Source organism: Micromys minutus, assembly GCF_963924665.1.
Source record: "Micromys minutus genome assembly, chromosome: 1".
Lineage (NCBI taxonomy): Eukaryota > Metazoa > Chordata > Mammalia > Rodentia > Muridae > Micromys > Micromys minutus.
The window spans coordinates 169,952,561-170,096,739 of NC_137969.1; the positions used below are offsets into that span (position 1 = coordinate 169,952,561).

The window sequence follows — 144,179 nt, forward strand, 5'->3', positions numbered from 1 at the left end:
GGCAGCGGCTTCTATGGTCCGGTGCGCGTCTCGCCCCGCCTTTTATCCCAGCGGGAGGGGCATCCCTGCGCCCCTTGAATATTTGCATACGGGCTGCCCGCCTCCCTTGATGTCCGTGTCAGTGTGGCGCTGCTGGGGACCCGAGACTCGAGCTCCGGAAAGACACCATGCAAACAGGGTACAGAGGGTCTCTAGTCGACGCAGGGGATCCCAGGTCCCTTCTGCGCGTGAGTTTAGCCCGGAGTTGGGGGTAGCTGGGAGCCTGACCGGATCTCCATCCGCAGAACGGAGAAGCCTGGGCTAGTAGAGCCACCTAGGTGAGGCAGCGTCAGGACAGGATTCCGGAAGGAGGACCCTCCAGTTGCATGCAGCCTTTGCCTCCCATTCCCACTAAACCGAGGCCAGGCCCTGTTTCCAGGGAATCGCCAGTTCCAGGGTGCTTCCGAAGTCCATGCATGAGACACCGGGTTGACCCACGGAAAGCAGCGCAACAGGTTCACAGATGTTTTCCAACACACAAACACACACATACACACACCTGCAGGGAGGAGAGGCTCCTCTACAGTCTGCGTGGGCGCCAGCTTGCCCCGGTTGCCCAGGAAACACCCATCTCTCCCTACCCACACAGAGGGGATTTAAAGCTGCTGAAGTCATGCTGAGGGACATATTGAGGTGGACTATGTGCCTAACAGGTGCAAGGCCCTGGGTTCCAGCCCTAGTAAGAAAAAAAAAAAAAAAAGGAAAAAAGTTGCATAGGAGTTCAATGTGACTAATAAGCTTCTACTAACCCAGCCCAGTATTCATTTTGGTTCCCAGCGAAATTACAAAGACAGACAGACAGACCAGTGGTTGGATGGATAGGTAGGTAGGTAGGTAGGTAGGTGGGTAGGCAGGCAGATAGACAGACAGATAAATATAGGTTCTACTAAGACCAAGTCTTAAGTACATATTTTATCTGAAATCAGAAAGCAAAGTCATGAGGTGGTTCAGCAGATAAAAGTACTTGCCACCAAACCTGACAACCTGAGTTTGATCCCAGGACCCCACATAATAGAACTAGGGAACTGACTCCCAAAAGTTATCCTTTGATTTCTAGGTGAATGCCTTGGGGGACTGCACACACCACCACAACCATAACAACAACAACAGACAGACAGATCGATAGCTCTACAAAAATATTTGAAACTGCTTTAATCCCAGCACTTGGAATGCAGAGACTGGAGGATCTCTGAGTTCAAGGCCAGCCTGGTCTACAGAGTTCCAGGACGGCCAGAACTATACAGAGAAAGCCTGTCTCAAAAAACTAAAAAAGAAAGAAAAATAAATACTTGAAACTAAAAAGGGGGAAACCTCAGGAATTAACCTATGAATGTAAAAATAAGACAAGAAACACATATGGTGGCACACACCTTTAATCCTAGCACTGGAAGACAGAGGCAAAAAGACCTCTGTGAGTTTGAGGCCAACCTAAACTATATAACAAGTTGCTGACCAGCCAGAATATATAGCAAGACCCTGTCTGATAGATAGATAGATAGATAGATAGATAGATAGATAGACAGACAGACAGACAGGGAGATAGAGAGCGAAAAATAGATAGATGGATAGATAGATAGATAGATAGATAGGGATAGACAGATAGAGAAAAATAGAGATAGATACATACATATATACATACATACACACATACATGCTTACATAAATTCACAAACAAGGCAAAAGTAAACATACACACCCCTAAGAATTCATTCATTTTCTAGGCCCTAAAAAAGGAACCTCTGTTGCTGCCTTGAGAAAGGACTCTTCTCTCTGCAGTATCACACTAGCCATATTAACCCATTCACTTGACTCTTTTCCCATCCTTGGGGAAAGAAGTGTGACGTGTGGTGGGTGGGAAGCCCAGATCCAGGACACTTGTGGCTTGAGGTCAAGGTGATCCCACCGCCATGCTTTGTAGCTCCGGAGCTCCAGCACCTGCAATGTACGCCACAGTGTTGAGACACTACTGTGAATTAGTCAGTCCTTGCAACATGTCCTGAGGGAGGACACCTGAAACCGAGGGATGAGGAAACACTGTGTGCACAAGGAGTCTGAGTCCCTATTCCAGATAAGGAGTGACTTGGTGAACATTTGTTAGGGTGGTCTCAATCTTAGACTTCAAATCATTCCATTTTTTCCAGGCCAGGGAAGTCAATATGATAGACCTGAGACCAGATCAACAGACAAAGGGGAGGGAAGCTCATGCAGTTAGATGAATAGCTCCATTAATAGAAGAACTGCAAGTGGACCTTGGGCTGGTGGTCTGCGGAGTGTGTCTTCACACTTGGCAGAACTGTGACATGTAATTTCTTACAGCCAACATTTTTCTACCCTCTATTGTTAAAAGCCACTGACCTAGCTTCCCAAGACTGTGGTGGAGTGTTAAGAGTGTCTTTGACTTTCTGATACTATTCATCCTATAAATCTGATCTCCTTGCCTTTGTTGTGATTTAAGAGTCAAGACACCACTGGAGTGATGTGCAGTGCAGAACATTTTCATGGTGTGTCTGAGGCCCTGCTTTTAATTATCGGCACTTCAAAATAAACTAGTAAGTAACTCAAACTGGTCGTGGTGTGGCACATCTGTGTCTGGGATGATGAGGCAGGAGGATTCTGAGTTGCAGGTGAGCCTGGACTTCACAGTGATGCCCTATCTTGGGTGCACACGCACACGCACACGCACACGCACATGAATAAATATTATTTCAAAGTCAAGTAACTATGGGAAGTCTGAAGGAGAAATCAATAAAGAACTGAAGCTCTGTGTTTTCTTCCACATCTTCCTACTGAAAAGCTGCATCCTTCTAGTCTTTTATCTTTATTGTCAGTTTCTCTTTTTAAAGACTTAACTGTTTTTGTTTTATATGAATGGATGTTTTACTTGCATGCATGTCTGCACCTGTTGCATGCAGTGCCCTTGGGCATTAGATGGCAGTTAACCCATAGTGCTGGAGACTGAGCCTGGGTCTTTTGGAAGAGTGGCCAGTGTTTGTCACCACAGGTCTATTTCTCCAGCCCCTATTATCAATTTCTTGTTCAACATCTACATTTACACTGGAGACAACTGGTGCTTGCAAGGGCAGCTTGATTTTCTCCATGGAACTTTTCCTCTATTTTCTGTTTACAAAGACTCTTCAGGGCTTAATTGGGCAAAGTGGTCCCTGTCTGTAATATCATTACTTCCAAGATTCAGGCAACAGGATAGCAAATCCCAGGTCAGCCTGGGCTGTGTAACATGACCCTGTCTCCAAATACTGAAACAAAACTATTTAAAAACAGAAACAAATATAAAGAATCTAAAAATACCCTATAATTCTGTGATCTGAGAATCACCACTGTTAACATGTAAATTCTGTAAGTTCTAACACATATTCATACATGTAAATGCAGATGGTTTTGTATGACTAAGTTAGCATGCTGTACCTAAATATCTGTGTGTGTTTGTGCATGTGTGTGTATGTGTGTAGAAGAGATGTTCTCTCACTCACAGAGGCCAGAGGTCAACTTCTGATGTGGTCTTTAGGCGCCATCTGTTTGTTTTCTGAGACAGACTCATCGCTGACTCTGCTAGGTTACCTGGCCAGGAGTCCTCAGGACACTTCCAACTCCATGTGCCCTGTGCCACCACAGCAGCTTCTTTTTTATTTTTAGATGTATGTTTGGGAATTAACTCAGGTCTTCAGGTTTGCAAGACAAGCAGTTCACAGATTGAACTACTTCAAGAGTCTTGAAACTGATTTTTAAAGCTTAAAATTTTTCATATGTATCTTAAAGCTTAAAAATGACCATATGCATCTTATTGTATGTGAGGGATAATCAGTGCCATCAGCACGTCTCACAGCTCAGAGACTTGTGTAGGGGGAGGGGGAATCTATCGGCTTTAACTTGTCAGAGAACTTATGATGGGATGCGGGAGCAGTCTTGCTCAATAGGCTTTGACTTGTGGTTCTCAAGGGCAAACATGTCTGTATTCATTGCTTTCCCTATCTCTTTAACAGAAACAAGAAGCCAGCTGAGGTCTTGCCTGCTTGTTACATGAAAAGAAGTCTTGGGTTCCCAGCACCTTTTCTGCTCTGCAAACAAACTGTTTCTCTTCTATGCCTGCAATGGCTCTTTTCCTCTCCCCTTCCCCAACCATCCCTAGAGTATCTGAGATCTATTGCTAAAGTGCTGAGAGTTCATGGTCACTGCTTTTACAACACTCCCCAGGATGCAAACAGTGAAGAACCCAGAAAGGGCTTGTGAAAACCGTGGCTCCCCACTTATTCCCAGGGCATCTCAGTATGTTAGCCACAGTCACCCACCTTAATAATCTCCAGCTTGCTATGAATTTGGCTTTGGTGAGATATTCCTGAAACATTGGCAAGGATCACACACTGAACCAGCTAAAGTCTGTACAAGATCGAACAGTCCCTTCAGGTTTGGGAACCAGAAGGACAAGGCTGGCCTATTTAGTCCAGCCTTGTTCGCCTTGTTGTTCTCTGGCCACTCCCAGATGACAGGCTTGGGGACTTATTTATTTCCTCATACAGATCTGAGGATGCATTTTACAAATGCAGATACAGAACTACAGCTAAGTGGGCTTACAGACTTCTCTAGAAAGTTTTCTCTTACCCTCTCTCTGTATAGGGGGAAATAGAGGGATGAACCCACAAGAACAGATATGGTGAAAGAGCTTAGGCTTTGGAATCAGACAATTGGATAAACTGCTTACCCATGCTGTGGTTCAGATTTCCCACTCAAAAAAGGAGTTTGGCTACACCCACATTTTCTGCTTATCATGAGGACTGTAAAGAAGGAGCTTATTTCTGACAAGAACACCTGTGGCTCAGTTCCCACACTGAGCACTCTTCTACACTCTTATAAGCTCAGCAGTGTGCTATATGACTTGTGTGGCATAATGTGGTCACAATAGAAGTAAAGGACGTGGCTTTGGTCTGTGATCTCTCAGCCAAAACCCCTCTTGATTCTGGGAGCTGTCACGTTTGCTGACAGTTGGTGCTGTTTCACTTTGTTCTTCTGGGACAGTGACTCATATGTAGCTGGTACTTACTATGTACATCAGGCTGCCTCAAAGTCACAGAAATCTCGCTGCCTCTGTCTCCCAAGTGCTAGAATCAAAGGCATGTGCTGCCATGCCTGGTGCCACTTCATCTCCTCCAGTCCTAAGACTGAGCCCAGGGACTCTTTGCTGGGCATTACTCTACCCCTGAGCCATATCCCCAGCCCCAGTGCCACTTTCTGTTGGACAAAATAAAGCCTGGAGAGTCTTATGATCTCTTTTTCCCAAGTATCGAAGACTCCCCTCTTCAGATCTCCATTTAACATGTTTTCCACCCTCACATCTGAGGCAGCTTTCAGACTGCAGCAGAGCAAAGCAGGCATGGTAACAACAGGGTAGTGAGAAGCCCCAGCTCCCTAAGGTATGAACGCTGAACACCAGGTAGGGAATGATACCTGCATAAAAATGAGGTATAAATATTCAAGAAATGCCGCGATCCTCATTTCACAGATGAGGAAACAGGCTCAGGGAGATTAAGGGCTCTCTCAGATCTGGAGCACAGATGGCAGTTCGCCTGGGACCTGAAATTCATCCTTCCACCTCTTAGTTCCTGCTGTTCTGCAAGAGCCAATGGTGGTGCACACCTTTGATTACAGGACTTGGGAGGCAGAGGCAGAGGCAGGCGGATCTCTGAGTTCAAGGCTAGCCTGGTCTACAGATCAAGTTCCAGGACAGCCAGGGCTACACAGAGAAACCCTGTCACAGAGAAAAAACAAACAAACAAAACAACAACAAAAGAGCTGAAGTGCCCCTCTCTGGTCCTGTCCAAAGAGGCCCAGTTATTTCTTCCGTCTATGGTTATGTGCCAGCTCTTCCACACACTCACCAATTCTCCTGAGTTCAGTGGACTTTTTGCAGTGGGTTCTACAATGTGGAAGATAATCAACACTGGTCTATTGTCAGCACTTATTTTTAAAAGATGTAGTTTTATTTATGTGCATATGTATGTGCCTGTGTTTGGATATGTGCAGATACCTTCGGAGGTTGAAAGAGGGTATCAAGTCCCCCTGGAGCTGCAGTGTCAGGTGGTTGTAAGCCAGCCAACATGGGTGCTCAGAACAGAACTCAGGACATTTGCAAGAGCAGTGCATGCTTTTTTGTTATTGTTGGTTTGTTTGTTTGTTTGTTTGGTTGGTTGATTTTTTGGTAGGTTTGTGAGACAGGGTCTCTATAAAGTGCCAATTCTCCTGGAATTCACACCCACATCTGAGCAGTATATGGTTTTAACCACTGCGCAATCTCTCCAGACCCTGATCTTTATTCTTAACTATTAAACTGATTGGATTTGAGATGCCTGAGACATTAGTGAAGCAACCACTAGGCATGTCTGTGGTAAAGTCTCTAGAGACAAGTAGACCTAATGAATGGATTAGTCCTGCATGGATTCATAATTGAATGGCATTGTTGGGGTGTGATGAAAAGAAGAAAGTGGAGTCTAGCTGGGGGTGTAGGTCCCTGCTGGGCATGTCCCTGGGGACTAGTCTTGCTCAGGTCCCCTTCTGTATTTTCCCCCCTTCTACTGACTGGCTGCCATGATGTCAGTGGTTCTACTATCATTCTTTCCCTACCATGATAGACTGAAACTTCTGAAATTATCAAGCAAAATAAACTGCCTTTTACACAGTTCTCAGTACTCCAGTGACAGTTATGTAAAAATAACTAAAGGAAATCGGTAGCCAGAGTGCTTGCTATGACTAAACCTACACATGTGCTTCTTGAGCCTTTGGAGCTAGTGTGAAGGGGGAACTTGTAAATGTTAGGGGTGTGTGCTAGAGAAGTCCTGAAATACTGTGCACACATAAGTGCTTGGTAGCTCAGAAGGCAGAGCTGATGAAGGGTCCTGCCGACTGCTTTATTAGGAAGACTAGAGGCCACTCCAGCTTACATTCTGACAAAGATTTTAGTTACATTTAGTCTGTGTCTGGAGGCTTTGTAAGGCTGAGCCTAGTATGCAAGATCCCTGGGCTTCGGTCTTTAGTATAAAATGAGAGTGTGAGGGGGTGTATGACTACAACTTCAGCAATAAGCTGAAGCTAATCCTTGGATACACAGTGTATTTGAAGCTCCTCAAAGATAGAAGAGGCCCTCTGATCACCTAGAATTGGAGCTACAGGCAGCTGTGAGCTACCAGATATGTGAGGTGCTTTACTGACATATCTTTCCAACCCAAAAACAGAAAGATTTTTAAAAATAGCAGTTTGAAGCTAGCAGGACAGCTCACTAGGTAACGGTGCTTGTTGTCAAGCCTAACTGAGGACTGAGTAATCCTCAGCACTATCTAATGGAAGGAGAGACTATATTCTCCCATGTCGTCCTCTGACCTCCACACACACACACACACTGAGACATTCACACGTGTACCCATGGGCATGCACACTCTACCAAACAAACAAATACTTTAAAAACATTTTTAGATTTGTTTTTATTTGGCTTTTTGTTTGTTTTGTGTATTTATTTGATCTGTGAGTGCTCTGTTGGATGTACACCTGCCTGCCAGAAGAGGGCATCAGATCCCTTTATAGAAGGTCGTGAACCATCATGTGGGTGCTGGGAATTGAACTCGGGACTTCTGCTAGAAAAGCCTGTGAGTGCTCGTAACCATTGAGCCATCTCTCCAGCCACACAAATAAATATTTTAAAAACTACCATTTTGGCCAAAAAAGTATGAAGTTATAGACAGGAAGAACATGCATAATTAGGGCCTTTAAAAAGGAAACCAATGAATTTGCATTGAAGCAATTAAAAAGATACCTTGAGGACATCTCAAGTATCAACACATTAGAGCCCACCTACAGCAGGCTCCCTGGTATCAGAGAGAAAAGAGCAGAGCAGAGAGACCCAGTGGGCTCTGCTTTCTCAAGGTTCAGCCACTCAGGCTCTCAGAGGCAACTCCAGTCAAGGTCCAAAGAAGACTGGCAGACTATCGTATCAGCCAAATACTGCTTGTTCTGCAAACATGCAAAACTCATGAGTCATGAGGTTATGGAGGCTTTTACCTCTATTTCAGAGGAAGGCCTGGAGGTCAGGTAGCAAGTGACAGAGTCAGGATCCTAGAGGCAGTCCCCAAAAGAAGCTGAAAAGCTGTGGATGTTTAGCCTTAGCTAAAACAGAGACTTCTAGATGCTGGGGATGTCAGGAACATAGGACAACATATGGCCAACAAAACCAGGAAATGAGTGTATACTGTCTGAAAGGAAGGGTATAAGTTCTGTAAGTGGCAAGACCGCATGCATGGCTGGTATGAGAAGTCACATCATGATGTCATGTGTTCCAGGGCCAGACATGGAGCTACTGGATTTAACATTTGTTTTTCAAGTTTTGGCCTTTCTTTAGTCAAAGTGAAAGAGTTAAAATTTTAAGCTAGCCCCACTAACCCTGCCTTGAGGATAAGTATGTCTCAAGGCTGAGAACAAAAACCGCAGACCGCCTGGTCTCGATAAGGTCTGGCTCTACAGTCCTGAGAAAAACTAGTATGAATGTTTAAAGCCAATGTTGCTTTGAGTCTCAGAGGAAACTTTGGACTTCATTTAGATGGTTTTGTTTTGTTTCCTTTTACATTTTATTTATGTTATGTGTTTGTGTGAGCATGGGCATTCAGGGACCATCATTTGTGTGGAAGTTAGAGGACAGCTCTTCCTTCTACTACGTGGGTTCTGGGGATCAAACTCCAGTTGTCAGGCTTGGTAGCAAGCACCTTTCTTTGAAGAGCCAGCCTTAGACTAGTGTTTTTGACTAATGCCAAGTTGTCAAGATGATGGGGATTCTTGGAGATGACTGAGTACAGTTGCATTATGAGATGGATATATGGCTTTGGGGAAGACTGCAGTGGAATGCTATCAAGAGCTACATTCAGAAATCATATTCACAAAAGGACCACTGATGCTGATCTTATTGTCAACCTGAGTATCTTGACAAGTACCCAGAAAATTAGGGAAACTGCTGTGATTTATGTTTCTCTGCTCCACCCCTGAAGCCATAAATCAAAATAAGGCTGTGCTCTCTGCTTAAAGTGTTTCTGTTGGGTACTTTGGTCATGGAATACAGAGGTAATCTATAGACTGCCCCCTGACATTTCCCAGCAGCTAAACCCAGTGAGCCATTCACACTCAGCAGTGAACAAAGGTACCTGGAGAATCTCTCGCCTTCTGGGTTTCTTTTTCTCCTTTTGCCTCTCTTTTCTGCCTTCCTTTCTTTCCTCTCTTCTTTTCCTGCTCTGGTGTAAACATAATGCATGCCTGACACTCAGGAATACAGCCACTTCAACTATCTTTGATGGCTGTCACTTGGAAGGCTAGCTAGACCTTTTGGGACAATAGTGAAGACAGGAGGTCCCTCAGGTCTGAGTCCTGAGGTAGAAAAGGCAATACCTCATCTCAAAAGTATCAGTCAGTAAACATTTTTAAAAAGGTATGGAGAGCCTGTTCCCGGAAGTGCATCTGCTTTTCTCAGGCGAGATGGCTTCAAGCTTACTTTGAGGAGTAGGCATTTTTGGTGGCCCTGAGGGCCCACAGGCCCCTGCAGCTCTGCCATGACCCACTCCATGGCTTATGGAGATGGTGTCCCTACTGATGAGGAGCAGACTACCAGGCTGGAGAGGGAGATCATGATTGCAGCATAGAAGGGACTGGACCAATACAATATGCTACCTCCACAGGCAGCTCCAGCACCAAGGAAGATCCTAATCTTGTCCCATCCATCAGCAATAAGAGAATAGTGGGTTGTATCTATGAAGAGGACACCTGCATTGTGATCTGATTTTGGCTGCAGAAAGGTGAGAGCCAGTGATGCCCAAACTGTGGAACCCATTACAAGCTGGTGCCCCACCAAATGGTCCACTGAGCCAGCCCCTGGTTTAACATTTCAGAATGCAAAGGAAAACTCCTCTCTAATAAAGACTAGCCATTGTACTGGCTCCTCTCCAAAAAAAAAAAAAAAAAAAAAAAAAGGTTTGGAAAAAGAACAAAGAAAAAAAGAAAGGAAGAAAGACTAACACACAGACAGATAAAGTGGGTGAGGTTATCAAGAACCATTTTTGTGGGCAATGATGTTTGGAAAGCCAGGAATATTTATGTTACAACTAAATATTTGCTTCTCCATTCTCAGCAAGTAGAGCTGTTTACCTGTTGACTTTCCTGGTCCCCATCCTCCAGCTCATCCCATTGTTTTTCTTTACTTTTTTCATGTGTGTATAGTGCATGTGAGTGTTGAATATGCATACAGAGGCCAGAGCAGGACATTGGATACCTTCCTGTCATTCTCCGGATTATGGCCTTGGTATGGTCTCTCATTGAACCAAACGGCCACTGTGTCAGTCAGGCTGGCTGGCTTGAGCCTCACTGACATCTGCCTATCTCCACTCCCCTAGAGTTACCGGGATACATAGTCATGCTTGTTGTTTTACACAGGTGTTGAGGACTCAAGCTCAAGCCCTCATGTGTGCAGAGCAAACACCCTCACCCACTGTTGGCCTCCCTTTCCACCTTGAAGCCATGACAAGAAGCTGTAGACACTATTTCCATTACCAACCATCTCAGACCCAGCAGGACCTACATTTACCCTTCCACAGACAGTCACCCACCTCACACCTTCATTTCTAGGACTTCCCAATGATGTTATCCTAATTTGCTTTGTTTCATGGTTTGTTCCATAGGCAAATGGCGAGCCCTGAGGAAACCTGCCCATTGCCTGTCTCACACTGCTATCAGGCAGGCTGCCTGCAGCTAGGGGGCTCTAACTCTACACTCACTCATCTCCTTTAAGCTTTTGATTTGGGATTATGACCAGCCTTTGATACAGTCCATAAACAAGTTACACAGAATTTCTCTGATCTATTCTATTACTGCCCTCCAAAGCTCCCTCCACCTCCCCTCCTCATATAAGCCACACCTCTTCTCCAGCTCCATCTTCAGTAGAGGTCTTTGGTTACCAACTCTAAGTCACAGTAGACTCTGTCACCATAATCATAAGTTGTTAGAGTATAATAAAACTCTTACAAAAGTTATAGAAATAAATACCTGTGACTATGAGTTAGGAAATAGTTTCAATACAACGCCAGCATCCACAAACAACAGAATAAAGATAAAAAGGACTTCATTCAGAAATGTTTGTTGGGGAATGAGAAGGCTTGGTGGCTGCATAAGCACGAGGACCTGAGTTCAAATCTCCAGTGCCCATATAGAAAGCTAGGTGTGACTGCACATCTGTAACCCCAGTGCTGGGGATGCACAGGAAAATTGTCTGGGGCTTGCTAATTTAGCTTGGGGTTCAGTGAGAGACCCTGCCTCAAGGAAATAAGATAGTGTGTTAGTATACTGATCACACATCACTGATCTCAGGCTTGCCTAGTTAGGTCATTACCATGCCTGGCACAAAGCTGGTAAACAGTACATGTTTGCTTAATGAATAAATTCTTGTGCTGATTTTTCTGAACAGTACAATATTGAATTATTTAATAACTATATAAATTAATCAATTAATAAGGCCATATTACTCACCATCCTAATGATATATCTTTAATTTACCATGGCTGACTGTGTTGGCTGGTTTTATGTCACCTTGACACAAGCTAGAGTCATCTAAAAGGAGGGAACCTCAATTGAGAAGATGCTTCTATAAGATCCAGCTGTAGGGCATTTTCTTAATTAGTGACTGATGTCCCAGCCCATGGTGGGTGGTGTCAGCCCTTGTCTGGTGTTCTGGATTCTATAAGAAAGCTGGTTGAGCAAGCCAGTAAGCAGCACTCCTGTGTGGTCTCTGCATCAGCTCCTGCCTTTATATTCCTGCCCTGCTTGTTGGACTATGATATGGAAGTATAAGCCAAGTATGGTGGTTTGAATAGGTTTGTCCCCCGTGAATTCATGTGCTAAAATGCTTGGCCATAGGGAGTGGCACTATTAGGAGATGTGGCCTTATTGGAGTAGGTGTGCCCTTGTTGGAGGAAATGTGTCACTGTGTAGGTGGGTTTTGAAGCTATGCTCAGGTTTCCCTCAGTGTGGAAAAGAGAGCCTCCTCCTGGTTGCCTTTGGCTCAAGATGTAGAACTCTCAGTTTCTTCTCCAGCACCACATCTGCCTGTATGCTGCCATGTTTCCTGCCAGGCTGATAATGAACTAAGCCTCTGAAACTGTAAGCCAGTCCCAATTAAATGTTCTCCTTTATAGGAGTTGCCTTGGCTATGGTGCCTCTTCACAGCAGTAGAAACCCCAAGACACCTTTCTTCCCCGACTTGCTTTTGGTCATTGTGTTTCACCGCGGTAACAGAAGCCCTAACTAAGAAATTGACAAATATTGCTGGAACAAGGATTCTGGGAACAGAGATTAATAACTGCAGAGGTCAGGAATGTTACATTCTCCAAATAGGTGGCCAACATTTCTAGAGAGCATATGGTCAGCATGAAGGTGCTGAAGTAGCTAAACCTGGCCACTGGGACCTCCTGTTCCCTTTCCAGTTTCCTTCCTGCAGCCAGCCCTGATGGCCACACAGCTCCTTCCAATCCTGTTTCTGAACTGTCTCTGTGCCCTGGTGTTGGCACAGCATCCCACATGGAGCAGGCTCTCCAGAAAGGTGCACACTGTGGGTTGTTCCACCTGGCCTAATGGAAGGAGACATCTACTTGGCCACAGTCCAATGGGAGGAAATCTATGGACAAAAGCCAAGAACCATGGAGGGGAGGAGGTGGCAGGTCCTGTCATCCTTGTCCTTCTATTCCACTGAGGGGGAGGCCACACCCCTTCACCCCAGCACCTAGGGAGGACAGCTTAGGCAGTTCCTTAGGGTGCCAGATGAGATTCTTCCTTGTAAATCTCAGTCTCAATCTCTCTCTCTCTCCACCCTCCCCCCTCTCCCCCATTATGTTCCTATGTGGTATACATTTGTGTGGAAATCAGAGGTCAATGTCAGGTATCGTCCTTGTTTGCTCTTGATTACCCCTAAGATAATCCTGAAACCTCGAGCTGGCCAATGCAGCTATACTGACTGGCTATGGAGTCCAGAATCCTCCCGTCTCTGCCTTCCCAGTGCCGGGATTATAGGCATGTGCTATAATCAACTCAGCTTTTTAAAATGCAGAAAAAGCACTTAAGGACAGAACCAGCTCTCTAGCTCTCTCTCTCTCTATTTCCTTGAAGAATTGCTGAAATCACCTGTGAGCATTTATCTAAGGTGAGCAACCTCTCTTCTCTGTTCACTTAAGAGTGGCACTTGGCACCCTGGTGATGGGTGCTGCAGACTACAGCTCCTTTCCCTTTGCAGGGGTATCCTTTCAGAAAACTGATAATGGTGAACTGTAGATACAGAGGGTAGAAAGAAACCCATATGTAACTATAATCTCAGCATCAGGAGGGTTGTGTAGAGTTCAAAGCCAGCCAGAGCAACACAGAAAAACCTTGTCTCAAAAACAAACAAAAAAACCCCACAACACAAAAAGCAAATCCCTAAAATTTTTGGGAGAGGTGGGGATATAGCTCTGTGGCAGAATAATGCTCTCACCTAGCACATATGAAGTTCTGGTTTTGATTATGAGAGGGGGAGGGGGGAAAGGGAGACGGTAGTGAGGGGGAGAGAGAGTGAGAAGAGGGAGGGAGGGAGAGAGACTGAAGTCATGGAACAGCAACTGTTTCTGTGGGCAGATGAGTGTTTGAAGCACACCAATATACAAAACAGACTACTGAATTCAGTGAATCAGGAAAGCTCTGCTGTGGAAATAAAAAGTGTTTGGGATCAGGCTGGTTCTGACCCTAAGCCCTATGTCTTCAGCTCCAAAGGCATGAAGCATGTTTAGGGCTGTTCTGTTCCCTAGACCTGTTCAGTCACCTGGTTTCCAGTCATCCCCCCCTGGCTTTGCCCCTCTCCTTCTTCCCAGGGTGCTATCCCAAGTCCAGGGCTCTAAGGACCAACTTCCAAGGCAGGTAGACTCCACTCCATCTCTCACCTGCCTCTGCTTCCTGGTGAGGCACTGCCTAAGCGCCGTGGGGACAGCACATCCTGGCCCCACCTCACCTCATAACCAGACCACCATGATTCCTTCCATGCCCGCATAGAAGACCCTGCTTGGCAAGAATCTCGCCATCTCCTTACCTACTCTGTTCCTGCTAGGAAGGGAGGAGAGAAAGCCAGTGTGTCTCTATGAAGACAGTGCACAGAGAACTTACACAGAATAGATCTATGGCTGTCTGGTTCACTATGGGCTGACATTAATAAACAATACATGTTTTCTGGATGAAGAAATGGTTAATGAAGGAAACATCCCATCCAGTCACTCGTTCTGTTCATTGTAGACTCAGGCACTAATCAATTATTTCTCTCTAGCCCAAGAAAGGGAGGCTGTATGCTCCCACAAAAAACACCTGGCCCCTCTGCATATGAGCTACATTCTCCAAGAACCTCCTTCTGTCCTTTCAGCTGCCCACTCCTTGTGGCCACACCCTGTGCCTCATCATCAGCTGAAACTGCTCCACCTCTGAAATCTTGAATTCCACTATCCCACTCTCTCACCACAACCTGCTGCTCCTCCCACCCTCTGCTTGTCTGACTCTGCACCTCCCCTTATCCAGCACACGGCTCTGCATTCTGTCGCCTTCTACTTGTCTCTTCCAGCTGGGACTGACCCACCTCCTCGGCTCGTCACCTACCTTGGTTCAGTAAGGGCTTCTTATTTAGAACTCTCCTCCTGCACCTGGGCCACTCTGCTGGGCCCACAGGCTTCGATATTGGCACAGAACCTTGCCCTAGCTGTCCCTTTCCTTTGGCTACTTGGCCATTCATGCATTCAGCAAATACATGCTGCATACTTGCTTTTGGGTCAGCACTGAGACTGTGGGAACACGGTTATTGGCAACACAGGCCCTGATCTTGGCACTGACCTCTTAATGGGAGAAGCGGTAAACAGATGCTAATCACGATCAAGGAGCAAAATTAAGGGATGTAGTTCAGTGGTTATCATATTCATAAGAAAGAGTTTGAAAGGAACTTAGAACAGGAGAGAGGAGCTGACCATTTCAGAGGCTCAGTCTATGAGAGAGCAGAAGGCTAGGTGGCATGCCTGGGTGGTAGTGGGAGTTTGTGGTGGAAGCTTCTTACTTCTTTTTACAATTATTTTTATTTTATTTTTTTTAATGTGTCTGGATGCTTTGCCTGCACTGATATCTGTGAAGTACATACATACAGTGCCCGAAAAGACCAGAGGAGGATGGTGTATCCACTGGAACTGGAGTCACAATTGGTTGTGGGCCATCATAGATGCTGGGAAACAAACCTAGTACTCTGCAAGAGCAACAAGTGCTCTTAACCACCTAGCCATCTCTCCAGGGCCCAAGGTTTCTTTCTTTCTTTCTTTCTTTCTTTCTTTTTTTTTTGAGTCATTGTAGCTTTTTATTTTTTTATTTTTATTTTTTAAAAACAACTTCATTTTACAAAACAAAGATAAATGTACAGATTTTAAACATTTTTTGCTTAAAATTATACATTTTTGTCAGTACTGTTTTTTCAGACCAAGGTTTCTTTCTTGTTGAGGATCAGGAAGCCTAAAGAACTGACTAGAAACAGGAGCAGGTCCCAATCAGAGCAAGGACAACTTTCACATCCCAGGCAGCAGTGATCTAACCCTGCAAGTCATTCTACACACCCCAAAGGCTGCAAAACAAATGCCACAAGCTAGGGACTCCAGCCAAACCACAAACCTATCAGGGAGGACATTTCAGATTTGAACATAACAATTTATAGAACTCCTGACTTCTTGCCCCCCATTTACTAAATACTGGGGGCACAGTATTGAGTACTGTACTCATGTACAAGCATGAATCATGTGGCTCCACGTTTGATCTCATCATGACAACAGCCAAACAGTGGCCTCCTGAAATTGGAGGTCTCTGTTTCTTTATTCATTTGTTTTATTTTTCCAGACATGGTTTCTCTGTGTAGCCCTGGCTGTCCTGGAACTTGCTCTGTAGAACACAATGGCCTTGAACCAACAGATCTGCCTGCCTCATAAGTGCTCAGATTAAAGGCTGTACCATCAACACTTGGCTGGTTTTTTTTTTTTTTTTTAAACCGGCTTATGTTTTTATGTGCATCAGTCTTATGCCTACATGCACACATGCATATCAAAGGTCTGGTGTCCAAGGAGGTCAAAAGAAGGGGCTGGAAATCCTGGAACTGGAGTTAAGGACAATTAGAATCCAGGTGAGTGCTGAGAATCTAACCTGGGTCCTCTACTAGAGCATCAAGTGCTCTTAACCACTAAGTCATCTCTAGACTTGTTTTGAGATGGGGTCTCAGGCAGACCAGGTTACAAAGAAGAAAATGACCTTGAATTCCTAATCCTCTTGCCTCAGTTTCCTAAGTGATGATACTATAGACATCAGCTATCAAGTCAGGTCAAAGCCCTGGACTTGATCCCTAGCATCGCTACAAACAACAGAACAGTAGCTTCCTGGAATTAAAAATATTTAATGTTATCACTATCATGTATATATGATGTGTGCATGTTTTATGTATGTGTGAGGTGGGGCATACATGCCATTGTCATGTGGAAGTTAGAGGGCAAATCTGCGGAGTCAGTTCTCTTTCTACTTTTGTGTGGGTTCTAGGGATGGAATCCAGGTGGTTGGTCCTGGCAGCAATACTTTTACCCATTGAGCCCTCTCACTGGCCCAGAATTTGTTTATATCTTAAACAACCAGGTATTTATGTACATTGTTTGGTTCCTGCTTTCCTGATGACTACTCATGTAGCCGACATTCACGTTTTTATTGGTCATAAAAATACTATCGTATATTTTATTAGATTGCTTTATCTTTATTGAGTACCAGGAGTTCTGTTTGGTTTTGATTAGAAGTTATATTTATTTCCTTTACAGTCTTGGAGATTGAGCCCAAGATCTTATATACTAGGCAAGTATTCTACCTCCAATTACAGCCAGTTCTCTTTTATTTTTTTCAGTATTGAGACAGTATCTCCTTAAGTTACCTAGGCTGGCCTTAAACTTGTGATATATAATAGAATGGCCTCAAACATGCAATTCTCCTGCTCCAGCTTCCTGAGTTGCTGAGGTTTGGGGGAAGGGGCGACTATGTAGTCAAGACTGGCTTTTGTTTTTTTAATTTAAATTTTATTTTCTTATTTATTTTCTCCACAGACCTACCTACCTACCTACCTACCTACCTACCTACCTACCTACACACACACACCTTGAGACAGGATTTCTCTGTCACCCTAGCTGTTCTAGAACTCACTCTGTAGACCAGGCTGGCCTTAAACTCAGAAATCTGCCTGACTCTGACTCCCGAGTGCTAGAATTAAAGGTACTACCATACCCAGTTAATTTTATTTTTAATTTTTGTATGCTGTGTGTCTGTGTAGAAAAAATGAGTGCCTAAGCTGCCCTTAGAGGCTAGAAGAGCTGAAGCCCTGGAGCTGAAGTTCCAGTTGTGAACTGCCATATGAAGTTGCTGGGAACAGAAGAGCATCAGAATTGTCTCTCCAGTATTCCCTGGTTAGATAATAGAGATAAATAACCTAAGTTAGCCATGGATTCAGAATCTTCTTTCTTTAGCCTCCTCAGGGCTGGGATTACATGTGTATACTACCATGCCTGGCTAGGGGCTCTTCACAGATCCCAAATACTAGTCTGTTAGATGTGTATTTTGTAAATATTTTCCCCAGTCTTATTACACTTTTCCCAATTAGTCTTCATTTATTTACACATGTATCTGTGTGAATGCATGTGTTCGTATTTTGCAGGTGGGCGGATCTGTGAGCACACAGATATCAGATGGCACTAGATCCTTTGGAACCAGCATCACGGGTGTTTACAGGCTACCAGGTGTGTGTGCGGTACTGAGAGAGAAACCACGGTCTTCGTGAGTGTGCTGCTAGTGCTCTCAACTGCTGAGCCATCTTTCCAGTCCCAGTCCTGATATATCTTATTCATTTTCTCAAAGGAGTCTTTTAGTGATCACTGGCTATTATCTCTCATTACAGCAATAGTGATGGGAAAATGCTGAGCCATGGGTAGTAGACCCTGGTTATCATCTCTGCCTGCCTAAATCAGCACCAAAGGAGTTGTGTTCCTAAACAAGTGTCTTTTGTCTTTTGTCATAGCCTGTTCACTATGATTAAGTTAAACATTTACAGTCCTGTGGTCCAGTTATTCAGACCTGACCAGCAGAATTAAATGGTGACCATGTACCAGCATTGTGCTCATTACATGGTTAAGTTGTTAAGCAATGTTTACATTAATTCAAAGCTCACCCTGGGAGCAACGAGGCCTTCCCTTGTCTCCACCAAAACTCCATGTCTGGGTCAGGCTGACCACCTGATTCTGTATGGGGTAGAAGAAGAGAAAAACAAGTACCTAAGAGAATTTAAAACATCTTATCAGGCTGGAGAAAGGATTCAGCCAGTAAGAGTACAAACTGCTCTTACAGAGGACCTGGGATTGGTTCCAAGCACCCACATTTGGCAGCTTACAACTGCCTGCACCTCCAGTCCTACAAGATCCAACACCTCTAGCCTTCACTAACACTCACATGCACATACTTAAATACAAACACAATCATAACTAAAAATAATAAAATAGTTTAAGGAATGTGTATAGTTGAGAATAGCTATAAGGTAAAGTATTTCCAACAGATGTTACTGTTGTCTATCTCATCTACAGTGGGAAGAGGGGCCCAGAGCTCATCCACGATGAGTTCAGTGGAAAACTCCAGCTGACTCCCGTGCCCTTCTGAGTTGACTTCTGTTGGATGTTTATAAATGCACAAACATGGAGGGGATCTCTGGCAATGTGACATATTGTCCTCCCAACCGGGATACTCCAGTCATCTCTGCCAGTGTTTAACAACCAGTTTGATGTTCTCTTGCTTATCTGCTACTTGCTATTTGTTGTTTTACTTTGGTTACTTTATATTTAATAAACTTACTAATTCAAAACCCCAAGTATGGCTGTTATAGGTCATCTCCTGGGCTGTGCAGAACAGGCAGTGACCCTCTGTGGTCAGGCTCTGCAAGTTTTGAGGGGATGAATTCTAGCATGGTCACAATGTCAGGCATCAATTTCATCATAAAGACAGGGGTCAAGATTGGGAAATGCACACACAGAGCAGTCTTGTGGCTAGATTGTAGTCCTAGGATGTAATTAGTTAGCTCACACTTGTTCTCAGTGAATACCTGACACTTTAGCCAAAGAATTTTTAAATACATATTAAAGAATTTTAAGATAAAGAAACTAGGAGGCGGATATGTGGGGTCAGGAGATACTTTGTTGGACTCAGTTTATTCTTCCCACCTGGGGATCAAATTTAGGGCTGTTAGGCTTAGCAGCAAGCACCTTTACCCTATGAGCTTCTCTGGCCCTTTGTCAAAGGATTAGACATCTCAAGCCTGGTGTGGTGTGGCACATGCTTTTAATCCCAGTATTCAGGAATCTGAAGCAGGTGGATGTCTGAGTCCAAGACAAGCCTGGTCTGAATGGTAGACACTCTGAAATCAGTGGTTTGCAGCATTTAACTTTCACAGCACCAGCTGCAGTAGGCACAGTTACAAACCTTATTTTCTCAAAGAAGAAACCGGAGGCAGGGGGGTTAATTCTAATTATGCAGCAGCACATGTTAGAGCCAATAGTGAAACCCAAGCAGTGTAGCTCAGAAGTCTGTTCCACAGCCCCTAATCAAAATTCCCTGCCCACTTAAAGGGGACTAGGTACCTTGTTAGATAAGCAGCTGCAAGCACTGGAGCAACCACTCTCTGGATCCAGCTACTTCCTCAGCGACTGTCTGTTGTGCGAAGTAGGTCAGACATCTGGGGGTGAGTGTGCAGAGACTTTGCTTATGTTGAAGCAAAGCATGTGTTCTCTCATGTGCAGTCACTGAGTCTCAATTGTGCTGTTCTTGTTGAAGAGACAAGTGAATGTATTTGAAATAAAAACCATCTTTGTGGATCTGTGTGGTATCAACGCAGGCTAAAGCACATCAAACACTGAAGGAGTTTGGGTCAGGATGACTTATCCCCCTTTCTTATGTGTGTTGGGAATCACACTCATACCCTTGAGCTTGCAGGCAAGTACTCTACCACTGAACTAAATTCCTAGCAAAGAGTGCTTCTGTATGTGTCTCTTCCCTCAGATTTGTGTGTTGAAATCCTATGCCTCAAGAGGATGGTATTAGAGGAAGAGATCTGGGGCAGGGGTGTTGCCAGTCAGCTTTCTGCAGCTGTGACTAAACACCCAAGAAAGCATTTGAAAAGGACAGGTATACACTGGTTCTTATTCTCAGGTCAGTCCCATGGCTGCAAGGCTCCATTGGCTTCAGGGCTATGGTGAGGCAGAACACTATGGTGGCAGAAATATGTAGCCCAGGGGAGGATATGTGCTTCAAGATGTCAGGAAGAGTGAGACAGAAAAAAGGAGAAAAAGAAGGTAGAGGAGGGAGGAAGAGAGAGCGCAATTCTTTACATTATTTATTTTGTGTGTGGGTGGATACACATGTATCTGGAGGCCACAGAACTTGTCATAATTATCTATCTTCTCCACTACATGGGTCCTGGGATCAATCTCAGATCACCAGTCTGGGTGCAAGGGTTATTTATTACCTGTTGAGCCCAGGCCCCAACTCTTAAGAGCCTATTCAGCTATCTATTGATCAAGTTGGAGCTGTTATAATCCAATCACTTCTCAATATCACCATCAGCTGGGGATCAGTGTTCAATACATGAACAATTTTAGGGAATGTGGCAGTTCACATTCAAACCATAGTGGGGGTTGATAGTGTTGAGAGCGGAGTTCTTACGAATTCGATTTGTTTGTTTTTTAAAGACAAGGTTTCACTATGTAGCCCTGGCTGTAGACCAGGCTGCCCTCAAACTCAGAGATCTGAATGCCTCTGCCTCCCAAATGCTGGGATTAAAGGTGTGTGCCACCACTGCCAGGCTGTGACTCAAGCTCTTACAAAGTAGGTTTTGGGAAGCTCATTGCCTTTTCTACCATGTGTCTTCCTTAGCAACAAGAAAACGCCCATGAAGGAAGTCAGCCCAACCAGAGCCAGGGGGTACCCTGATCCTGGACTTACTTGCCTTCAGAATTGTGAGAAATTTCTGTTGTCTGTAAGCTGCCCAGTCTGGGGTGTTTTGTTATAGCAGTCAGGGTAACCAATTGTTTCAACAAGTATTTACTGCAAGGGTCCTATATACCTATATTGGCTCAGGCAGGGATTATTGGGTATTTTGGAGCAAACCAACGATTAGCATCAAAGATTGTAGTTCTCTGGCCACCCCCCTCACTATATAGGTATTACTTTCAACACTTCATCCTTCTGCCTTCTTCCCGGAAGTGCTGGACTGGATGCACACACCACCATGCCCAGCCTCCTCCATTCTTCCTTTTTTAATACTACAGAGATGCCAAGTTTTAGATCTTCAGTATGGGAACCAGAGGCAGAAGTGGGCTGCTCTACCTACAGATTTAGCCAAGGTGACTATAAAGAGAGCATAGGATGAATTTTTTTTAAAAAAAGCATGGCCGGACACTGCATTAAGGGTTATAGATGCAGGAAGTAATGTTGTTGGCAAGCAACTGTGGTGATAAGTAGGTCACAACTAGGGTCTGGAGGCCAGAAAATATTCTAGTTTTGAAGATGTAAAATGACTTTTGATTGAGTTGAGGCATTGCATGCTAAGTTTAGGAATTTCGACCTTTATACATTTACTTGTGTATTTTGTTGATACTGTAACTCAGGCTGGCCTTGGTAACTCTCCAGTCTCGGCCTTTCAGACACTGGAATTTTAGGTGAGGATCACTACGCCTAGCTTGGGAATTGGCAATTCCCCAGTCTAATTTGAAAGAATACAGGCATAAGATGGTACTCTGTCTCAATCACCTAAGTCAACAATTCTCGAGCACATGTATGGTTGCTCCCAGAGGAAAGCTCAGTGGTCCCAGAAAGGAGGTGAAGCAGCTGTTTGAACTTTAAGGGGCTGATAGGGACCTGCAACTGCAGCACGAGATGGTCTGAGTGATGTCTATATGGCTCCATCTTAAGAACTAGAAGTCCAGTGCATGTGCCAACACTACTTTGATGGAGAAGCAGCACAGGAAAGTCCTGTAGCTGATCTGCTTCGCTCAGAAGAAAAGGCCACAAGCCTTCGCAAACTCAACAGGAACTAGTGTGCCATGGCCCAAGGGCAAATGAAGATAAAAGCATCCGACCGCGGACGAGAGGGCTTCAGGGGACCTTGGATATGAGAGCATGCCTACCAAAGATTCTCAACTGAAGCCAGGATTTGATAGTGGTTTCACATGACTTTGGAGAAAGCATTACTTAACCATTCATTCTCTTTTTCTCAGATTCGTCTTTTCATAATGTGTTTGGAAGAGGATAGAGAGAAAAACTGGAGACTGGCTCTCTATCAGACAGCCTCTGCTGTTATAAATCATCCCGAGTCCTCAGACGTGGACAACAGAGGTAGTCTGTACTGAAAGAGCAGTACAATTTAAGAAATTTCTAAAAATGCTAAGTGGTTATAACTGTCACATTCTAGTCTCAAACGATATCAGGTTCAAACTCACTTCCCCATCTCATGCTTTCTCGTACGATTTTTCTTTTCACTTTCGCTTTTTCCAACCCCAGAGCAACTGCACATCTCTCCGGACCCGCTCGAATCGTCTCTAGTGCTTCCGCGCTGGGGCGTCCAAGTGAAGCGCACTTCCGGAGTCAGGAAGTGCGTCATCAGCTCGCGCCAGTTCCTGCACGTTGTGCCGGTCCGCCTGGGATTCGGATGCTGGAGTATTCGGGTGGGCAGGCGTTCTGTGGCTGCGTGCAGGGCTCCGGCTGCACCGCGCCGCGATGCAGGTCTCCAGCCTCAACGAAGTGAAGATTTACAGCCTTAGCTGCGGCAAGTCTCTCCCTGAGGTGAGTCCTCATCCCCTCGCTGCCGCTGCTCCTCTCCTAGCCCTAATGATATATCTCTCTAATTTATCATTCGCTGACTGTGCTGGCTAGCTTTATGCCAACTTGACACAAGCTAGAGTTAACTGAAAGGAGGGAACCTCAATTGAGATAATGCCCCATAAGATCTGGCTGTCGGACATTTTCTTAATTAGTGTTTGATGGGGAAGGGCTCAGCCTGTGGTGGGTGGCACCACTCCTGGGCTAATGGCCCTGGGTTCTAGAAGAAAGCAAGCCGAGCAGACCAGTAAACAGTACTGCTCCATGGCCTTTGCATCAGCACCTGCCTCCAGATTCCTGCCCTGTTGGAATTTCTGCCTTGAGTTCCCTCAGTGATGGGCCGTGATGTAGAAGTGTGGATGAGATAAACTCTTTCCTCTCCAAAATGCGTTTGGTTTGGTATTTTCTCACAGCATACAAACCCTAAGACAACACCTTTGTTTTGCCTGTATTAGGTTCATGTGTAAGAACAGGCTGTCTATAAACTACTCTCACATCCTTTGAAACATTATTACCTGAAATAACAGTCATAACAATATGGTCACAGACTGTAAGGCATTCACTGCAGAGAGGAGGAAAACTGTGGCCCACCCCTAGGTGGCTCTTCAAAACAAAATATCATTCTGTTCCAGATGCAGACTGCCTCAGTGTATACTTAGGGTCTGGAGAGGTGAGTCTGCATGTCTAGAGACTTCTAAAGATTATTTTGCCATGACTAGTAAGAATAGTACATTGGCTTTTTATTCTTTTAGAAATATTTTTTTTCCATTTGAGGGGGGTGTTTAACCTCAATTTTATTGACATTTTTACACTGGACAGTTTCTTGTTGCTGCTGTTTTATATATAAAGTTTGCCAGAATCCCTGGCCCATACCTACAAGATACTAGGATTATACCTACCAATTGTGATGACAGACTAAAACTTAATTGTCATAAGCCCTCTGGAAAGCAAAATTGTCCCTGTAGAAACCTGTCACTCAGTGTCACTATCACTGACAGGTGCTTTATCATTGCTGTTCATTCAACTGTTGCTATAAAACAAAATTGGCTTTTAGTGAATGTGCTGTTAAAACCATTTCTTATCCAGGGTCGGCTGTTAGGCCCATCATTTGTCTATTCCTAGTCTTTGTAAGAAATATATTTGGCTGGCAAAGAGACACATTTATAATCCCCGTGCTTGGAAAGCTGAGACAGGATGATTGTGAACTTGTGTTCAGCCTGGGCTACAGACCTACTACATAGTGTGACTCTGTCTTAACACAGAAACATGCGTGCACATTGGAGGCACTCACTCCATATAGAAATTAAAACCCATCATTCTGAGAATTTGCATTCTCTTAGCTTAAGAGAATTAGTTTAATGCTTTGTAAAACAGATGGTTTTTTTAAAAAATTGTTTAGTATATGTAAATTTTAAAAAATTCAGAATATGAGGGCTGGAGAGATAGCTCAGCACATAGAGCACTGACTGCTCTTCCAGATCTTCTAATTCTTCTGTGTTCAAGTTCCAGCAACCACATGTGGTTCACAACCATCTGTAATAGGATCTGATGCTTCTGGTGTGTCTGAAGACAGCAACAGTGTACTCACATATATAAAATAAATAGGTCTTAAAAAAATCTGGGAAGATGGCTCAGGGGTTAAGATTACTTTGTGTTCTTCCAGAGATCCTGAGTTCAATTCCCAGCAACCACATAGTGTCTCGCAACTATCTATACTGGAATCTGATGCCCTCTTCTGCATCAGATAGATCACTTATATACATTAAAAAAAAATTAAGTAAAAATCCAGAATGTATGTTATCATGGAGTTAAGATTATAGAATAGTCCCACTTTCCATTCTATTCCTGTAAGCTTACATTTTGTAAAATGGACATTATTTTGCAAGTAGAAGATACTTTAGATATGTTTTAAAGCCTACTGTCTGTTTTCTTGTAGTGGCTTTCTGACAGGAAGAAGAGAGCACTGCAGAAGAAGGATGTCGGTGAGTATGCAGGGTGTTCCAGCCTGTCAGCTACCTGTGGGACAGTCCTCAGCTCTCTGGCTCTCAAGTGTGGGAAATAAGCTCTTTGCCTTCTCTTTGACATTGTTGGTTACTGTTCTTGTGGTGTGGAATCTCCCTTTCAAGTTAATGCGGTAGCCTCCCCCTCTTCAAGGATGGCAGAGGCACAGACTTTAGTGCTCATGACAGTATCATAAGCATGTTTATCCCAGTTGCCCCTTGAGTCCCTTGGGAGGGCTTCAGTAAGGCTCAGATGAGGCCTGAACACAGTGGGTCTGCGTTTGAGGGAGGAGCCCAGAGGTGGGAAGCCCACTGCTTTGGTAGCAGGCAGAGAACAGGCCTGCCCTTCTGTGACCTCATCTGTCAAAATTCTCAGTTGCAAACAACCCTGAGACATGGCTCAGATGAAAGTGGTCAGACTCTTGCAAGACTGCCACCATCAGCAAGGTGGCCCAAGGAAGACTGTCATTCAAAACAGTTCCATAACTGCTTTGTTCCTAGTGTGTCAGAATGTTTATCTGTTAGTTGAATCTCTCTCTCTCTCTTGCAATAGAGGGACAGTAAACGTTTTTCTTTATAAACAGAAGAAATTTGTGTGTAAAATGTCTGGATGTAAACAATGAGATCCATTTGTAACTGGCTTTGATGAATTTATTCCCATTGAACATTTTCCAGTTGGGGTTGTAAGCAGTGAAAGGAGGCTTACCTTCCTGTAGTTTTCAGATTTTAGCCAAGTCTCTAAAAACAGAGCACTAGGGGGTTTTGGCTGTGAGATTGAGATCTTTTGGCAAGCTTCTTGGAAAAATGGGTTGTATATAGTACAAAAGTCAGGTAGAAAGTGAGATTTTTAACTCAGGAGGAAACAAATGCTGCTTGGAGCTTACAGACTGGAATTTTATCTGCTTCCCTTCCAGGGTGCTCATGTGTAACAAAATGGATTCAGGTTATTTATGGGAAGAAACTTTTCTGGCCTGCTCAGGACTAATATGTATCTAGTAATTCAAGTGGTTCAGTATTTGATTTTTTTCTTTTTTGTTCTTTGTGGTACCAGGGATTGAACCCAGGGCTTCACACATGCTAAGCATGCTATCTAGTACTGAGCCATACCCGTGGGCCTTCCTCTAATCTTAATATTTGGGTTTTATACACAAGGCATAAACATGTCATAGATAAGCTGTGTTCGCAGTAGTGACCAATCAGAAGAATCCTTACCCTGGAAGATAGATTTATTTATTTATTTATTTATTTATTTATTCATTCATTCATTCATTCATTCATTTATTTATTTATTTATTTATTTATTGAGAGTAGTTAGTGCTGTGGTCCACAGAGGCTATGCTAGGTTTTCCTCTAGCCTGGACACTCTTGGCCACAGAGATGCAGAGCTAACAGACAAACATCAACTCTATGCTAATTTCTTAGATAAGCCTAAGATTTTGGAGGCTTATACCTAGAAATGTTTAGGTGAAAACACTGATTTTTGTTGTGACTAATGATGGGTTAGTGTTCCTCCTTGACCGGAGTCTTTAAACTCCTTCTGATTATTATTGTGGACTTTTTCTTTTCAGTTAAAGAAGGTGTTCTTTCTTTCTAAAAAGTGAGGAAAAAAAAGTCAGTTTTCCATTACATTAGCAGAGTACCTGAGATAACTCAAGAGGAGGAATGTTTTGTTTTACCTCTTGGTTTTGGAGGTTTTTGTCTGTGTAGAACTTGCTTTGTTGCTTTGGGGCCTGTGGTGAGGCAGCACATGGTGATGAGAGCTCATGGTGGACGGGCTGTTGACTGTTTAGCATCTAGGAAATAAGAGGAGATGGAGCAAATAGGACATGACTCTAGTGGCTAAGACCTCACTACCCCTTCGCCAAAAGTTTTACTGCCTCCCAGTTAAAACATGAGCCCAGGAACCAGACCTTTGGACACTTGGGTCCCTGGGGGAATTCAGATCCAAACTGTTAATTGGTAGGAGCTAAGAAGAAAGCTGGTGGGCTGTGTTGGGGTCATTCTCAGGGCTGGGAGTCATTAGCACTCTAATCACTAGAGTTGTATAGTGCTGCCTGCTGTTCCTGTCTCCCATGCTCTGCCCCTGATGCCCATGTTGAACTAGTTTCCGTTCTACCCCCTCTCTCTTTGTAGATGTTCGTAGGAGAATTGAACTTATTCAGGACTTTGAAATGCCTACTGTGTGTACTACTATCAAGGTGTCGAAAGATGGACAGTATATTCTAGCTACTGGTAAGCATCTTTGTGGTTACAATTTGCAAGTGTTCTATAACAGGAAGTGCTCTGGTAAGAAAAGTTCGCCTCCTTTGTTTACCTCAGTGTTTCATTATAAACATTTTCAGACATACAGAAATACTCAGAAGAATTAACTGAGCAACCATTTATCTTTGACCTAGATTCTGCACTGAATAGTTTACTGTGTTTATCATTGATTTTTTTTAAAAATAAATTTACAGAGTAGGTCACAGATAACAGCTTTTTAATATTTGGCCTCATTATGTATTCTAGGCTGACCTCACAATCTCCCTGCCTCTACTTCCAGGTGCTGAGATTACAGACATGTGCATTCATACCAAATTTTGCTCCATTCCATTTTAATGGCTTCATATATACTCAGCTAGTCTCTTTGTGTTGTATTAATACAAGGCTGTCTTAGAACCAATAATGCCCAGATCTCTAAGCCTGTGGGTTGGTTTTTGTAAGATTTATTATTTTTTCAAGTATGAGTATAGCAGAATCATGTAAGTGCAGTGTATGTATGTCTTATGCCCAGAAAGCCAAAAGAGGGCTTTGGATCCCAGGAACTGAAGTTACACACAGTTGTAAACCATCATGTGGGTGCTGGGAACCAAACCCTGGTCCTTTGGAAAAGCAGCCAGTCTCTTAACAGTGAACCCTTTAGCCTCTATTTTTATTTTGAGAAACTGGGAAAGAGGGTTGAGAAGTCCTGAGATGTTTGGATAGTTATTGAGTGCTAGAACTTAGACCTTTAATTTAGCTCTTCTAGATCCAGAGATACTGAATGATGGGTCCAGTGCTCTAGAGGGTAGATCAAGCGGGAGGGTTTTGTTATTGCTTGTTTTAAATAGGTTCACACTATGCAGTCCTGGCTGTCCTAGAATTGGCTGTGTAGACCAGGCTGGCCTAGAACTCAAAGGTCCACTTTCCTCTGCCTCCCAAGTGCTGAGATGAAAAAAATGTATCACTATGCCTAGCAAGGGAGATTTGATGTTGCATTACACCTTTTTAATGAAATCATTTCTCTACTCCTGACAAGATTAATTGCTTTCTTACTTAGAATCCTTAGGTTTTACTTTTTGTTTTTGTTTTGTTTTTGAGGTAGGGTTTGTCTGTGCAGCACTGGCTGTCCTAAGACCCACTCACTCTATAGACCAGGCTGGCCTCAGACTCAAAGATTTACCTGCCTCTGCCTTCCAATTGTTGGGATTAAAGGCGTGTGCCACCACCAGCTAGGTTTTACTTTTACCTTAAAAACACTTTTTATCAATAATATGTGAACATTGATAGTCTTGAACTGAAGTTTTGATTGTAATTGCTTTTAATTTAAATGTGGTTGGGTGCAGGGTCCTCTTGTTTACCTCCACTCTGGCCCTTTCCTTGGAGCTCACAGAAGTGGATTTAGGATCCACTTCTGTCTACTTAGGACAGTGGCCCTAGTCCTTTCATCTCTGGCTTCTGCCACTGCCACCATGTTTGTCACTGCTCTGGGACTTGTGGCTAAAAACAAGTTGGATAAAATTTGTCCCTGGAGATGTTTCAGGCAAGACTGGGATCAATTACCTATGAGAATCAGACTAGGGCATGTGCAAACTGTGATCTGTCACAGAGCTAAGCAGACTCTTGGTTTCTTTTGGAAGCATTTAGTTTAGAGTCAGGCCAGAGTCATGCACTCCTTTCCTTCTCTTCAGAGCTGGGGACCAAATCCTGCACTTGGAGAGTGCCGTGCTCTAGTGACCGAGCAATAGCTCAGCTGGAAGTCTGTCCTCAGTGACCTGGCTAGACTTCACTAATATGTAGGGATGGAAGTGGAAACAGGTGCTAATTTTATCCAGATGTGTGTTTTTGCTACATTTCTTCACCCCACACCCAGAGTCAAGATCATGTAAGTGAACCCTGTAGACAATGCAGAAGTCAAAGGAAAAACAAACTCAAATTCAAAGCAAAGACTGTTGCATTAAATAATGAAAAAATATAAAAAGGCACCATGCCACGTTACTGCCAGCTACTCTCTGGCCCCAGAGGTCCTGTTGCCTCCATGACTAGCCTCACACAGAGACTGCCTATCTCATGGTTAGCTGTCAGAAATCCCTGTAACCTAGTAATATCAAAACTCTAGAGGCTTGTAATTTGTCAATCAGATTATATCAGTAAATTTTCACCTTTAAAACATCCACACAATAAACTCAGAGCCAATTGATGATACAAACTGCCCACCTAGATAAGACAAATTGTCCTGTAATAATCCATCCCTTATAAGATATTCATAGCTACTTGTGGCTATTTAAAGCCACAGGGATCTGGGTCATCTTTCTCTTCCTCCATCTTATTTTCTTTCTCCCCCTCTGTACTCTCTGTCCCATCTCTAAAATTCTCAGCCCACCTTTCTTTTTCACTGCCCAGTCACAGGCCTTGCTTTATCTTGTACCTGTTCTCGCCTATATATGGATACCCACAAAAAGTGCTGCATTATCTTAGTAGTTTTTTCTAAGACCCACCACACAGATACCATCTTCCAGCGGTGGATTCAAACTCTGCATGCTGTTCTGAGGACTTGCTGTCCTGCTGCTTTGGGAAACAGGATGTCTTCTCTAGCCTGAGCTCACGAGCCTTCTGCCTCAGCCTCCCCGTGCTGGGGTCATAGGCATGCATTACCATGCTAAGTATTTTTGTTTTGGTTTGGGTTTTGTTTTTGTTTTTGTTTTTAAACTTTTCTTTTTTTTTTTTCTTTTAAATGAAATCCTAAGTTTTGATTCATGCTCAAAAACTATTTCCTTTTGTTTGTTTGGTTTCTCATAATGTTGTTTTGGTTTTTTAAGATATTTATTTTTTCTTGTTGCAAGCATGGTACATTTATTGAATGCAAACATTAGAACGTGACATAAGAAGTGAGCACCCCAGATAGTTGCTGTGTCTGCGCTTACTCTGCCCACCCCCATGCAGCATTTAGTCACAGAATTGGGATCATATGCACTGTGTTGCAGTCCTCATCTCTGGTCTTTGAACTCACTTCCCTTATCATTTTGGGGGCTGCTGAGGTGACTCAGTAGGTAAAGGTGCTTGCCGGGAAGACTGAGTTCGATCCCTGGACCCCACATAGGGGAAAGAGAACCAAGTGCACAGTACACTTTGGGAACCTGTTATTGATGCTGTGACTCTGCTCATCTTTGTGTGCCGTGTGCTTCCTGGTGGGAGTTACCCGTTTATTTAAACAGGGCCCTATTAATGGAGCCTGTTTGCTTTTAATCTTTGGCCGTGTGTGGCACAAGTTGCAACGAACATTCTTCCTGTAGCTGTTACGCTTGTGGCTGGGTTTCTGTGGTCCACAATTGGTGTTAAGTTGAAATACAGTTTCAAGGTAAATTTCCGTCACATACCTTACATGTATTGGAAATTGTCAGGGAAGGTGAATCCATTAGTGTATGAATAAGTTTTAACCCTTTTACTGACACAAATATTAAGCATCTTTTTGTCTTGTCAAGCTGTTTTTTTCTGTCTTTTTTTACTGGATTACTGTGAATCTTCTAAGGTATTTATATTTCATTCTCTATGGTTTGCTTGTTTTCCCTTTGTTCTCCCCTTTGGGATGTTTGTGTGGCCCTTTCTTTGATTTGGGGATAACTATCTTATCTCAGGACAGAAAAGACATGCAGCAGTTGCATAGGGTGTGGCTTCATAAAGTGTAGCCTTTGGTTTTGGATCATGCTAATTTTCTTTTATAGGAACATATAAGCCTCGGGTCCGGTGTTATGACACCTATCAGTTATCCCTGAAGTTTGAAAGGTGCTTGGATTCTGAAGGTAAGAGGCCAACTCTGAGCTCAAAAATAGCTTTTCATAATTGTCCATTGCACTGCTCTTTAAAGTGGGAGTGGGCTGTGTAGTAGGTTTTGGTTGCTGTAGATTAAGTAGTTTAATATGGTGCTGCACTTTACAGACTGCAACCGCATTGGCCACGCTCTGGGCTCTGCACAGAGCTGCCCTCGGGGGTTGACCAGGTGGGCTCTCATCTTTAAGGCTGGTCTAGAGTAGGCTTCCAACCTCAAAAATGTTATGGCTGTGGGATTGAATGGTGGGGTCTACTTACTTTCTGGGTCTCAGCTGAACCCCATTTGCTTTATAAGGTTGCCAGCATTCTGCCCCAGCTAGAGATCTCAAATCCTCTTCTTTCTTAGCCCGTTTTTTAAAAATTGAAATCTTATGTGTATGGGTGTTTTGCCTGCATATTTATCTGTGCACCATGCATGTTCCTGATACCACAGCAGGCCAGAAAAGGTCATCTTTTCCATTTGGACTGGAGTTACAGGTGGTGAGCTGTATGTGGGTGCTGGGACTTGAACCTGGGTTTTCGGGAAGAGCAACAAAAGCTTTTAGCCACCGAGTCCTATCTCCAGCTCTGAGAGACCTCTTCTTTTAAGAGATTCATATGATTAAATAAATCTTCCTCTTTGTCATACAGGATAACATCTCAGGGAACAGTGCATCAATAACTCACAGGCTCCACCCTTACTGTCACCAGACGGACCTTGCAGCCTGTAAAGGTCACAGGGGTCATTTCTAGAATTCTATAGACAGCAAGTTAAAATGGCAGGGTTTAGATTTTATCCATTAGCCCAGTGTTTAGGATCACTGGGAAAGATTTAATGGGATACAGTGCTGTGCAGAATCACCAGCATATATATCATTCTGGTCTCACCCTTACTTCTAGAAAACAGAGACTTTGTATGCCATTAAAAACTGCTCTTTTAGAGTAAAAAAAACACTGTTGCCTGTTTTCTTCCAGTTTGTTTGAGACAGGGTTTCTCTTTGTAGTCATGGCTGGTTTAGAACTCATCATCTAAACCAGACTGGCCTCAAAGTCATAGAGCTCTTCCTTCCTCTGCCTTCCAAATGCTAGGAGTGAAGTCCTGCACCACCATGTGACCGCTCAGCCTGGGACCCTTCTTAAAGCAGCATTTTAAAGGCTACTCTTTAGTTTGTGTTTGAAAGTCTTAAACACTATTAAGAACATTTCAGCAAAACCTATGGCAAAAAGTTTTAGGAATCATTCTAAATTTACTTTAATTATATTTTAAAAAACTTAGATAAAAGTAATGACTTTCCACTTAGTATTAGTGAGAATGTTCTTTCTGTCGTATGAAAGGTAGGACTGTCAGCCTTTGTGTATGACTATTCACCAGTTAAAACCAAATAGAATCCTCACGTGAACTTTGTGGTTTTGTTAGAACACTGGTTGATAACTACATTTTCCTGTTATTTTTCAGTTGTCACCTTTGAGGTTTTATCAGATGACTACTCAAAGGTATGTTTTGTAGCATTGGCTTGTACTTGCTGTGCTCAAGAGTTGAGTGAGGAGTTACTTTTTAAAAGTAAATTTACTTTTCATTTTTATTTATATGCACGTGTGTCTATGTCAGTGAATGCCGTGTGTGTGTGTGTGTGCAGTTGCCCTTGGAGGCCAGAAGGGAGCGTCAGGTCCCCAGGTGATTACAAGCTGCTGATCGGAACCCAGGTCCTCTGAAAGAGCAAGTGCTCTTAACTGCTGAACTGTCTCTCCAGCTCTGAAACTTATTTTCTAATAAATATTTTATGATATTCCCAGTATTAAATTAAAAATCACTGTAATAATAGGTAATAATATGTCATTTTCTGTCGACTTTTGACCAAATACCTATATGATGTGTGGTATCTTTAAAAAAAAAAATGGGAGCGAACTTTTGGTTAACCTAACGTCAAGTTGGTTCTCAGTGTCACAGGCCTGACTTTTATTCTAAAGTAACAGTCACCCTTTGTTAGGTACCTGGTCTCGACCTGTGGTTCTGGTTATTGATGTTAGCCTAGGCATGTTTGCCTTCATCTCCTTATTTATACAAGCTAAGAAAGCTAACAGTTTGTTCAGTTCTTGTAACTCAGTGAGAGGTTGTAGCGTGCTCTGGTGTAGGTCTGAGCAAAACTGAATAGACTTGACTTTTCCTAATGCTATCTGTCAGTCTGACTGTTCGTGGTCATCTTCAGTAGTTTCAGTTGTTAGGGAAGCCCTTTTGCAACTTAAAATTGGAGTGATGGGAAGTGTGTGGTGCTCTTAAGTATTCGCCAGTTAAAAGGATTTCAACAAAACAAGCTTTTTAATGTCACATGCATCTTAGAAGAAAGTTGAACTTTGTACCTAAAGTGGCTTTTCCTTCTGGCTTCAGTTCCTCCAACTATGAGGCACAGATTGTTCTTTTTAGCTGTCATAACTTCTTATCCAGGATTTTGGTATGGTGATATTATAACTTATTTTTTCTAGTATTGATAGGTTTGCATTTAAATACTATGTTAGCTTTTCACAAACACCTGTCATATGCTAAATGTGTACATATGTACACACATCTGTATATTTGTGCAGAGTGATTGGGGGAGATAGGAGTTTTTCTTGCTTGGGTAGTTTTAGTAATGACAAAAGTTAAGCAAACAAACCTTGATTGTTTCCTTTTCAGATTGTCTTCTTACATAACGACAGATACATTGAATTTCACTCACAATCAGGCTTTTACTACAAAACCAGAATTCCCAAGTTCGGCAGAGACTTCTCTTACCACTATCCGTCCTGTGACTTGTACTTCGTTGGTGCAAGGTACTGATCAGATTAGTTTTGCTGTCTTCTCCCACACAGCTAGCTGGCTTCTCTTCTTAGATTACTTGTAGACTTTATCCACTTCGTGTCCTTAATAGAGAAACTGATGTATCTTTACTGTGAAAGGGAATCAATCTTAGAAAAAGGGATTAGCACTAATTTACATGCATATTTATATATATATATATATATAATAGCCTATGTGTTGATAAGTAGTTTCTAGAGGGTGGTATTATAATTTTTTTTTGTCTTGTTCAGTATCGGTGATGAATGTCTCTGGGCCATTTTGTCACTTATGGCATATGTAGTTGTAGACATGGGTTAAAACCTACTTAGGGGACTGGGGATGTGCCTCAGTGGGTGAAATTCTTTTCTGCAAGCATGAGGACCTGAGTTCAGATCCTCCGCATGGCAGTGCAGCCAGTCACTGTACTGCTGGACTGTGGAAGGAGATCCCTTGGAGCTTGGGTTACAGATGGTTATGAGCAGTCTGAGAGGGCTGAGAACTGAACTTGGGCTTAACCACTGAGATGTGGCAAATTCTGAACAAAGTGTATATATATATATAGAGAGAGAGTAAGCTTTTATCAGCTTTTCAAAGAGAAGTGAGGGCTTGTGAGAGCTGTGCATGAGCTTCTGAAGTCTATACTTCCTCCCAGGAAAGTGTTTGTAGTTCACCAGGTTCTCTTTGTCCGTTGCAGCTCTGAAGTTTATAGATTAAACTTAGAACAAGGGCGGTACCTGAATCCTCTCCAGACTGACGCCGCGTGAGTACTTAAGTTCTAATGCTACACGTTTTGCCCAGGAGATGGAGCCAGAGGCTCGTGTTGTTATCAAATGACCTAGTTGGATTAAACCAGCATCCTGGGCAGTCATTTAAAAGACTATTATTAACTATGTTCTTAATTAGAACTGAAGGCATTGTTCAGTTTCTTTTCTTTTCCACCACCTGGCCCTATGATTTCTTAAAAGTTTAAGTTCTTATATAAGAAGACTTGTAATTTAATCCCAGTACTCAGGAGGCAGAATTGGGATCTCTGAGTTCAAGACCAGCCTGGTGTATATAGCAAGTTTCAGGCAAGCCAGGGCAATAGAGACCAGGCCAGCCAGTATTTTATACAGAGACCCTGTCTTAAAACTACAATAACAAAACTTTGAACCAATTTTTTAAAACTCAGTTTATTATTTTTACTTTTAGTATTAAGTTTTCATCTATGATTTGTTTTGTGTTACTTTTTTCTAGTGAATTGGATTTTTGAGACAGGGTCTCTTCATGTGTAGCTCTGGCTGTCCTATATAACTCACTGTATAGACTAGGCTGGTCTTGAATGCCAAGAGATCAGCCTGAGTCTCCCTCCCAAGTGCTGAGCTTAAAGGTATATACTGCCACACTCAATTTGTAGAAATTTAAAAAATTTTATTCTTGATGTTTTTATTAGTAAACATACAAATTTTTAGTTGCTTTTGCTTTTTCCTTTTGCTACACATTCAAAGCTACCTTTTCTTTTCTTTTTTTTTTTTTTTTTTTAAAAAAAGCCTTTTTGGTAATTTTATAGTTTTATACTTGCTCTTTTGCATGTATTTTGCTTTCTGGTTCCTTTTGAGACAGTGTTTCAGTGTCTCACCCCCTGTGTGGCCTAGCATTTAATATAGACCAGCTGGTCTCCAGCTTGCGTTAGTCCTCCTGTCTCTGCCTCCACAGTACTGAGATGACAGCCAGTGCTACTATGCTCAGGTGCACTTTTATTCAAAAAGAAGTTCTTCAGGAGCCACCCTACCGTCACATGCGCAGATGAGTGGACGCCCTCTACCTGTGTCAGCTAACAGTGACAGCAGGTTCTGCCAGGGCCCGCACTGTTCCCATGCACGGGGGCAACTGCACTGGGGTAGGTGGCTTGTCCAGGGCCCTGCAGCTTGGCTGCCCATCTGTACATACAGAGTTTACTAACTTCCTTTTCTCTATGAGAGGATTCTGAAAGGAGAACATGGAGTGGTTAAAAACCCCAAGCTGGCGAGATGGTTTTGTTCTGCCCTGGTTTAAAATACTTTTATGTTTAAAACTTGTAACTTCATAATACATTATTTCCTAATGAAAAATTACCTGCTCTTCAGCTACTTAAATTTGTTCATAACCTGTTATTTATTACATATCCTTGGTACTCTGGACTGGAGCATTTTGTTCTTTGATTTAATCCTCACATTACCCATTGAGGTAGGTCAAAATTCACTCCAACGAATAAGAAATGAGGCTTTGTTTGCACATCCAGGTCTTGAGATTGCCATAGTGTTGGCCTGTGTTCTTAAGAATGCTGCCTTGCCTTGGAAGAAAATAGAAGGGCCTTTTTTCTTGTGGTGGAATAGTATTTCAGAAGCAGGGCCTCTCTTGTCTGGTATCCAGCAGGTAGTGTCACCCTGGGGGTATCGGGGCTCTATATCTCTGAGCCAAGCCTTTAGCTCACCCATGTCTCAATGCATTTCATTTGTGGGTAAGAGTCTGCATGTTTCTCTCCACAGGATTATGATGCACTACAGACTTAGAGTGTTCATTAAGTGCCTCTTCCCCTGAACTAGATGCTCCTTAACACTTTCCCTGTGTTTGCATTACTGTTTAGGGAGAACAATGTTTGTGACATAAATGCAGTGCATGGCTTGTTCGCCACAGGAACAATAGAGGTTAGTGCGTGCTCACACTGAAACACGTTTCATCTGTTTACAGTTCAGTTTTCCTTAGAATGTCATTTGCTTGTTACATTATTCAATGTGTGTGTGTGTGTGTGTATTCCACATGTGCTACTGTGCTTATAGGGATAAAAAAAACAACTTATTGTAGTTGATTCGGTGTGAGTCCTGGGGATTGCACAGAGGTTGTCAGGCTTGGCAGCCAGTCTTCTTACCCAGTGAGCTATTTTTCATTTCAAAAAATATTTTCTGGAGATTGGAGTGACTCAGCAGTTACAAGTGTATTATTGCTCTTATAGAGGACTTGAATTTGGTGTCCACCACCCACAGACTCGTTCCTATATACAGACATACATATATATGTAGTTTAAAATAGAGACCTGCCTAGCATTATGAGACCTAGGTTTGGTCCCTATCTGTGTCTAAATCTGTAAGCCAGTCAGATAATCAGTCAAACCAATTTATTAATCAATCTTTAGCTTTTAATGTATTTAAGAAAATTGCTCCTTTAGGCATGTTGAAAATAGTTCAGTGATTGCATTCCACACATTCCTTTAAAAAATTTTTTTAAAGATTTTTCTGAGCCATTTGAAAGTAAATCATGAACATTATGACATTTCATGCCTAAATATTTGAAATATAAGATTTAAAAACAAGGACTCAAGCTGAGAATGGTAAACCATATCCCAACAATTGGGAGTAGGTGTTAGAGAGTTAGAAGCTGAAGGGTGGCCTTGTCTATATAGTGAGTGATAACTGATCATGGCTATAAAAGTCTTTGTCTCAAAAAAAAAAAAAGCTAGGCACTAGGAATGGTGAAGCATGCCTTGAATCCCACCTTAGGAGGCAGAGGCAGGCAGATCTCTCTTGAGTGTAAGGCCAGCCTGGTGTACAGAATTGAGTTCCAGGACAGCCAGGGACAGGCCTCTTTTATAAAATATAAATGTCTTTATTGCTCCTTCCTCCCATAGGAGCCAGTTTAAGGGTCACGTGTATAGTTGGTACTTTTTTGTTTTTCTTAGTTATAAAAGTAAGTTACCTTGTGAAATACCGACTCTGCCAGGATTACAGGTTAAAAGCTAAGCTTTGATTCTGCATGGAACTAGTAGTAGTAAATCTTATTTTTGGTAAATGTTCACAAGTTTTCTAGTTGCAGCTTTTACTTAACTGTATTTTTTCTCTGTTCAGGGTCGAGTGGAATGCTGGGATCCAAGAGTAAGAAAAAGAGTTGGCATGTTAGACTGTGCGTTAAATAGTGTCACAGCGGATTCAGAGTAAGTGGCAATCAATTTCAGTCAATTGTCAACCAGCCTTCAGATTTAGGTCAGCATGTCAGTATGAAATTAATTGCCAGAGGATGAAAATCTTTGTGACTCACATCTGAAACTGGTGTCTGGGATTGTTGTCCTATAAAGCTGGTGGGCAAGCCAAGATTCCCTCTCTCCAGTACTGCTCAGAGCAGGGTGGTTTTTTTTTTTTTTTTTTTTTTTTTAGTTTTCAGTCCCACAAGATTGGTGACTGTGCAGGGCCCATTACTCTTAGCAGGTGAGAAGGTGTGCTTTGAATGCTAAGGAAGCAAGGGTTTTTTCTCTTGTCTTGTCTTCTTGGCTTTTTTGATTTTTTGCTCTTTTGTTTTTTTGGTCACATTTCTACAGTTAGAACAATTAGAGAGTAGTACATACTTGGAGAGAGGAAAAAAAAAAGACTTGTTATACAGGAGGTAGCAGCTTGAATTAGGTAAGAAGAAAGTGTCTTTCTCATTCACTTACCAGTGTGGGCTGGCACAGGTTGGTACCACTGCCCAGGTATTTGCTGTAGGATGAATAGGCAGACCACCCTCAGGCAGGTCTTTGCTCCAGGCTTATCTGTTGCCGTCAGTTCAGAAAAGCCTTTCTCTGGGCTTTTAATATCCACTGCTTCTTCAGTAATCCATGTGCACCTCAGAGGGAGTTTGCACACCATCCATTGATGCCATGTGGGAGGGTGAAGCGTCTTATGTGACAGGCTCTAATAACACTGAGGGCCCTCTTAATTATTGCAGAGTTCTGTATGATTTCCTTTAGGATGGGAATTCATAACTCCTTTGAAAAGATGTTTCTATGGAGCATCTTTAACTCAGTTAGCTGATGCAGCTCAGCAGAAGCGTGCCTGTGGAGAATGCAAGGCTCAGGGTCAGTCCTCAGTGCCACAGTAGCAAACAACTCAGTATAAAACAAAGAATGACAGAATTAGAAAGATATATCTTTCCAGTATATAAATCTTCCTCTGTGTTAAGAAATAACTTGTGTTTGTTTTAAACTGTTACATTTAAAGTGCCAATGGAAACATTTATTTTTCTTGATTACTATTGGGGTTTATTTTAAAATGATAATCACCTTCATTAATTATGACATGGAGTAGAGAACATTTAAGTTTTTTTGTTGTTGTATAAGGTGCATGCTTGTGCATGAGTTGGGTGCCTAAAAAGGCCAGAGGAGGGCACTGCTTCCTAGAGGCAGAGCTTGAGTTGCAAGCAGTTGTGAGCAGCCCAGTGTGGGTGCTGAGAACCAAATTCTGCTTCCCCTCAGAGCAGTTTGTGCTTTCCCCTCAGAGCCAGCTCTTCCGTTGCCATATTGTTTTAACCATCAGCATTAAAAAAAAAAAAAATTAGTATATTTAGTACTAAGAAAATAATGCTAAGAATAATCGTTATGTTAAAGATATTCACTCATTCCATAAAAGCAGAGAGGTTAATTTTCTCTCCTAAGCATTGATTTGTCTTTGAATTATGCCGAGATGTGTGCTTTGTGTTCACTGTGCCCTTAGCGTCACATCTTGGCGTTGTTTCTCTTTTTTTTGTTGTCGTTTCTTGTTTTTTTCTTTCTGTGGAAACAGTCTCACTCCAGCCCTGCCTGGCCTAGAACTCTGTGTACACTGTGCTGGCCTCATATCACAAATTCTACCCGCTTCTGCCTGCTGAGTGTTTGGATGATTTGAGTTCAGTCTCTGGAGCCCCCAGAGGTGAAAGAGAAGACCGGCTTCACAGAGTTCTCTGACCTCCCGGTACACTCCTGGGTGTGTTCACACTATTTTGTTTTATTTTAAAGCAAACAGAATGTAGGAGTCACTGATAAGAAATCTTAAGGTTGTTTCAAGTGCAGCGGCTATAGGAGATGCAATACTACAGTATAAGGAAAAGTACAGAAAAGGCCACCGTAACTTGGTCTTTAGAAATATGGGAGTACTTTGTTTTTGTTTATGATTTTTTTCAAGACAGTGTTACTGTGTATCCTTGGTCATCCTCATTGTGTAGATCAGGCTGGCCTTGAGCTGGGAGATCGCCTGCCACTGCCTGCTAAATTCTGACATTAAAGGTGTGCACCACTGTATGTATCTGGTTGAAATACTAAACGAAAATTGATTTACATTTTGAACTGAATTTTTTTGTTCTTTTGAGGTAAGGGATTTTTAGCATTGTAATAAAATATCTTGAAAATAATTATATTTAGTATAACAAAAGATGCTAAGCAGTTTCTGAAACAGAAAATAGCAGAAGCCCATGTGCTTTGTAGCAGAATTTGGCCAACCAGAGCCTCCAGGAGCATATTCAGTGTTTGCAGTTCAGTGTTCCCAAGCATTTAGAACCTGAGTTTCTAGGGTTCGTGCTAAATTGTGTTATAGAAAACCTAATATATTAACATGTAGTATAAGCAAATGTAAGCGTCTACCACCTTACTGAGTGGACACTGTCTCCCTGTCCTCAGCTAAGGCACCTCCCTAGCAGGTCCTCACCATTCTTTCCTCCTTTCCCTTTCTTTTCAGTGTATTACATTTGTTTGTTTGATCAATTGATTGTCTTTCATGGGCAGGGCACCTTCATGTATGCAGAGGTCAGAGCACAACTTTGAGAAGTCTCATCTTTCCATCTACCTGTGGGTCCAGTTTTCAGGCTTGAGAGCAAGTGCCTCATGGCTGGCCCGACTGAGTCCTCTCTAGCCCATTCGTTCTTTGAGCTAGGCTCTCCCCTGGCTGTGTGGGCTATAACTCTTGGGTTTAAGGGAGTCTCCTGAGTATCTGGTTCATAGTAGGCACACAGACACCACTCCAGTTTGTTGTTATTAGAAAGAACAGAGGTAGCCGTTAACTAAAGCTACCTGATGCTTAAGTGATTTTCTTTTTCCTTCTTAAATCAGCATAAGCTTCAGGCTGCCCTCAAAGTCACTGGCTGGCTGAGAATGGCCTTCAACTCCTAATGCTTTTCTTCCTATGTACTGGGATCACACCACCCAGTCCCTACCCTAGTACTTTTGTATTTACCAGAGACTTTGGTGAGTTCTTTATGTACAGAAAGCGATGTTTTGTTAGGTACTTTAATTTGATGTGTTTTGTAAAAGAAAAACTCTCCATCAATGACATACTCAGTATTCAGCTTTTGAGACTTAGTCTCTGAAGAATGTTTATGTAGGGAAGGGCATATAAATATACATTTTTAGGTATATCTTTCAGTGAGAAAGAAAAACATATGCATAGAGGCTTTGGTTTTTTTTTTTTTTTGTTTGTTTGTTTGTTTTTGTTTTTTGTAACATTTTTATAAAAGTCAATGACCATGTGTGTTTATTGTCGTGGGAAAAAAAACAGAAGCATACCAAAATGTTAAAAAAAATGTTGGTTTTTTTTTTTCTGCTGATTCAGTTTCAAGTGATCTTATTGTTTTGTCTTTTTTTTTTTTTGAAAGATTTATTTAATTATATGTGTTTGCCTGTATCTGCACATAAGTGCGGGTACCCATGAAGCCCAGAAGAGGGTGTTGAGTCCTCTGAACTGGAGTTATGGAGGGGTTCTGGGAAATCAAATCCTGGTCCTCTAAAAGAGCAGCCAGTGTTCTTAAACTCTGAGCTATCTCCCTAGCTCCTGTATTTTTTAAATTTAGTTTTATGTTTTTTATACAAACCTTGTAGCTTGTCACTTGTGTTATTTTAGTAAATTCTAGAAGGTGGAGAAGTTAGAAATGCGGCTAGAGCGGGCTGTCATTCCTTTTCCTGATTGACTGTCTGCCCGAGGAAGTCAGCCGGCCCACCTGGAAACCAGGAAGAACCGATGGGAGAGTTACGTAGGCTGGTTAGGAAATAGCGTGCATAAGTCAGTGAATTTGGGATTTATTAGAAATTCTCCAGGAGGAGGAGGGGATGGTAGAAAAGGTCTCATAACGTAAACTGTACATTGTTGAAGGATTTCTTTACCTTTCTGAAGAAAGTGATAAAATTGTCTTATGAAATTATGAGCCTTGGGGACTGGAGAGTTGGCTCAGTGGTTAAGAACACTGACTGCTCTTCCAGAGGTCCTGAGTTCAAATCCCAGTAACCACATGGTGGCTCATAACCATCTGTAATAAGATCTGATGCCCTGGTGTGGTGTGTCTGAAGACAGCTACAGTGTAGTTATAATAAATAAATAAATCTTTAAAAAAGAGAAGAGAAAAAGAAATGAGCCTCGGAGGAGTAGGAAAATAATTGTGTATGAAAAGTTATCCTGAAGTTCATTTTGAAGAGTAGGTACCTGATGGAGACTTTGAGGAGGAGCAGCCTCCTTTCTAGCTCCAGTGCTCAGTGCAGCTCCAGGCGAAGGCTGTAGGTGGCAGGAGAGGCTTGATAGTGCTCCGGGCATCTCCTGGACTCAGGGCCCATAAGAGCTGGAAGCAGAGCTGTTGTCCACTTCTCTTTGTGGGACTTGATCTCACTGTGCAGCCCTACCTCGGCCTCCTGAGTGCTGGGATTGCAGGCGTGAATCTGCTTAGCACAGCCAGCTCTTGTCTACTTCTGACCGAATCTCTTTCTCTTTTCTTCCACCTCAGTCTTTTGTTTCTAGTGTTCATAGCTGGTGCACAAGAAGCATATTCTAGAATTGTAGCTGTACCTTCTGTTCTTCAGTACCATAGAGGTTTAGATCTTAGTCTTTTATTTTAGATGAATGAGGCTGATCTATTTTATTTTTAAAACAATTTTCAATTATGAGGGTATGTGTGTATGTGCCCATGAGTACAGGTGCCTACAGAGAGCAAAGATTACAAGTAGTTGTGAACCACCTACCTGACTTGGATGCTGGGACTTGAATTTGAGTTCCTTACAAAAGCAGAACGTGTTCTTAACCACTGAGCTATCTCTCTTGCCTCTGAATTTGATTTTACATCAGAAGTAAGTATACTCACCCATATCCCAAGATAAGTTGTTTCCCTAAGTAATGATAGGGATGTTTTGGGGCTGGGAAAATGGTTCATTCAGTAAAGTGCTAGCTGTGCGACTTAATTTAGATCCCCAGCATCCATGTAAACCAGTTACTAATCTCAGATCTGGAGAGACGGAGACAGGAGATCCCTGGGGGGCCCTGACTAGCAAGCTCCAGAATCACTGAGTGTTATATCCCAAAGCACACATGGATTGCAGATATCTGATGTTGACCCCTGATGTTCTCTCTCTCTCTCTCTCTCTCTCTCTCTCTCTCTCTCTCTCTCTCTCTCTCTCTCTCTCTCTCTCACACACACACACACACACACACACACACACACACACACACCTTGGAGAGGTTTCTAAAAACAGTGTTCTATTGTCTGAATAGAACGGAAGGTGAAAGTAGACTTTGGGATTACATTTGTATGGGATGTGTCTTTTTTATTATGAAAGTTTTGATGTAGTTAGACTGTAAACAAATAGCTGGAAATATGATTTTCCTTGTTAGATTTGAAGTGAAGATAAATGACCCTGTTACTTGTACTTAGTCACAGAAGACAAACATTTGCCTTTCAGAATAAACAGCTTACCCACCATCTCTGCATTGAAATTTAATGGAGCCTTGAGCATGGCAGTTGGAACATCCACAGGGCAGGTAAATGTCACATGTGAGCCAGTATTTTGAGTATTGGAGGCACTTGGGATAGTGAGTGAGGCTCTTCTCTTTTGGCTGGAGTGGAGAGGGTGTTCCAGAATACTAGATCCTTTTAGCACCTCGGAAGATTGGTCTAGTCCTTTGGCGTTAGAGTTGAATCAAGGTAGTCAGTCCTCAGACATTCTGATAGGGGTTTGGAACAGCATTTTCAGAGTCTGTGGCCCAAATTTGTAATTCTACGAGCCTTCCACTCTGAGAGTTTCAGTGGATTTAAGTACATATTTTAAAGACCCTAGGAATCCTGCAAGTAAAAAATGTGTTCACTAATATTTCCAAGATGTATACATGCAAGGAGCCTTCTTTTTTCTTTTTCTTTCGAGACAGGGTCTTGACATATAGCGCTAGCTGGCCTAGAACTTTGTGTAAAAGCAACTGGCCTTGAATTCACAGAGATCTGCCTGTCTCTGCCTCCCAGAGGTGTGTGCTACCATGCTCACTCGAGGTCACTTGTTGCAGCAGTATCTGCTCTATTCTAGGCCTCAGATTTGCTAATTAACAAGTGAAACATTTTTATGAACATCTGTTTCTTTCTCAGTATAGATCACAAATTGTCAAATTAGTGAACCTAAAAACTACTCCTAGGGTTAAAGTCGTAAAACTGTTCCAAGAGCTTCGTGTTAGGCCCTGATTAAATGTTTGTCATGTTCTTAGAAGGTTATGAAGTAGATGGCAGTCATCATTCCAACTTTTAATGTTTTACATTTTTTCTTCATGTGTATGTGTGTGTGAGGAGGGGAGGGGTCTCCTATACTCCATGTTGGCCTCATACTTGATATGTAGCCAAGAATGACTTTAAATTCCTGATTTTCTTGCATCCATGTCCCAAGAGTTGAGACTACTGGCATGTGCCACCATGGCTGGTTTTGCCAGGCTCGAATGAACTTGGTGGGTATTGGGTCAGCACTCTAGTAGCTGAGCTGCCCATTATTCTGTATTAAATGTGTTGTTTGGAAATTGCTTTCTTGACTAGAATTAACTTTTCTCTTTTAGGTGTTGTTATATGATCTTCGCTCAGATAAGCCATTGCTAGTTAAGGATCACCAGTATGGGCTGCCCATTAAATCAGTTCATTTCCAGGATTCACTAGATTTGGTTTTGTCTGCAGATTCCAGAATTGTCAAAATGTGGAACAAAGACTCCGTACGTACTTTCTACTGAAACTGCTCCCTGTTTTCCGTGCTTGTTCCCAGTGCTTCTTCTCTTTCCATGTGCTTCGGGGCTTCTGTGGGGCCTTGAGAAGGGGTGCTGAGTAGCCTTCTGGGAACCAGCAGGTCAGTCACTTTGGGTCAGGACATGTCTGTGTTTGGGTAAAGCTGACATGAGCCTGTCTCCAGTTAAGGAGCATCCTGATTTATGTGTATTTATGTGCATCCATGAGGAGGGTTGAACTCAGGTCATCAGGCTGTTGGTTAGGGGTTTTACCTTGTTGCCAGGCCCCTGGCACACATTTTATTGGACATGTGTTAGATATCGAGAAAATTACTGTGAAAGGGAATCTACCTCTGAAGAGCCTTTCGGTCTTGCCCCCACCTTTTTGGTTTTCTTTCATTACTGCTACTTGTGAGGATGGCTATGTGCTTTAACACACATGAAGGTCAGAGGACAGCTTGGTTATTATTCTTCCACTGTGGGTTCCAGGTTGAATTCAGGTGGCACAGCAAACACTTTGACCTGCTGAGCTAGCTTGCTGGCTCCATCCTGAAACCTTTCAGCTGGCTCACTTACCACCCCAGCAGTTGTGGGAGCTGCTGATTGTCTTCCATTCTAGAGTCAGTGCATGTCCCCAGTTCATACCCTGGCCCCATCTCAAACAAGCAGGGTCTAGAAATAATGAGTACCTTTAAAGTAATGTCGTATGTTGGTCAGTCTGTCTGTCTGTCTTTCTTTGGTGGTAGTTCTAGGGATTGAACCCATGTCCTTGTGTTTGCTTAGTCAGTGATGTACTATGGGGTTACATCCTTAGTGGTCTTTCTACTTTTTATTTCAAGAGAAGGGCTTCAGTAACTGCCCAAGTTGGTCTTGAACTCACTCTATCCTAGGCAGACCTTCAGCTTGTGATCCTCCTGCCTCAGTACCCCCAATTGATAGTACTACATGTGTGTGCTTCAAAGCCCGGCTAGCTTTGTTTCATTTTATTTCAGGTAGTGTTTTCTTAAGAATATTGTAATGTTTTCTCTCGACTTCCAATGTTATTTTAAAAGTAACACAGTTCTGTATTGCTGATTTTAATCTGCCTTCTGCTTTTATTGCATCTATTTAAAGGTGTTTTTAAAAGATTTTATTTACTTTATATGAATACACTGTAGCTGTCGTCAGACACACCGGAAGAGGAATTCAATTACAGATGGTTGTGAGCCACCATGTGGTTGCTAGAAATTGAACTCAGGACCTCTGGAAGAGCAGCCAGTGCTCTTAACCACTGAGCCATCTCTTCAGCCTCTCCAACCCCATTTTTTTTTTTTAAAGACAGGCTTTATATAGCGCAGGATTGCATCAGATTTGCTGTGGGTCCCACTATGCCTAGGCTCAATTTTTTTGTTTTGTTTTGTTTTGTTTTAAAATCTAAGTATTAGCTGGATGTGATGGCTCATGCCTGTCATCTCAGTGCTTCCGAACTAAGTTGGAAGATCAAGTTCAAGGCTAGCCTGGGCTAAGGTGAGACTCGTCTCAAAACCATTTTAAGAGAACTGAAGGTAACTTCATTATATCAGTGAAATGAATTCAGTACAGCAATTATTCCTCTTACTTTCTTTTAAGGATATAAAAGAAGTTTTATTCATGTGTATGTGTGAATCTATATGTCTGCTACATTGTTTAGGTGACCTCTTGGGAACAAGAACTAAAGGCATTTTGTGAATTGCCTTAACCAGGGCGGAGGGACCTGAACTCAGGTACTTTGGAAAAAACAGTAAGTGTTTTAACTGCTGAGCCATCTCTTCAGCCTTCTAGACTCTTAATGATTTTCATTTAAAAATATACATTAATTCTATAAGCTAAAGGGTTAACTTAAAAACAGTCCTGAGATGACACTAGGCAGAAGGCCTATGCCCTCCACTCACTTCCTTGAGGCACTACAGGCACTGTTGTGTTTGGTGTAAGGTACTGACTGGTAGGTCAGGCACAGTCCAGCTACCTGTCACTGCGGCTTTTCTAGCCAGTACTTTGAGTTTTTTAAATTTTGAATTTTGGGGCTAGAAAGATGGCTCAGTGGTTAAGAGCATTGACTGCTCTTTCAGGGCCCAGGTTCAATTCTCAGCACCCACATGGCAGCTCACAACTTTCTGTAGCTTTACTCTCAGAGGATCAGACACCCTCTTGTGGCCTTTTCAGGCACTGCATGCATATGTTGCAAAGCTGTATATTCAGGCTAACACTAATACATATAAAATAAAAAATAAAAGTTCTCAAGAGTTTATTTCTAAGAATTGTGTTTTAATCTCCAGCAGTGGTTACCTTACTTTATTCCTCTGGCTCTGTCTTGGTGTTCACAGCCCTCCTTGTAGAGTATCCCGGCCAGTTACTGTTTAACTTAGCAGCAGATGACTAGCTCAAGGCACTCCTAAATTCTTGGATGCTTGCAGGGGTTAAACTTTTTGATTTGTAGGCTTTGAGTTTGGGGGTTTGAGGGCTCCTGGGAGACTTTTCATATCTTAGATCAATGAATTTTCTGGCCAGAAAAACAGTATTTACCTGTGCAGGGTGCACTTGCCTATCTATGTCTTCCACACTTAAGAGGCTGACTGAGGCAGGAGGACCAAGAGTTTGAGGCCAGCTTGGACTATGCAGTGAGACTGTACAGTGAGATCAAAATAATAGTAATAACAACACCAATAATCATAAGTAGACTCACTATTTTTAATTGTATCAGTACATACACTGTATTTATTTAGAGATGGTTTCACTGTAAATAAGATTGCCTGGAACTCACTTTGTAAGCCAGGAAGGCCTTAAACTCACCATTCTACCTCTACTTTCTGTATACTACCACAGTGGCTCTTACTTCTGAGAACTCCAAGATACTATAAAGAACGAGTTCCTTTGACCTGGCTCCCATTCTACCTAAGCCAGAGACTAGTTCTGTTTGGATATGTCCTTCCAGACCCCTTACTGCTATGTTTCCCTGGCCCCAGCTTTCTGGTACCAATGGCCCCTTTTGTCTCTGTTGAACTGTCTGTCATAGTTCTTATTCTTTTCTTCTTTTCCTTGCCCTCCTTCCTACTTCAGTGGGGGCTAGCTAGGCAAGTGTCACTGTTTGTGTTGAACAAGAACTTAGCTACTGATTTTCATCAATCTCGAAATCACCATCCTGCCTGGGCTTCGGCTCCACCCACTTCTGCCCTGGGAGTACCACATCCTAGTGTCGGGCTTCTGGTAATGACTTATCACTGCAAGAGCTGGCAGAACTTGTCAGCATCCCCATCTAAAGACATCACACTGTAATTACAGCAATCAATTTTATTTTGGTACTTTTGTTTCTTAAGACTAAACGCTTCCTCTTGGCTAACAGATTACCTGGCTTTGTGTGACCTGCTTTCCTTGTTTCTCTTTCTCCTTGTCTTTTTCCACTCCTGCCTATTCATGGGCCTTCTTAGTTTTCAGAAGTACAGTAGATATCTCCCCACGCTTAAAGTGGAATATTGGAGCCTCACAGTATAGTGACTGATGCTCTGGCCTTGCAGGATTCCGGGTCGTGCTTCATTGTCTCTGGGGTTTGGTGGCACTGCTGCGCAGCCTCCCTTTAGCCCTCAAGCCTTCTACTGTACACTGGCAACTCTGAGGCTTTGTTTTGTTTTGAACAGGTCAACTCTGTCACAGTTTCCTAATTTCTAAAACAAGAATATTTGATATGCTGATAAGACAAATAAGATTTTCCAGTATAAGTTCTTTCCATTAGGTTCTTTCTTTTATGTGGCACTATCTGGATTGTGTCTCCATTTTAATTTCTCTATGTGCCATTGCTAGAACCTGTCTTTGATGATTTTAATAAAAAAAAAAAATTCACTTTTTGCTTACTGTTTCAGGGGAAAATATTTACTTCGTTGGAGCCAGAACATGACCTTAATGATGTTTGCCTCTATCCCAGCTCAGGTAGGCTCACACTCCTGCGATGGAGTTTTAACTGCATTTACTTCATAAGATAACACTTGGATTGGTCAGGACAGTTCTTGAGTTTTTCATCTACTTGGAAGAAAGAAAGGACAGGAAGTGGTATGGATGATTCAGAAAGGGTGCTCTTATGACTCAGTGCCTGGCCGCCTAGCTATTAGTAGAAACTAAATGCAGGCAGGCGGCAGGTGAAATGCTATTTTGGTGTATTCTTTTATGTGATTAGTAATGGCATGTGGAAATTGAGGTTAGAGATTTGAAGGAGGATGGAGTCACCTGGTAATAAAGGTTTGAGGATACTCTGCATCAGGTACAGTTCAGCAAATTATATGATAGGTTTCAGAATTGAGCAGCACCTTCAGGGCAGATCTCAAATGGGGTCTGAGAAGAGAGAACCCTCCCACTCTCAAGCTGAGACCTCTGAGGACAGACACATGCAATAATTCTGCTGACAGGGTATAAAGGAAAGCCTAAAGTGTCCCACTGCATACATGCAGATAGTACTGTGCCAGCGTGTTACAGGGAGTTAGGAACCAAAGTTGGGGGTGGGGCAGAGGAGCAGGGGAGGCTTTCAGGGTCTTATGTGGAAGGCAGTCATTGGATGGGATTACAGTGGCTTTGTGGGCAAGGTGATTCACCAAAAAGACAACATCAGAAGAGGAACAGGGTTGTAGAAGGGCTGAATCAAAAGGACGGGTGGGTGCCAGTGGTCACCTGACCAGCTGGGCTCCATCTATCACCAGAAGACCCACACGGAGAGTGGGCTGGCTTAGACCTGCAGTACTCACGAAATAGTGCCCCGAGTTGAGCAAGCCAGCACGTGTGTTTCTGGCACTTAAGTATTAGGCAGTGACAACGAGGGGTAGTGATTGTTTGCCACAGTTCCAACACCTGCTACACCATAGGATATGTTTAGGTAAGCAAGTAAGAATGTTCTTAAGTACAGATTGATCACTGAAGAAGCCAGAGTGGGTATGAACACCGATGGGGACGTGTGAGACTGGAAATAGCAGAAGCCATTCCATTTAGAGCAGTGGGGAAAGAGCAAATGGAGAGCCTTCACAGGATTATATACAGCAGTGTCGAAGGAACAGGCATTACTGATGCTCAGGTAGAACCTGAGACAGAGCCTGTAGCCTTGTAGCTGGGGCCTGGAGGGAGCAGACTCACTGCTTTGAGTCTGAGTGGGAAATGTAAGTCTATCACTTACCTATTATAACCCTGTGTAGTCAATGGTTCACAATTTGTTCTTTCTATCTGGTTTTTGGGTTTGTTTATTTATTTATTGTTTGCCTATTTATTTTGTTTTATTGAGAGTCTCCCTATATATTCCAGAAGCTTACCTGAAGCAGTTTCTGGCCCAACCATGCTTCAAACTCATGATCCTGAGTATTCCCAAGCCTCAGCCTCCTGAGTACTGTGATTGTGGGCTGCTGACAACATACCCTGCTCTCTCTTTCTTGCACCATGAGTAGTCATAGGAATTGGGTCATTTACCAGGGTTAGTTACCTGCCTGGGATATGGCAGGGCCTTGGTTAGAACCTTCTGAAATGAACACTGGATATAAGCTCCCAAAGAGGAGAGGCAGGCAGTGAAGGACCTTGTCATTTCATTTGTAAGAGTTGCAGAGTCTTATGCAGATGGCTGTGTGGTCACTTCGGTAGTTTAGGGGCTCATTGAAGGGAAGGTGCTGAGGTATTGAAATGCCTTTGTGTGGATTTGGGGCTACACAGAAACTCAGTGAGGCCAGTGAAGGAGGATGGAAAAGGGGGAGGACAAAGAATTGGTAGATAAAGGAAGAACAGTCTGAAAGGGTGGCAGAGTTACAAGGGAGCTTCACTCTGGTGTATACTTCCTGCCCTCCCCGCAGCACACACACACCGCATTTCCTCTTCCTCATGATGTTAACTTTTATAAGGCTGATCAGAGCAGTCTTCTGGTAGAGTGTCTATCTCTTGAATATATGTGGTTGTTCCTCCTGGTGTCACTTAGCTTGTTTTCTGTCCCGGGCTGAACCTAAAGTAGCAGTGAAGGATTGATTGAATTTAGTAGTGAGGTCTGCCTGCTTGATGAAGTGTGTTTAGGTTAAGGATCATGGACAAGCCAGGTGTGGTGGCATGTACCTTTAACCCCAGCACTTGGGAAGCAGAGGTATGTTGCAGAAAATTTGATCACACTATGAACCCCAAGAGTTTAATATTTACTGAAAAGAACTTTTTCTAGTTGTAGTGTGGCCCAGCTCTTAGCACACACCTTTAATCCCCTTGTCTGGTATACAGACATGTCCTTAGTAAACACCTTTAATCCTAAACAATGAAGGTAAAGTTAGTTTGTAGAAAGAAGTACCCACAGTTGAAAGTGAAATATAATTGATTGATTTAATCAGAGAAAGATTTGATAGAATAGGATATGCCCAACTTTCATGAGAAGAGGGAGGAAAGGGAAGCTACTTAAGAGAGAGTGCAGAGAAAAGGGAGGCAGTCTTACTGGGACAGTAATAAAGAGATAGGTTGCAGAGAAAACCAGAAGATTAGAATATATTGCTAAAGTTAGTATGAGACCAAGCAAAGCAATTTAGTAAGAAACTGAGAGAAGCCTGATTAAAGAAGATTCAGTCAGCTTGAAGAGGCGTTGAGCCAGAGCAGTTGAGTAGAGCCAGCTAGCCAGAGATCAGAAGAACTAGAAAGGGTGAGCTTATTCATCAGTAAATCTCAGAGGCTGTAAACATTCTAAGCCTAGATTAGCCTTGTACAGAAGCTAAAAGCCTCCAGGACTAGGCCTAGGTTAGCACAGAGGCAGTAAAGTAAGCCTCCAATATAACAGTCACACCAGGAAAATAAAAATTAATTTTACAGAGGTCAGTCATTCTCTTGAGTTTGAGGCCAGCCTGGTCTATAGACCTAGTTCTAGGACAGCCATGGCTACACAGAGAAACCTTGTATTTTGGGGGAGAAAAAACAAACAAACAAACAAACAAAAACCATGGACACACCTGAAGCCAGACTGTAAGCTCTGCATGTCAGGTCTCATTTCAGCAGATCATCCGTGTGGGGAGAATAAAGTTGGTTCAGTGTGTTCAGGAATCTTTTACCATGTGTGGTTTGGACAAGGAGTGGGTTTTTCCCTCTTAGAGGAGTATGCTAGCCAGGCCAGTAATTGTTTCACAAGACGATGTTATGGTGTGTGCCCGCCTCGCCAGTTGGCTTGGGCTCTTTGCTGTGCTCAGAGGTTGTGCTCTGCACTGGCTTTACTTTACCCATCATCATCCCTTCCACTCTGCTTTGTCTTCAGTACTATGTGCTTAGTCAGAGTTTAGAGAAGCCAAAACCTCCTCCTTTTTCACACACATTTTTGGAGTAATTCAGACCTAGTTATGACACTTGTTTAGTAATTTTTTTTTCTTTTATTTGCAAGGCAGCTCAGCATATCGAGAAGTGATTTTGCCTTTCTGGTCCTTTTCTGGCTGCTCAGGCAGCCCTTTGCACAGCTCTGGGACCCAGTGTGTATGACATGACGGCATAGTAAAGATGATACGTGTGTGAGTCTGCCTCAGCCTGTTAAAACAGGACCAGAGGTCCAGAGCCATTGGCAGAAAGGGACTCAAGAAAGACCTGCTTTGGGCTTAAGTTATACCCATTATGACCCTCAGCTTTCTCACCTACCACAGTGCTTGGAGGAGAGTGTCTTTGACTCCAGTTGCTGGGCTCCTTTCCTTCTCTGAACAGTTTTGTTTCTCTTAGGAACAATACCCAGTAGCATTTTTGAGAGACTGAGTAGAAATGCTGCCCATAATGCCAGTCTCCTCAAAAAAAAAAAAAAAAAAAAAAAAAAATTACTGCTCATCAGAGAAAGTGCCTACATTAATTCCATGATCTTAAGTTTTATGTGGCTTTTGTGCTGCTCTTGGAGTCACCTTTGCTATTTGGTTTGACTTTACATTAGAAGCAGCAAGAAGGCAACCCAGTAGATCCCAAGTAGAGGGTGGGATTCTTTTTCACTTGTTGGGTGGTATTTAGACTACTTAATGGTTTATTTGATAACATAAGAAACCTTTTTATTTTATCTGTTTCAAGTAGAGTTTTTATGCTCCAAATTATATAGGACTGGTGATGTTTACTTAAGGGTGCCATGCTTGCTGAGATTATATACAAGCTTATAGGATTCTGCATTACCTTGTGAAAGGTCAGGGAGATGTTGGCTATAGAATATCTTGCCACCTTGGGGGTGTTTCAAGAAATTTGGGGATACTTGCTGGCAATTTAGCCATCTAATATTTGATATGAAGTAGCTAAATGCTAACAAATTACAGGTTTCTGGTTTATAGGAACTACGTTATTGAATGATAGAGTTGCCCTCCAGCCTGGTTTGCTTTCTTAAAATATGGATGCCATGGAGACTAAAATTAATTTCTCTAATGGCTCATTCATTTAGAATTCCCTAAAATGATCAGGGCACTCTAAGGGCTGTTTAGTGACATATGGCTCTTAAAAATAGTTTATGTGTGTGAATGTTTTGCCAAAATGTATGAATGTGCACAGCATGTACTTTTGGTGCCAACAGTTGTCAGGAGAGAGCATCAGATTCCCTGGAGCTGGAGTTATTGTGAACCATCACGTGTGTGCTGGGAACTGAACCTGGCTCCTCACATGAGCAGCAAATGCTTTTAGCCACTGAACCATCTCTCCAACCCTAACATGTGGGTCTTTTGGGGGAAATTCTATAAAACACTCCTGTAATCAGTAATCATTTTGATCTGCTATTGGCTATGAAGTTTAAGGCAGAAATTCTGATGCTGGGCCTTTTGCTTCCTTGGCTCCTGACTCCAGGAGGGGAACCTTTCTCTTCATTATTATTCTCATACTGTATTTTTTTTATGCATGAAACCAGAAACTCCCCAGATCTAGTGTAGAGTTGAGTACCTCCCTGGAGCCTGCTCATGGCTTTAGCTCATAAAGCCTGGGTAGTTCAGACAGGGAGTCAGCAGCTCCTACTACTGAGGTCCCTTGCCTAGAAAGGCAAGACTGACCAAAGGGCAGCTCAAACATTTTACATTTTGTAGAAATGGTTATTTCTCATTACTTGTTTAACTTGCTCACTGTGTTTATTTTTAGGAATGCTTCTTACTGCCAATGAATCCCCGAAGATGGGCATTTACTACATTCCGGTAAGAGCCAGCAGGAGCAGGCACAGAGAGTTTTTGTGTTTGAACTGGTAATGTTGACAGCCTTTAGGCTCTGTGTAGCTTTGCTGCACTGTGGATTCACTGTGGATTTAGGGAGCTCTGTGGCCCAGTAGAGTCATGTCTCTATTCTGCTGGCCAATTGTTTGCTGCTGTTTAGTGTAGGCTTGAAATCTAGTAGTCTTCAGCTATGCTTTGTTGTTTGCCTTGCTGGGAAGTATTTTAGAATTTAGAACTTAAAGCTATTGACTAACAGAAATCTAAATCAGAGCTAAGAGTCTAGAGTAGTGGTTCTCAACCTTCCTAATGCTATGACCCTTTACTATAGTTCCTCACGTGTGGTGACCCCAACCATAACATTTTTGTTTCTACTTCATAATTATAATTTTGTCATTATATAAATATCTAATATTTATATAATGTAAATGTCTGATTGGCCACCCCTGTGAAAAGGTTGTTCAACTCCCAAAGGAGCTGAGTGAGACCCACAGGTTGAGAACTGCTGGTCTAGTGTTCTAGTTACCTCACTGTAGTTTGCATCTTTTAGAAATATGTTGCAAACTTAAGAAGCCAGATCATCAGTGATGGTATATAGTTTATATTATCATATTGTCATTCTCTTTCTTGTTTGTTTTTAAATATTTATTACATGTGAGTACACAGTTGCTGTTTTCAGACACCAGAAGACAGCATCAGATCCCATTACAGATGGTTGTGAGCCACCATATGGTTGCTGGGATTTGAACTCAGGACTTCTGGAAGAGGAGCCAGTGCTCTTAACCACTGAGCCATATCCCCAGCCCTATATTGTCATTCTTAAAGAATTGTTCTGCTACCACAGGCAAAGCTTCCATGCTTTACCTTTTAGTCTGTAGAAGGAGAGAAACAGGGATGCATTCTCTTAGTTAGTAAGGCAGCCTTCATGGAGAGCTGGCATGAGTGACGGGGTTACCAATGGGGAAATCTGAAAGCAGTGGACACTCATTGCTGCTGGCCTCCCATCATGGAGTCTTCATTGGAATAGCTTGGCTATCTGTGGATTGGTTTTCACCAGCCTCTACCACTACTGAGATTCTGTATTAGGAGGCTGATGCTGCAGCATTCTGTAGTGTAGACTAGATTCTTGGGTGTCGACTAGATGGAGGGCAGGGTGCCATAGAATGGGAGTAGCGTCTCAGCAGCAGGAGAATGTCTGTAGAGAGCTTAGGGAGAAGACCTCATGGAGCACAGCAAGCTCCAGATTGGGAAGGGTCTATAAGTGTGTGTGTTAGCGGAGAATGGGGAGCCTGGAAACAGTCAGATCAGGCTGTCGCAGTCCCCATGAGGGAAGGCAGTACTGGGTTATCCTTTTCTGCATCAGAACTCTGGTAGGTCCTGGGACTGTTTGAGAAAGAATCAATGTCCACCTGTGGAAATGTAGGTGCATCAAAGAAAAATTTTCCCTCCCACCTTCCCTGGGCTTTCAGGGAACACTGTTAGGTGAGGAGAGTAAGGCAGCCTGTTCCCCACCTTCCCATCAGGTGTCCTTCCTTCTCTAGGGCGTGCTCACTGTGCTCTTCTGCAGCTATGCCTGTGGCACATCAAGAGGGAGGCTCCTGAGTGCAGGCTGGTATCACAGCGGACGGTGCAGGCCAAGAGCCTGTGTGCCATATGACCCAGAGGAGGCAGGTGTGGGTAGGAAGACAGACTTGGTAATAAGTTTAGATGTGGGCTGTGAGGAAGAGGAAAGAAACAAGGGTGACACTAGGTTCGGCCAGGGCACATGTGTACAGGCTGATGTCATTCCCATCCAGGAAGAGGTGGGTGAGTAGTAAAAATATTTTTCTTTTGGTGTTTTTTACATTGTGAAATGACCTTTTGCAGAAATGGCACAAATGTTTTAATTACACAAATAATGTATCCGTGTTCTTAATTTCAGTATTTTACAAAGTATGAGGGGAAAAATACATAATCTGTTTCCATAAATGCTATTAATATTTGGAAACATTGTCTTTTCTGTTACATTGTTAAATATGTGGGTTTTTAATTTTCAGTTTTGCTGTGTGTTTGTGTTGTTCTTGTTGTTCTTGTTGTTGTTGGTGGCGGTGGTGGTGGTGGTGTGTGTGTGTGTGTGTGTGTGTGTGTGTGTGTGTGAGTGAGTGAGTGAGTGACTGAATCTCATACAGCCCAGGTTGGCCAGGGATCTGCTCTGTAGCTAAGGATGACCTAGAGCTCTCCTGATGTTGGCTTTGCCTCCGAGGTAGTGAGATGACCAGTGTGCTCTACCATGAGTGGTAATGTGGTATTTTATAAGTAAATTGTATCCAATTCTATACAATTGATCTTAAGTATATTAACTCCAAAATAGTAAGTCACCAAAGCTCATATTCACAGGCACTGGGTCCAATAGCATTGGAAGGGGAAAAAATGACCTAAAATAGCCAGGCACAGTGAGTATATCCATGACTACAGAATTCAGGAGCAGAGGCAGTAGGATAGCCTGGGCTACATAGCAGTCATTTCCACTATATTTCCTTTTTCTTTTTGAGGTGGGATCTCACTGTCTGGCCAGGTTGGCCTAGAACATGAGCTGTGTAGCCTATGCTGGCTCAAGCTCTTAAGTCTTCCTGCCTCAGCTGCCTTTCCTTTCTTTTCTTCCTTCCTTCTCCTTTTCTTATTTTCTATTTTTGGGTGGTGGTGGTTTTGTTTCATTCATTCTTTTTTTGTGTGTGGGGGGGTTAAGATAAGGTTTCTCTGTGTGTAATCTTGGCTGTCTGTAGCTTGTGCCGGCCTCAAACTCACAGAGATCTGCCTGCCTCTGCTTCCCCTACCCCAGTGCTAGGATTAAGGGCTTGAGTCACCACTGCCTGGCCCTGCCTAGGCCTTCCACAGTGAGTAGGGTTGCAGATGTTTGCTACCTTGCTTGGTTTCTCTGAAGTATTTTATTGCTGGGCATGTGTGGGCTATTTTAAAATTGAGGAGACCTCTTATTCACATGTAATTCTTTGGTTCTGTTTTGGGGTTGCTTGCTCCTTTCCTGTCCTTTCCTGCACTGGGCATCACATGAAGGTTTTGTACCTCATGCTGACCAAGCATTTTGTCCCCAAACTACACCCCAATCAACAGGGGGTTTTTCTATTGTTCCAGGTAATGAGGACTTTGAGCATCAGAGCAAGAGGCGCTCTGGTGGCTAGATGATGAGAGGCTGCTCTCCACTCCCGCATGCCTCACAAGGCCTCAGAACCTCAGCTCGGTAGCCAAGGTCTGACAAGCAGATACGAAGTAGACCCAAGCCCTCTCCCAGGTGCCTGCACAGTGACCAGTGTGCACAGAGGTTTTGCAATGCCAAGTGCTGAGCTGCAGCTTGGCCTCTGCTCTCCTTCCTGACCCCACTGTCTGCCCTGCCATTCTTGCAACAAATCATATTTCGCAGCACCATTTGTCTTCGCTTGGCACCTGCTCTTTTTACTGCTCCTTCAAAGCAAAGAGCAAGCCCCAGGGCTGAAAGCTTACCATTTACCGGAAGATTAATATCAAACTTAAAGAGCTACATTTAGCTCAAAGGCTCATGTGAGGCCTATAGAGCCAGAGAACTGTGTGTTTAATACGTGGCTTGTGCCAAGTTTTGGAGGTCTGACCTGTGATTTGTACAAACATCTTATAAATCAGTACAGCTGTCCCACACATCCCTGCAGGCTGTGCCACAGAAAAGGCAGCATGATGTTCTCTTAGCTTGTTCACTTTTGCCCTTCTAACTGATACCATCTTTCCTGAATACTTGGACTCTCTGAAAACTAACACAGTTCCTGACTTTAGTGCCCTGCCCCTTACATATGCCAGGGAAACTGAGTGGGTTTTCCCTCACCCTCACCCCAGTTTCCCAGTCCTGTCCTTTGTTTTCTCACGAGGGAGCTGTATGTTTCTTCACTTGCTTCAGCATCTAATTTATTAGTAGTTGAACAATGAAGGACAAGAACAGCTCTGGCTAAATCTCAGGTTGGTTCTGCATAGTGAACACCTCTGACAACTGCACTTGAGGGAATCTAAGTGGTCTGTGGTACACACCTCAGAACCTCCAGCCCTGAAGTTGATACTCCAGTGGGAATGCTCCTGATGTTCAAGGCTCTGTGTACAATAAACTTCTTTAAGTTCCCGGGCTTCATAGCCAGGAACTCCTGCATCCTCAGTTGCCTGCATGTTCCATAATGGATGTGCATGCTTATCAGAGGAAAATGTATTACTTGTTTTGAAAACTGTTAGATTTAGAAAACAAAATAACTGAGTTAATTAGAGGTATATGTTTTCAATTTTGTTTGAAACATAACTTTAAGCTGCTATAAAGATTATAAGAAATGCCATTTAGCTTTCATTTCAATCCTGGCAATTATTTTATCTCAAAATAGCTTATTAAGAAAAACATATTCTATGTTTTCCATATTTTTGATGGCTTGTTATGATTATAAATCATCAAAATATACTGCTTAAATATTTTAACATTTACTATTTAATTTTAAAACTGGAAGGTATTTAGGAATATGTAGTCCCTACAAATAGGGCAGAGTTAAAAGCATGAAAGATGGGGTAGGATCCTTAGCATCCATATAAATGCCATGTGCGTGCCTATAATCCCAGTGCTGAGTTGCAGACACAGGCAGATTCTAGGAACTTGCTGGCCAGCCTGCAAAGCCAGAAACTAAAGCTCCAGGTTCAGTGAGAGACTCAAAAAGCAATGTGGAGAGCAACAAGTATATGCCTGGCATTGCCCTCTGTCCTTTATATGCCTGTGCATTTACACACATGTGCATGCACACATACAGTCACTAATAATAAGAAAGCATGCAGCTCTCTTAAAAACAAAACTAAACCAGAAGACTGTTGTCTTACCTGCACTAGTGCTTCTGGTAAGAAATGGCATTTGAACTTGAACAAAACTGACTTGGCACATAGAGGAGACAGGATGCTCAGCAGCAGAACTTTGTCTCAGTCTTTGTCGTACTTGAATATTAATCCCTGCTCTCTTGTAGATAGTAAACAAATATTTTTATCTCCACTTTCAAGTTTTCAAGGCCTGAGGTCTGATCTTTGTCTGTGATCACAGCACAAGCCTGGGTCTGTATTGTAAATGCCTGGAAACATAACAGTAGCAAGGTGAAGGTGGCCAGGGTCCAGGCTCTGTTATTCCTGGACAGCCTGGTGTACAGGCAGTCAAATTCCCTCTCCTTTGATGTGTATGTCACGTGCACATCAGTTGTTTTCCATGGTGACCATGACTCCATGCAGCTTTATGTTGCATGTAATACTACATTCCCCTATTTGGCCTTTTCATTCTCTGCTGGCTCTTATCTCCTGCTGATGTGTCCCAGGGCCTGGGCCTTGGCTCTCTTCCCTCCCTCTAAAGGCTAGAAGCACTTGGCTCAGAGCCTGCCCTTCTGTCTGAATTCACTCCCTGGCAGCTCATTGCCCCATGCTTTATGACCAGATACCAGATTCCTCTCCAGCCTTCTTACCTGATGTCTCCTCTGGTCTCAGCATTGCCATTTGGATGTCTCAGCTGCATATCCTGTGTCCATGCAGAACCTGTGCCTGGCTCCTACAGGCTTGCCTTGTCCTCTTGACCCAGGTTTCTTCTTTTACTTTTGTCCTGCTTTCTGCTTTTTGTTGTTGTTGGGTTGGTTTGTTGTTGGTGGTGGTGATGGTGGTAGTGGTGGTGGTGGTGGTTTTTTGGTTTTTGTTCTTTTAGCTATGGTCTTCCTGTACAATCCTGAAAGTTATTACTACCTTGGCCTCCAGTATTCTGGGACTATATGTGTGTACTCCAATAGCTGGTTTTGCAGTCTTTTTCTTACAACATTTAGATGGACTTAAACAATTAAAATACAAACAGGACAAGTATAAATCAGTCCTGTAAGCCGCTTAAAACTGATCCAGTAGCCCATTCATTTGTTCAGAATAATGTCCTAACTCCCACAGTTTAAGATGTTCTGTAAGGTAGACCAAAAAAAAAAAAAAAAAAAAAAGACTTAGAGACCAGATTCTTTGTCTTCTCTCACCCTGCTTGAAAATAGATCTTGGTAAAACCATTTCTACTTACAGGGGTCACCAAATGGTCAGACCAGCTTGCCAGCTAAGCCAACCATATATTAATCAAAATGAAATTATTAGAGATGGATTTGTTTCTTGGCTGGGTGTTGGCTACTGGTATGCTGGTTAGTTTTTTGTTAACTTGACACAAGCTAGAGTGATCTGGGAAGCAGGAGCCTTGATTCAAAGGTATCCATTGCCTTTATCAGGATGCCTGTTGGCAAGGTTGTGAACATTTTCTTGATGACTGATTGATGTGTGGTGTGGGATGGTCCAACCCATTCTGGGCAGTGGTGCCCTAGGCAGGTGCTCCTGGGTAGTGTCAGAAAGCAAAGCATGGTGGCACATACCTTTAATCCCAGCACTTGAGAGGAAGACGCAGGCAGATGGTTCTCTGTGAGTTCAAAGTTAATCTTGTTTCTCAGTGAGTTTTAAGCTATCCAGTGTTTTATGGGAAACCCTGCCCCAAAGGAAAAGAAGAAAGAAAGATGAGGGCAGGGTGTGAAGGAAAGAAGAGGGTACGCTGAGCAAGCCATGAGGAACAAGCCAGTAAACAGCAGTTCTCCATGGTTCGTGTCCCCATTCTGCTTGAGTCCTGCCCTGACTTCCTCAGCAGTGAACTGACTGTGCTTGGGACATGTAAGCCCAATAAGTCCTTTTCTCCCCAACTTGCTTTGGGTCGTGGTGAAAGCAAACTAGGACACCCAGGGATTATATACATAGGGCCTGTGCGTGCTAGCCAACCACTATATTAGTGTGTTACATCCCCAGCTGTCTAAGCAGAAAAACAAAAGTTAAAATGCAGAGCCAAGTTCTACTGCATCTTGGCTTCAACTGTGGGAGCTAAGGCACATGGAGCCTGGACAAAGAAAGTTTATTCATGTCTGTCTGTGGGGTATCTCCAAGAAACCTCCAAAACTGTTAAAGGATAACTTTTTTTAAAAAAATAATATGTTGTTTGACTCTTGCACATAGTATTTTTTTTTTTTTTTTTGGAAAATTTAACAACCTATTAATTAAGCCAGGGAAGGAAGCAGGCGTATTTCATAACCAGATCCTAAGAGAAGTCTAGAAAGGTAGAAAGTTTACATGGAATAAAGTTACATTGAGTAGAAATGTACAGAGACACAGAGGAAGCTTTTCTAGAAGTGTGTGGGGCTAACTAGCCACCAGATGGCTTTTGGCATTCGTTTTGAGCTGCTCCTGGCTACCTGTGTCAGATTCCATCACACCAGAATCTCCTAAAAACCAGGGACCTGGTGAGCACCAGCTACCTACCTGTCTTATAAGCAAGTCTTTACTAGAAAGCAGTGTGCTCCAGAATTCTCACTGCTGACACTGCTGAGGAGCTGTGATGCAGATGGTATGGCTGAGAACCCTCTCATACCCTGCTGTGCTTCTCCATGTATCCCCCACCCTATATAAAACATAGGTTAAAGGGAAGTTGTTAACTTTCCCCAGCACCCAAAGCAGTTTTGTCTCACTTTAGATCCATCTGTGTTGAAAATCAGTGAACAAATAAATACATGTAAGACATCTGATGATCAGATGTTGGGAGCTCTAGTCAGTGGATGTATATTTTGACAAGGATGGTTTGCAGTGCATTAACCATCTTTAGACCAGATTGACATTCTGCAATAATTTTCCTCTACTACCATATTAAAATACAGAAGTGAGGCCTGTTCTTGTGGTTTATGCAGCCTGGACTCCTGGTCTCTGGAGGCACATTCTGATCAACCAGCACAGAGCAGCTTGATGTGGTGCAGAAACTGTTTGGGAATGCTGACAGATTTCTACAGCTAGGATTTTATTCCAAAGATTTGATGGTTATTCTGATTGTGGGACAGATTGGTTTAGTCCTTTTCCCAGAACACTACCCAAAGAGACGAAAGCCAAGGATATGGCTTTTGCTGTATGTTTATTGACATTTCTGCAAAAGTTGCTTTGTGTGTAGGGCACAATTGCTGCTGTAGTATACATTCGAAAGGCCAGACAGTCTTTGCTTTTCTTCATGAATGGACCTGTGCTGTTCACTGGAGTTTCTGGAAGTTCTGTTCAGTCCCCTGCCAGATGGGCTCTTTAGAGTTGCTTCAGCACAGACTCACCTTGAGCACTGACTGATACTCCAGAGAGCTCCCTAAATGTGCTATCTATTGGCACAGTACTGTGTGCTGAGTTGTTACTGTGGTGTGTGTGCACATAAATTTTGGAAATGATTGATGTCATTTTCCTATAAAAGGCTCATTGAATCCGAGAACTGTTGGATACACTAACAGAAGTAATTGTGTTAGAAATCTCTATTTTATAGGACTAGTAGTAACACATTCCTTTAGTTTGGGGAAGTAGTGCCATAGGCCAAAAAAGAAAAACAGAGTGGGGGTGGGAAGCAGAGGATATACAAGACAGAACACAAGCTAGACAAGTAGCTGCTGAATGCCCTCCCCACTACAGGCGTGCTGAGTGTGCTTTGAAGGGAGGAGGAAGCTTTTGAAGCCCAGAACAGAGAGCAGGAAGGAATCTTTGAGGTCTGCTAAGCCAGCACCTTGATTTATAGTTGAGGCATTGGATTATTTGTTCAAGGTCAGATAACCACTCCTTAGCAGAGCTGGATCTAGGGTTTATTTCCTTTCTGTATTGCCCAAGGGAAGGAGCTAAGAGTTTGGAGTTAGGTAGAGCTGAGTGAGTACTGGCCTTGCCCCTGACTCACTGGCCTTTCCAGGCCTGTTTCCTGGTCAGGGTGAGAGTGGGGAGCCAGAGCATGTGCACGCCTTTTGAGCGTTTATAGTTAGGACTTGTCTTTTGCTGCACCCTGGGCACCTGTGTTGGACTAATATTGAACTGGGAGAGCTTTTCAGGGGAGAGTGGTGGCTTCTTTCTTTCAGCTTTGATTGCAGGTCCCTTCCGGTCTGCATCTAGGACAGAGCTCGTGATGCATTGTTCTTGGGAGCTTGGAGTAGCAGTCATGCAGTTCTTTCTGTTGTGCTCTGTGGTCGATGAGCAGCAGCACCAGGACAAATGCTGTTGTGTCCCCACATTTTCATTGAGAGGGCCTTTGGTCACTTCAGATAATGGGCTTCCGGGCATGGCTCATCACTGGGTCATCTGCTTGTGTAGTGTTGCTCCAACAGAGGGAATGCTCCAAAGAGTTTTTAAGGTTTGGTTTGTTTATTGGACTAGGGATGGACGTTGGGCTCTTCTGTATGCTAAAGAGCTGCTACTTCTAAACTGCAGCCCCAGTCCTTTTCACACTTGATTTTAAGGTTAAGTTCCTACTATGCGCCCAGGCTAGCTTTGCAGTCTAGCAACCAGGCTTGCTCAGTGGTCCAGGCTAGGCTTAATCTCAAGATTCCTCCTGCCTCAGTCAGCCAAGTGGCTGGCACAATAGTGTAGCTGGTCTTTGCTACTTTGTAGGTTCTTTTTCTCACCCTTTATTCCCCCCCACCCACCCACACACACACCTGTTTCACCTCTATCCCTGGATAGAAGAGAGAAGATAGAACAGAAAGAGCTCTGAATCTAATTTCTTCCTTTGCATTTCTTCTTTGAGGATGATTACTAACAAACCGCTACCAATCTCCCTAAACAACCAACAGCCACCAACCCCACTTATTGGGGCTCTAGCATTTATATATCCTCTGAAAATTTCCCAGAATTCACCACAATCACAGAAACTGTCTGCAGCAGACAAAACCATGCCTCTGCTAGAGCACAAGGCAAGTAAGTCACAGTCAGCTGCTACAGAGCAGCCTGCTATCCTCACACCTGGGATTAAAAGGAAATATTCTTATTTCTGTGGGGATTTTTTGGGGTTTTTTTTTTGTTGTTGTTGTTGTTGTTGTTGTTTTGGGGGTTTTTTTGGAATTAATTATACAATAGGTCTACGCTACCAGATTTTTTTTGTGAGACAGGGTCTCACCGTACACCCTAGCTCTAGAGCCTTCTTCCACCTTCACATTCCAAGAGTTGAGGTTACAGGCATATGCTACCACATTGCCTATGACATTTTAAGTTAATTTTCTGTTCCAAATGATGATACTCCAATTGATTAACTTTAAAATCTGCTGTCTGTGTAAGATGAAATGAAATTAAAATGAAAAAATTGAAGTTAAGAAACATTAAATATAATAATGACTAGAATACAAGAAGCGGGGAATTTATAAGAAGTAGTTAGGAAGTTCAGAATGGGCAAGGAAGACCTTAGCATCCACATCTGTAAAAAACAGATGAAAACTTTGGTCAGCAGTTGAAGTCCAAGAGCCTTTGAGACGTCCACATCCATGACAGAGGGTACAGTGAGGGGTTCTCCTGGATTTGTATTCATTGAGAAGTTTTTCTGGTAGTTATGGATTGGCAAAACGCAGAAGTTCAGGAATTATCAGGCAAAACCATTCTCAGAAAGCATGTTTTCAAGATGTAAGGAAAAGTGAGATCTTAAAGGCAGCAGGTGTGAGGTTAGGAAACACCAACAAGTTGGACTAAAGCAGAAATCTTCTGTCACTGAGTGTGTAGGAAGAGCTCTCCAGCATGAGGACAGACACATTGGAGCTCCAGAGCAAAGAGAAGGTGAGTTTGAGTGAAGATGTGGTGCACTTTGATTAAATTCAGATGTCTTCAGAGACAGGTAGTTTGCAGGTGTCTTCAGGGGACATGTGCTTAATTTTCATGTCCAGAAGTGTAGAGGAGCTGGGTCTGGGAGAGATGTGGAAGGATGGGTATCTTGTGACTGCTAACTTCAGGGAGGATAAATGTGAGCTAATGAACAGCACACTCGAGTGAAGGAGTTGGAGTCCATGTTCTGAATGTTCTCACTAACTTTTCAACTAACAAAGGGAGAGGAGCAGTTTGTTTACTAACCCAAGCTCACAGAGTTTCTTTGTAAGTGAACTTTATCTGTGCATGAGCTGTCCAAGACAATGCTCTTGTTTGGTACTGTTGTTCATTTGTATGTATAACTGTGAAGTGAGAGGAAACACGCAGTGTTGATGGCAATGTGTGCTCTGTTTTCAACCTTCCAAAGAGGAAATGGGAGCTTCCTATTCTAATCTAAACACTCTTGGGTAGTAACAGTATCAGTGACATTTTTCTTAACAGAGGAAACCCTCTCCACTTCCCATCACAATTATTGGGCCACAAAAATAGCAGACATACCTAAGGCATTAATGTGTATAAATCAGGAAGTAATTTTCTGAGCATCCTGCCATATTTTCAAACATCATGTAATTTACATGTGGAAATATTCAATATACATATGGCATGTTACATTATGTTAATTAGCAAATGATTCTTGTTTTTTCTTAAGTGGGCACATATCTGATGTTCATTCTTGAAATGAATGACTTCCTGTCTGACACTAGTTTGAGTCTGATGATGACCCAAGACCTTGTCTACGCGCTCCGTTCTCCCGCCATCTTGGGGCTTTCCGGGCTGATCTCTCTGTCATTCTTCTTTGGAAGTAAGTCAGTTTCCTGTGAGTGACGTCACTCAGATGGCAGAGGTAGAGGGTAGTATTTGCACAGTATTTGGATTTGCTTGAGGATGTCAGTCTGAAATCAGGATGCATTATCTTTTGTTAATATCCCCAGTAACTGTATTTTCTTTTCTTAAAAATAGAAGGCAAAGGGCAGACATATGTCTGAAAGGTGGAGTAATTTGGGTTTACACAGAGCAAAGTAAGAGAGCTATCAGATGTGTACTGTCTGTCCTCCATTGTCTGTGCTTCCACAAATCTTCTCATGAGGAAGCAGCTTTGTGTGGCCTTGCCTTCTTATTTTTATTCATTTGTTTGTTTTAAAACTATTTAATTATTTAAAGGCAGGGGCGTCTTGCTGTGTAAGCTGTCTGACCTAGAACTCCCTGGCCACTTGCTTTCTTTGACATAAGGTCTCAATTGTGTTGCCCAGGGTGATCACAAACTCCAGCTCTGAAGCAGTCCTGTGTTAGCCTCCTATGTAGCTGTGACTAGAGGTACACACCATCACACCCAACTTAGTACGTTGTTACCTTCTTATGGAACACAATGGTATTCTTGGCAGGGATTCAAGTGACAGGTGGTGCTAGGACACTGAAGGAAAGGTTCCTTGAATGTCTGCTTGTGACCATGTGCCTTCATTCATCTGCTCATCACAACAGTTTCTGGACCGCTTTCTAGCTCACAACAGAACAGTGAGAAGGACATCACTCTCATGCCTGCCTGCCTTTCAGTATTCTGTACAGTGGCACTTGCTGAAGCCACGCTGACTCAGCCTGGGTCTACAACTTGGATTAGTTGGCCACTCAAGGTGTTATGCATCGGTGAATTTCACAGATGACTGTGCCACTGTACACTATGATGGTGATCTATCAAAACCTGTCCTACTTCTTTCAGCCCTGTAGACCCTAGAAGCCCTTGACCTCTTACTTGTCTTACTTACTAGCTTATTTCTGTCTGTTATGTCAAGACTGATTGTGTGGATGTGCAACAGTTTGTTATACCTGCTGACAACTTTGTTATTTACCCGTTACTGTGACAGTAGACTTGGTCACATTATGTCCATAGTCAAGTCACAGATTGGAGTCTGCCCTGGTCCTTATTATATACCCAGGGTTACCTGGGATGTAACCAGGATGCTTAAAGGACTGAGTTTTTAATTGTGTTTTCATTTTAAATTTTTCTTTAAATAGCTACATGTGACTAGCAGTGACCTTGTTGGAATGTTCCACAGTGTATCCTTAAATATCGAAGAATCAGTCTTGGCCATTAAGTCATGGAACTTAGATTACTTAGCTCCAGTCTTCATAAATAAATGACAGTTGAAGTCAGATAAAATGTTTGCAAACCTCTCTTAAAGGGTGCTGTTCAGTTCCATCTCAGAAGTGAGTTTCTCCTCCTGAGTTATTGGTGTGCTTCCTCCCACCAGGACACTGGTCCACTTCCTTTGCTTTGGTTGCTGAGCACAGCAGGGCTAAATCTTTGCTTTACCCAGAACAGCTGCTTCCCACCAAATTGCATGGTTCTTTCCAGGCCCAAGATCTGTCTCCCTCTGTTTTTTCCTTTTTCCCCCTCCTTCCACTTCCTCCCCTTTCTTTTTATTCTGAGATTATTTTTTCCATTTTTTATGTTATCCCCTTTCCCCAACCCACTCCCCCCTTTATTTATTTATTTTTATATAAAGCTTTCTTCATAGTCATGATAATGGTTAGGTTTTTGCATGGTGCTTGGGATCTATCTTGAGGCATGACTAAAAAAGATTATTAGGACACACACTCTTCCCTTTCCACAGCTTTGCAAATACATCTACTAGCTTCAGATCCTTGATATGGTGAGTGCGGGAGTCTTAGTTGACCTCAGAAGGAAACGTAAGCATTAAAGTCTCTAGCACTTTTGAAGTTGACATTTTATATGATTGAGACCAGATTGGTGTTTTTTGTTTTGGTTTGGGGGGTTTTGTTTGTTTGCCATTTCTCCTTCGGCTTTATTTTCGGACATAGGAAGTCTTTTGCTGGGTTTGAAATGTCTCCTTCAGGATTTCCTGGTCCCCATGCATGCCCCCCTAGAGGTAATGAATAGACTCTAAGGGGCAAGAGAGATTTTTTTTTTTCCTTCTTTGGATAGTACTATTAAAATGTACAACTTTGAGAAAGTGTCATAAACTTTTAATAGTTTTATTTTTCCGTTGTTTTTGTGAAGTTTCCTTCCGTGGGTGTTTTTGTGTATTGTAGTACCCTTGGTTTTACATAAACTTCAGAATTGATTCTGAATGCACAGAGAATGTGCTGAAGACATACTAGCGTATCCTTTGCTAGCAGGAAGTCAAGTAGAACGGAAGCAACTGGTGTGCTGACAACCAAGGACAACATACCAAGCCATCTGTGATTCTTGGCAGAATAATATGACAAGCAAGATTGTGGGAGTGCTTGCTTCCAGGTGCATGATCAAAGAGATGACTCCGTTCTCCAGTGGTGAAGTTGGCCTGCTGCCTCTCATGTCTGTGGGCCCTGGGAGGTTGAATTCAGCAGTTAGGAGGGAGTAAGAGGAAAAGGCTTTAAGCATAGGACTTGGCTCAGCATCTTGTTACTGCAGTCTGGGCGTGAACTCTAGGAAAGGCTCTGGAATTCAAGTGCAGTGTGATAATAGACATCAAATGGTAGTCTGTACTGAGATGCAAGGCCGGGTTCCTCGGGAGAGGGTGGGTGGGAGAACTTAAAAACAAACAAACAAAAAAGATTCGTGCTTACCATTTAGCCAACAGAAAATGAAACCGTAGTCACACTGCCCTCCTTGTTTGGGTTTTCAATCAGTGCTGAAGGAAAATGCAAGCTGAGGAGTTTTTATGTTATTTAATGTGCCATTTGTGGGGCTGGAGAGGTGGCTTGGCAATTAAAAACCATACTGTTCTTCCAGAGGACCATGCAGGGCATCTCACGACCACCTGGAACTCGACTCCAGGAGCTCAGATTCTTCCTACTTGCCTCAGTAATACTGCACTCTGTGTATGAACCATACATAGACACATGCATTTAAAATTGAAAAAAAAACTTTGTCATTCATAGTTTTTAAGATAAAGCAGACAGAGGTATGTTTTATTTTTAACTCATGAGTTAGGTTTAAACTCGCTTTCCTAATTTTTTTTTTTGAGACAGGGGTCTATTTAGTAGGTAGTCTTCTCAGATGTGGGGTGGGACTTGGAAAGTACTTTGGTCTGACCTCCTCTGCGGCTCAGCTTTGCCAGGAATAGCTTCTGCAAGTTGGCTCCCAGAACCAACTTGTTGACTCCAACTCAATTTAATACCAAAATTTGGAAACAAATGACAAGATATAAAGATTGATACAAACATAAGTCCTCGGAAGCCGAGCACCTAATGCAGAAAGTGTTTTCATGGTAATTTTGGCACATGCTCTCTGACTTCTGCCAGAAATGTTAACTGGATCTAATTAGGAGTAGTCTGTATGATCTCATTATGGGGAGCATACTTCAGAATGGGAACCTGGACAGTTCAGTTGGCCCGAGTTCTTCAGAGAATGTTCCCATCTGAAAGGCAGGAATGGTGGAGTAGAATCTTCTAGATAAGTGCATCACGTGATCCTTAATTTGATTTTAAAAAAAAACTTTGTCAAAAAGTCTAGTGTTTGTCTTTTAAAGGGCTTCTTTTATAATCTAGTGGCTTCTTATGTATTCAGAATCATGTTGTCACCACCGTCTCTCAGGTCCTTCACCCAAAAGGAAGTTCCCTGGTGCCCTCTTCCTCTCACAGTCCCACCAACCACTCTATCGCTGTACAACTGTTTCTGAACCTTGCGTGCAAATGGAATGCTCGCAATATAGATGAGATCAGGGTCCATCTGTGCTGCGCTCATTTTTTCCTTTCTGCTGAGTGATAGATTTAGTTCGTTCTGTGTGTGCAACACTCCCTCCCTCCCCCAGCTGTCAGGTTGCTGAGCATCTTAATGACATCATGCAGAAAGCTGTTCCTAAGGCAGATTCTATTATTCCAGCTCCAACACATACAAGGTGCCCTTCATCCCATGTTCTCCTCAGGCCCGTGTGTCCCCTGCCTCTGTGTCTTGTTGGGTTTTGTTGTTGAAAACTAGAAACTTTAAAGATAATGTGGAAATTATGGAATTCATCTCCCCACATTCAGAGTTTGTTGTTCTTTGTGTAGTTATGCTCCTGGACTAACTATAAAATCTGATTTCTTTGTTATATGGAGCCACAGAAGTCTCTGTCTTTCATAGTTGTCAGTTAACGATTGAACAGAATTTCTTTAAATACTTGGAATCAGCACGTCTCCCAACCTCTATTAGAGTGATCTTGTAAATGCAAGTCAGATCGTGTCAGTCCTACGCTAGAGCCCTCCGATGGCCTCCTTTTTACTCACTACAAGAGAAGTGAGCAGCCTGCAGGAAGGGCCCTGTTGGCTGTACCAGGCAGGTCTTTTTGCTGACCTCACAGTTCTGAGCACACCACCTTTGCAGTTGCCAGATGTGCTCAGCAGTGTCTGTTGGGACTCTGTCCAGTCACGTTTCTCCTCCCACTTTGCCCACAGTGCCTGTGGAACCTTTTTCTTGCTTCCTGGAGGACAGGGTTTCTGCTTAGCTTTGCTCACTTTCTCTACAGTGAAAGGTGTTTTTGTTTGATGGTCTTGCCTGAATAAGGACATCTTTGGCTACCTGTTTTGTTTTTTTTTTTTTTTTGTTTTTTTTTTTTTTTTTTTTTTTTTGCTTAAAAATAAGGCCGTGGAATACTGCCTGTAGATTCTCTGTAAGAGTGAGTCAGTCAATGTTCCTGGGGACTCCGTGTGACTAGAAACTATCCCTGGGGTTCCCTGTGAGATGAGGCAATGGACTGTGGCCTATGAATCTCTTTGCACCTTGTCTTGTCCCCTGGACGTTTTCCTTCTGACCCCTTAAGCCACTGTTTGCAGATACCTCAGGATCTTTGGTTTCCTGCAGAGAATACTCCCTGGTTCTTCCTGAGGTGGAAGCACAGCAGTGCCCACTTGACCTCTGGCACTTAAGGGACTGGCACAGGGGAGCCCAGGATTTGACAGTTGTCATTTTAGCCCCACAGCTTGAGTCACTTTCACCTTTGTTCCTTTCGGTCCCAAAGCCATGTGGTGCAGCTTGGGTTTACCAGAGATTTGTGTCCTCTAGTCTCTTTAGAGATGGTGGGGATTAAGCGTTCCCAGCCCTGTCACCCCTTCCTCATGCCATGCTTCTTCCCGCCTGCTCAGATCACCTTGATGTGCTGTCTCTGTCTTCCCACTCCTGTCTGTGGACCTGCTGACAAGGTGTGCTCCCTACGCCACTGTACCCTCCTCTGTCCTAAAGTCCTTTTTATATTTGTTTACTGTCATTTTAACAAGGCTTGGTTGGGGTAGAAGGTGCTATTAGTATGTGAAAGATCCTGTAGTTCTTAATATTGGCTTTAATTTTATATTTAACTGTTGGCTCTTAATGTAGACATGCTGTCTAATGCTCATCTGTACTTTCAGAGCCTTGCATAGACCAGCTGACAGGGAGAGAACACTGTAAACAGGGTTTGTTGGTTTTATTTAGCCTTGTTCTTAGTATTTTTAATATCTAAACTGTTTCTAAACTAAATCAAAAGTAAATCACAGCAGATAATTTTTCTCCTTTTCCAGTGTGAATGTGTGTCCCAGGGACCAAACTCAGGTTAAAATGAGGCTTAGTTTAGTGGCCGGCACCTTTATCTGCTGAGCCACCTTATATGGCCCCAGGCTTCTTTTATGATGTCCTGTGACTTTCCTTTTGATTACTTACCTGGATTTTCATGGAATCGCTTTAATTTGTTTCTCAGGAGACAGGCTTACTTATGATAATCTCTACAAACATATTTGTGGCCATTAAATTTTCTACCAAATCCAAAATTAAACCTATTTGTGACTTTATTGACACACTTTCTACTTCCTTTCCAGAGAGACCTCACAGCCACCATTAGAAAGTGTAGCTTACTGAAGGTATTAACTGTGCGCTTCTCCACACCAGGGCTTTGCTCATGGATCTGCTATGTTTATAATGACTGCATGTTAACGTGTCAAAGTCTCTTGCTGTCTTCCAAGGCATAATGTTCCATGTCAGATAACTCTTAAAGACACACTCATTACTAAGTTTTGCTTTTATAACTTGAGGAAAACTTTCTTTTTTAAAAAGCAACTGATAGTCTGTTAACTTTCTGTCAGCTATGTCATGTTCTCTGAGCTAGAAGCTGTAGCTCAGACAATGCACTTAACACATTCCAGGTCCTGAGAGGAAGAGATGGCTTGATGGGTAAAGGTGCCTGCTGCCTAGCCTGGCAGCCTAAGTTCTACCCTTGGGACTCACGTGGTGGAAAAAGTCCTCTGACCACCGTATGTGAGCAGCCATATACATATACAATTCACAAATAAGTAAACAAATCTAATAAAAAAAAAACAAAAAGAACTATATTAGCTGACTATCAGCAATGCTGATTCAGACTTAATCTTATCACTTAGCAGCAATGTGAGTTAACTATTAAGTTATTTAATTGTTTCATTCTAAGAAGAGACAGGATAAAACACCACCATTTCTAGTTCCCTGAATGCCAGAAGCCAAGTGTGCACTTTTGTGCTGCCACCTCAGTGACCATGCTAGTGACCACTCAAAGGGGACTTAAACTTAGGTCCAAACTGCAAGCTGCTATTCTCACCATGAAGCCTTTTATCCTCATCAGAAAGAACTGAGCTCATGCTTTACAGCACAGAAAATTTGTCGTCTTAAAAAATAATAATAGAGCAAATATAGCATAGGTTATATGAAATGTCAGGTGCAGTCTGGGCTAGTAGCCCACTATTAAATGCGTTAAGAATATCTATAGCAGAATCACATATATTCATATTACTGATTTCAAACAAAGATAAGAAAGAGGCTCAAATATCAATTCAAGTAAAACTTGAGTCCTAAGGAATTGGGTCAGTTATAAAAAAGAAAACAATAGTTTTTTAAATATGAAAATTATAGGTAAAAGATGATGGTACTGTACTATAATATATATATGTATATGTATATATGGTATTGCTTCCTGTAGCAAATATATACCAAACTTAGCTAATCTATAATATAAAAATTTCCTTCTATAGCTTACTCCATGTTGACTATAAGACCCACCAACACCAGCATGTATTTTCCAATTTTGACAGCTGAGGCTTTATAATGAGCGATCACAGACTGGGCGAGCCAAAGGGAGGAGCTGTCTTTGAGCATATAATTGCATTTGCAGCATAATGAGCTGCCTAATTGTACATCCAAGTTTACACACATTAGCCTGAGTAATTATGAGTCATTCAAAGGGGCATTGCTCTGCTGTAGTCTTTTGTCCCCTGATCCTAAAACTCAGATTAACATTACTACAGTTTAATCTCAGTGCTTACACCTTATTTTATTTTAGGGAACAATCTGAACCCAGGCTGGTCTCAACTCACTATGTTCAGAATGGCCTTGGACTATTCATCTTTCTACCTCTGCCTCTCAAGTGCTGGGATCATGGGCATGTGCTACAATGCAGCCCTGGTGTGGAGAAGTACATAGTTAATACCTTCAGTAAGCTACACTTTCTAATGGTGGCTGTGAGGTCTCTCTGGAAAGGAAGTAGAAAGTGTGTCAATAAAGTCACAAATAGGTTTAATTTTGGATTTGGTAGAAAATTTAATGGCCACAAATATGTTTGTAGAGATTATCATAAGTAAGCCTGTCTCCTGAGAAACAAATTAAAGCGATTCCATGAAAATCCAGGTAAGTAATCAAAAGGAAAGTCACAGGACATCATAAAAGAAGCCTGGGGCCATATAAGGTGGCTCAGCAGATAAAGGTGCCGGCCACTAAACTAAGCCTCATTTTAACCTGAGTTTGGTCCCTGGGACACACATCATTCCCTGACAGTTGTCCTCTGACCTCCATATGACACCTCCCCCCACTACATACACTAATAAATGTAATAATGTTGTTTTTGAAGAGGCTCTGGAAAACTAGATTTGTATTTGCATCTGGTCTGACATTTTGTTATTTCCATCACCATTTCTAAGAGAAGTCAGAGTGTGAAGCCCATTCTTGGTCCTTCATGCTTATAGCTGCTTCGATGCTAAGGCTCCACCTGGCCTCATCCGTGTTTCTCCCACCTGCAGTCAGTGAGCTACAGATTAAAAATATTGTCTACATGCTGAGTATATACAGACTTGGTTATGTGTGACAAAACTTTTCCTGGGAAGATGCAATGTGTCTACTCACCCTAATAGGTATCCCACAACAAACCAAAGGACAAATACCACCAGAGTCCAACTTGGTGAACTGAGTTTTATTGGGATCACTTACAGGAAAAGTAGTGATTCAAAAGACAATTGCATCACCAAAGCCTAACCCAGCAGCTCACAAAGACTGGGAACCTAGAAAACGGTATACAGCCTATAGGCAACTCAACAGGTTGAAGAATCTCTTTCCCAGGTATCTCAACTCAAGTGGTCTAAACCTCTTCTGGGCAGCTGGTCTGGTCTCAGTCTTCTTTGCAGCTCAGCTTGCTTAAGAGGGACTCTCAGCTTCTATTGCTTATTCTGGTAGGGAAGGCCTAGTGAATCTCCTCACTTTCAGGGACTTCCTGAAGCTATTTTGAGTTGTAGAGCTTCCCAGCAGGGTGAAATGTTTCAATCCTGGAGAAAACTGTTACAGAATGCTTGGGTTTTGGGTTTTTAGCATCCAGGGCTTTGGGGGTCACTTTGCTTTAAACATTTAATGTGATAGTTTTTACATATTTACATAACACTTGTTAACTTTTAAAAGAACTTGTTTTTAAGAGAGAGGGGGAGAGAGAGAGAAAGTTTATATGTACCATATAAGACTAGAAGAAAGTTGGGTTTGGGTTCCCTAAAACAATTACAGGCAATTGTGAGCCATCTGATGTTAACTGAACCCAGATCCTCTGCAGGGGCAATAAGCACTCTCTAGCTCCTCCCCAAACCACCAAATTAAAAAAAAAAAAAAAAATTCTTTAAGTACTTTGTAAATAATCTAGAGATGGTGTTTTGCAGTGACGGGGATTAACTGAGCCCACACATCTGCTCAGCCAGTCATGTGTTGTGATTTTAAACTACATAGGAGGGCTTGTCTCATTGACAAGCAAAAGCTGTGCTGTTTGATCTGCACCTGCACATTGGCATGAGTCTTAAGGACTGGTCTCCTGTTGGTAACAGGGTATACCTCTGTGTTGGTTTGCTGTCCTATGGATGACAGTCCCTTGCATTGGAGTCAAACTAGATCTGATGTTCACCCAAAAGTGATTTTATAGCTGATAGTTTTATAAGCTACATAAACATTTTTTATCTGAATAAGGAAAGGTTTTACCAGAGACATTTTAATAATGTGTAGAGTTTAATAATGTCTGTGTGTGTAAAGCCTGTACATACTTCTTACAGCTTGAAGACTGTCCTAGGTGCCATGAATTCAGCATTAACAAAACTCATGAGGGTCTTACATCTTGATATCTGGGGCCTTGTATTGTAGAAAAGTATCAGTGAAGCGCTTCTCTGTGTCTAAAAGAAGAAAGATGGCCTCGCAGGCAAGCTTTATGCCTTCAGGTTCCCAAGTAGCTGAAAGAATAACCCTGCTTGGCAAGTGCACATGCTCTTCCCAGCTCTCCCAAGGGACCCTGAGCTTTCTGACTTGTCACTGTTTTTATTTCAGCTGAAGTCATATTGGATTTGTTTGATTGCTTTGGTTTCATGTGACGACTGTGAGTGTGTGCACACTTACATGCACACTGTCCATGCCTTTTCTCTAGGTGTAGAGTTTATAAACGTTTAAGGGATCATAGCCAAGAAGAACTTTATGTATTGTAATGCTGAGAATGGGTGCCAGTTGATTTTAAACTGCTGCCCCACAATTACCCAAAACCACAGCAGTTTCTTTAAGAGGGCCTTTAATGATTGTTTTAGATGCCTTTAATTTTTTGAAAATTTATCTGTATTTGAAATCAAACCATTTCACTTATCATTTAAAATAGAATGAATTGCAGTACTGGGGAACTGATCTGTAAGGTTCCTCTATGCTCAGTAAGACTTGTTTTCATGCCCATAGCCCTGTAACCTCTTCAGTAGTGCGTTGCTTGCCCTTTAATTGAAGAGGCGTTAACAGAGGCTATTTTCCTTTGCTGTGTCTCTTCCTCCTACCTTCTCGAGAAAGGTTAAACTCAATTTCATAACTCATTATGATTTGGTTGCCCCCATCCCCTATAATTACTGCTGAAGTAAACAGGTTATCATTGGAAGTTCCATTATGCTGACCTTGGGTTCTTTTGTCTGTAGTATTCTCTAGGAAAGAGCAGATTTCCTTTGAAATAAGCACTGACTTTAATGGACGTGGCATAGTGCAGAGAAAGATACTGTTAACAATAGAATGCTACCCAGAAATCACAAGCTAAATATGTTATAATATATTTATGATACTAAATATGTGTTATAGAATTCTAGTATTATTTTAAGTGATATTTTGACATGATAAGTAAATGGATAGATAGAAGTTATGCTAAGTGTCTGAATTTCTTGTCTGTATTTTTGATAGTTGTAATGTAACAGCGTAATACCTAATACCTTAGCATCTTTCCCTTTTCTAGCCTAATTTTTCTACTCTGTTTGTTCCCTTTCCATTATATTCTCTGCCATGTTTACACATATTGTAGCTATCTTTCCTCTGGTTTCAAATTTCCTCTGCAAATCTAATACTTGCAACTATGGTTAAAGAATTCTGGCTGCAAGATGAGTTGTGTTTGACCTTTTACTGTCTCCTCTCAGGTTTTGGGTCCTGCTCCCAGGTGGTGTTCCTTCCTAGACAACCTGACAGAAGAATTAGAAGAGAATCCAGAGAGCACAGTGTATGATGATTACAAATTTGTCACCAAGAAAGACCTTGAAAATTTAGGTAAAATGTGATCAAGTATTTATGAAATTGTCTTATTTTCACATTTGTGAGTTTTTAGCGTTAGAATCCACTGAGCCATTTTTATCTGGTCTTTCCAAATGTCCCATTTCTGCCAGATCAGATATTAAAATGTTCTAAATGATCAACTTTATAATCTCTGCTCAGAAAAACTTTGGTAAATTCAACTGGCTGAAGGTTTTTGTGCCTTAACTGGGTCGGGCTCCCTTTTAGCCTAGTGACATCCTATCCTGAGAGTGTGGCGTCTCTCGGCTGTGTGAGTCAAATGTACCTTTGAGGGTATGATAAATGTAAATAAAATGATACCCTGAAACTCTCTCGGACTGTAAACAGATGGTTCTTAGATCTCTTAGATTTATTCATAAAGGACCTAATCCAAAACCTAAGTCTTCCAATAGAAAGGACTCTGAGCACAGGCTGAACATCCAGCCTGAAGTCTGATGTGCTCCAAAGTTCAGAACCCTTGAGTACCAAGTTGCCACTCAAAAGTTTCAGAGTTTTGAGTCTGGATTTTATAATTGGATATGCAACTTTCCATCACTGTAGCAAATACCTGACTTAGTTTCAGAGAGATTTATCTTAAATCAAGGTGTGTGGATTTTGCAGTCTGAGTCTGAGCACACGAATGGCTTTTAGACCTGTAGTGAGAATCATCACTAAAGAGCAAGACCTCGATTCCCTAAAGACCTTCAAATGACAACACTAACAAAGATTTTTATATTGGGTAATTAATCAGACCACATACTCAGAAAATGTTGGGTGCTAAGTCCATTCGACACATAAGCTGTGTGTTAGCTTCTATAGTTATAATAGAACACTGCAAGTTTAATGTTTCCCTTTTGTTGTTGTATGCATACAGCTTTAAACTGCCATGAATAATTCTATTGCTTTAAAGGGGAACCATATCTTAATTAAATTGTTGTTTAAGAAAAACTTAAATTTTAAAGACTGGAGAAAGCTCCATGAGCGAGAGTACTGTCTGCTCTTCGAGGTTCAATTCCGAGCACCAGTTGGCTGCTCATGACTTCTATAATTAATCCCAGTTCCAGCATCGTCTTCTGGTCTCCATGGGCACTGCGTGCATGTGGTACACAGACATACATGCACACAAAACACCCATACACATAAAATAACCATTAATAAAGAAGGAAAGAAAAACTTAAATTTTAATGAAAATGTCATAAAGACCTACCCTCTTCTGATTAACTTTGGCAGGGCTCACACATCTCATTGGATCACCTTTCCTCCGAGCATATATGCATGGGTTTTTCATGGATATCAGACTCTACCACAAAGTAAGTATGGGCTACGGATATTTCAGGTAATGGTAAAGCATCCATAGCTGCTTCTGCCTATGTTTGCCTTCAGAAAGCATACATCTGCATTGGGAGGGATCTACTTTCCTTGGTACAATAGTCGTGGTATATATGCTACTAAATACTGATTCTGATTAATTTCATTCTTTTGTTTTGAAAAGGTGAAATTGATGGTCAATCCATTTGCTTATGAAGAATATAGGAAAGATAAAATTCGACAGAAAATAGAAGAAACACGTGCACAGAGAGTCCAATTAAAGGTAAAGATTCTACTCAGCATTTCAATTACCTGAGAAAAATAGTTAATCTTCATTTTGTGTCTTACCCTGAAGAAGCCTGCCATCATATCCACAAATTTACATTTTTTAGTTCACATCTTTTGCCTTCTTGGTGTACTTTGTCATGAGGTTGGGTGGTTAGGTGTTTGGGTAATAATATGTACTTGATAATAACCAAAGGCAAAGACACGCTGGGTTTTAGTGCTTTGATCTACAGCAGCTGCTGTGGGCTGCACTGAGAACACCTGTTAACAGTTCCAGCTGTTTTCACTTTGACAGATGTTAGAAATCTGCTTGTCTCCATTTCCTCCTAGTGTGCTTGGTTCTCAGGTTCTCTGCATCCCAGGATGCTAGTACAGGAAACAACCAGCACCAGTTGTATTGATGGAGAGGATTTAGTGTCTGCCAGGCATTAGAGCACCCAAAAGACAGAAGCACTGAGATGGAGAGAAGAGGGACAGTGACTTAGATCCAGGCAGCAAGAAAGGTGTGGGAGCCAGAGGACCCAAACTCCAAAGGGGTCTGAGGGTGATCCTGGGTGTGTTGAGAACTGAAGACTGGTGAATACCACTGCTTCCAGAACCACCTGCTATTCCCCTGGCAAAGAACTGCTGTTGGTTATTCCAGCCAGACCATGAGCAGACAGGGAGGAGCTTCCTGTCTGCCTACTCCTGCCTTCCTGGCTCTCTGGCATCCCATCCATTAAGTCAAAGCACAGAGTGATAAAATATTTATAACTGAACATTGCTTTACAATGTGTATGTAAAATACACACTCTCGGTAACAAAGACTGGTGCCTTTCCTGAGATGACCTCAGTGCTTGTTCCATTTTCCACAGCTTATTCAGAGTTTATAACAGCAGAGATCAGAATGTGCATGAGTTTTAGCAGAAAGGAGATGTGTACCTGCCAGAGTTACATTTTACTTAGTACAGAAATGAACACGATGTGAAAAAAGAGAGTAGGTAGCCCAGCGCTTATCTGAGAGTCCTTCCACTCCCATCTAGACTCTGAGTTCACCCTCTACAGAGCAAGAAGCATTTCAGAGGTTCCCACAACTGCAAGCAGAGGGAGAGCACGTGGGGCAAGTGGCTGCAATTCAAGGGTCCCAGGCCTTCTGTGGCCATCTTCCCAGTGAGCTGGGAAGAGAGTGTGCTCCCAGCAACCGCCGTGCTTACAGCTCTGTATACAGATCTTATAAGTTCAGTACTAAGAAGTAGGAATGAGCTGCCCTTTGTGAACTTACACTGCTCACCAACCTGCTGGCCTCTAATGTTAAGTGTACTCATCTCTGTGTATCTTATTCCATCTCTTTACCAGAAACTGCCAAAGGTTAACAAAGAGCTGGCACTTAAATTAATTGAAGAGGAAGAGGAGAAACAAAAGTCTACACTGAAAAAGAAAGTTAAGGTAAGATGTCCTAAGGCACAGAAAGTATCATTAAGTTGCTTTGCAGTTCGTGGGTAGTAATGTACATCTCTTTGTTATTGGGGTTCCTCCACCCCCATACTTGCTCAGTATGGGAAGTTTGAAAAATAGAAGAAAGAAGAAAAAAGTTAAAAACCACCCCCTCCTATATCCTATAGAGAGAAAGCAGTATTGGGCCAGTTTTCTCAGTGATTAAGGATTGCCTCTTAAAGGTATGCACTGTATTAGCAAGATTATTGTGTGTATATTAAAGTCTTACCTACTTCTAGAAGATAACTGTGATAGTTTCACATATTAATTTTTCTGTGTTTTAAATGGCTACATATTCTATGTTAAAATCTACTTAATCTTTTTGTTGCTAAATTGCTAATGGCTTTTTCTGTACTGTCTAGGTTTGCTGTCTCATTTTTTACTTTTATTTGCATTTATTTTGTGCTGAACTTATTTCTGAGCTCAGGAAGCTTGCTTCTTTTGGTCAGTACCATGTGCATATGGCAGGGAAAGCTAGCATTTGGGTTAGCCCATGATATGCCTTGGATGTTCAGTGATGCATCTGTTAGCTCACAGTGTGGTCAGTGACTGGACAGTCTATGCCAACACTGCTGGATTCAGCATTACTCTCTGAACCCACACTGTTTGCACCACTGGCCTGTGTCCAGCCCCACTGTGGCCAGGGCACCCCTCATTACTGCACCATTAGGTTATGGAACAGCACACATTGCTTCCTTAAAGTGACACCTTTCAAACACATGGCGGCTTTTCAGATATGCACACCCTTAATGACCTGGGTGGTTTCACAAATGTTCTAAAAATGAACATGAAAATTTGAACCTCCTGATTTTCATGATTTTGTGGGATTTTTTGGTTCAGAGTTTTTAATTCTAGAAGTAACTGATTTTGTTTATGACATGGCATTATGGGAGGGTACATACTGCCATGTAGCTGCTACCTGCCTGCCTTTTCTTGAGGTGACAGTAGTCAGGGACCAGACATAAAATAATAAAAGTTAGCACAGTTTTATTATTGTCCCAAGGTAGGAAGATGTGCCTAGCTTTTCCAGATTTATGAAGACTCTGAGGTCCTCCCCAGTCCTGTTCCCTCACCTGCTTAGAGCAGACAGGCAGAGAATCTGTATAGTATTCACTGTCCCTAAGCCCTTGCTCATCGGGAGAGCATTCAGGACCTGCAGTAAGGGCCTAACCTTGAAGCCTTGGGCCAAGCAGGCTCCTTGTCTAGTAGCGAATGCCAGCTGTCTGTAGTTGCATGCTCCCTACTGTGCTCTTTGGTTCCTCAGAGCCCAGGCTCTTATTCGATGCTGGCTGTACACTGGCTGTGATGCTAGCTGGCTCCCTCAGCTTCACTTCCACCTGTAACCCATAAGGACGGGAAGGGACTGTCTTAGAACTGTCACTTCTTTGGAGTTCAGACCAGATGCTTCATTATGCTGCCCTCTTCTTCCTTGGCCTCTCCCCAGCAGCCTTTCATCCTGGCCTATTATATTCTTTAAGTAAATTATTTAAATCTTCAGAAGCCCCTTATAAAACACATGGGTGGTTTTATGTTTCCCTGTCCTTTGCATGAATAATAAACCAATACTGAGCAAGGTTACTCATTTTAATTCACATTTTATACTGTAGCTGTGTACGCCAGTGTGTGACCAAGTGTGTATTCCCAGAGTGTGTGTACCTACAGGGTAGAAATATGTGGCTTCCTGCTTTGCTGACAGTCTCCCCAGAGCATTCACATTGGTCTTGTTACTGAGTCTGAGGATGATTAGCCTATGACTTTTTCAGCTTCATAATTTCATTTTACAAGCCATGTGGAAGTGATCATTGTACTGTCTTCCTGGAGTTCCTAGAGGAAGAGAGTGGTGCTAATTTAGACTATAGAGGTACGCATTTCAGGTATGCTTTGTGCTCAGAGTCCTTGGCATAACCATACTCTAGGGTACTTGGACTAAACTCAGTTTTGCTGTTTTGAGCAGCATGGTATATGACAGAACTATCTTACAGGTCATGGTGATGAAGGTGCAGAAACTGGTTCATTCCCTTTGGGAGGCACTGTGTTTGGGAAAGGGTCTTTGTGTGTGTGTTCATGTGCTGAATGTTCCCACAGTCCTCAGGTGCTGGCCATACTGGTTTTTGAGACACTGTCTCCCTGGTGCCTGGGATTAGGCTAGGCTAGGTGGCCAGTGAATCCTGGGTTCTGATTATCTCTACTTCCCCAGTGCTGAGATTATAGGACACACTACTATACGAAGATTTTCATGTTGGTGCTGGGGACATATTTAACCAGCTGAGCCCTTCCACTGGGAGTCTTCTGTTAAGGCTGGCTGGAGGCAGGGTAGTACTGAGTGGTGTAGATGATCTGGAAAGCTGAAAGCACTCACAGCAGTGCTCGGTTCAGTGAAGAATTACCTTTGCTCCTCCCCTAACAGTTTTCTCAGAACTTCAGGATCTCTCTCCTGGTCTAGGAAAATGAAAATAGGCAACTGAAGCTTTTTAAATGACTGTTCATCAAAAACAGAAAATATCCCAGTATTTTACTTAGTTTGTAAAATCTGTCAGGAATAATTTGAACAATGTTTGATGTCTTCTTTTCCCACTCTTGCAATTTGAACCCAGTGTTTTCCTTTGCCCTAATAAACTGCTGCTTTTCAAAGTCTCATCCATGTCCCTGTTAATATCATTAACTATCTCCAAGAGCACATTCATGTCTGCAGTGCTGGGATTAAACCCCGGGTCCCATGTATACTAGGAAAGCTCTGTGCCAGTGAGCCCCATCCTAGCCATTTTGAGAGTTCCTTTAATAAGAAGGGCTTTGCTGGTATCGTTGCAAGTGAGACATTTACCTCCTGCTACTACTGCTTTCTGATTTCTTTTGAGACATTCACTTCACCCTGTTTCTCAATTTGTATCTATAAAGTCTCAGCCAATGACAGTGTTCCATTTCCTACTCCCAGCTCTTCTGTACCATCTGTCCTCCTTTCTTCCCTCCCCACCCCACTGCATTTTTAACTTTTTCCTCATTAATTACCACTGTGAAGTAAGTTTACTGTGGGATGCAAATGCTAGCAATGCCATGCTCCTATGCTGCGTAAACAGGCGACCCTAGGGGCGTATCGCTTTTGGGAAAAAATATGATTATGTGCAAACATGCTGAGTTAGATCAGATAGCTTTAACATTAGAATTTTGTCATTTAAAGTTTCTTTAATTGCCAATTACAATGATATGAGCACTCAACTAGATGTTTTCACAGAGCCTCCTGGGAGGGTTGGACATCACACCTCATATTCCCTTATCTTCCCTTCCTGTCTTGCTTGTGCTTCTGTGGAGACACACTTCCCCCTCTTTAGCTGGTTGTTTTGGTATAAACTCTTTCCTGCTATTGCCTGTGGTGCTGCTTCTTGACTTTTCCTTTCCACTGAAGCTGGATAGTGATTTTGGTGAAGTCAATATTGGGCTTTTACAATGTTGTAACTGTGTAAATGCTATTTGTAGCTGAATCCTCACATGACTGATTTTCCCTGGAGTTTGGAAATCATTTCAAGTTTTTGTGTCATTCTCACCGATCAGCCCCTTGTTCTGTACCATAAGTCTGGACCTCGTGGCAAGAATCTGTGTAGCTCTGATGTATTTGTTTGTATATTCCTGAAGAACTCACTTGTAAGTCTTTGTGGACTGATCACCTTCAAACCCTGGGACCTCCCTATGTTCTCTGCATTACATAAAGAGTTGGAAAAACCCTGGGTTTCTGAAGGAACATAGTTTCTACCCAGATACTTTCCATTCGCCAGATGAGTGTCCAGTGAGGGCTCACGAGGGCAAATACAAAACACTTAAGAAAAAAAAATTCTTACAGGAGCTTCACACTGCATTGTCCTGTGCCCTCCAGACAGCAGTGAGAGGGTTGACTCCTGAAATAGTCATACTAGGTGCTGCGTTCTGGCCAGATGGATAGATCGCTGGTTGCTCACTGAGCCACCAGCCTAGAAACCTAGGTCTTTAGTGTAGAGGGAATTCTCTTGGAAGAAAAAAAATTATTTTCTGCCAGGGTCTTGGTTATTCATAGGTGGGGTGGGGAGCTAGAGAGCTCCATGAAAATACAGAGGAGAGGACAAGCTGAGGTATTTGGGGGAGTACCCAAGTCAGCACTCTAGGGTCTATGGCCATCTTCCTGCTTGTTACCTACTGACTGGGAGAGCATCTCCCCTTGGCATGCCAACCTTCATTTCCTTCCTGTTACTGCTCTCTTCCCTCTCTCATAACCTGTCCAACCCCCACTGGACCTCCTCCTCTCCCTCCTTCTTTAGGCTAGAGGTGGAGCTAGAGAGTCAGGGTTTTAAGTAGCAGATAGTCTTTGTATGTTTCTATATTGAGACAAGATAATAAGTGTCTGCTCGGAGCTACAGAAGTGATTCTTTGAGGTAGTGCAGAACACCACATTCACATGTTTTCCAAACACCAAATCAGTGTTTAGCATGTGTATGTGTGTATTCATAAGACAGATCACTAGCCAGACACTTGTAAACTACTTTAAGAACATCACTATCTTATTCCTTTTTCTTTTAAGATGGCTGTGAAAATAAGCAATTAGACAAGCAAAAGTCCCTAGGGGAAATACTTTTACAGCTAGGTCAAAGGAGTTTTTATTTATAATCATTCATCTAAAGCATACTTGTCTTTAGGCAGGATAATTGTTTATTGTAAATAACGGGGAGAAAAATCTTTAAAATACCAACAACATATCCTATTTAACAGTCTCTGTTATTTTAAATATAATAATTTTGACAAATACAGCAAGATATTAAAACATTTTCTTCTTTGTTTTTTAATCTAATAGGCCCATGGCTTTTGACCTGAAATATTGGTTAGTAACTGCCCCCCCCCCCAGTCCTTGTGTGAACTACTACTCCCAAGACACCTACCTACTGGTGTCGATTGGAATGTGAATGATGTCTGTGTCACACTTAGTCTTAAATGTCTTCCTGCCCTTCACTCTAGCCCACACCTTTTATCCCGATGCCCTAATGTGGCTCCCAGCTCAGTCTTCCCAGTATCTGCCCACTCAGACCAAGAATCTAAGAGCTGTTTCCAACTCCATGCCTAATCCTTAGCTCTCGTCTTATCCAGCTGCTGCTGCTGCTGCTGCTTTAGTTTCGTAGAAGTGTGTTTCATACTTTCATCCCTGGCTGGAATCAGTCCCACCTTTTGATTTCCATCACCCTAGTCCAGGCCCTGCCCCTTCATCACTTCCTAGGATGCCCCTGAGTCTTGTAATGGCTCTTGTCTGTTCCTTAGCCCTGTGCCATGCACCTTGTTGCTGCCACCTCTTAGAGCAGTTTCCCTTGTCTGCTGCAGTCCTGCGAGCACTCTCCAGCTTATCATCGTGTGTTCCTCTCTCCTGCCTTTCTCTGAATAGTGGCTCCCCCAGGTCTTCAGAGCAGTCATAAAGTAATGAGAGTGTCTATAGTCTGCCTTGGTTGTTTTTAGTTTTTGTCTTTTAAGGTATCTATTCCAAATTGCCAGTCTGCTCTTGTCAGATGATTCATTACTCCTCAGTCAATTGAAATGCTGTCTTCGTATTTCTTTTTTTGATTTAAAAAAAAAAATGTGTGTATGTATGCATACACACACGCACGCATGCACATGCAGGTACCCAAAGAGGCTAGAAGATGTGGATTCACTGGAATGAGTTACAGATAGTTAGTTGTGAGCTGCCTAGTGTAGATACTGGGAACAAAACATAGATCCTCTGCTAGAGTAGTAAGTGCTCTTAACTGCTGATCATCCATCCCTTCTCTGCAAATTTCTACTTGTTAAATCCTATTTGGTTTTAGGTCTCCTCAGTGCCATGTCCCCAGGATACCCTCTTGGATATTTCTATTAGATTACTCTTTTTTTCCTCTGAGTTCTTTCATGCACCTGAACATCTTTCATACATTCTTTCTGCTCACTCTTTTCATACAGAGCCTGTAGCAAACACATTGCTGTTTTGTTTTGTTTTTTTCTTCCCTCTGAAGCTGGGATCAGATACTAGATCTTTTCTTTCCTTGGTCTGTTTTAGAAATGATATTTTCTCAAGGATGACTTTGGAACTTGTATCTCTTGGGATTTTTAGTTAAGAGATTGTCAGTTTATAGTTTCAGATAAGTAATAAGTGGGCCATGCTTCACCATGGCTTGTGATTCACCACGTTTTTATGTAGCTCTGCTACACAAATGCTGCATTCAGAACTGAGTTCCGGAGTGGAGTGAAGCGAGAACCGCCACTTCCCAGCTCTGTTCTAAGCTTTCAGTCTGATTTATAATCATCCCTGGGTGGTTGGTTTCCACTGGCTTCTAGGCCTTGAGTGTGAAATGACCATCATCTGAGTCAGGGAGTGAATGTGTTTGTTGTACATGTTAGGAAGCTTGCTACTTAAAACAGTACAAATAAAAAGGAATTTAATGTCAGTTCAGAGTTCTGTGATAAATCTGAATAGCCAAAGCTTTGTTATGTAGAGATAGTACTTTGTCTGTTAAGAATAATCCATGGCCCAAGGAATAAAACAATGGAGTTATCCTTAGAATGCATGGAAATGTTCCAACTTTCTAGTCGGAGTTCCAGGGTTCCTCGGTTGGAGACAGTAAACTGCTGCTGCCAGCTACACCAGCACACTGATTAACAGCTTAAACTCCTCCATTGTGGACGTGACATTGGGAAGCTTTCTTAGTTTAGTTTAATGTGGTAGCTATACTTTTAAAAAGCCTGGCAGTGGTGGCACACCTTTAGTCCTCATACTTGGGATGCAGAGGCTGGTAGATCTCGTGAGTTTGAGGCCAGCCAGGTCTACAGAGAGAGTTCCAGGAAAGCCAGAGCTGCTAAACAGAGAAACCCTGTCTCAAACAAACAAAGCCATATCGTAAAACTGTATGAATCTCCTTGAAAAATATTGGGGGTTTTTTGTGTTTGTTTTGCACTAACAATATCAACTGAAGAAAATTCTTTCCTATATAGTAAGCATAATATTAACCCAAAGATTCATTTTCAGATCATTATGAGTACCGGCTAAGAGTTATCAATCAGCTGTTAAATGTATCAATAGAATTCGTTTTGTTATTGGAAGGTAAAACCTAGAATTGATCAGCAAATTCTAGAAATTGATTCTAAAGAAATTTTGAACATTTTATATTAATAGTCTATACCCTATGGACTAAGTGTTATAAAACTATTTTCTGTTTTTTTTTTTTTTTTTAATTCAAACACTGACTTACACTGGTCCCTGTTTCTCTTGCAGAGTCTCCCTAATATCCTCACAGATGATCGATTTAAAGTTATGTTTGAGAACCCCGACTTCCAGGTGGACGAGGACAGTGAAGAGTTCAGGCTTCTCAATCCGCTTGTCTCAAGGATTAGTGAGAAGAGGAAGAAGCAGCTGAGACTCTTGGAGCAGCAGGAGCAGCTCAAGAATGTAAGGCATGCCTGTCAGTCAGTAGCTGGGGTTGGCTTCTTGTTGTTTGCCTGTTTTAAAGACCTTTTGTTCTACAGTATATGTGGCACTGTGTTGTGTAAGAACACCTTGACACCAGTCTACATTGAGCCAGTTCGCCCATCCCTCCACCCTGTCCCCTTCTCCTGTTGATCCTTTTGTTCCACTGGACACTCACACTTCTATGCTTTTGTCATTCGTGCACACATGAGTCTGTGTGTGCACATGTGTATTCTATAAAATCTAAGAACCTCAAATGAGGGAAAACATGACATTTCACAAAGACAGATACTGTGTTTCTGCTTCTTAACATACAGTTTATGTGAATTACAAAGCCTCTGATTATACATGAGAGGTAATTAGTTGTATACTAATTGGTTGACATTCAGCCTGGAGTGTATCTTATTAATTAAAGGCATTTCTTCTGATGCTCCATGGATCAGCTGTCATGTACTCTGGTGGGCTGATGCCTCTAATGGTCCATGTTTGGCTGGGGGAAGAGCTCTTCTGCTATTTTTGATTTCAGGAAGAGGAGGAAGAACCGGAAGGAAAACCCAGTGATGCTGAAAGTTCAGAGAGTTCAGATGATGAAAAAGATTGGGTTGAAGAAGTCAGGAAGCAGCGCAGGCTCCTGCAGCAGGAAGAAAGAGTGAAGAGGCAGGAGCAACTGAAGGAGGACCAGCAGACAGTCCTGAAGCCCCAGTTCTACGAGATCAAAGCAGGCGAGGAGTTCAGGAGCTTCAAAGAGTCTGCCACCAAGCAGAGACTCATGAAGTGAGTAGCCTGTGGAGTCTAGCCATGCTCCTTCCTCATACACGGCCCTGGAGATGGAGCCTGTTCTCTCTGGGTGGTAGGTACCAGAGGAGAGGGTGGACATGTCCCCTACCTCCAACCCAGCAGGAAAGTCACTGGTAAAGCCACTGGGCCCTTGCTGCTCTCACAACTCTTTCAAGTCTTCATATACTATCATATGTTAGGACACTTAGTCTCTAAAAGCTGCACTCTTGTTCCCATGTTTTCCAATGGGCTGCCCAGCCTTTAGGTCCTTAGTGTGTTCTATACCTTGCAGATCAGACAGCATGGCAAAGGCCTCTTAACAAACAAAAGTGATGTTTAGTTTGTTTGTTTTGAGAAAGTTTTGTGATGAAGCCCAGGATGCTTCAAGCTCTCCATTTTCCTTACAGCACTTCTGAGGCCAAGAAATACAGGCTTACAGGACCTCTAGTAAACAACCAGATCAAGGGCTGGTAAAGTGTTTGATGTTCCAGTGTGAGGGCCTGAATTTGATTCCTAGCACCCATGCTAAAGAGCTGGATACAGTTGTTCACGTCTGGGAACAGACTGATCCCTGGGAGTCAGTCTAGCCAAATCTGCAGAAACCAAGTTCAGTAAGGAATCATGTATCAAAGGAGACAAAATGGGTGTAGTGGCATACACCTTTAATCCCAGCACTCAGGAGGCAAAGGCAAGAGAATTACAAGTTCAAGGCCAGGCTAGACTCCTAGTAGATTCCAGGGCTATACAGAAAGACCCTGTCTCAAAGATAATTTATTAATTATTTAATTTTTAAAATGGAGAGTAATTGAAGAAGGTCCTCAGCTTTGGCCACCAGCCTCTGTATACATGCACACTTAAACACACACAGACAAACGTACCAAACACTTCACCCTAGCTCAGTTACCTGATTATTGGAAACTTAATCAAAAATTTACTAGAAATTTAAAGCCCTTTACAGATGAATGGAGAGAGAGGATCAGTAGAGTAGTCACATGCAGAGAGATGGGGAGAGTGGTAGCTGCCAGGGCCTGGGCGAGAGGAGAATGAGGAACTCATTTTACTGAGTGCAGAGCTTCCGAGTAGAACAAGAAGCATGTTCTAGGTGCTGCTGCCTGTAATGTCCATGTAGCAATGTGATGTGCTCGCTGCTCTGAGGCTGCCCACCTCACATGCTTTACATAATTCTGTTATAAATATTCACCATAATGAAAGAACATCAGCCCTCAGAAAAGTTGTATTGTTTTGAACTATTTTCAGTTCTCAAGTTTCAAATGGTGCATCTTCCCTTTGAGACTCTAAGCAGAGTTGAGATAACATTAGATGCTCTGAGTGGTCTTTGAAAGAAGAGTTGGGATGGTTTTGGCAACAGCTTGTTGGGCCAGAGAAGTTAGGCAGAGCCAGTACCATGCTGCCTCTTGAGCTTCTTTGTCCAGCACCCAGTTTTTATTCAGGAAAAGGTGATTTTTAGAAAGTCCCGGATGAAAAAGGAGGAATGGGGAAGGCATCAGTGTTGCTTCTGGGGTTAGACATGTCTTTCTCATTTTCACATGTCAGCAACTAGTCTAACACATGCTGGGAGCGGCTCCTTCCACTTAGAACCTAGGAGCACATGCGTTCCAGTTAACCAGAGGTGTGTTTTAAAGAAGCTAGTGGTAACACATACACACTCACACACAGAATCATGGATAGGGTTTTGTCTGGGGTAGCTGTTTGGTTAGTTTTGGTTTTTTAGAGACAAGAGACTCACTCTACAGAGAGCCCAAGCTGGCTTAGGCTTAACTATAGCTCAGGCTGGAATGTGTTTTCACCTATGTATGTGAGTAGGATTGCAGTCATGTTGCTCATTTCTAGCCTTTTGAGAAACTACTAAATAGCTTTGCAGGGTGGGCGCGCCATAACTATGCAACTTTGTGCGGTGTTACTCGTGTTACTTGCAGGCCACTGCTGCAGACTCTATTTTTGTTTTGTTTTGGGTTTTTTTTCTGCTGCATTTGTCTTGCTTTGTGTGCTCCTAACTAGTGCTTAGAATGGAGCAGACACTGGGTGGATAGACTGTCAGTTACCCTTCATGGTCTTCTCAAGAAACCCTCGTTTCCTGGTAGCTACTGGTAGGAAACTGCAGTGGATGTTTTCAGTGTAACCATAGGAATTAGGCTACTGGGGGGGGGGGGGGCATGACTAAGCTCGATAGCATTCTTCCTGTGGGCTGGAGTTGGATCTTCGTGTGAAAAACAACCAGGATAAAAGTTTGAATTTAGGGGCTAAAGAGATGGCTCAGCAGCGAAGAGCATGAGGGTTTTTGTTTGTTTGTTTGTTTTTCAATAAACAGAATTCAGTTCCTAGCACCAACATGGTGATTCACAACCATCTGAAACGCCAGTTCTAGGGGATATGATGTCCTCTTCTGACCTCCACAGAACCAGGCTCACACATGATATGCATATATGAAGATGAAACATTCATATACACAAAACACAATTTTAAAAATATTTTAGGGATTTTTTAAATTTTTATTTAATAGAGCAGAAGAAATGGTTCCTTGGTAGAGTGCTTGCTGCTCTTTCAGAGAACCTGAGTTTATTTCCAGCACTGACAGAAGGTTCACAACCATGTGTAACTCCAGCTCCCAGGAAACCTGAGTCCCTCTTCCAGCCTCACTGTCATCCAGCATACACAGAATAAATAGCAAGTCTAGAGAGGTTCCTCTGTGGGTTAAGACACTTGTTGGCAACCTGAGTTTGGTCCATTCCACATGATGGAATGAATGAACTAGCTACTAGATGTCTGACTATCACACATGGTCTTCTATGCACACTAAATAAATAAAATGCAGTAAACTAAAAATTTTAAACAAAAAATAAGCAACAGCTGAGGGAATTCCTGTAGTAAAGCACTCTCAGTGAGTAACAGACCTTTGAGAAGAGCTGGGGAAGTTACAGTGCTTGTTACTTAAAGGGCTAACCCAGTGGGGCTGGCTAGCACTGGCAAAAGCAGCTTACTGAGTGCTAGTCCTGACTGGATTGTTGTAGCAAATCCTGGGCTTGCAGATTTTAATACTGCTTAATAAAGCATTGAACCATTATCCTTCAGAGAACTGAAATAACTCCTTGTGTTTATCCCATGAGTCACCCCAAGGCAGTCCAGAAAAGACAGCATCAAAATGGGATATATTGTGTTTAAATATTCTCTCAGACTTGCCCAACTTGAAAATTATTTTTGTAGCAGAGAAAGTAAACAGTCAGTAGTCAGCAGGTTTTAGATAAATACACATGTCCATCAACACAAACTTTCACGCTTTGCACATCGCTAATTGTATTTGTGAGTTATTCACCCACTTATCAGCTTCCCCACCCACTATCCATTCATCAAACATCCAAGGAGTGCCGAATATGAATGAGCTGAGACCCTCCTAGACCCTGAGGACAGGAAGGAAGGACACATATCTGTTACTCCTATCCTAGCAGATATCCTCTGAGTCAGAGAGGTGTGGGAGAGTAAAGAAAGGGGCTTGATTTAGGGAAAACTCAAGAAATCGTTTGTGAGAGTCACGTTGGAACTGGCCTTTTGAAAGGTATAGTGCTGAGCACTCAGTGGGGTGGGGACAGGTCTCAACAGACCCCTGGAGAGCCATGGAGAACTGTCCACCTGAGATTACCTGTCCTCATTATATAACTCATAGAAGCAGGAGAGGCCCCTGTTCAGAAACCCACAGCTGAGTATCTCGGCTTTAGAACAGCGGTATGGGAGAGACTGTACTCCCAAGGAGCCACTCAGACTGTTAGAGAGATTGAGAAGCCATAGGGCTGCCCCCCTCGAACCCAAAAAGGTTCATGGGTCTACCCAAGGTCAGAGGCAAGAGGAGCTGACAGACTCAGAACCAGGTTATTACCCAAAGGGCTGTGGGAAGGTAGGAGGATGGCAGACACCAACTATAACAATGACCACTGATTTAAATCCAAAAGCAGAATGGAACAGTTGAGGATAGCATTGAAATGTCTGTCATGTTTCCTGTGAAGTGAAACAGATCTGACATTCAAATTATAGAGCTGGGTTTTCAGCTTATGCACTCCACAGAGCCTGTGTTGTCTTGGTGGTATTCTGTGGACAAGACATAGGTCTGGGCTTGTGTTATGCGTTGATTTGAGAGACGCTAGCCCTTTCATGTGATGTAAAAGGCTACAGTGTGCTGAAGATATGTCTAGTAAGAATTAGAATCCAGGGAAAACATGTTTGTTGAGTCAGATAAAAGCCATATATCTGTTAAGTGTGCTGAGAGATTGAAGCATCACATTTTTTGGCTGCTTAAATTGATCACTCTCACTGGAGTTATTAAAGCACCATTTGTAAACTAGGAATATTGAGAGTATTTATAACTTTTATAGGAAAGGCAAAATTTTGTCAGTTATTTTAAAGATTTACTTACTTAGTGTGTATGTATATGTGCTTACCTGAGTTTATGTGCACGATGTAAGTGCAGGTACCCATAGAGGCTAGGGAGTGTCAGGTACCCTGGAACTGGAGTTTTAGACAGATGTGAGCTGCTGATGTGGGTGCTTGGAGTCAGACTTGGGTCCTCTGCAAGGACAGAAATGGTTCTTAACAAATGAGCCTTCTTGATTATTTAGGAATACCTAATATTAAAATTTTAAATACTAAAGCACTGTTTCTATTTTATATTTGGATTCCATTTGCCATGTAACTAAATTCTGTTCTGAGGAACACTGAAGTATATTGCCTTCTGCTTTTTAGCTTGCCCCCCTTGCAGAGGGATTTAAAAAAAAAAAAAAACTGGCTGAGGAGTGATTTTTAATTAAATGTTGCTAATTAAAGAAATTATAAAGTGTATGTGTATCAAAGAAGCAAGTCATTCTCCTTTCCTGGGGCAGCTAATAAATATCTCATTTGATTTTTTTTCCCCTTGTAGTTTATGCTCATTTTTTTTTTTTTTTTTATTAAGGTATTCTTACTAATCGTTCAAGCTTTTCCCTTTATGTTCTACCCTGGATAGCTGGGTGTTTCAGCTTCTAATCTTAATTCCTGTGTCTTCTCTTTGTAGAAGCCATATTGTTTTTATTAACTTGTCCTGCTTACATTTCCCCCTGAAATACATAATTGAACCACCAGAAAGTGTCATGTGTCATCACCTTCCACCCACAGACCTGAAGCCTGGGGTGGGCAGATAAGGAGGGCCTGAAGTAAGAAAGGGAGCCAGCTCATCCCCTACCTGCCTGCATCCTGTCCCAGGGGCTGCTACAGCCATGTCTGTTCTGCATCTTCTCTCTGACCAGTCACACTCGAGCAGCAGAAGATGACCTGCCGGGTGGCAGCCACACATTGACGTTCAAAGGGAGGGGAGTGGAGCTTGCTTTAATGTAGAAGTCTGCACACCATCCCCAGCTGTCTCTGATCTTCTGCCATGGCTCGAGTCCTAACACTCAGCTTGCCTCTCTGAGCAGCCTAGACAGAACAAGTTTTTACAGGCACAGGAGGAGAGAACATTGGGAGAAAGGCAGTTATGTGCCCTAGTGTGGAGGAAGTCGGGGCATTTCTTAAAGAGTAGTAATTTCCCACAATTGACTTGAAAAGTCTTTTACTTCCCAAATTAAGGTTCTCTGTGGTCCACTTTGTCTCAGTGGCTCCATAGTTCAGAATTCTGTTAACTTTGAAGCTTGACATTTACAGCTGTAAAAAGAGCAGCCATGAAAGGCCGAGGAATCTGCCTAGGTGGACAGTTTGCTGCACTGCAGTCAGCTTGTACCTCATGTTTGAGTTATTTTAAAAATTGCAACTGGATTTTAATTCCTTCCAGTCTGTCAGGTGGAAGCTTGCCACTGGGAACACTTGATGGACATGTCTCCTGAAGAGATGTGTACAAATGGTCTCACACACACCTGAACAGCAAATTCTCTCCTGGAACCCTCGTTTTAGACTTGATCCACATACGGCCTGGGGCAAGTCATTTAACATTTACCTCCCTTTTGCCATCTATAAAGGATAAATACTTCTGTCTCAGGGATGTTGAAAGGATTAATTAGTTAGTCTGTAAAGAACTTTGAAGATGAAAAGTGCTTTAAAAGTGCTTCTTAATAACATTATCGCCTAGAAAAGAGCGCCACTTTTATGCTAACCACTTATGCCTCAGACTGTGTAACGAAGGTGTGCTTAGCCCGCTACAGGTAGCTATAAAGTGATGTGAGCTTCTCATGGTGTGAACATCAAACATTGGCTTCAAAATCTCAAAGGAACTTCATTGTGGAGCAGCTCCCACGAGAGTAGGGATCATTCCAGATGATAGAGGGTATCTCTCACAGTCGCCCCTGCTCCTAGTTCTATAGGTTTGTAGAAGGGACTTTTAAGAGGTCCTCAGTGGGGGTCCCTCAAGGGAGGGTGGGAGATGGAGACAGTGGAACCTCAAGCTTCGTTTTGTCAGAATTGCAAGGGAAGCAGCACTCTTCCTTTCTGGTTCCCCTCCTGTGCTCTGGGATCTCTTCAAGGGGCAGGCGTGTGCTGCAGCTATTCTGGAGCAGGCAGGTCTCCAAAACAAGTTATGTGGGGGGCGGGTGCTCTCAATGTTCTGATTTATGATAAAAACATTCCAGTAATGTGCTGGTAAGTTTTAAGTATCACTACTATTGGAATTTGAATGTAATTAGTCCCAGAGAAGTTGGACATGGTGCACTCCTATAATCCCAGAACTAGGAAGGCTAAAGCAGGTTGCCTAGAGTTCAAGACCAGCTTGTACTATAGAGTAAAAAGTCTTTGTCTTAGTATGGGCATACACACATACACATACATGCACACACGCTCTTTCTAGCATTGTAGAACACATATGGATTTTTTTATTATAAAGAAGAAAATTGGGGGCTGAAGAGATGGCTCAGCGGTTAAGAGCACTGACTGTTCTTCAAGAAGGTCCTGAGTTCAATTCCCAGCAACCACATGGGGGCTCACAACCATCTGTAATGGAATCTGATGCCCTCTTCTGGTGTGTCTGAAGATAGCTATAGTGTACTCATATACAATAAATAAATAAATCTTTTTTTAAAAAAAAAAGAAGAAGAAAATTACAGATCAACCAACAGTTGCAGAGATACCCGTTGTATAAAAAAAGCTAGACTAGTTTGGAAAACCTCATCAAGAAGTGACTTTGAGATTCAACTCTGGAGTGAAATGTCAGAACCTTAAGATACCAGCAGATGTCTCAATGGAAAGATATCATGTAGAATTTACTCAACATGTAAATTGTTTCTGTTCCTGTTGGTGTGAACAGGGATTTGTGTTTTGTTGTTCATACAGAAGATAGGGATTGACTAAGGCTGATAAAGAAGAGCCAGAAGTGTCAGGCACCCTCTAACTGGGTACTAAGCTTGCATACGGTTCCTTATAGGGGGTAAACAAGGGCCCACATGTCCACTCACCTCGATGGCTTAAATCCAGAGTGACCTAGAATCACCATTGCTGCAGATTAGCCCAGGAGACCACGGGCCAGAAACATTGCTCTTTGCATTTTAGTTTCAGAAATATAATCCAGTGAGCTAAGTGGCAGCCATTGAGGTTGAGGTCCTTAACTAATGAATTAATTAGTGTATTTGTCAGCTACTGTTTTTACAGTGTGCTTATGGAAAATGACAGTTTGAGGGCAGCCGACTCTCTGGACTCTAGACCAGTGCTTCTGTTTACCATGTGCATGAAAGACTTGTTCATGTGATCAGTCCTAATTAAACCTATTCCAAATAGTCAATCAAAGCATGTTAATGAATATGTCATTCTTTTAACCTCCTACAGCAAAACTCTGGAAGATCGTTTGAAACTTGAAGCAAAACATGGGACATTGAATGTATCAGACACCACTGTTGGCAGCAAGCAGTTGACATTTACTCTCAAGAGGGTAAGTAGTTTTACAACTTTATTCCTAATTCACACAGAAAAGCTCTAGGTATGTGTATGGCTTTAGGGACATTCTCTCATTGAGGAAGCTGTGTTCCCTACTCAAGTGCTTCCCTGGAGCCAGAGCCACAGCTGGGTGATAGCTACAGAAGAACATTCATGGAGGGGAAGGCCTCATGCTGGAGTCAGCCCTGCTTGGTAACCTGTGTTTCTCTGGGTCTCTGTGGCCCATTGTGCAGCCTACCTACACAAGAGCTCACCCAGTACTTAGCTAGAAAGGACTCCGAAGTGACTAGCTTTGTGATGGTCCATCTGGCTTGCCCAGATACAGGCATTTCTCAGGGTGACTTCTCAGTCAATGGTTAGGTTTCAAATTGTCTTGAAGATCCTTTTGTTTCCTTTTTATTTTCTTTTTTTATTTTATTTATTTGTTTTTATTTATTTATTTATTTTGCTTTTGGTTTTTGAAGATGGGGTTTCTCTATGTACCCCTGGTCATCCTGGAACTCACTCTGTGTGTAGACCAGGCTGTCCTCCCGGGAGCTGGGATTACAGCATCATCATTGCCGGGCAAAGATCTATCTCTGAAACACGTAGTGCTAATGCCTTTTGCACGTTGTGGGTGGAACTAAGTTGCTTCAGCATCTGCCATTAGCTAACAGCTAAAACAACATGGCCTCTTTTCTCAACCAAAGATAATTTTCTCCTCTTTCCTAGTCAGATTCCTCAACAAAGTCATCAAGTAAAAGGGTGACTGCAAAGATGACTGCCACCCCCATGACTCCTTCTCTAAACTGACATGTCACTTACAAGCCATAAAATCCCCCAAGGTTTTCTTTTAAGAGTGGTTTTCTTTAACTTTCAGCAGTACACACAAGAGGAGCTGTGTGTTTCACACAGGAACACACACTTAGCAGTGGAGTTCTTGCAGTTACTCAAAATTCTGTCAGTCTGTAGTTTATTCTTCTAAATAGATCAGAATGTTTAAGCTAAAACTACTTGATATGTTAGGCTTTTTTTCCCCGAAATCAAACGAGCAGTTTGACTTGTGTTAACAAGGCTTATTGTCAGCTTTTATTGTCTGTCATCTGTAAGAGGCAGACTTATGTCTCCTTTGAAACAGGATCCATCTCTAGGAACAGACCCACAGTCTCTGTAGACTGAGCAGCACCATCCTGTTCTGTAACGTAGCCACTTGTAGCCCCACGCACAGGATGAGGCAAGCAGGAGCCCATCTGCTCAGTTCCTCGGTGAAGCTGAAAGCTGGACCGAAAGGACATGCACGTCCACTCGCGCTGCCCCCTCAGTCTCTTTCCCCTCCTTCTGATGCTCACTGTTGGTCCTCCAGGTTCGCACACATGCAGGTGGCACCCTACAGCTAAACTCCACCCCACTCAACAAGACAATCCATGCTTTCTAGTATGTTCACTACATCTGTATGTGTGAAGCCTGTGGGGGAATGCTGGTCACAGGCCCAGGCTCTGGCCGTCATTTCCACCACACTTTTAAGTCAGAAGGCACAAAATTGAATGTCACTGTATAAATTTGTGGTAAAATGAAAAGATGAGATACCCTGAGACTTGCTTGCAGTGACATCAGAGTTGAATCAAGTGGGAGAGTATGCTGTCAATGACCTATGAGTTTATTACTTGATTGGCATGCTCTTAATTAATAATCAGTGCTAAATATATGTTTAGAGACATGTTTGTGTATTTGTCTATAGATGTTTCTTTTTATCGTATATGAAACGTTGAGGCAAAGTCATGGAGTTGCCCAGTATGCCCATAAGTGCTTTCTGCAGTGCCAGTAGAATTCTCAGGGAGGCTGTGTGTACCAAACTGGAATCAGAGCTGTTGCTATGTCATGGCGGCTAGCGTCTGTCCTCGCCTCTTCTCTGCAAGGGCTGTAGGCTGCAGCTGCTCAGGAACAAGGAGAAAGAGGAAAGCTGACCTGGAAAAGAGCTAATTGCCCCATAAATCTTGATGAGTGGGTGACACTGTGGCATGGTCTCCAAGTGCAGCCTTGGGGAGAGAGGCTAATGATAGACCTGTGTGTGGGGAGCTTTGTCTGCAGAACAATGGAGGTCTCTTCCCAGCTCCTCTGGCAGCTCTTGGCCTGGAGAAGGCTGAGAAGCTGCCTAGAGTTGCCGTAGTCCTGCTTTATACTGTAACAACAGGGCCACACTTGCACAAGAAGACTCCAGAAATCCTTACAGCTCCTAGCATCTTGTCTATCTGGATTCAGCATTTCTAAAAAAAATGCATTTTATATGCAAGACATGGTAGTACATACCTACAGTCCTAATCTGCTCTTGGGGCTGAGGCAGGAAGATCATGAGTGTGAGGCTAATCTAGCTACACGGACACTGTTTAGGGTGGGGAGGATCTAAGAGAAACTTAATATGTAGGGCAGAATATTCTCCCCCTCTTCTGCCCCTGCACACCAAGCACTCACTGAAACAAACCCAGAGCCTTGTTCATCAGAATTAAATATTAGTGCTAACTCTGTGAGGGTCTTGATGTGCAGTTTGGTCTATAAAACAGGTGTAGTCCCCAGATTCCAGAGTCTCCCTTTTAACACAGGAAACCAATGCCCTGAACGGCTGCGAGGCTCAGCCCTTTCTCTCTGCTAAGGAAACAGAGCAAATGACACATTCACAAAATTAGGCCAAAGTAAGTACATGTGTGGGTATCTGCATGTGTGTGATGTGTGTGCACGAGCACCATGTCACACATGTGGAAGACAGAGGGCAACTTATTTTTCTCCTCCACGATTTGGTCCCCAGGTAATTAAACTCAGGTCATCAGGCTTGGTGTCACATACCTTCACCTAAGCCACCTCACCAGCCTGACATAATGTTAGCAGAGGAGTGAACCGGGAGGATGTGGTTGCTTCTCCATCCTCTACTCCTGACCAGTGAGGCAGGGAGCCTCGAATCAGAGGAAGGCTTCCACCTCAATTGGAAGGGCATACTGGGCAGGGTTTATTTTGAAAATGCACAGGCTATCTTGATCATCAGAAATGGACCTGGAGTAATATAGGAACCCAAGCTATGCGAAAGCAGAGATGGGCCCTTTGTGGGCTCACCAGTTGCTTTCCTTCCCTAAATGCCCCACACCCACTCAAATGGTTTTTTCAAGAGGGAAGTACTGATGAATATCTGAATTTTATCCAAGTGTGCTAAAGCTCCAAGTGCCAACAGCAAGCATTGGTGTGGATTTCAGACTCCTTAGCTCCTCTCTTCAATGGATTCTACACTGATGTCTGCTGAGTAGGGTGCCACTAGGGAGAAAGTGGGGTCTGAGAGCATTGCTGCCTTTCAAGCAAATGAAGATGGAAAACTCATGTGGAAACCATCCTTGCCAGCCTGCTAAGGGTTAATAATGGCAAGCCTGTTCTTTCCAGGGAGGTTCGATTCATCCACCCTTCCTTCCTTCTCTCCCTCTCTTCCAAAAGCTCTTTAGTCCTAATGAGTTTTCTAGTCAGGTGTAGATCATAAAACATTTTGATATGTGTGTGATAAAATACATGTTTGGTAGGTATTTGATAAAATGCAATATTTATTCATTCATTCATTCATTCATTCATTCATTTATTTATTTGTTTGTTTATTTATTTATTTATTGCCTTTAAGTCTATGTGAATGAAGTCAGTTTTCAGTGTGCAAGCAGAAGTAGAAAGCATTCCAGGTTTCTACTTTGTGTCCAGGCTGGTTAGTTGGGACATTTCTCCTTTTGCCCAGGGATTCAGTATTTCTCCTTTGACAGTGAAAGTTGTTCCAGAGAAGGCCATTATCCAGCAGCCAGAACACGGTGCTGAGCTGCACAAGACTCTGTGACTGGCAGCCCTTGTCTCCACCCTGGGGGTTATAGCACTCTCTCCTCTACTCACCTCACTTTCTTTTAGTCTGAACAGCAAAAGAAGCAACAAGAGGCTGAGAAACTGCATCGTCAGGAAAGGAAAAAGCTGCGTAGGTCTGCCAGCCACCTGAGGTCCAGACCCAGAAGAGGCCGGCCCTTTCACTGACCAATGAAGTGTGCCTACAAGCAATTTAGAAGCTGTGTTTCTCCCCACGAATCCTCAGAAGGGCATTATACCCAGGAGAGGGGATGTGGTAGTTAAAGCTCCATGTAGCTATGTGTGCATGGTGCTGGTGGTCTGACCTGGCCCACTACCCAGCTCGAATAGTTCCTGGCTCTGGGGGCTTTTTCTAAGTTGCTGCCCCTCTAAATATTGTCTTGTCCCCTGCTGATGATCAGGGAAAGAAGGCATCATTTCTAATATTTCTAATATTCTACATGAAATGAAAAGTTTATCCTCTGCTGAGAACAAGGGATTATCATGTTGTAAGAAAGATTCGGTCTTTTGGTTTTGTTTGTTTGTTTTTTGTTTGGGGGTGTTGTTTGTTTATTTGGGACAGGTTTCTCTCTGTACCCCTGAGTGTCCTGGAATTCGATTTGTGGCCTTGATCTCATAGAGATCCACTTGCCTCTGCCTCCCGAGTGCTGAAGTTTAGGGATGCATCACCATGCCCACCCATCCAGAACGTCTGCTCGCACTGGCTTCTGCCCCTCAGAACTGAGTCCCGCACACAGAAGTCCCGCCCTTATTTACCTGGTATCTGCTGATTGGCCCTGTTTATGTGCATGAGTATGGCAGGCTGGCTGGCATGCTTTTATATTCCTTTGGTATACTTTTTAAACTATTTTTATATCAAGAGTATAAATTAATGGTAATAAATAATAAGTGAACACTACAGGCTGTTTGTTTTAGCTTGTCACAAAATTGCATAGTCATTTTCTGATGAAGTACTATTTGATATAGGCAGTGCCTATATCAAGGGGATGCTTTCATTTGGACAGTTTCTCTGAGGAGGACTCCTGCCTGTGGAAATTTTAAAATTCACTTTGGCTTCCGTTCTTCAGAGTTTCTTGTGTGAACAAATAGAGTGGGAGCTCTTCGGACTGTTCCTGTGCTGAGTGCACGAGGCAGAACACATTAGTTAGCAGTCAGGGTTAGCAGTGGATTGGCCACCATCTTCCTCTTTAGTGTTTGACTGTTGGTGCATGAATCTAGACACACAAACACACACACACACACACACACACACACACACTCCTACCTATTAACTCTTAAAGCAGATCCTTCCTGGGGCTGAGCCCCTGGTGGCCTCTCTTCCCTTCCTCAAAGTTTCCCATTTTAAAATCGCCGTGCATGCTGGGCACCCTACTCTCATTTTTCTGTTTCTATTAGCTGCTTTTATACAGCCATCACCAAAATCCTCAATATGAACGTAAGGGATTCATCTTTGCTCTTGGTTTCAAAGGGTGTCACATTACCACAGGCAAGGAAATGGAATCCCACCCACAGCCTTAAAGCTGTAGTATTCCAGGCCCAGTGCATAAATCCTTTGTTTCAAGTAGTTTCAACAATGACCTTTGGAGACAAGAAGGCATGCTGGGAGGGACATGATTAACACCATACAGTGTCAGCAGAAAGTACCGGCCCAGAGGTTAGGGATGAAGAAGGGCTTCTGGGAAGATAGGGTTCAGATCCTTTTCTCAGAATCCTCCAGTGGCTCTCTTCTCAATCAGTAACATCTGAGTCCCTGAAGGACCCTTGCCTGGCACAGACTCCTTTTGTTTGCTGTCACCACACTGACCTTCCTCTTTCTAGAACATTCCAGGCATTCTCTCAGCCTTTACACATTCCATTCCCCCAGCTCCCCCAGACCTCTCAGGTTACTTTCTCTCTCCATCTGGTCAATTCTGCCCCATTTAAATTTTTACATCCCATTGCTGGCATGCCAAGTTTACAAATGATGCTCCATCTAAATATGCTTTCAAAACATCACTGTGGGGGCTACAGAGATGGTTCAGTGAGGAAGGCACAAGCAGACTTCCTGGGTGAAAGAAGACAGTCAAGTACAGTAAATCCTACTCTCACCTACACGTGCACATGCACACAAGTAAGTATAAAATACACGTAGAACCTTACGATGGACGATGTCAAATAATGTACAGAGATGGATGGAGAAGAGTTGAATGGACCACCATGTCCCAGCAGCTTGCTCACCGAGAACGTTCTCAGCTGACTTGTCCGGTGTTGGGGTGGATGATTTAACTAGTATGTTTTGTTTGTGGCTGTGTATATAATCTCTAGAACAGGGTCTGCCACATTATGTATATTGACTTAAGCCATTATAGGGTGCCCACCAGAGAAAACCACTCGAATGCAGTCCATAGCCAAATAAGAGTCTTTTTTTTTTCCCAGCCAACTGTAACACACTCAGATATTTGGGACCCAAGTGTAGCACCAAGCTTTTAGCATAAGGGGTTCTTAAGGCAAAACCACATCCTGGTATCTTGCTTGGCAGCTGCAAGGAACGATCTGTACAAGCAAGAAGTTTAACAGAAGCCAAGGTAAATTAGCTGGAGCATTTTGACCTCTTAGAGTTGGGTAATTATTTTCCACAGGATTCTCCATCAAGGAGATCAAATTCTAGTTAAACCTAAAGTGGCTTCAGCAGGAATACAAGATGGAGGAACCCTGGGTTGTCTTGCCCTATCACAAACGACTAAGTTGATTAGAACTGAAATGAACGATAAACTTTCTACTTAATGCCAAGATGTGTTAACCTTCATGCATGAGGAGTGATTCCCACCTAAGCTTTCAGAAAGGGTGGGGTGCAAAAACATTACGTCAGGAAGGTTGGCAGAAGTGGGAAAAGGAAATTGAAAATATCCATTATCAATTAATAACCTTTAGGGGAAATTGTAATTTAAGGGAACAGGAAATGGGGTGTATGAGGTCAAGAGAGAGAGAGAGAGAAGTGTCAGTGTGTTGGTGAGGGACTGGCTGGGGAGTTGTCTCAACAGGTGAAGGTGCTTGCTGCCAGTCCTGATGACCTTGAGTTCATGCTCTGGAACCCACCTGATAGAGAATTGACTCCCAGAAGATGTCCAGTGTGTATGTGTGCACACAACTCAAATGTTACGATAAAAAAAATAAGAAGAAAACATGACATTAGAGAAGTCAGTTCCTGGACTGGTGTCTCTGAACAAGTGCTGTGCTGCCTAGTTTTCTGTCAACTAAACACAGTCATTTTCAAAGCAGGAACCTCAGCAATGGCCAGTGAGTGGGCTTCCATAGAGACATGGCAGCCTGGAATGGGAGTCACAGGAAGGTGGAGGCCTGCTGTGCCCCTGGGCTTCTTCCTGACTCGTGAGGTGCCCCCAACACCCCCTCTACACACATATGGAAGAGGAAGTTCTATTCTTTGATGATCCTTGCTCCCAGCCCAACCCAAATAGGACTTCAAAGCTGACAGGTGGGAAAGAGTCCAGCTATGTACTTCAAGTAGCCTTGAGTTTCTTTTAGATGTAGGACAGAATGATGAATCCTAGACTCAGGATTTGAGGGGTTTTCAAGTCCAGCTGGCCGGAACACCTCCCCAGTTAGATTTCCCTATCCGGCCTCCCTCGGTTCACTGCCAGTTTCTACTCACACACCTGGCTGACCCAGGGACAGCCTTCTCTTTCTCTAACCCTTCTTGAGTTTTGCAGAATGAGTGTAATTTTGGAATCTCCTCCCCAGGGCCCCACTCCTGCCTTTGTACCCTGACTTCCAGTGACCACTGTTCCTCTGTTGGAGCCCTACTGTGTCCCTCCAGTCTTGCCAAGCTTCCCTTGCCCGGTTTGTGGTGGCCTTTTTCTGAGACTTTCCCTCTGTACTTTGTTCTCCCCTTCCCTCACAGTAACCTTTCTCACTGCATTCAGACATGCTCTGGGGTCTAGCCTTCATCTTCATCATCCTAACTATTTACTATCTACTATTATTGTTCCTCCCCTTCCTCCTCCTTACATAGTATCTGTTGTTTCTTCTCAATGTCCCTGAGCCACCTACCAAATTCATGGCCCTCCGGCCCATCATGCTCAGAATAAAATCACTGCCCCTCCTTCCTCTTCACTGCCCCCACCCCTACCCCATGTTGTTCTTACTTCCTCCTCGGGCCCAATAACAGAGTCATGGCTTTTGTTCAGTCGATTCATTGACAGCTCCTTGCAAGCGACTATAAACAGATGCCCTGCTCCGGTGCACCTTCTGTTCTCACCGGAAGGCAGAAGAGTCACAAGAATACAGGCAATATAGCCAGGCAGTGGTTCCAGCACTCGGGAGGCAGACAGGAGGATCCCTGAGTTCAAGGACAGCCTGCTCTGCAGAGTGAGTTTCCAGACAGCCAGGACTATGCAGAGGATCCAGATGAAGCAAACACCCAAGTTTAGGGCTGGTGAGGTGAGATAGCTCAGATGGTTAAGAACACTTGCTCTTCCAGTCCCAGGTAGGCCCCAAAGCATGCAGCAGAATCCCTGGGAAGACCTGTAAAATAGTTCTGCAGCCTTAGAGACTAACCTATTGCAGAGCTACAGCAGAAACTCAAAAGATGAACTTTGCTGTGGTGCTCAGGGAGCACTGAGTCTTGGCCACTGTGACTGGTACCGGACAGAGGACTTAAGACTGGAACAGGTGTGGCTTGATGTCATCTTTGTGTCCCCTACACCATCAGAGTGGCTGATGTCTTAGGTCATGTCACCCTCACATGGTGTGCCCTGTTCAAATCTTCCCATTTCTGTGGTCCCACAGCCACGGCCCCTGTTTGCCCTTCTTGCTCTACACCACACCAGTGTTTGTACATAGATGGCAGTCAGGGATCCCCAACCCAGGCTGTGAGAAACTAATCCTTTAATGACGGAGGGCTTTCCTAAGCTAGCATGGAGTCTGTTAGAGAAGACAACAGAGGAAACAAGAGGAGACCAGGGTCTGGTCTAGACTTGCTCAAGGCTAAGTTGCCAGTTAGTGGCACAGCCATTTAACCTGCTGTTCCTTGGTGTGTGCATCTGTAAAATGGGTTTAATAGTATCTGTCCCCTGAAGACTTCAGAGAGTGTTTGTGGAGCTTAATGAGTGAGGTCCATTAAAGCCCTCAGAAGAAAGGTGGAGCTAAATACAAAGCACTATTGTAATTACCCTGCATGTTCTCTGAGCCAGGTCGCATCTTGTTTTAAGAGGGTTACCATGACGATAGGTTTGCTTTAAAAACCTGAGTTTCAAAGGCATGGCTGTAAGTCTCCAGTAAGGAGTGAGTTTCATTTCATTTTGTTACTTTTTTGTCATGATGGAGAACCAAACCTCACAGCTTAGGGACTGTCATGATGTAACAACTACTGCTGCTACTGAGTGGCAAGTGCTCTGTTCCCCTCCTGAGCACCTGATGTTTCTTAATGAAGGTTACTCAATCAGTAAATCCACTGTGCACCCAGCATGCCACAGGCTGAGGAGCTGTTGACCACATGGAGGTGACACATGTTTCTCAAGAAACAGAATGTGTTAGAAAGTTGTTTCATGGAGTTCTGAGAGGCTGAGACGCCTCCAGAGTCTGCAGTTGGCAAGCTGAGATCCAGAACAGCTAATCATGATAGGCACTGTGGTCTACTGGTCATGGTCTCAGACCTACGAAGAGCTGATGTTTCAGACCCACTACAGAAAGGGCCAGTGGTGTCCCAACTGGAGGGGATTCAGCAGCACCCTTCCCTTCCACCAGGCCCTCAGTGGGTTAGGTGAGAGGAAGCCACAGGTCATCGTTGCTTTATTCCGTGTATGGATGGGGACCTGTCAAGATGACATGGGCTTTCTATCACACTGTGTGCCAAATCCACCTGGAGCTAAATGGTTTCCATGCCATCACATCTGATGCTGGATTATTTACCTTCCCATTGGTCTGAGGCTGTTCTTCCCTGTCTGGACCTCCATGTCCTCACCTGTAGGATGGGACTAGGAACAGTACCTCACAAGTCATGCTCAGTCAAAGTGTCAACAGCAAGCAAGCTCACCAGCTTTGTGTCACAAGAGGTCCAGACCCTTGCCTCAGGCCCCTCTAAGCCCTATTGGTTATCTCTGCCATTAGTGACCCTGCCACCCTGGGCTACCTGTGGCCAGATGAGTTTCCCTGTCTTCTCAAATACTGTAGCAGCATCCCTCCTGTCACCTCTGCTGTAACTATGGTAACAGAGTCTGGGGTGGAGGGCAGGGCAGTGAGCACACAGCTGATGGGGCTGAACTGAGGTAGGTGGCCCAGCAGCCTGCACTATTGGTGTTAATCAAATGTGGGTGTATGGGAATCAGAGGCTGGAGATGTGGCTCAACCCTGTTTGATCCCTGATATCAACTAAAATAAAAAATAAGTAAGGACGTTGGGGAAAATTAGGCCAGGCAAAGACAGCTGGTGTGATTTTGGTAGACAGTACTTCAGACACCACCCATGGAGGCAGTTAAGAGTCCTCCCAGCCTACCTTTAAGAGTCCTCCAGCCTACCTTTAAGAGTCCTCCCAGCCCACCTTTAAGATTCCTCCCAGCCTACCTTTAAGAGTCCTCCTGGTCTAACTTTAAGAGTCCTCCCGGCTCACCTTTTAAGAGTCCTCCCAGCCCACCTTTAAGAGTCCTCCCAGCCCACCTTTAAGAGTCTTCCTGGTCCATCTTTAAGAGTCCTCCTGGTCCATCTTTAAGAGTCCTCCTGGCTCACCTTTAAGAGTCCTCCCAGCCCACCTTTAAGAGTCCTCCCAGCCTACTTTTAAGAGTTCTCCTGGTCTATCTTTAAGAGTCCTCCCGGCTCACCTTTTAAGAGTCCTCCCAGCCTACCTTTAAGAGTCCTCCCAGCCCACCTTTAAGAGTCTTCCTGGTCCATCTTTAAGAGTCTTCCTGGTCCATCTTTAAGGGTCCTCCCAGCCCACTTTTAAGAGTCCTCCCAACCTACCTTTAAGAGTTCTCCCAGCCCACCTTTAAGAGTCCTCCCAGCCCACCTTTAAGAGTCCTCCCAACCTACCTGTAAGAGTCCTCCCAGCCCACCTTTAAGAGTCCTCTCAGCCTACCTTTAAGAGTCCTCCCAGCCTACCTTTAAGAGTCCTCCCAGCCTACCTTTCAGAGTCCTCCCAGCCCACCTTTAAGAGTCCTCCCAGCCCACCTTTAAGAGTCCTCCCAACTCACCTTTAAGAGTCCTCCCAGCTTACCTTTAAGAGTCCTCCCAGCTTACCTTTAAGAGTCCTCCCAGCCTACCTTTAAGAGTCCTCCCAGCCTACCTTTAAGAGTCCTCTCAGCCTACCCCCATTAGTTTTAGGCCAAGTCTGAAAATAATTAAGAGCTGTAAAAAAAAAAAAAAAAAAAAAAAAAAGCAAGCAAACTCTACGTGTCATTTGCCTTCTCTGAGCACTTTAATGAGGTGACAGTCCTACACCACAGGGCACCTGGAAGGTGGCCTGTCTGTCAGAGCAGCAAGATGTCAGCTCCCTTCACTTTCTCTCAGGTCCTGCGCTGTCCTCTACTGAGGCTCATAGAACTTGTCTGTGGGTCAGCGAGCATCTGGCCCAGAGGAGCAGTTCCCAGTGCTTTGGCAGTGTTTGGGTATGTCAGTGAAAAGAGCTCGGGAACCAGCTGCAAAACTCGGGCATCAACACTGACAGATTAGAGAGCATCCCTCCTAACTTGTGACATTAGGACAGTGGTGAGGTCAGGATCACAGATAAGCAAGGGACACTGCTCATCCCCACTTAGCTGGTTTGTCTAGGCTGAGATTTTCTTACCTTGTTGCTGTGCAATGTATTCTGTGTACCTGAACTTAATGGGGCTACATAGAATCCTCCCAAGCCTCAAAAGCTAGAGCCTTGATCACAAGCCAGTCAAGAGCACTCACTACAAGTGTAGCACTCATCACCAAGCAGAGCACTACCACGAACAGAGGATTAACCACAAGCAGGCTTGCTCTGAGCTCATGAAGCACCCAGAAACGCTGTTTACCGAGGCTATAGGGCTTGAGTGTGTGGAACATGGCCACATCTGCCACGCTCACTGAAAGGAAGGAGGGCACCCCAGCTTGTCTGTGCCTGCAGCAGTCCTAGGGACACAGATCTGTGGATAAAGGACCCCACTGCACCTTGGGAAGAGCTTAAGTGCCACAAAATATTGGAGATTCAGAAACTTGGGCTTCACAGGTTAGGAAGAGGAACAGAGTAGACAGCTAGGGCCCAGTTGGTTGAGCAGCGGGCTCAATGCTGCCTGGAACAGTCTAGAAGGGGGCTGAATTCCGACGGGACAAAGAACTAGGGGTTTGAAAGCAGTGAGGCTAACTGACAAGTCTGGGGACTGGACAGAGTAATGGTGGTAAAGTCCCTTGTGTGGCTAGGACTCACAGAAGATATACTGAGACCAGCACAGAAACCTGGGACTCCCTACGAGAGCCTCCTGCAGAGGAGAGAAATAGAAGCAAAAGCAAGAGCCTGACTGGTGGGTCTTCACTGGGGAGGTCAGATGTGGGGAGAGCCTCCCTCACTAGGGCAGTAGCTGATGAAGAGTTTCAAGCCTAGGCTGTTCCAGTCCTGTGAGTGTCTCACTGTGAAGGGAATGAGAGCAAGACACTCTTTGAAGAGTCACTGAAGACATTTCTGCTAAAATATAGAGATTTCCACTCAGGGGTTGGCCTCACAGGTAAAGAGCCATTGCCTTTAATGTAAGCAAGCAAAGCTCCCCAGGAAGAGACGTAGAGACCAGTGAGACTGCTATGACTTGCACCCACATCTCTGAGTGCCCACAGCCTGGAAGTTCTCAGAGCCACATTCAAAGAACAGGACACCACCCTAGTGTGGCCCATCCCCCACAGCTCTTTACAACCTTTGCCCTTAGCTCTTTACAACCTTAGCTCTTGACATAACCCTCACTTTAGCCACTCCCAGCTACGGCAGGTTTCAGGAAGAACACTGTGTTTGCTTGGCTCCTGGCCAAGTGATTTTAGGTGACCATGGTGATAATGGGCAAGGCCAGGGGCAGAACATGTCCCCTTCTTGGGGAGCAGAGTGTCCTGAGCTAGGTGAGGGCTACCAACCATTCAGACAAGGTTTCCCGGTAACCATAATGATCCCACTGAAAACTCTGCCGCTACCACCCTGTGCCCTCACCCGCAGAGCCCCAAGGACCGTGATGACCACACACGCTCTAGGGAAATGAGCCGGTTTGATACCAGGGTTTGCACTGAACTGAGGGGAACAGAGGTACCAGTGGGATGTGTCGGAGGAGACGGACACCCATCTGAGGGGAACGGAGGTACCAGTGGGATGCGTCGGAGGAGACGAACACCCATCTGGATATTATTCTTACCCTTCCCGGTCAGGGCCCCAGTCAGGCACATGATGTCTGTGGTCTTGGAAATGCTGAAAGAGAAAGGAGCTGAGAAGTGGGGCTGTGAGATCACTCCACAGGGGTTGGGGCAGAAGCTGTTGCTCGCTATAGGCCTTCTATGCTAGAAGGCACATGCAGGGGAATCCTGTGGGCGGATCTGTGGGTTTCTAGGCACCTGGGAAGAGAAAGGGGAGGCAGAAGCCCATACAAACACAAACAGGATCCTGGGGTTGGGGGGCATCTTGATGTCATTGGGAGCCAGTGGAGTGCGCACCCTTTGGGGACTGAGTGGCCTTCTCCATTCTGCTGCATTCTGGGGCTTTCCTTTTTTTTTTTTTTTTTTTTTTTTTTTTTTTGTCTGCCCAGAAAACAACCTAGGAGACCCCAGGCTTCCTGCCAGCTGCAGCCTTTTCCTGTAGAAGCCCTGGAGGCATTGGGCCCCAGAGCTGGAGGATGGCCTGCTCCTTCCGGATGTGTTTGCAGAAGTGCTCGCCAGCACGCCCCATTTGGAAATGTCTTAAGATAGGAAACAGAGTTGTCCCTGATGAGCAGGTTAGGTGACAGGGCGGCTGCAAAACAAGATCATTTCCTCTGAGGATGCCAAGTTTGGGGGTCCTGCCGGTACCGCCTTTGCACATCCTGCAGTAATGACTCAACTCGAATTTCCTTCCCAACTCTTTAAGTGGTTTCCATGCAAAAGGCCAGTGCCTGAAGAAGCCACATCTGCAGGCCCAGGGAGAGCTGGGCAGCATAGACAGCCTTCCGCTCCGCACCCGCGCCCTGCTCAGCAGCTTCGCACTGTGAATTGTGACAAAAATAACAGAAACAACTTGAGAAGGGAAGGGTTTATTTTGGATCACCGTTCGGGAGTACAGGCTGTCATGGCGGGGAAGGCACGGACACAGCAGCAGGGGCACTCCGGAGGCACCACATCTCATTGCATTTTCGGTCAAGCAGAGAGGTGGATGCTGGCGCTCAGCTCTCTTTGTCCTTTTGATTCAGTCCAGGACTCCAGGCCTAGGGAATAGTGCTACCCACAGTGAGGGTGGGTCTTCCCACCTCAACAATTACATCTAGAAACTCTCTCTCAGGCATGCCTAGAAGTTAGTCTCCTAGATTCTAGATTCTGTCAATTTGACAAATTAACCACCATTTGGGGTGTGTCCCAAATGACCTTTTAAACCATTTTTTTAACGTGGGGGGGGGGGGCTGGAGAGATAGCTCAGCACTTACAACACTGGCTGTTCTTTCAGAGAACCTGGGTTCTATTCCCAGCACCCACATGGCAGCTCACAACTGTCTGTAACTCCAGTTCCAGAGAATCCAACACTATCATGCTATAAAGACATAATGTAGGCAAAACCCCAATGCATATGAAATGAAAATAAGTTTAAAAAATTTTAAATGTATCTGTGTGTGTGTATGTGTGTGTGTGTGTGTGTGTGTGTGTGTGTGTGTGTGTGAATATATGTAGGTATGCCATACCATGTGTGCAGGTGCCTGTGGAGGCTAGAAGAGGGTACTGGAGTTACTTGCAGTGGTAAGCTGCCCCATTGGATGGTAAGAACTGAACTTGAGTCCTCCTGAAACACAATCTCCTTTAACTGCAAGCCATGTCACCAGCCCCCGACTTGAGCATTTAATTAAGCATAAAATTCAGTGGCACTAAGTATGTGCACACTGCTGTGTGGCATCTCCACTGTCCACTTCCAAAGCTTTGTTATCTGCCCCTCTGACACCCTGTGCCCCATGACTGATAATCTACCCAGCTGCTGGTAACCTTTGTTCTAGTTGCTGACTGTGAAGTAACCTCATCTTATGGGATCGTCCAGTCTTGACCTTCTGTATCAAGCCCATTTCACTATGTGATGTTCAAGGTTGATCTCTGTGGTAGCATGCTAGCATGCCACTCCTTCCAAGCTGAGTAATAACCTGTTGTATGGGTGCACACCACATTCTGCTCATCTGTTCCTTTGTTACTGGGAACACTGTCTCCCTCCCTCCTGTTTATCATGCATTGTGGAGCTGGGGATACTGTTTAACTATGTAAGAACTTGCAGTGTCCCTGCCCCCATCATTACAAATAAAGGTTTATCTAGTATGCATGTCTGTGTGTCCATATGTAGGTCAGAAGACACCCCCAGAGAGTTGATTCACTTTTTTCACCAAATGGGTCCTGGGGCTTGAACTCAAGATAGGATTGGCAGCAAGCACCTTTACCCACTGAACCACCTCGTAGGCCCCTCCTATGTCTTTGATTTGCATTTCCCTGTTGCTGCTTGGCATCTTTCTGGGGAGGAACCATCAGAAGCCACTCTCCAAGGCCTGTTTTTCAGTTGGGTTCTATATTTATTCGTTTATCTATTTGTGTGTTTGTTTTGTTTTTCAAGAAAGGGTTTCTCTGTGTAGCCTCACTCTGGAGACCAGGCTGGCCTAAAATTCAGAGATCCTCCTGCCTCTGTCTCTCCAGTGCTGAGATTAGAGGTGTGTGTCACCACTGCTCAATGGCCAGAGGAATTATTTACATACTCTGGACACTGTCCCCTGTTCTGGTATTTAACTTGTACCTGTGCATGCATTTATAGCTACATCAGGAAGTCAGATTTGTGGGGAGTGAACTGGAAGTCTTCTTAGCTCCTTCCTGGTCCCTTTAGAGGGAGTCTCCAGGGTATCCCACGATCAGCCTCCATCCAGGTTCTTTGTATTTCAGACAAACAGTCCAGCAAGAGCAGAGTGGAATTAAAAATACAGATTTATCAGAGGTGAGCATAGAAGCAGAGAGTGCAGTCCACAGAATGGGAGCGTACTCGAGGTGACTCAAGAGCCTCAGTCTGGGGTTCGGAGTCTGAGGTCTGGACTCTTCTTTGATGGTTGTAGATGATGGATTTTTCATTGTTTGCTGGAGGAAGGTGCGTAGTCATTTGAGGGAACTAGGGTAGTCTGAGTGACAGGTCATTGGAGTGCCCTGGAGTCAACATTTTTATGCCTCCTAGCCATGGGTTGCTAATTCTCTCTTCCTGCCTCACAGGGAAGAGAAAGGTCCTCAATCAATAGGGTGGCTCGAGAAAAACCTGAGGACAGAAGAGGCAATGTCAGAGTCAAACTTACCCAACTCTTCTACATTTATAGTGAGCAATGTGTATAGTGCAGTTTCTGGACAGGCCTGTCCTGCCCAGTTGTATGTTAATCTGACCCAGGCTAGAGTCATCCAAAAGGAAGGGACCTCAATTGAGAGGTTCCTTATAATGCATACAATCCAGCTATAAAGCATTTTCTTAATTGGTGATTGATGGGGGGTGGGGCACAGCCCATGGTGGGTGGTGCTATCCCTGGGCTGGTGGTTCTGGGTTCTATAAGAAAGAAGGCTGAGGAGCTGGAGGGATGGCTCAATGGTTAAGAACTCTGACTGCTCTTCCAGACATCCTGAGTTCAATTCCCAACATCCACATGGTGGTTCACAACCATCTGTAATGGGATTCGATGGCCTCTTCTAGTGTGTCTGAAAACAGCAATAGTGTACTCACATATAAATAAGTAAATAAATATATACATACATAAGTAAATGTTGAAAGAAAGAAAGAAAGGAGGGAAGAAATAAAAGAAAGCAGGCTGCATCAGCTCCTGCCTTTAGGTTCCTTCCCTGTTTGAGTTCCTGTCTTGACTTCCTTTGATGATTAACAGTGGTGGAAGTGTAAGCCAAATAAACCCTTTCTTCCCCAAGTTGCTACGGTCATGGTACTTCATCACAGCAGTGGTAACTTAAATTAAGAATCTTCAGAGATTCAGTGCCCCACCTGGAACCTGCTTCTTTGCAGCTTCCATAATGGATTCAGCAGTGATTCCCAAAAGTGACAGCATGTCCACTAAGGCCAGCAGGTCCTTGGGCTGTCCAACCCAGGCAGTCCTGAGACCACCCAAGAGAGCTGCTTGAAGAATTCCCCTGGTAACCCAGGCAAGGGTCACCATGAGTGCCCTGTTCCTTCTTCCAGCGTGACCTCTGACTGGCTCCCTTCAGGCACAGTAGGTTGCCCTTGTCCTGTTTCCGCAAGAAAGTCCAGAAAGGGTACTAGGTAAGGTACTTTAGGCTCAAAGCTACCAAGAGAGAAGGCCCATGATCTTTCCCTATAGAGAGACTTGTCCTGGAGTGTGTACCAGCAGTCAGGAATCTGGCCTTGGGAAGTAGCCATCTCTCATGGAGGAGACAGGACAACATACTGAGTTAAATGTCAGCCTCTGCTCTGGACCTCCTAAACCAAAACCAACCTGGTGAATAAACACCTGAGGGGGACAGTCTGTTGTCTTATGAGCTTCAGGCTGACAAAGGCTATCCTGTACCCACGTATTTGTAGATTAACATGTACCAAATAAATCTCCACCCATCTAGACTTATGGGTTGTTTTCATGGTTGTGGGGATAAACACAGAATTGTTAATCTCCAGCACAGTGGTGCGCCCAGAATACCCCAGGCACACATGGAACCCCTCCAGTAGCCCTTGAGACAGAAGCAGGAGTGGAAGTTCATAAGCTATTTGTCCAGACTGGCTGTTGTTACAGTCAGAAGCGGGCTGGTGACATGGCCAATGGTGTGGACCACTCACAGTTGACTGACCAGTGCTGTCAGATGTGGTATAACATCTAATCGCCTTGAACATCTCTCATCCCACAGAAGGAAAAGCTGGGCAAATAAATGGAGCTGGGCATGGCATGTTTGCATCAGGTAAATGCAGCAGAGTCCACATGCCTAGATAGAAGATCAGTAGCTTGCCCACCCTCCATCTTTCTGAGACCTGGACCAAAAGCATGCTGACTCAGTTTGGGCTGTGACGATGAGAGCATCTCTGTAGGATGTAGCAGAACCCAGAGATGAAAGGATGCCAGGCCTTAAGTTCTCTCCCCTCTCTCTCATAGTCAATTTAATTTTAAAAGAGTGAAGCTATGTTTGCTACCTACATAAAATGAAAATTTTAAAAACAATCAGCAAACACACTTTTAATCCTACTCAAGAGGCAGAGGCAGGCAGATCTCTCAGTTCAGTGCTAGCCTGGGCTACATATCAAGTTCCAGTCTAGCTAGGGGTACAGAATGAGACCCTGTCACATGAGATTATGCCTCACAGTTAAAATGGGCCCTGGATTGGAGCCATTCCTCAGCCCCATCTGTTTTCTTCAAGGCTGTGTTGTGAGAACAGATTCTTTCTTCAGGCTACTGTGCCTGACATCCCTCTTGCTACTTAGCTTCCCGCCCTTGTAGCATGGCCCCACCCAGGTCATCAGACTTCTGTCCATGCCCTTCTTCCATTATCAGAGGGGTGACTTCCCACGACAGCCTGCCAGTTGTACCCTTTCTCGTGCCAGCAAAACTGAGGAGTGACAGGTTCTGGCTTTAGTAAGTCTTAGGTGAAGTGAGCCAGTGACCAAGCTCTTTCTCCAACCATAATGTCATTGGATAGCACTTTAAGTATACACAAAGGACAGATGCCCCTGTGCTGAGATCCCCTCTCCTACATGCCCAGAGGACTAGGGGGTGTGTGTCCTAGTCTCTCCACAGAGAAATGTGTTCTGTCTTTATGTTGACTCGGCAGGGAGTCCCCAGTGGGCCACAAGCACAGAGTCTGGTGGCAAGAGGTTCTTCCTCGAGGTGACAATATAGAACTTCCTTAAGATCTGGGGCACTGGGATGCCTTCTGCAGGGATGTGCTGCTGTGCCTTGGGGCTGTACATGTCTTCCTGAGAACAGGAACCGCAGGCAGCTCTCTAGCCACCAAGCCTGACAACCTGACTTAGAACTACATTCCAGTTATTGCAAAGGATCCCCACGTATGAATTAGGAGCTGAATTGAATCCTGTCTGCCCCCTCCCTCCAACAAATTTACACATTAAGTTCAGGTCCTCTAGAATCTCCAAATATAACCTTACTTAGCAGTTGGATTTTTTTCTTTTTTATTTATTCTTTTCTCATATATTATATCCCAACAGCAATTGGACCTTTACAGAGACAATCAAATCAAGATTCTGAGATTAAGGTGAACTACAACCCCATGTGCATGTGCACGCGTATACTCACACACACGAATATGCACATGAACACGGAGGATACCATATAGATATGGTAGCAAAAACCAGAACAAGAAATCCATAAGCTGAGTCATGCATGGGTCACAGATGGTAAGCAAACGGCTAACACCGGGAGAGACCTGGGGCAGACCCTTCCTGCTGGCTCGAGAAGGCGCCACTCCTGCCACAACAGGGCCCCTGGCTTCTAGCACCACAATAAGCTGGTGTCTATGCCATCCATTGGTAGAGACCCATTACAGCAGTGACAGTGAGCCAGCCAGCATCCTGGAGACCCCAATCACAGCACTTGGGTTTGCTCAAGGGGACTTTTCTACCCTGTCCACACTCTTATAAGTCCTTGTGACATTTATTGTTGCTCCCCTTGATCCCTCAAGGGTAAAGGACAGTGAAAGGACTGGTCCTGTGAAGCTGAAGTTCTACCTTGTAAATCAAGCTGAAAAGGAATGTTCTAGAGAGGGGGAATCCACTGCAGGCTGTGGCCCCTGAGGAGTATGCTTGCTGGTGCGTGGAGAGAGGTATCCCAGGGGACTCAGTGCTCAGGATTTGCAGATGTGGCCTGCTGCCTGCCATGCTTCTCGTTCAGGGCCTGAAAGCGAGGTGGGATTATTGCTTCCTTGATGGGTTAGGTTTCCTTCCTGTGACCAGCTCGCCCCCGGCCTAGCAGCTCCCTCCCTGGAAAAAGGCTTCAGACACGTGTATCCTGGCCATCTGGGGCAGCGAGTATTTCCTCTTGATTGTTTAAAGGAAAGTTCACGGGTAAATATGGAAAAAGCCAGCAGAGCCCGGGCAGGTCACCTTAAAATGTGGCCCGCCTGAGAGTCTGACGGCCCTGTTACATCCCTGGCAGGCCCCAGCCCTCTATGCTTGGGGGCCACCTCCAAGCAGTGATATTAGAGTTTCCAGTTTCCACACCCCACCTTTGCAGCAGGGGAGTCCACAGGGGTCTGGGAGGACAAAGCGAGGTATGGGAGGTTGTCATTCAGGGTGCAGGGCTCCCCACTGTCTGCAGCAGTGTGTTCTTTTGTGTGTCTCGAGGATTTTGAGGGTTGTAGAATGGACAGGGCCGGGATGGGAAAACTGCAGAGTGGAGCTCCCATGGAGAAACGGCCCATGACCTGGTGTTTAAGAGCAGTGACCCTGGGGACCGAGGATGACACCAGCTATCATCCTCCCACTGCCCCCTCACAGCTTCACTTTCTCTACAGGTTTCTGTCCTTCGCCACACAGAAGGGTCTGCTTTTCAGGGTCTTACACTTGCACACACCCCGGAGATGGCAAAGACCTAATTGCCACCTGTCACCGTCTCTTGGACTTAGAGTCACACTGGCATGGGAGACCCCTCGTCAGTCCCCCCAGCTCCTTCCTGCCCAGAGCAGGCTGTGGCTCATCACTATGAAGGAGTGTTAGGGGCGCCCTGGGGATCAGGCTGAGGAACTAACAAGACAGGGACATTCAGGTGACAAAGCCTGTGCACAGATCTCTTCAAACAGGCAGTGAGGGGACAGAGGCCCTCGGGAGCGGAGATTCTGAGAGTCGTCACAATGAAGCTCTATAGGCTAGTGTGCATTAGGCCTCTGTGCATGGACCCAAGTACCGTCAGCTTCTGCCAGCTCGTGCAACACACCTGCTCCTCGTGTGCCCTGTGGTATGCATGGAAGTCCTACTTCACAAAGCCTATCCCCCGAGCCCTCCTCCCATTCTCCCAACACACCCCGAGCAAAGACTGCCTCCACTCTTTGTTGTATACAAGGAGACCTGAGTCAAACCGACGCATCCCACATCCAGATGCTGGTGTTTCTTAGGAAGTAAGCATCCTGCCAAACAGTGGTGGCTCATGCCTTTAGTTCCAGTACTCAGGAGGCAGAAGCAAACTCTGTGGTCTACAGAGCTAGTTCCCGGACTGCCAGTGCTACACAAGGAATCCCTGTGTGCATATGCGCTACCCACATGGCAGCTCACAATCATCTGAAACTCCGGCTGCAGGGGGATCCTAAGGACCCCTTCTGGCCTCCATGAGCACCGTGCGCTCATGTGGACTGCAGACATACACGCAAGCAAAGCACCTATACATATCAAGTATGTCTTTAGTAGGATAAAAAGATTCTGATATCTCCTTCCTTCCTGATGGCTGGAACTTCTAGGTCACGGATCAAAGTCATAGACAGTGCCACAAGAGCTGAGGGAACACACAGCCTGGGAACTTGTAGCCAGTACTGAGAGACTACAGACTAAATAGCTTCTTCCTCCTCCTCTTCTTCCTCCTCCTCTTTTTTTTTCCTTTACTTTATGACAAAGTCTCCATGGCTCTGGGCTAGATTTGAACTTGCTTCATAGCTGAGAGTGACCTTGAACGTCTTCTGCCTTCACAGCTTAAGAGCTGCAATTACAGTCTTCCGACATCATGCCTCGGTGTTTTGCATGGTGTTGAGAGTTAAACCCAGGTGCAGGCATGCCACACAAGCACTCGAACAACTGAGCAACACTACTCAGGAAATTTCTGCCTGGGGACTGCTGGACCTAAGCATCGTGCCTGGTTTTCCTTGGAGACCCAGTGCCTTGTATAGTGTATAGTGTATAGTAAGGGCTTTGGTTTGATTTGATGTCTGCTTTTAAAATCTAAAGCATCACACAATTGGCATGACTTCCTGCTCTCTCCAACAATCCTTCCCTTTTCCTCCAGAAAATTGCCTTGAGACAGACAGTTCCTGACAGGCTTCCTTGGAGGGATACAGAGCTCATGTTTGACCCAGTTCCCGCTGGTCATGCTAAGCCCAAATGACCTCACTTCTTAGATCTAATCTTCCAGATGGAAAGGCCTGGGTGGGGGAGAGGGGCTGCATGGAGCACTGGCTACGTGTCAAAGGATCATTTCAGTGAGGCCGCACGTCAGGCTGGAGAGGGAGCAAAAAGAGGCTTCCTGGAAGGAGGGCCTGAGGTCAAGACAGAAGCACGACCCACTGTGGTCTGGCCCTCCACACATGGGATGGCTGCCGGGATGGCCACAGCATAAGGTCCTGAGAGCCACTGGAAGCTGAAGGATACCTGGGGCAGCCAGACACTTGCTCTGGTGACAGGAATAAACAGGTCACTTTTGACCCATCTATCAGGGCCATAGGGTCACTTTTCTTTAGGTCTAATCTAGAGGTGAAATAACTGGAGGACATTTTACTCCACCAGCTAGAGTCTCACCCTGGTTGGAAGCTCCTTCTCTGGATGCTGGCGAGAGGTGAGGAAGTTGGGATGCTTTGGATTTTTTTGTATACACATTAGTATTGTTCATATTTATTTTAAAGTTCATTTGCTATTCCTGCCACTTAGAATCATTTAAAGTAGACTTTCCAGTAACAAGTTAAATGTGACTCCTGGAGCCCATCCACTGTCTTCTCTGAGAATGGGACTTGAACACCTTGTGGTTCATTAGACAAAATGTCACTGGTAAGAAACTCCAGTTACTTCAGGTCTTCCCATTGGAACAAAATGTTCACATCAAAACAGGCATCAGATGGCCTTTTCCTCTGAACACAGGACTATCCCAGCTCTCAACAGGTCTTCTTTGTCATGTGACCAGAAGCCAAGCTAGCCACTTGGTTTTCTTTCTTATGAAACTGAGACCTAGAGGTAGGGGTGGGTGTGGGCTTGGAGGGTGGGTGATGGTGGCAGCCATACAGACCCTTCAGTACATGGGAGAAGCAGTGCGCGTGGGACTTTTGGGGACAGGCTGATTATCTTCTCTGAGTTTCTCTCATAGCTGCCGATAAGGAGAGCCTACGGCCTCAGAGCTCTGGGGTTACTTCCTGGTGAGGACTCCGGATCCAGGTTTGGGTGGGGAGGGAAGTTCTGCCATGCCATATATCTTAGGGACCTGACTTCAGCAAATAGGTTCCCCAGGCAAAGAAAACCAGTGAAATGTATGAACACATCTAGAAAGAGGGTGACCATTAAAGCTGGTTTGTGATTAGAGAAAGCAAGAGGTCCCAACATCCATACAAGGCCAGGGGACCTGCAGCTTCAACATCCAAGGAAAGAAGATGGATGTCCCAGCTGAGCAAGAGAGCAGGTTTCCCTTCCTCAGCCTGTCTCTGTTAGTCAGTGCCCACCCACTCTGGTGAAGGTAGAGCGCATTTAGTCAGTCCATCTACTAATTTAAATGCTAGTTTCTTCTGGACACTGCTTCAAAGGCACACCAGAAATAATATCCAGGTTGGCTCTCTGAATCTCCCTTAGTCCAGTCAAGTTGACCCATAAAATTAGCCATTATCCTAACCCAAGAAAGACTTTAACAGCTATAAGACTGTATCTTCCTACTTGGTCTCTGCCAATCGCCCACATGGTCACTGATTGGCCCAGAAGAAATGTGGACTCAAGCCTATCAGTCCTCCACACTGAACTGTATGTTCTCCAGGCTGCAATGGTCCTGGATGGCTGAATGGGCTGGCTGGCAGGCACTCTGTGTGCCTCGCTAACTAGGGTGTTAACACTAAGGTCATTCCTGTTCCTACACTTCATGTTACCGTGTGCTGTGTAAAGAAGTCTCATAGCTCAGCCCAGGCAAGCAAGAAGTGACACCAAGTTCTCATCCCAGGAGCTGGCATGTGGCTGGGAAGCAGACACACATGGAAGACATACAGAGGCCCCCAAGAGACAGAGAAAGCCACTCCAGGGACACAGCTGTCACAGAGGGACTTCCTGCAGAAAACTGGGTCCAAGCTGGGCTAAAATGTACAAGTGGGGCTTGAGAAGGTGAACAGTATAGAATAAGCAAAGCTCAGAGGCAGGCATTTGGGAGGTGTGTTGGGGGGAAGGGAAGATGACAAGGAGTAGCCTTCCCAGAGCAACAAAGCTTATGGCACACCTGGAGGGTGATATTTGGAACACAAAATGAAATATGATGTAGCCTTTCGAAAGATGGAGATTCAGACACACGCCTTGGCTTCCCTTTGAAGACATTGGGCAGGGTGAAATATGGTACACAAAAGGACAAATGGGGGCTGGAGAGATGATGGTTCAGTGGTTAAGAGCACTGACTGTTTTTCTAAGGTCCTGAGTTCAAATCCCAGCAACCACATGGTGGTTCACAACATTTCTGTAATAAGATATGATGCCCGAAGACAGCTACAGTGTATTTATATACAATAAATAAACAAATAAATAAATCTTTTTGAGAGAGAGAGAGAGAGAGAGAGAGAGAGAGAGAGATCACAAGGAAGGGACATTAAAAAAAAAAAAAAAAAAAAAGACAAACAGATACCTGAGGTCCCTAGAGTGGCCAGATGCTTAGAGTCAGGAAGCTAAATAGCAGTTGTCAGGGGCTGGTAGTAAAAGGGATGAGGAGTTGGTACTGAATAGCTTTAGAGTGTGAGCTCAGGATAAGAAAGTTCTGGAAATGGGTGTTGACCATGGCTGCACAGCAATCTAAAAGTATGTCCACTTATGAACTACACACTCATATGCAGTCAGAATACAGTAATGTCTGCTGTGATTGCAACTCAGAAGGTTGAAGCAGAGGGGCCATGTGTTTAATGCCAGCTTAGGCTACATACTGAGACCCTGTAGTGATAGCTTTCATGTGGCACATACATCTATTGAAAGGCTAAATGCCACACCCTAAGGAATTTGCACAGCAAGCCATCTCAAAGCCTAATGTCTCCCAATGAAAGCTACGGTTTCATCAGCCACAGTTCTCAGGTCTAGGAATCTGGGCATGGCTCAGCAGGGATTCTGTGGTGCCACGTGTTGTTGGCTTGTGTCCTGTCTGGGTTTTACCTCAACTTGATACAAGCCAGAGTCATCAAACAGGAAGCCCTCTGAGTTGAGAAAATGCCCAGTCATCAAAAAAGAAGTCCTCTCAGTTGAAAAAAAATGCCTCCTTCATCAGGCAATAGACAGCTATAGGGCATTTTCCTCATCAGTGATGGGGCAGGGCCCAGCCTGTTGAGGGTGGTGCCATCTGTGGGCTGGTGGTCCTGGGTTCAATAAGAAAGAGGCTGAGTAAGCCATGGGAAGCAAGTCAGTAAGCAACACACCTCCATGGCCTTTGCATCAGCGTCTGCCTCTAGGTTTCTGCCCTGCACGAGTTCCTGCCTCACTGCTTTGGATGATGAACTGTGATGTGGAATTGCAGTTGAATAAACCCTTTCCTCCCCAAGATGCTTTGGTCATGGTGTTTCATCACAGCAACGGTAGCCCTGACTAAGGCAGGTGGGGTTGCTAGCATCTGTAGCCTGGGGCACCCAAGATGCTCTACTCAACAGGGATGGATGAAGACTAGCCCTCTTCTGTCTCTGTCTCTGCTAACTGGCTGGCTGGATCCAAAAATAAATCCTCCTAGTAACTAGATCCATAGCAACCTCGACTATCTTAGAGCCAGATTTTTACAATACCATATAATATTAGTCCACTGCCTTCTACTGCTCTGCACAGCAAGCCTTCTCAAAGCCTAACGTCTCCCAATAGCTATGGTTTCATCAGCCACAGTTCTCAGGTCTAGGAATCTGGGCATGGCTCAGCAGGGATTCTGTGGTGCCATGAGTTGTTGGTTTGTGTCCTGGCTGGGTTTTACCTCAACTTGATACAAGCCAGAGTCATCAAACAGGAAGGCCTCTGAGTTGAGAAAATGGGCTGTATGAGACTCAGTCACTCTCTCTCCTTCCCTCCCTCCCTCCCTCCCTCCCTCCCTCCCTCCCTCCCTCCCTCTCTCTCTCTCTCTCTCTCTCTCTCTCTCTCTCTCTCTCTCTCATATGTGTTTTGAAATAGAGTCTCTATAACTTCAGAGATTTGTCTGTCTCTGCCTCCCAAGAGCTACAATAAAAGATTTGCACCACCATGCCCAGCTTCCATTTTTACACTGTTAATAGCTGTGTTGAAAACTCACCTGCTCTCTTCATTAGAATAGATCCTAAGGCACAGAGGATTGTGCCTTCCAATTGTCATCCTTGTTGATCTCAAGTTTTTTTAGGTGTTCAGATGTGAATTTTTCTTACCGAACACTGATTGTTAATTGTTTACATAATTAATGAATTAATTATTAATTATTAATCTGGTAATATTTCTTAACATGTTTTTCAAAATGCTCAATGGTACAAATAAAGCAGTTGCTTTTCCTCGACTTAAAGATTTTTATGGTGACGGAGGTTGAACCCAGGGTTGAATTGTTCCTTCAACCCAATGATTACTTTCTTAAAATGATCTCATCACTTTTCCCTAAGGGTCCGTGTGTGTGTGTGTGTGTGTGTGTGTGTGTGTGTGCGCCCATGTACATATAAGTGTAGTGTGTGTATGTGTGTGCATGCCTGTATATGTGAATGCAAGCATGCTCATGTGTGTGTGTGTGTGTGTGTGTGCCCATGTACATGATGTAAGTGTAGTGTGTGTATGTGTGTGCATGCCTGTATATGTGAATGCAAGCATGCTCATGTGTGTGTGTTTGTACGAGAGTATGTATGTGCATATATGTGTGTATGCATGCCCGTGTGTGTGTGTGTGAGTGTGTATATGGCTATGTATTTTCAGAATTTAGGGAGCTACCCACGACCCACACCAACTAACATCAGAGGAAAGGTCAGTGGGTCAACAAGGTTAATTTTTGTTTGTTTTAAATTCATTGGATCTTTTTAATGTTCTGTTCTGTGATCATTTGTGACTCTTTGGAACAAAAGATTCTGTTCCCTCTTTCCCTCATTTCAAAGCATTGGAAAAATCCATGTCTGCTTTAAGTTCCTGTTTTTATCATAGGGACAGCCCCATGGAATACATGTTCTCCCTCCCCTTCCCTCCACCTTAGGGATAAGGCCATGAATTCCTGTCCTATCTCTGTAATTGGAACCTGATTTTTTTTCTTTTTAAATTCCAGGTCAAATGCCACTTCAACGGCTCTGAGTACTTCAATAACACATTGTTTTTACCTGGAGGGGTCAGGTACAGTTGAGAAAATACTTTGTCTCCCTGTCTGTCCTTAGTGACTGGAAACACAAGCAAGCCTTTTCAGCTCCAACTGCATCAAAGATCCCACCGAAGAACCATTCCTATGACTGTCCCCTTGCTAGTAGTTGGTTCTTGTGTTGTTTCTTTTCAAAAAAGGGTCTCATGTAGCTCATGTGGACCCCAAACTCCCTTTGTAGCTAAGACTGGTCCTTGAACTTCTGATCTGTCTCCATCTCCTGAATTTGGGGGTTTTAGGTATATGTCACCATAACTAGTTTTATGTAGTTCTGGGGACCAAACCCAGAGCTTGGTACATATTAGACAAGTACTCGGCCAACTGAGCTATATCTCTAGCCCTCAATAGTGGTTTATTTGTTAATTTTTTAATAGATTAAATTTTAATGTATTATGTATGATGTGTGTCTGAACACTCACCAGTGCCAGCAAGTATAGAGGCTGGAGGCTGATAGTAAGATGTTGGTCTGGACCTTACTCTTTGAGACAGTTTCTGACTGAACCTGAAGCGCCCATTTCAGCTAGACTGACTGGCCATAAAGCCCCTGATCTATAGACACTTTCCTTCAGCACTGGGGTTACAGGCTCATACGGCTCTGCCTGGCTCCTATGTAGGTCCTGGGAAATCTGAACTCAGGACCTCATGTTTGCATGGTGCGTTGGATAGTTTTATGCCAACTTAACACAGGCTAAAGTCATCTAAAAGGAGGTAACCTCAGTTACAAAAAACGCCACCGTAAGATCGTGCTACAGACAAGCCTGTCATTTAGAGCATGCCAAGTACTTGTCTGCTGTTATTGTCTCTTAGACATTTTCTACTAAACCAAAGCAAAGCCAAAACTAACCAAACAAATTTCTCAACAATTTCGTTAAGTGCTTAAGAGTTTATAAAGAGTTTGACAGCAGCCACGCCGAGGTTTGCCATGGATTCGGATGCTCCACTCTCTAACAGAAGTGGCTCCTTGAGTTATCTTCCTGGGCACGGAACCAGGCAGCTCCCTGTAAAAGCTCAGCAGCTATGAAGCCATATTTGACAAAGAGGTCGAGTCTACTTCACTCCGGTCCCTGTGATTCACAGGCTGAGCTTACCTACTTTGCTGAGTTGTGTCTGTTCTCACCAATGGTCAATTTTAACACCAACTTAATGCCAGGCAATTTAATCCAATCCTGACACTATCTGCCTACAGTTAGCCCTAGACTTCAGAAACAAAAGGCCTCAGTCCAACAAAGACTACCCTCTCAGGTCACTTGCCAGCCATACATGGGATCACCAGAGTCCAGTTCTCTTACCTATTTGATGACACATATGGCCCCAGTGTCCACCCCTCAGCTATGATGGGCTCTCAGAAGTCTCAGGTCACAGGGAAGCACTGTGTTTCCTGTCACCATTTATCACAGAGGATGTCAAAGCACAACCAGATAAGGAGGTTCATCAACAAGATCAAGGTTTCCTAGAGCTAGAACACCATTCTGGCACATGGATGTGTTAGTCAACTTGAAAGCACCCTGAACTCTGTCCTTTACATTTTAAATTTACCTGTCAGTCATCTCACTTTATTTTTAGACATTTTACATGGAGTTTGTGTATGTGTGTCTGTGTGTGTGTGTGTGTGTATGTGTGTGTGTGTGTGGCTGTGTGTATCTGTGTGTGTGAGTTTGTCTGTGGCTGTAAATATGTCTGTGAGTGTGTCTATGTATGTGTGTGTGTGTGTATGTATGTATGTATGTATGTATGTGTCTAAGTATGTGTCTCTATGTGTGTATATCTATCTCTCTGTGTGAAGATGCCCATATGGTACCCAAACATGACATCTTTGTAGAGGTTACAAGACAACCTGTAGGGAGCTGGCTCTCTCCTTTGACCTTGTGAATCCTAGGAGTCAAACTTAGGTCATTAGGCTTGGCAGCAGTGCCTTTACCCACTGAGCCAACTCTGGGCCAGGCCCATCCTCTTCTCAGCTGCTTTTGGTTACAGTTGGCTAATATAATCTAATATCTCCATAGTGAATCTTCTTCACAGGACACAGGTGATGATAAATGTCACATGAGGAATCAAAGGGACGGGTACGTGTGGGCGTCTGTGTCTTCTTCGTGCAGTGTTAACTTGAACTTTGTCCCAGAGAGTGCTGGCAATAAGCCATGTGATAAACATTTGTAAATCGTATTTTGTTAAGAAAGAACCTGAATCATGGGGGATGCTTGAGAGAGGATGACTCATGGGTCTGTCTACTTCTTCAACATGCCCTGGGTGAAATCACAAGGCTGGATGATAGCACCCTTGCCCTTGAGAAGCCCACAGTTCAGTCATCAAATGGCAAACCAAAAATTCCATCACAGGACACAAGAACAGTTGGAGGATGGAGGAGCTGAGGCAAGGGAAATGGTTTAGATTGGTCCTGAGTCACAGGGAAAGGATCAGAGATAAACTTCCTGGAGGAAGTGAAGCCTGTTGCTAAATTTTGAAGGTCAAAGTGGAGTTAGGACCTATGTTGTATCAACAAGGTTCAGGAAGCTACTAGGGAAGAGTGGAATCAAGGCTGAGGCTGCCTGGAGGAAGAGAAAGGTCAGAGGGCAGGTCTTCATGAACAGGGAAAGCAGTTTTGACTTTACCCAGAGGGTAACAGGAGTTATTTAGAGGAGGCCAAGGGTACTAGGCTCTGTGAGAGTGTTAAGACGATCTCTCAATAAGTGATAAGAATATGGCAAGAGAGAGCCAAGAGGCATGAGACCAATCAGAGAGGTCAGCATTACTGTCTGAGACAAAGATGAGGTCTCCAGAGAGAAGGTGTTATCTAGAGTCAACCAAACTCAAGCTAAGGACAGACCACCCAGTGTGGGTGATGGCCTCAGTTCTACACCAGTGGTCTCGGGCCACCTCACTTTTAGTCCAACTGACTAATTACAAAAGTCTCCACAGATTCCCTCAGTTTCTATAATCCCTTCGAATGACTCATAGAACTCAGGAAAGCACTATTATCCTGAAGGGTTAGTTTAACTTTAGTTATTATTATCGTGGTGATGTACAATGTGGGTGTGTGGGTACTAGACTGTGTGCGTGTGGAAGTCAGAAAACCACCTCCTAGGACTGGTTCTCTCCCTCCACCCTTACATGAGTTCCAGAGACTGAACCTCATGGTTGGACTTGCAAGGCTTTAGCCACTAAAGCTATCTCCTGTCCTTGTTTGTTCTTTTTTTTTTTTTTTTTTTTTTTTATGTTTGGTTGGTTTTTGTTTTGTAGCAAATGGGTACAAATTAGAACTGATCAAGGAAAGCAATTGGGAAGGAACTAGTAGGTTCCCAACAGGAAGCTTCTGTGGTCCTCAGGGTCTCATTGTATTGAAGAGTGAGATATCCAAAGACAATGACCACTCAAGGATTCTTGAATGTCTGGTCGGGAGCCTCAATGTCTGGGTTTTATGAGGTTCCATTACATATAGGTGTAGTTGAACTCAGCTACTAATCTCTTACCTCACGTTCCAAATTGGTTTGACCTCTTATGGCTCAAACACCAAAAACCTTCTCATGACACACTGGTTTCTGTGTCACCAATCCTCACCCTGAATTCCTAGTTAGTTTTCTAAGAAAATTACCTTGTTAGTAACTGTCAGCTGTGGTCCCAGGAGCCCACCATGACACTCTTATGGCCCAGGGAATCAGTAGGGCTTAAAGGCTCACTCCCCCAGGCACTGGCCAATGAGATGCCTCAGGAGCTGGGGTGAGAATGCAGAGTAGGGACATGAGGAACGCAGAGTCCTGTAAGGCAGGTAAGAGGAATCGTGGGATGTGGAGATTTTGGGTATTGGTGGTGGGCTCATTGCTGGTGGGGGGAGCTGCCAGGGAAGTGGGGCCTGTCATTCTTAATGTCCTCATTGGTTGTGGAGTTCTTGCTATAGTGGCTCGGCCTAGCACAAGCAGACAGATACAGTTTGTATCTGATTAGGCAGGTTCCACCTCACTTTCTTTCCCAGTGTCCTTTCCTTTTCTCTGGCTTTAAACCTGCTCGTGTGGTGAGGTACTGCCATCAGAACCCAAAGAGTCAAGAGTCTGGAGCCTTCTGTCTATAAAGTAGGTGGGTGTCTGCATACCTGCAGAGGTCGGTTCTGTCCTTGACCCCTCCGGATGATCATTCGGATGTTTACGAGGATAGCGGGGATGGGGGAGGGGCCATATTCATATTCTTGCATTCCATAATGTAAAAAGGGAATCAATGCACCGGCCACCGTCATCTTAGCACATGTGACTCTCTATGGTTTGTTCTCATTAACCCCTCCCAGTCCAGATGCCCCTGGAAGACTGTAAGGTTGACAGCAACATAAACTGACTTGACTCTGCATTTCAAGTACTGTTTGGAAGGGGCTGGAGAGAGGGCTCCCTGGTTAAGAGCCCTGGCAGCTTTTTCCAGGGGCCCTGGGCTCCACTCCCAGCACCCACATGGCAGCTCACAATCTTTCTGTAACTCCTGTATCTCAGGAAATCTGACTCCATTTTCTGGCCTCTGAGAGGGACCAGGTGCACAGGTGGTACACAGACAGACAAACAGAAATAAAATTGAAGAAGTGCCCAAGCCCAGACATCACAGCATGGAAGACAATAAGGAGCAAAGCAGGCATCCCAGGTCTGATCGCCTGCCAGACCGAAACATCTTAGCTCCAGAATGAGCGACTTTAGTCCTCATCCTCTCCTACTCCATAGTTAATGTGCTGGCTGGAGATGAGACAAAAGGCAGGTCTTTAGGATGCTTAACTCACTGTCTTCCCAGATCTCAGGCTTTCCATACCGGTCTGTGTTTGCTGTTCATCTTTTGTCCGCTTCACACAAGCTAGGCTCATCCGGGAAGAGGGAACCTCAACTGAGAAAATACCTCTATCACGTTACTTTGTGGGCGTGTCTACGGGGCATACTTTTTAAATTAATGATTGATGTAGGAGGGTCCAGCCCACTGTGGGCTGTGCCACCCCTGAGCTCATGGTGGTCATGAGATGTATAAGAAAGCAGGCTGAGCAAGCCACGAGGAGCAAGCCAGCAAGCAGCATTCCCCTGTGGTCTCTGCATCAGCTCCTGCCTCCAGAATCCTGCTTTGGCTTCCTTCAGTGACAGGTGTTGATTGGGATGTGTTACACACGTAATCACTCTCCTCCCCAAACTGCTTTTTGTCATGGTCTTTATCACAGCAGTAGAAAGCAGATAGAGATAGCATCGGTAAGTGAAGGCAACAGCAATAACCTGTGATATCCCACTCACATATTCCCCTGGGACTCCCTCTGCCTGTGTGTGTGACACACTGGTCCTGCCATTTACATCACTTTATCTGTCCTCCTTGCAATGGCCTTGTTTTTGCCCTCCGTCCCTTTTTTATAGGCACTACAGGTATGTAAGCACTAATTCACAGAAGAAAAAAAAAAACCTTTCTTCTGCCAGTCATCTGATGATCTCTACCTGGGGCCCTGCAAAGGAGTCCATCAGAGAGAGAAACAGAAAAAAAGATAAACGAGTTTACCAGCGGGCTCACATGTCTGCTTTCAGAAGAAACTCAAAGTGGTAGGCAGGTGGCTTATACACGTTATCCTGGTTTGAATAATCAATGTCTCCATAGTCTGTGGGATTTCCAGTACTGGGTTCCCAGTTGTGGGTTCTGTTTGTGGAAGCTCAGGAAGTGCGGCCTTGCTAGGGGAAGTATGCGAGAGGCTAGGCATTGAGATTTCAGCAGTTTCTGTCAGATCTCAAAGAAACCCTGGGAAAAAACAGCTAGCTATGGTGCCTATTAACATACAGAAATGCACAGTGACCACCAGGCTCAGTTCCTTCAGCTCTTCTCCCCTCTCCTCACCCTCCACCCTAAACCTCTCAAGCCCAGGGGCTTCCCATTCCAACCCAACCTCCCAACTTCTCTTTCTTATATAACCCTGCCATTTCTTGGTTCCCTCAGCATTCTCTTGGTTCTCTTGGCTTTCTCTCATCTCTCTTCTCTTCCTCACTTCCTCTCTTGCTTCCCCCCAACCCCCTCCCCATGATCCAGCTCACTCTGATGGTTATTTCTAGTCTACTGCTTTCCTCTTCCTGCTCTGGACTCTTCCAGATGCCTCTGGCTGTAGTCTCCCTCATACCTACAGTAAAATCCTTCTCCTCAACCAAATCTAGGACCAGTCATGTCTTCATCTTCATCCAGTTCCTGGTGTGCTCTTTCCACTCATCTTTTAAGATGTAAGGTCTAAGCAGCTCCATCCACCATGCCTGGACTGCTGCCCTGTTTCTTTCCCGCCATGATGATGATGGGCTCTTGTCCCTTTGGAACCATAAGCCCAGTTACCTCTTCCTTCTACAAGTTTCCTTATATTCACATCCGTCACAATGTTCGATGAATAGAAAAGTAATCGTTACACATCAATCGTCCCAGCTAAGCCAAAGAGAAGGAGCTTGGGCAAAAGGAAGGAAAGAACCAACCTACTTCCATCTTAGACTTGAAAGCCATCTTATGGTAAAATCAAATTAGGCTCATTCCTGATTATGATTAATCTGTTTCTCAGAGATTGAGCTATGCCCCACCTGTAACCTTAACTACAAATGGTTCTATACTGCCTGTCCCAGGGATGGAACTTGGAGTGCCTTTTCTATGGATTTATGGCCACCTCGAATTCCAGCTGTCTCATTTGGGGTGATTCTGGCTCCTCAGATATCCTTTGACAGGAATCGCCTATGTTCTCCAAGCTGGCATACAGGGCTCTGATGACAGTTCTAGATAATGGTGAGGACCTCCACCCCCATCCAGTCTAATTAGCACCGGCTATAAAACTTGGAAGTCCATTACAAAATAAAAACACAGGGCCTTGGTTCAATGACATTCACAAATTTCAGGGTGCAGACAGCAGGGTTCCTATGGCTCTATCCTGAGGGCCAGGGAGGAAACACTAGGCAAGTTCCCTGCCTCTGCTCTACACCCAAGCCATTTCTAGATGTTATGGTTGTATGTGGGGGAAAGTGCTGGATTTTATGACTCACCTTGTGTGTGGGGTGAATTCTAGTTTCTAAGGCCTTCCTCAAGATAGAATGTGGGATGGGAGACAGTGAGGAGAAGAGAAAGTCAAAGACATCCAGGGTCTGAGGCCTGCTGAGGCACTGTGTTCTTTCCACGGTCTAGGTGAGGGGTTTGGTGACTGGCGAGCTCATATGCCTGGCATTCCAGACAGGATTTAATAGATTCTCCGATGCCTCTATTTACCGATATAGATAGCAATTATCAGCTTGTGCCTCCTGGCACCTGGCAGGTGTGATGGATTTATTAAAGAAGATGTTGAGTCACTCTTTCTTGAAACTTAGACTCTAAAGGGCATAACTGGGGCCCGCTGCTGTTGCTTTATGAGAGAGAAGAATGTAAGGTAATGCTGAGTACGGTCTGAGAGCCGCTGTTACGCATGGAAAGGAACTCAGCAAATCCCCCTGCCAGTTCCCCACAAACAGCACATTTTCTATTTCCTTCTGGCTATCTTGTCTTGCTTCCTGAGCATCCATAATCAAAGGCTCTCAGGTTTGTGATGTGAACAGTAGCGGGCTTTTTTCTTTCTTTCTTTCTTTCTTTCTTTTCTTTTCTTTTCTTTTCTTTTTTTTTTTTTTTTTTTTTTTTTTTTTTTTTTTTTTTTTTTTTTTTTTTGATGGCACAGACCTCCTGACATTTGGCGCTTCAATGGCCTGGTAAAGCCAGTGTGGCTTGAGTGTCTACATTAACCCAGAAGTCATTGGAGGCCTGAGGCCAACCCTCTCTACAGGAGGAACCACAGGTGCTAAGAGGGACGGAGCAAAGCCCTGCACTCCTCGGAGAACACCTATCTCCATTTGAAAGATATATGTCTAAGGCTGGATATCAGTTTTGGGGAACCCAAGGATCACAGTGTCCTCCAAACATGAGCCCCTCACAGAGTTGACTGTGGTGGTAGTGAGGGAGCTACAGACAATGGCTATTCCCTGGGGAGGTGAAAACTGGGCTAGAAGGGTGCTGAAGTCATAGGTGATTTGAGCAGGTGGTTCACACTCCCTAGATCTAAGCCTGTATCCCAAAGAAGGTCACAATAACCATTTGTGTTAGCTCTCTGGGGGCTTCCAGAGTGAAGCACCACAGTCTGATGGCAAACTATGTTGCCCCACAGCTGTGGACGATGGCAATCCCAGGTCACTGTGTGGGCAAGGCCACATTCCCTTGGAAATCTGTGTGTGTGTGTGCATGGGAGGGCAGGGGAGGAGGTCTTCCCGTGTCTTCTAGCTCCTGCTGGCAGCAGAGATTTTCGGTGTGTTTCAGTGTGTCTGTGTCCCCTGTGACTTCTGCTCCTTTACTGGAGGCCTCTCCTGTGCTTGGCTAACCTTCCTTCCTTCCTACACAGATCATACTGGATTAGGGCTCTGGTATGTTCCAGGAAGTCTGTAATGACTTCATTTACAGACAAGGTTGCATTCTGAGGTGCTCAGGGCTCAAGACTTCAGTCTGTCTTTAAGTGAGATACATGTGTATACTGGGGAGAAATCTGGACCTGGTTTAAGAGTGACTTTAAATGACCAGCTGATGTGACACCTGCCATCACGGTCTCCTTTAGTACCACAGAGCTCTTAAGCCAATTTGGGGGTGGTGAGCACCTGGCAGTCCACAGCCTCAATGGGACCAGAGAGCATCCGTCCAAATTTGCTCTTTGGTCTTCTAGCAAGAAACATCTTCCTCTGTCAAATAGCAAGAGAGGACTGAATGCAAGGCGGGAGGGAGTAGTCGGCTTCCCTGTGTAGCTGCAAACAGCAGCTGGGAGGGAGGGGTCTCCTGTGTCACTTAAGGAATAGGCAAAGGAGGAGACTAAATGGGCAGTGCCCCTGGGCTGGTTGTGCACTGGCCTCTCTTTTTTCATCTAAAACCTCTATTAGGGTTGGGGAAGGAAGAAGGGGGGGGAAGCACGGAGATTGCGGAGATTGCGGCCTTGAGAGGAAATGGAGGTAGAAACTGGTCTAGTGGGTCAAGGACCCCAAAGCAGCAACTCTGGGATGGCCTTGCTAGAGGCCAGAGCAAGGTTCCTTGTTATCTCACATCCCTGCCCTGGAGCCTCCGTGGAAGCCTGCAGACGCGGGAATCCGGAGCGAGCGGAAGCAGCTGGACGTTCATCTGCGCTTGCGCAGGCTGCACTGACCCCGCCCCATGTTTCGCCAGTTTCTGCCACAAACAGCCCCAGACAACTAGCATCTTGAAGGCACCCCATATTCAGGAACCAACATTTTTTTTTTTAACTTTTTCTGTGGTCTGTAAACTTCATTCATTGGCTCAGGGCAGCTTTAGCAGCTGTTGAATTTTCTGAGACCCACCCGGCTACATGCTCAGCAAAAGGCGAGAAAGCCTCCTTTAAATACAAATGCACCCCAAAATATCCTGTATCATCCTAGGCTCTGACTCCCACGTTTGGCCCCTTAGCAGGAACACTGAACGAAGAACACCAGTCTCAGGAACTGCTTGGTGACAGTTGCCAGGAACAGGAGACAGGGTGGGTCTGGGTTTTCTGGACCCCAAGGCTTATTCTGTTTCCAAAGCCCTGTTATTTAAAATAAATAAATAACACACAATTATGAGCACAAAATCGCTATCTCAAATTTTCGCTGTTGTTCCTAGAATAGCTGTATCCAATGGGGTCAGGGGTCCATTGGGAGAAGCTTTGTCCGTATCCAGTGTAGGAACTTGAGTGGGGACCGCTGTTGCCGGAGCTCATAGGGCCCTCAGGGACTTGAGAAGGAAGGAGACAGAAAGACTCCTAGGAGCCTGTGTGGGGAGTCATCCTGTGATTACAGGAGAGCGGGAGGCTCGGGAGCTGTTGAGAAAATTAGAGGCCTGCTGTGAAGGGTGCCCTGAAAGACAAGGCAGGTAGTGTCCAGTAAGGGGGGCATTCTGCTTCTGCACTGAGGAGGAGGGTCTGCTTGCAACTGGTGGAGCCCAAGGCTCTGTGCTGCAAGGCCCAGGTCAGGGAGGAGAGCAGAATTCCACCCCAGGAGGAAGCTAGGGGAAATTGTGAACCAGAACATCTATAACTAGGGTGTGGAGGGGAGAGCAGGAGGGGAGAAGAAGGGAAAGGAAGAAGAGTTCAAAGGAAGGGGAGGAGGAGGCAGGAGGTTCATGCCTTGTAATCCCAGAACTTGAGAGGCTGAGGACAGAGGACTGCTGTGAGTTTCAGGCCAGCCTTGGCTAAAGAGGGGGCCCTGACTCACAAAACCATGAAGAAGAAGAAAGAGTAGGAGGGAGGGTGAGTGAATGCCCAGTCTCTTTCCTGCAGCCTTTCCCACCATCTTTCCCACTCCCACCCCTTCACCGCCTCAACCAGAGACCAACTGACCCCCCCCCTCCCACACCCTTACTCACAGTCCACAAGTTTGCCCCTTCTATAGCTCAATGGTAAAGACCCTAGGCATGTGGGATTGGGGCAAGATTGGCTCTCAGTAAATTTGAAAGGAGACAGTAGCTGTTCTGGCTAAAGGAAGGTTTTCCCAGAGTGAGCCTGGCGTGCTGAGTGGAGAGCATCTGCAGATGTAACCCAAGAGCTCTGAAGTCCAAGTCTCCGCTGTACCATTTAGGAAGACTGAGGCCGGTAGCTGAGACCAGAACCCAGCCTTCCTGTCCCTTGCCCTCTGCCTAGCTACCTTTTCTGAACTCTGCCTTCCCTTGGGACAATAACACCCACAGTCACCCCAAGCCAAGGGGGACAGGAGAGCAGAGGCCTAAGGAGGGCCTGTTCAGTGTCACAGGGTCACGTCCAGCCTGCTGCGGCTCCTTAGACCATTTCCTCCCTGGCTCAGAAACCTGGCAGCCCACATTCTCCTGGCTTTCCATGGTCGACAGCTGTGGTCTTCATTTTCTGCCCGACTCAAACTCTGCCCGCCTGCCTCACTGTGTGCTGGGCCTGTGCACTGTGCATTGTTTTTATGACTGTGGAAGTATCTGGGCTCCTGAGAAACCTGGAAACCAAAAGTGAGAGGAAGAAGACAAAGATTCCTGATGATCACTCAGGGAAGGAGCCAGGGTAGATGTCCATCTTTAGATTCTTGGCAGTGTGTGACTTCAGGGTCATGTCCGGTGCCCACATGCCTTTAATCCTAGCACTCAGGAGGCAGAGGTGGACAGCTCTTTTTGAGTTTGAGGCCAGCCTGGTTCATTCCAAGCCAGCCAGGACAACATAGTAAGACCTAGTCTCAAAATAATGATAATGATAATAATAATAATAATAATAAATAAACTACAAAGTTTCCATAGCTGGGTCACCTACTGCTTTGTGTATTGACTTCCTTAAAAAGAAAGCTGATAATAGTGATTAAATTTCTCCACATCAATAAACATTATCCAAAAGCAAAGTTGCTAATTTTTTTCTTTTTTAATTTAAATGTTTAGTGGCTCACATTTGGCTCCCTGTTGCCAAATAATTTGTGGGAAAAAAAATACCCCTGTTCCCACCCTTGTCCCTCCACCCACACCCCACCCCACCTTGAGCTGACTCTGCTCCCCTGTGACTTGGACCAGGCAAAGCAAAGACACAGATTTGGAAGCACCAGAGATTCGTAGGAAGAAACTTTGGAAGACAGAGGGGAAAAATATGGCTGAGCCCTTTGAGGGTTGGGTGCTCTAAGGGATTCCATGCCCATTGTCCCATCAGTTTGTGTGTCAGACTGTCACATGAGGCACTGGGGCCAAAGCAGACTGCTTTCCCCCAGTGATAGTTCCTTCCTCAGAGGGAGGATCTCAAGTGTTAACTGGTCACGGTGCTCCCGGAATAGACACCACACTTCTCAGATACCTCAGAAGACCACATGGCCGACTCAATCCAAAGCTTTGCAGGACAGTGCATGTCTAGCTTCTGGGCCATCCCTTGTAAGAGAATTGGGAAGCCCCATCACACACCTTACTCCTTCCTGCTAGCTGGGAAGAGGACGAGGTTGCTGAAGATTTGCAGCCACGTGAGACCATGAGGTGGCAGCTTCCTGCTGATCCTGGCAGAACAGCAAGTATGGAGAGTCCCGGGTCCCCAGCAGATTGTGCAAACTCAGCGTGAGCTCTGCTGTGTTTACCTCTAGGCTTTTACAGGCAAGAGACAAAAAACTGGGTCAGCAAAATGGGGCAGCCAGTAAAGACGCCTGCCACCAAGCCTGGGGACCCGAGGTTGATTTCTGGTTCCACTTGGTAGAAGGAGAGAACCAAGTGTCACAAGTTGTCCCCTGACTTCTATACTCATGTTCTCTCTCCCTCTCCCCAACCCCTCTCTGACACACACACAAACACACACACAAACACACACCCTCTACAGTGAGCATTTAAAGCCCTGGGCTTTTTCCACAGAGCATCCCTGCCATTAGAGAAGGCTGCTAATATTTATGGATTGTCTCTGGCTTGCCAGACATGTACACATACTTTAATTAAACTTAATGTAATGTAGCTTCATTTAATTTTCCTCCAAACCCTGAAGCGTTAGTATTATTATCCCCATTCTATGGATGAAGAAACCAAGGCTCCCAGGGGCTGAGGAGCAAGAACACATGGTGCGTGTCGGCCTGGTGGCCCCTTGTCTGCTCTTCCCAACGTCACCCAGCATATTCCTCTATCCCGATCCATCGATTTCGCTCCGAGGGCAAGAGTCTCACCCGATTCACTTGTTTTTGTTTCTCACCAATCTTCCACTTGAGAAGGAACCCAGAACCTGAGCCGTTTCTTGGGGCTTTGAGTGAAAACTTAAATCAGAATTTAATATCAGTAAATTCTTTTCTTTCTCAAGGAAAAAAAAAAAAGCCCATCGTCAGCTATAATAAATCCGCTCATTACCTTTATTACAGTGATTACCGCTCCCGCCACTGTAATTGGCTTCTCCGAGGTTTTAGGAGGAACTGTGTCTTCAAAGGTCTGTGCTTAGACACGGCCTTATTTGGAGCTGAACTCTGCTTTTGTGGCCAAATTAGGAGCCTGGGTCCTGGGAGATGTGGGGGGGGGGGCGGTGAGGGGGTGATGGAGGAAGACCCCACAGCTCAGGAGCCTGTGGTTACTATGCAGCCTTGTCCGGAACATCCGTCCCAATTGCACACTGTCTACTGTACACAATGGTGTCTTCCTGGACAGGCCTCAGCTTGTCAGTCAGAGAAGGCTTATGATGGGTCTGCGTGCTTTGCAAAGCCCATCCCAAGATGACCAGCGCTCTGCAGGTGCTCGGGCTGGTTAGGGGATACAAGGAAAGAGGTGGGACAGAGAATCCAAAGGCCCGTGCGACCGTGCGACGGTGCTTACTCTCCAGTGACCTCAGGCAAAGGCATTTCCTTTTGTCAAGAGGATGAATAAATGTACTTGGGAGCTTAATGGTAGATGCAGCTAAATGGTGAGATGCTGAAAAAATAAGTCTCTGAATGATGCTGGGGCCTCAGTCTCCCCTTTCTCCCATGGGACATTTTGACAGGTTGGTGTTCTTCTCCTGTGGGCACAAACTCCTGTTGGTCCTGCCACTTGGATTGTTACTGACGCATGTGATCACCTGCGCCTCAGCTACACTAGCTCATGAGTGACGGAGAGAGAGGCACCCTCCTTGGACTACTGTAGGTTGGAACCCTGACACTCTATGTGACTCTGGGCCAGGCCCAGCTCCCCACAGTTCAAAGGTGATGAGTGTGAGCCACTGGCACCGCAGACAGGCTCCGAGCCCAGCAACCTGCTCGCACCTCTCAAGAGTCAGAGCAACTATAGCGTGGAGGGTAGGTAGTCAGCTAGCAGCTAGACTGCCCAGTGTTTTGTGAGCCCCGGCTGAGTGCTATGAAGGAAAAATAACCCGTCCCATGCCGGATAGACCTCAAAGTGGCCGTTTACCTGGCACCTACTGCACCCCATTGCTCACTCCACCCCCACTGGAGGAGCATTAGTGCCTTACTTTCTGGAGTTAGAACAACACAGAGCTGGCCTTGATCATGGTGTTAGCAGACTGAGAGTAAAGGGATGGCCCAAGCCGTTATCTAGGAAGATTCGGGTGGCTCCTGAAATCGTGAAAATGGGAGCCATAAACTTTTTGCTCCAGTGACCCCTCCCACACACACTTTAAGACAAGACAATGATGCTCTTCCAACAAGGTTGTGGTCCACAGGAGACTGTATACAGAAGGCTGCACAGTGCCAGGCATGCAGCAGGTACTCATAAATAGGGTAAAAGCAATAGCTCTAATAATCAATAGACTGTGGTGACCATTGTGACCCAGTCAATGTCACCGTTTGATAGGCCAGAGATTCATAAACCAAGGTTCAAAGACAAGGCCTTGCATCTTGCTCACCCCAGTCAGCCCCCACCACCACCTCCATTGTTTCTCCACATAGCTGCCCAGTCCACACCAGAAGCCATCAACTCTAAAGGTAGTGGCACCCAACTGTAATCTCAGCAGAAGCATGAACTGAAAGTCCTTGGCTAGCCTGAGCTACACAGCAAGAATGAAGCTCGATGAAACAAAAACAGAACAAAGGTCCACTCCCATCCACCCTGGCTTGAATGCCCCACTCCCCCAGTACTCTAGACCAACAGAACTCTGTGTTGGCTGCCTCCCATTCCACTGTGCCTCCCTCAGATCGAATGAACTCTCTGTCTGCCTGGCCCTACCTGCTCAGCTGTCATCCTGGGTCTGTAGAGCACTCCTTTCTGGGAACTTGCCCAAGCCTGAGCCCTCCATTGGGGTTTCCCTATCACCAAGGCAAAGAGCTTTTGTGCCTTTCACTTCATGGGCCCTGCTGTGCTTAGAGATGACTAATTAAGTGTGTGTGAAATGTGTGTGCACAGTGTTCATGTGTGAGCAGGCACATGTACCTATCCACATATGTACAGAGGTCAGAGGAAGCCCAGAGATATCTGGCTCTATCATTTTCCTACAAACTCTTGAGCCAGGGTCTCTTACTGAAACTAGGGCTGGGCTGCTGGGACCCCATCTGCCCTGAATCTCTGGAGGTTTGTGTGCATGCTTCCACAACCTCTGTGAGTTCATATGCCCATCACTATTGTGCCTAGAAGACACCGTTTCCTTGGGGTCATCCACAAGCTCTGGCTCTTGTCCTCTTTCCACTCCTCTTCAGCTGAGATCCCTGAGCCTTGATTTGGCAAAAACATTCTAATTATGGCTGAGTCTCTCACTCTCTGCACATTGTCTAATTGTGGACCGCTGTGTTAATTTTCATCTACTGGAAGAAGAAACTTCTCTAATAAGGGTTGCAAAACTACACTGATCATATAGCAACGCTATTAGGAATGTTTTATTGCTATGTGTCTTTAGCTGAACAATAGTAATAGGTTTCCCCTAGGTCCATGACTTATCAAGTCTCAGGTTCTTGGCCACTTTAGCATTGTCAGGTATTAGTTCCAGCTCATGGAATGGGCCTTAAATGCCATCAGAAAATGATTGGTTACTCCCATAATATTTGAACCACTTTGCACCAGTATATCTTGCAGACAGGTCAGTGTTGTAGGCTGCAGGGTTTGCTACTGAGTGATATATGATATATGTCATAGCACACATACACATCATATAGATAAATCTCACACATATATATCATGTGTGTGTATGTGTGTATACATGTACATTCACACACATATGTTTTTGGAAGTTTCTACGCTATTAGGTTTCCGCATGGTTTTCACACAGCCTTATTGTTAGCTGTTACTCCCGACATCTCCTCCTTTACCTTTCTCTTCCATCCCCTCCTTACCAATACTCCTAGTCCACGTTCCCTTTTGTCTCGCCATAACATATTCTATTTCTCCTTCCTTGGGAGATCCTCTCCTCCCCCTGGTACCTAATCTCTGTGGTTATTTGGATTTTAACACACATGTCAAAAATTTAAAAACAAATATATACTCCAGGCAGTGACGGCACACACCTTTAGTCCCAGCACTTGGGAGGCAGAGGCAGGCAGCTCTCTGTGAGTTTTAGGCCAGCCTGCTCTACAGAGCAAGTTCTAGGACTGCCAGGGCTACACAGAGAAACTGTCTCAAAACCAAAACAAAACAATCAACTATCTACATATAAGAGAGAAACACAATATTTGTCTTTTTTAGTCTGAGCCACTTTATTGAAGATAACTCCTTTTAATTCTATCCATCTCTGTGAAAGTTTCATGATCTTGTTTTTCTTAACAGCTGAATAATATACCCTTGTGTAACGTAGCACATTTTAATTACCTACTCACCAGTGTGTGGATATCTAGGCTGTTGTATAGAGCAGCAGTGGGCACATGAGCAAGTGTCTCTGTAGTAGAGTGCCCATGAGCAAGTGTCTCTGTAGTAGAGTGCCCATGAGCATGTGTCTCTGTAGTAGAGTGCACATGAGCAAGTGTCTCTGTAGTAGAGTGCACATGAGCAAGTGTCTCTGTAGTAGAGTGCACATGAGCATGTGTCTCTGTAGTAGAGTGCACATGAGCAAGTGTCTCTGTAGTAGAGTGCACATGAGCAAGTGTCTCTGTAGTAGAGTGCACATGAGCATGTGTCTCTGTAGTAGAGTGCACATGAGCAAGTGTCTCTGTAGTAGAGTGCACATGAGCAAGTGTCTCTGTAGTAGAGTGCACATGAGCAAGTGTCTCTGTAGTAGAGTGCACAGTCCTTTGGCTCTGTGCCTAAGAGTGGTGTAGCTAGATCTTAAGGTAGATCGATTCTCAGATTCCTGAGGAACTGCCAAACTGATTTTGATAGTAACGGTCATTAATCTTGAAGAAGACAGGCCAAGCACTTTCTCTACCTGGAAGGGTAAGACTGTACAGTATCTAGCAGAATTCACCATTAAAGTAGGGCAGGCGTGTCCTCTTGGTGCCAGCCCCATCTGATGCTCCTACTGAAGAGCAAGTGCCATGGGTGTGATTTGCCCATGGGGAGGAAGCTCCTCTCACTCCAGTATCACTGACAACGCCTCTCTCTGGCACCGGGAGAGGAAAAGCTTATGGTTTCATCACCCAGAAGCCTGGCCTGGGAACGTCATGCTGTCTTTGCCTACATGCCTTCATCTGCATCCAAGAAGGTTTTTAGGACAATCTCCTTTGGGGGGGGGGGTGAAAGGGGGAGGGAGAGAATTGAGAGGAACTCTGCAAGCTAGGCAGAGCCAGCTAAATCCATGCTGCATTGCTAGGGGTTGAGGTAGACTCAACCAGTTTCCAACTGCAGGCTGGGAACTGTGTCCTCTTGGTGCTTTTCTGTCCCTTTCCAGCAGAATCCTGACTGCAGTCAGAGTGGGAGCCTGCCCAGTGCAGGTTGGCTCTGAGTTGAGTCTACATTCAGTGTGAACCCACCTTGCAAAGGGATTTGAAATCCCTTGGGATTCCACATAGCCTGGCCCAGTCACCCACTCAAATCTTGGAAAATCAGACACTTTAAAGGGTTTTGCTACTGGGGGACTTCTGGGAGAGAAGAGACGAAGGTGACTAGTGCTCTTAGGTCCTGTTTTAGACTGGGATGTGGTGTCTAGAGTATGCGGCAGCCATTTTGTAACTATGGGATGGGAAGTGCAGTGGTGATAAGAGATGTTTAAGATGACAGAGAAGCTGGCTATTATGTCACTTGCCTGTATATTCCAGTCCTTGGAAGATGGAGGCAGGAGAATCAGGAGTCAAGGCCAGCCTAGACTACATGAGACATCCCCCTACCCCAACAAACAAACAAACAAGAAAGATCCCCAAACCCTTGCTTCTTCCCAAGGACGTGCTGAGCATATAGCCCAACATTCCTGTCTTTTACCTCTGTTTTCTTACTATGTTTCATTATATTTTAATCATTGTTATATCTGTGTATGTGTGTGCACTTGTGGAGGTCAGAGGACAACTTTCCGAAGTTGATACTTTCCACCTTCAGTTCACAGGGATTGTGCCGGCTCCAGCCTTTTCTACTTTCTTGCTTTACTACTCAGAGGGGTATATCTAACCATTTCATTGTGTGTTTCCAACCCCCACCCCACCCCCTGAATACTCTTAAGCGTTGGCTTGAAGCTTTTCTGGTTCTGAGGTATTTAATCTGAGTGAGCATCAGCTGTGTCTGATTATTTAACAGGGTGCCGTGTGTTTCATTTCAAGGAACTTTGCCTCCTGACAGCATCTAAGGTTTTGTGCACTGGCATTAGATTCATCTCATGCTCAGATGAGGAAAATTAACCCGGGAGCTATTGACTAGAAGATCATTGGCTAGAAGGCCTTCTGGCCATTACTGCTAGGTTACAGAGCCAGGATTAGTGGGAGCCAGATGCAAATCTTCCCAGTCTTTTTTGTCCCCAAGAAATGAGAAGGAAAAAATCGTTGCAGGAATACTGTCACAGCACTGTCCCCCGTGCAGACTGGCGTCTCAGCTCACTTTACCTGAGTGTCCTGCACATGTCAACAATCAAGCTCACATAAGGAGACCCTAGGGCGGTGTCAGACCCCATTTCACAGTGGGAGTACAGCTCAGCCATAACGTAAGTACGCACACATGGAAAAGAGGTGGAAAGGGTGTCAGCAGAAACAGGCTAAGCCCAAGTTATTTCACACAATAAAATCAGAAATAACCAAAGTTAAAATTTTTATGTAAAATACAGAGCACAACCTTTTTCTATCTTTCTCTTTTCATTTTTTTTCTTTTTTTTTTTTTCTTTTTTTTGGTTTGGTTTGGTTCAGACGAGGTTTTTCTGTGTAGCCCAAGCTGTTCTAGAACTCGATCTGTTGACCAGGCTGGCCTCAAACTCAGAGATCTACCTGCCTCTGCCCCCTGAGTGCTATGATTAAAAGCCTGCACTACAGAACACAAACTTTAAAGTGTATACAGGTAACAGAAAATTTTTTTAAAAACTGATTTTTAAAAATTAATAAAAAATAAAGCTGTTTTTGTTTTGTTTGAATATTATCTCACTGTGAGTCCAGGCTACCCTCAGACTCAAGATCTTCCTCAGCCTCTTGACTGCTGGAATCACAGATGTGTCCTTTACACCCACCTGAGATTTCATAGAAAAATAAATATAAATGTAATTGCTGAACACTGAATTTAATAGATCAATTTAATAGCTGATTAGATACAGACAAAGGGAAAATTAGTGAACCGGAAGATAGGCCAGAGGAAATTAAGCAAACAACAGTGTAGGAAGTCCAAAAGAAAGCACATCAGAGAATTAGAGAGAGAGAAGAGAGTAAATAGTCTAAACACACCTAACTGACACCCTGAAAAAAGCAGCAAGAGGGAACACAGCACATGTGCTGTGAAAAGACCATGACTGTGAGAATTTTTCAGAACAGATGGGAGATGCTGATGTCAATGTAAGAACCCAGTAAATGCCACAGACTAGGAATAAAAAGGCTTGTTGAGCCTTCATGATCCAAGGACCTAATAGAACTTGACCAACCCAGGGCATGATCTCCTGTAGGGGGTGAGCCAAGCAAGAGTGTGTGCAACACCCAGCTGTGAAGAGCGCTCCTGGTCTGGCCAAGCCAGTAACTATGAAGGTCAGAATGACATTGGAGGCACTTTTAAAAATTAATTTATTTATTTTATTTATGTGAGCACACTGTCACTGTCTTCAGATACCAGAAGAGGGCATCCGGTACCATTATAGATGGTTGTGAGCCACCATGTGGTGGCTGGGAATTGAACTCAGGACCTCTGGAAGAGCAGTCAGTGCTCTTAACAATAGAGCCAACTCTCCAGCCTGCACCAATGCATTTTGAGCCTTCAGTTTGTCATTTATAGCACCAAAAGAATGGAAGAAATAATGGGAACTTCATTCCCATCATCCCCTGAGCTAGATGAGATTATTTGTAAGAAGTCTAGCAGAAATCTGCTGTTTCTCCCTCCCCTCTACATTATCTTTGTCTGTCTGGAAATTTAGTCTCCATGTTCACCTTTGAGTTTGATGGAAAACATCAAATTTCCCATCTCTGGAACTCTTGCCTAGACTCTTCGAGGGATGTCAACAACATTATAAATTATTTACATGCCAATGCTTAGGTTTCACGTGGTCCATTTCACTGAAGATGAAAGAACTGAGGTCAGAAAAGATGGGGGGCACAAATGGTGTCTGCAGTCAACCTAGTACGGGGTCTCCTGGTCTTAGCTGGGCCTTCGTCTACCACCCAGATGCTCACTTCCTGGAGATGGAGAGAGCAAGTTGTTTTGTTCTCAAGGGGAAGCTATTTCAACAACTGTTTGTTACCATGGACCAAGTTATGGAAAACGCAAGCATCTCCGAAGCATCACGGAGGTGACATAGAAATAGAGATAGAGACACCCCAACAGATCAAAACAGCCCCAGTTACATAACCACGACAGCACTTGGTGAATCACTGCCGTGTAATGGAAAAATCAGATTGGTCACTAGGAAAAGTAAAAAGATCTACGGTGAGTCACGGGCCCACCCTCCGGTGGAGCCTCTGAAGGGCAGACACCTGCCGGTTGATTCAGAGTCTGCCCTTTGTCTTCCTCTCTTTCACTTCGAGTCTTAGTGTTTCACAATGGAGCTTCGCTAGGGATGTAAATTTCCAAAGAGGGCTGGGCTGAAGGGAAGCCCCACACTCTTGTCTTTGGGCTATTGTGGAAGGTGGGCTCTGCCGCAGCAACATCAGCAACATCGGTAGGGCCTCTTGCCGTTCCAAAGAGATCTGGGCTCTTCCTGATGGGTCCTTGTGACAACTCAATGCATTTTCATCCCTTTGATTGAGAATAGAGGCCACAAAGGTTCTCCATGTTGAGCAGAATCTCAGAGTCAGGAGGAAAAGATGGCGGCCAGATCCCCCAGGCAAAGCCGCTGGGGGGTTCCACCTTCTTGCAACTTGCCTGGGAGGCCTCCTTTCAGACTTTTGGCTGCCTTTATAATAGTGCACTTGTTCCAGAGAAGAATGAGTCCCTAGAGAGCCATGCTGGAGCCCACCCCCACTGCCAAACCGGGTGGCTCCTTATCAGACTGTGACCAGAAGGTTAAGAGCGGAACCAAACATCAGTTTTGGAGGAGACCTGATCCTTTAAAAAAAAAATTCAGTGGTAAGCAAGGCTTGAATCTACCTGCTGCTCTTAATTCAATTAACTTTTTGAGACCCTGTGGACAGTTCTAGAAGACAGATCTCCCACAATCCTTTTCTCTGGTTTGTGGTATGTGGTGGAAACTCACTGGGCATTTTAGAGACTCCAGTTCTCTCTGACTCCTTTGGGCCAGTTGTCTCCCATTTCCTTCCTTGCTAGTTTTGTAGCAACTTTGAGGGCTGTCATCAGTGGATAGAAGATTCTTGCTTGGTCCGTTGCAGTTGCTCCTAACTCAGATGATAGCCCTCAGGCCTGGCATTGACTCTTCGGGGTACAGGAAGGAATGGAGGCCCCTACTTGCATCTGCTCAGCATGAGTGGGCCTCTCTCTATTCTGTGTCCTTTCTGCTGTGTGGGGGACCGAGAACACCTACTATGAATCCCCCTGAGCTTTCCAGGTCCCAGACTTCCACATCCCAGGCAGATTACCTGTGCTCTCAGGATCTGAACCCTGAGGACATAGTAGCAGCCAGTTCAGGTCACGTCTCCTTGGAACTGG

The 144,179-nt window shown here is 44.1% G+C and overlaps 1 protein-coding gene and 1 pseudogene across 2 annotated transcripts in view; both read left to right on the plus strand.

Annotated features, from left to right (window-relative positions):
• The first annotated feature begins 22,857 nt into the window (after window positions 1–22,857).
• On the plus strand, window positions 22,858–100,116 carry NOL10 (nucleolar protein 10). The gene is made up of 21 exons (XM_080920813.1): window positions 22,858–23,004; window positions 24,977–25,022; window positions 27,174–27,272; window positions 31,001–31,078; window positions 32,542–32,579; window positions 33,757–33,893; window positions 34,595–34,660; window positions 36,506–36,566; window positions 37,761–37,846; window positions 43,352–43,430; window positions 44,481–44,630; window positions 48,512–48,578; window positions 53,709–53,761; window positions 76,130–76,256; window positions 77,490–77,569; window positions 77,752–77,850; window positions 79,188–79,277; window positions 86,575–86,748; window positions 87,293–87,540; window positions 95,329–95,431; window positions 99,337–100,116. The coding sequence occupies exons 1-21, from the start codon at window positions 22,939–22,941 to the stop codon at window positions 99,454–99,456; spliced, it is 2,067 nt and encodes a 688-aa protein (XP_080776939.1). The 5' UTR covers window positions 22,858–22,938; the 3' UTR covers window positions 99,457–100,116.
• A 42,703-nt stretch (window positions 100,117–142,819) lies between these two features.
• LOC308416733 (large ribosomal subunit protein uL22-like) overlaps window positions 142,820–144,179 on the plus strand; it is a 4,669-nt pseudogene continuing 3,309 nt past the window's right edge. Inside the window, exon 1 of the transcript in view lies at window positions 142,820–142,866. The product of the transcript in view is annotated as a large ribosomal subunit protein uL22-like (transcript). The remainder of the gene's footprint in view (window positions 142,867–144,179) is intronic.

Excerpts from the sequence above, each read along its gene's own strand:
- NOL10 (XM_080920813.1), top strand. The coding sequence starts at position 22,939 with ATGCAGGTCTCCAGCCTCAACGAAGTGAAGATTTACAGCCTTAGCTGC. Across the intron at positions 27,273-31,000 it reads ACAGTATATTCTAGCTACTG|GAACATATAAGCCTCGGGTC; the intron begins GTAAGCATCTTT and ends TTTCTTTTATAG. Across the intron at positions 43,431-44,480 it reads TTGGAACATCCACAGGGCAG|GTGTTGTTATATGATCTTCG; the intron begins GTAAATGTCACA and ends TTTCTCTTTTAG.